Source organism: Aristolochia californica, unplaced genomic scaffold, assembly GCF_029961685.1.
Source record: "Aristolochia californica isolate CCGP_79_NKW_82.1479 unplaced genomic scaffold, dmAriCali1.0.hap1 SCAF_14, whole genome shotgun sequence".
NCBI classification, from domain to species: domain Eukaryota; kingdom Viridiplantae; phylum Streptophyta; class Magnoliopsida; order Piperales; family Aristolochiaceae; genus Aristolochia; species Aristolochia californica.
The window spans coordinates 23,627,491-23,771,669 of NW_027181815.1; the positions used below are offsets into that span (position 1 = coordinate 23,627,491).

The window sequence follows — 144,179 nt, forward strand, 5'->3', positions numbered from 1 at the left end:
GAACATACCAATAGTAGCAACCACAAATGTAGTGGCACTCAGAGGAGCCATTAGGTTCTTAAATTTCTGAAATAAATCATAATCTTCTTTTGTAACAACCATATTCCCTTTAGGATGATTTGAGGTAGCATCTTGTTAGGTTGTAGTGGTAGTAGTTGGCTTGGTTGGCCTTGAAAAACTCAAAATTACCATGCAAATTCCAACACTTGTCAACTAGGTGGTTGTTTAGACCATAGAAGGTACACTTTCTATTCTAACCAAAGTTCGAGCTGTTTGAAGTGGATTCACCCACACTCCTCCCCCTCCCCCTACAATATGATTTCCCACCTTTTCCTCTTCATCTTTCATAGTTGTTACTCCCCCTTGGGAGAAATTGCTGAATTTTTTACTTGTTCTTGTTGAGTTGAGGACCCAACTGGATGCCTAAGCATGGTAGCACGTACATCATGAAAAGAAAGTTTGGCTGAAGAGCTAAGTACATATGACTTTGCAACATTCATATATTTGCAAGGCATATGGTAGAGACCAAATCGTCTCTTTTTTTCTTGGGTTGCTATATCAATTGAATATGGTTGGGCAACCCTCCGTTCCTGTAGCAAACATCTAAATATTGCAAAATATTCATGAAGTTGTCTCTATGTTTTGTCATGCACATCTCTTGAATTATGTCATAAATATTTTGAAGACTATGACGAGTAGAATATAACTTTAGACATGTGTCTCAAATTTCTTTAACTATTTCCAAGTGAACAACATTGTTTGCAATTGGTTCTTCCTTGCGATTTAGAAACCAATTCATAATAAGATATCTTCCTTTAATCACTTGTGATAGGAAAACTCACCAACTTGCATAGGTGGTTGGTTTATATGTCTGACAAGGTTCTTAGTAAACATAAAACGTTTAACAGACTGATACCAAGACAAGTAGTTACTCAAACCCTTGAGAGGAAGTCTCATGATTCTCAAGGGATCATATCTACTGAAATCACCATATGATGAGAGGAATTAATTGAAATTTCTACAGTGCTAGATAAATTACCAAAAACTTTATTGTAATTAACTCAAGAGATTAGCAAGGTAAGCACATGATTTAAGAACTAGAATCAACACCAATTTACAGAGTATGGCTGAATAGATGATGAACAACTACATGAAAACTGTTTTTATGAATGAGGCAAAACACACATAATTAGAATTTGAACTTAGATGAATCAAAACCATCAATTAAACACTAATTTGATACTGGAAAAAAATGATAATTAGCCCATGAAAAATGCAGCTTTAAAGTGGGATTAAAAGGGTCGTTTTTACAAAAAAAATTCTTCAACAATTAACTTCAAACCCTACTTTAGGGTTTCATTGATTTGAAAAACAAACTTCACATTCATCAATAGGAGATTGAACCCTGAAACAAAGAGTTTTAAAAATTGGAATGATTTTTTTGCATTAGTTTAATGGCTAAACAATAGAACAATGATAGTCTACAAAAAAAAAAAAATAGAATTCAGCCATATATGTGTAGAGAAGAGCAAGATTTTTAAAAGATCATGCAATCTGAAATTAAAATACACTTTGGATGTTTAAGACTTGACTTGGCTGAATTAAAACGAAATTGAATGACTAGAAGACACTTATTTGATTTAGAACCTTGCTGGAATTTTAAAAATCCAGCACTTTGCTTCCTTCAATGGTTGGGAAAAACCCTCATTTGCACACTTTTAACACTTTGGGAGTAGCTTTGTTTGAAATCATAGAATCCTTGCTCTTATACCATGTTAGATTCTAGGGTTTCATGCTTGGAAGAACTAGGATTTAGAAGAAGAAGAAGAAGAAGAAAGAAGAAAAGAAGAGACTAGATGAGAGAAACTAGGAGCACGTGAGGCAAGAAGAATGGAAAAAAGGCTTGGAGAGCTCGAGCATATCATGCCCTCCACTTGACCATCTTATTTATCAATTTAGGGTAGAAATCCTAGTCATGAGAAAAGGAAAATAACTTTTAAAACTCCTATAATTACAAGATATGTCACTCATAGTACTTAAACACCCCAAATATTTCGTTTGAAAATTTGGGATTTAGAGACAATTTTGTCTCCTCAATTCAGCAACATCACTTCCAAAGGTGATAATGCCATCCATATAAACTATCAAATTGGTGATGCTTCAATTCGTTCTTTGCACAAACGTTGAATAATCCAAATGGATCTATTGAAGTCCAACCCATCACATTTCGATTGAACTTCTCAAAACATTCTATTGGGCTTTGCTTTAGTCCATATATCGATTTTCTCATTTTACACACTTTATGCTCGTCCCCCCTAAGAAAGAAACGTTAGGGGTTACTCCATATACACTTCCTCATTAAAATCTCCGTACAAAAAAGTTGTTTTTAATGTCTAGTTGATGCAAAATTCAACTTGTACAACAATGGAGAGTACGATTCGCACTAAGCTAACCTTGACTTTTGGAGAAAACATATCAAAATAATCCATGCTCGAGAATATGTTACCCCCAAAGTGGGCCCAAAAGTTGGATCTACTCTAGAGTTAAGGAGGTTTAGCCTCAGTAGGAGATTGAGTCCAAGAACATAGGGAAATTGGAGACTTGCACGTGAAGGGAAAAGGTTGAGAAAGGGGCACGTGAAAGGTCAGGTAATCCCAATTGAAGTGTCAGTCAACATCCAATAGGTGAAATATGGCACTAATCCCACTTAGGTTAGAAAACAAAAACAACTCAAGAAAGAAGTCTTTAAAGTGGGGGTTCTCCATACTCCTTGGAGATCAAGTGGCTATAAGCCATTTTTAATGGTTCAAATGATAGATTCTTGGTGACTTGCCCTATCTCCAATCCATGGATTGAAGTAAGAATTTCATTTTTACATTCACTAGGCATAGTTTACCCCCATTGAACATTGGGGGATGATTTGATGACTATCCTTTAGGAAGGAGCATTTTATCTTGAAATACCATAAAATCTTTTAAGGAAATCAAATAAGATTTTGATTTCAAAGTTTCTGCTTTCTCTAATACCAATTGTTGATCGAGGTGATTTCTCGAGAGGGGGTTGAATTAAGATTCTAATTTAAAATTTAATGCTTTATATGCACAAAATAAACTGAAACAAGAAATAAAAAAGAACACACCATAAAGGAGACATGCTTTTTACTTTCAATGTTCCTCTATCTGTAGTTACCATCCAAGAACCCTTGTTTGAAAAAATTTCACTAATAAGTTCAATTAGATGAAATTTTACACTTAAAAGAGATTTTGCCTCTCTTTAAGTGTAATGCCCAGTCACACAAGAAGAATCTCTCCCAAAGATTGTACAACTAGTTTATAGCTCTAGTAAGTCTTTCCCTTCTAGATTCGAGGTTCTAGAACACCTCTCAAAATATAATTCAAAAATACAAAAAATAAAAGGAAAATTTACACCCTTTTGAATTGGAGAGACAACCTTCTACTAGAGAGTTCCAAGTCTCCAATCCTTTGAGCACAAGAGTTGATGTAAAGGAGTTTGAGAATGCTAGGAATGCTAAGTAATTTGAGAGAATGATCTGATTTTTTGAAGTGTTCAACTTTTTTTCTCTCAAAATAGGTTTGTATGAAGATTTCAAATGAATAAGCTTTCGGAGTGCTTTAAATTACCAATATATGCTCACTTAATGCTCCTCAATGCGTTTTGGGGCCTACTATAAAGTTTCTAGCCAAACTAGTCATTTTTTGTTCATTTACAAAAAAAATTGCAAAACATGTTAATCGATTACTGGAAAGGTATGATCGATGAACCATGTATAATGGCTATATTTTTTGTGTCCCCTCAGCTTGTTGATAGATCAGAGTATCAATCAATGAGTTTTTAACCTTTTAGAAAACTCACTAATTGATCAACCAATTTTGATTGATCGATCATGCTTTACAGAACTGGTTGTGCAATGTTCTCGATGATTAATCATGTAAGAAGATCGTACTTTATAACCTTATTTGGCAATATTCTGGATGATGGATCATGCCAAACCTAATAATCAATCATGCTTTATAAGTTTTATCATACTGCATTCAGATGATCAATCAAGCCCATGTAGGTTGATCAATATGTTTTATGCAAGAGTATAATTTTTGAGTTTTAAGTATGATGAAAACAAGACTAAAGGTTTTAGCAAATGTAAATTGATTTTATGCATCATTTAAACATGGTTTTTCAAAACTTTATGCCCCAAAGCTCCAATGCTCTTGTGTATCTTAGAATTAAAGATTGGTGATTCACAAAGATATTCCTACCTCTCGTATGTCTCCCATGATGTTCTGTTTGATGAAACTGTTTTTCCCTTTCAATCCTCCCCATCCCTCCCCTCTCCTCCATTAACTACTCCTCTACCCTCATCATCTCTCCCTCTACAACCCTCTACGACTACCATCCCCAATCCCATTATTCCTCCTTCCTCCCCTGGTTCCACTACACTTTCCCCTCTGCCTCTGGCCCCACCCACTAGACCCCCTTCCCCACTATTACCACTGCCCTCATCTCCCCATCGTGAGCCTGTACTTCCCGAATCTTCCGTCATCTCCCCTTCCACCATTTCCCGTCCTCATCCCATTCCTTCTATCACAACAAACTTGTCATAACTTCTGCCTTTTAACAGGAAACATGAATGGAAGCAGCAGCTATAATTCAATCAATTTCACCCTTAAAAGAACTAATCATTTTTTTTTCACAAATTCAAAAGTATGAACAACATTGACAGTTAAAACCATCAATACGGTTCAGAATACAGCTTTCAATTAAGCCAACAATTCAAGCAATTTGACTCTTCAAAGAACTAACCATTTAAGTTCACAAATTCGAAAGTATGAACAACATTGACAGTAAAAATCATCAATACAGTTCAGAAAACAGCTTTCAATTAAGCCATAAGTACCTCCTACTTAACTGATCACTACACAGAGATAAGCCATATACCTGAGATCAGATTCCAGTATGTCTCACAACAAAAGAATATTGAGAAAGAACAAGTGATGATAAAACAACAATGGAATAATATGCGTTTGTCTCGTCTGGGTCACAGTTCCTGGTCAGTTCCAAACAGAAGAGAGTCTTCCCGTCTGAATTGAACTGGCTATCCCGTGAAGGGTCCTCCTCTGGATAGAGGATGGAAACGAAGTCGTAGACGAAGGTGAAAACTGTTTAAGAAAGTCATGTCAAGGTTGAAAACTAACTCCGCTTTTAAAGACCCATCCAGATTCAGGTTCAAGCTCACTCCACTGCACTGCTCGTTTCTTTTCTCCACGGGCATTCATGGCTAATCCACAGAGGGAGCCTCGGGGTTTCCTTCGCAGTCGAGTTAACTTGATTGGTAAAAGTGACGAGGCATTTTAACAGAGACGATTAACGGCAAAAAATTCAAGACATCGAAGATCATTTAGGAAAGTGGCAGAAAAGCAACTTAAATTGAAAGATGATTACTGTTAAGCAAAAGTCCTTCCGCGTATCCAATTTGGTTAACGGAGACACTAACCTACTTCGAGGAAGGAAAGTATAAAGAAATCTAAGAACCAAAATCAAGTTTCGTTTTCATTCCCGTTGTAGGAAAGTCGCAAGATAGCAATTTCAATTGAAAACTGACTCATAAGCCTAGTCTCAGTCTCAGTCTCAGTACGCGGTGGAAAATCGTCTTCACCTATAAAAACGCTTCTCCGGTTAGGTTCAGGCTCACTCCACTCCACTGCTCGTTCCTCTTCGTCCACTCCACTGTTCCTCTTCTTCACTGACATTCATGGCTAATCACCCTGCTGCTTCTCCTGTTCCTCCCCAACTTACCCCAGAAGAACCTGACTCTTTTACAATCACTATTAACCCTTCGTATCAAGCTCCAGTCCACGATCCCACGGCGGTCTTCTCAATCTGCCATCGACGCGAGTTCTTCTATATGCGTCCTGTGCCGGAGGGAACCCATGTTGAACAAGCTACTTTCCTTACACCGCCTAAGTGCTTTCATCTGCCTCTTTCCATATTGTCCGATCGGAGTCGCTGGCAGCGTGCGGCCTCCTGGATGCTGCACTACTTCTCTTTCAGGTCCGAGGTCTACGCCCAACTCCTTTCACATCTCCATACTCTTGGAGCTGATTGGCCGGAGATTGCGTTGAGGCATGGATGTACTAAGTGGGATGTGGCGGTTGACGTGCATGAGAGTATCGAAATCGACTTTCCACCACTGTTTCCTGTGGAGCCTGAGTCAATGCCGCCACTAGAAGAAGCTTCAATCGATCAAAACATGAAGTTGAAGGAGCTCAGCGAGATAGCTGCCGGAGAGACGTGCGCTGTTTGTTTCGAAGAATTCGAAAGATCAACGAAGGCGGCGACGGAGACTCCATGCTCTCATCTTTTCCACACTGACTGCCTCCTTCCATGGTTGAGCAGAGCGACAACATGTCCTCTCTGCAGATCCTCCCTCCGACTCCCATGAGCCAAGCTCAAAATTGATTAGTAGATTAGACGAATCAAAGTTTGTTTACCATTTTTTTTTTTTTTTTTTTTTTTTTGTGAAAAGTATTGTTGATTGTACAGAAACTTCTTACGTGCAGCAGCTACCATACAAATAATACTGTAACAGATCTCCATTTTGCATTTCTGCAATAAATTGATTCAATAGGAAACAGAATCTACAGCTTTTGATTTCCTCATTTCGATTAAAATGTGATAATTTTACTTGGTAGCTGGTTACGATCGTTTTCTGGGTAACTGATCTCATCAAACATATCCCTCTGTTTTGGTGATTAGACAACTCTGTTTCCAAGTTCCTAGCATTTAGATTATCAAATATTATTGAAGGGGAAACTAAAATAAAATGAAAATTGCCGTGGGGGTTACCAAGCTCACCCTTCAATCCCACATTGTAAGAGTCCCTTTTTTGGATTGTGAAAGAAACTAGCAAAACAAAAACTAAGAGAAGCAGAGAAGAAGATGCTAAACTTGAGTTCAAAGTGTTTTGAATAAAAATTAAATCTGATTCAGAGCTATAGCAGCAGTCTCTAATCCTTTATTTATAACTTTCTAGAACTGAGTATCCTAATAAAACTCACACTAGAGACTTTTTAAAGTAAGTACCATTACAACAATATAAGTTACAGACTGAACCATCAGATTTGATGTAGTACAATATATGCTTTCACCAACTGAAGAACATCAGCCCTAACCCCATTAAGACTGACATAAGAAGAAGGGCAAGAGCAATTAAAATGATAAAATAAAGGTCCTTAAGTTTCTGTGCTTCGCTTTGAGTCCTTTCCTTTCTTCATCTGGAAACCATCTGATTCTGATTTTGGATTGCCATGAACAAGATCCCAAAAAAATTTAGTACTCAAAGAGGTGGCCTCTGTTTCTGGTTTGAGAATCGCTTCCATATCAGACAGAGCATCAATGAAGAGTAACTCTTTTCAACTTGCAATTTCGGCAAGACCACCTGCATAACAAGCACTTATCAGCCACTTGAAAAAGGGAAAAGGATCTTCCAGCATAGTACTAAAGCAGAAAAAAAGGTCAATGCAGTCTAATAGAATTTTCCTTCCAGGTATAAGCTAGAAAACAGATTCAGATAAAAATAAAAAAAAAAAAACCTTCTTGGGCTGAACGAAATATGAATTAGGAGCCTTTCATCCAAATCACTTTCATACCATTGTGCTGCCTCTGCAACAACCTTAACCCTCCCTCTCTATTTTTTTTCTTTTTTTAATGAATGGGGAGGACTGGGGATCTCTTCCCATCGTCTTTAAAGGGGTGGAGAGACAAAGCACTTTTCCCCTCTTTTAGGAATCAGGGAAAACATGAGGAATATGAACCGTCAGAGGATCCCAAACTGTCCGATTTCGAGTGTATGTGACTAGGGGTGGCTTTGAACCAAACCGGCTCAGTTCGATTAGGTATTTCTCGAGCTCCACCCAAGCTCAAGTTCCGGAATCTGCTCGTTTAAATTGTCTCGTGGAAATCGTTGTTCGTCAACGGGGATTCATGGGAAATGGGGGATTTTGGTCTTCATATCCCTCGTTCTCCCTCTCCCTCTTAGATTCCTCACTCTCTGTCTGACTTCGATTTTTTCGTCTACGATTTCTTCCTCTACAATTTCTTCCTCTTTTATCTTGTTCCTCTTTGATTTCTTCATCCGAAGTTCTTCCTCGTAGACGAGACGAAAGCAACAGTCCAACGGAAGGAGGTAAGTTTGTTATTTAATCTTCTATTTTTTTTTTCGTCGCCGACCTAACCCTACAAAAGCTCTAACTCTCGCAATTTTTTTCAGTATCATCCAAATGTATGCAAAGGGAACAACTGCAGCGTTCAGTTTCATCGGATCAACAAAGCTTACGATGTAAGTAATTAAAAAATACCCCCTTTCTCTCCAAGTTGTAATCCATTCCCTTGTCTTCCTTCAACAAAATCAGAAAGATCGATTACTGATTTCTACCGGCGACTTTTTCTGTGTTCAGATGGTGATGAGCATTTTGAGGGCATCTGATGAAGACGAATCGTATTCTTACAACACCAAAAGCTATGAAAACGTGGATGGTTGCGACAAACCCTTCAGGGGAATGAACGATTCAACCTGGGATTTAAGGGTAGAATGGATGGGTTGGGAAGGAGCCGGAATCCGAGACTACTCATCTCACATCAACCCTTACATCTAATTCCTTTCATCATCATCTTCTTCTTTGATTTTTTTCTTATTCTGTGAATTTCGTCACCGCAAAAGGAAGAGGTTGTTGGAATTATTATTTGGCATATTTTTTGAAATATTTGTCTTGATCTTCATCTCTTCACAAATTTTCTCATTCCCATATATAATTTTAGCTCTGGAAGGATTAGATATCCTACTTCTTTATTTCTCTTCAGCATACTGTGGAAATTATCTAGTTATCTTGCCCCTCTAAGTTCTTCAATTACTGAGGCATTGCACTTAGTAAGTAATGGCGTAACTGGTCAATCATATGGAATGTATATCACTCTTACATTTTCAAGTTATTATGCAAGATAACTTTGACAAGAAAAGGGTATTACCTAACTGATATTTTTCTCAAGTTCTGCATCTGGTAATGTTTATCTCAGGCATTGCATGATGTAGCGGCTATTGTCATCAACATGGGTTGCCCCAAATCATTCTCTATCAGTGGGGGCATGGGTGATATTAGTACTCGGTTCCACAACCATCTGAATTTTTATCTGGTGCATAGGACATTAAAAGTAATGAAATCCGCTTGGTAATATGTAATTCTAACATTGTTCCTCGATGATGTGTCTTATATTTCATCTGTCTGGCCATTGAAATTATTGCATGATCTCCAATAATGATTCCCATTACCCAAAAATGTTGTTTTTTGTTTGAAAATGAGAGTGGCTATATAATTCATTATTTTCACACAGGGATAATATCACCTACCTTAACCCCATTGAAGAGTACGAGAACAATTTAGGTTATGACACAACTATTTATAAAATTCCAAATTTGGGTGAAGGAAGAGGAGAAAATATAGAGAAAAATGCGAAAGGAGAAGAAGAGATTTTTGAAGTGTTGAAAGGCTTCGTTAGGAACTGTGCATGAAATCCCAAACTTCTTAAATAGGTACTTTGAGTTACAAATTACAAAAATACTCCTATATACTTAATAAACCTTCTCCCTTACTACACATCCTATGTACATAAAAAATTAACCACTGATATAATTTAACATGCAAAACGAGATTATATAAAGAAAATTAACCACTAAATAATAAAATGACCAAAATTCCCCTAAAGGTTAAAATGACCAAAATACCCTTTAAGGGTATTTTCTATCACCTCCTCAAGCTAGAACATATATATATCCATGAGTCCCAACTTGTTGTAGAATAACATAAATTCTTGTTTGCCAAGTGCCTCAGTGAAGACATTTCCCAATTGATCTCCAAACAGAGCACTACCGCATTTTTCATCACCACATACCGAATGAAGTGGCAATCCACTTCAATATTTTTAGTTCTCTCGTGGAAAAATGGGTTACTTGCAATAAAGATTGCAACATGATTATCGCAAAACATGTTCATCAACTAATCCTCGTTGAAACCCAACTCTCGTGAGACTGATCTAACCCACACCAACTTGTTTATTGTGCGAGCCATCGCACTGTATTCAACTTTTGCACCAGGTCGGGCTACAATATTCTATTTTTTACTTTGCCAACAAACCAAATTTTCTCCAAGGAAGACACAACATTATGAAAAATTATGTTTCTTAATATTTATTTGTTATATATTTATATGAACTGCATAACTTGGTATGTACAATGTATAGATCTTGTCCTTGATGTTCCTCGGTGTTTTTGTTACAAAACATAATTCATATGGAAGAATCTAAGAGTCTAGGTATGAAAATATCATTTTAGTGAAAACAAAATATATTTCTAGGGGGTGTTAGTGCGTGCGCGAGTCAAATGAAAGTGTAAGTGATTACACTGTTACTTGACCCGAAGGCGTTAGTGCACACATCGGAGGCGAGTTGAACTGGATGAACATGTTCATTCACTTGAACTAATTCCTGAGTAAAGTAGGTGAATTAGTATTGCTACCAAAATCCTAGTTCATCCACTTTCCCTCGTGTTGACACTCCCTCTACCTTCTCGCTCTCAGCCTCCCTCGCATCATTAATTTCTACTACGTAAAAATCTATCTTATGTTATTAATATAATATTTTATTTATTTATTTATTATATTAAGTATTTTTATTATTATATTAAATTAGTGATTTAAGAGTGATAATTAAAATATTATTAAAATAAACCTTTGACCAAGTATTTTTGTTTAATTATCCTATTTTTATAATTAATTAAACACATAACTTTTTAATTTTTGGCAGTATATTATTAATTTATACTATGTAAAAAAATCTTATGTTATTAATAAAATTAAATATTTATTTATTTATTATATTAAATATTTTTATTACTATATTAAATTAGTGATAATTAAAATATTGTGAAAGTAAGCATTTAATCAAGTACTTTTTTTAATTATTCTATTTTTTAAAATTAATTAAACTAATGATTTTTTAGTTTGTGGAAATATATTATTAATTTATACTACTTAAAAATCTGTTTTATGTTATTATTAAAATACTATTTATTTATTATATTCATTACTCTTAAATTTTTAATTTTTATGTATCTATTTTTAATTAATTAGTGTATCAGTTAATTTTAACACATAATTATTGTATTAATTTAGACTAAACCGCAATCTATCTTAATTTGTTAATGAAATATCTTATTTAATTAATTAGTACATTAAATTACTTATTAGTGTAGTAACCATGTGTTGTTTAGGTTAATTAGTTATTTAGGTATATTATAAAAAAGTAACTCATTATCTTGTTTAAACTAAATTTTTCATTTTGCGCACTTATATAGGAAAGGATGAATTTTTTTTCTATTTTTAATTAATTATTTTATTTTATTTATGGAGGGTGGGAGGTGGAAAAAGGGCAACGACGTGCTTCAAGTTTGTCATCATGCGACGAGTGGCTTTGCACAAAATTACAAAATCTCTCTAGTCTTTTCTCTTTAGTTTCTTATTTGGATCCATTAAAAAAAAGATAAAAAATAAATATTTATATATTTTTAAAAAATTACAAATCAAAATCAAGGCCATCGATTAAAAAAATAGAGAAGGAATAGAAATATTTTTAAATTTTAAATTTTTTATTTTATTTTTAAAATATCTATTAATATAAAGTGAGTAAGCACGATTCAAAATGTAATTGCTTTTGACATTAATCTAAGAAAATATATAATATTTACATACAAATAGAATAAACTTTCTTTAGGGTTATTTATGCTTGTTGACATGTATATACGAATATGATATTAGTTTCTATTTTGATTATAAAATAGTATATACTCGTAGAGTTTTTTAAAATAAAGAATAATATTTTTTAAAATAAAAAGTAAAATAATTATTACGAATAGAAAGTTTTCAAATATAAAACTATACAATATGATATACTATAATATGTAAGATAAACATAGTAATTCATATCTTATATAATAATTATATTTATTTTATTAACATTTATTATTTAAAATATAGAATAATATTTTTTAAAATAAAAATAAAATAATTATTTCTAATAGATAGTTTTCAAATATAAAAGTATACAATATGATATACTATAACATGTAAGATAAACATAGTAATTCATATCTTATATAATAATTATATTTATTTTATTAACATTTATTATTTAAAATAAATAAATATTATTGTTATAGTAATAAAGGGCTTCTCTTAACTTGAGTAAGAAAGGGCACCCACCTCTAGCTCTAAAAACAAACCAGTGGTGGTATAATAATAATTAATAATAATTTAAAATATACCACAAATTATGTATATACTTGCTTTCAAATCTATGTTTATACTTTTAAATAACAAGAATAAATTATGGAAGATCATAATTTGTAGATTTGAAAATCTAGGTTAAAATTAAATTCAATTTAAATGATAGATGTTCAGCAATTCAGCATATTAGTACCTAAATTAAAACATGCTCGTGACAAACGCAAGATCCCAAAGAAAAAATACCATCACAATGGAACAGAAACTAGCATTTTATTTGCTTTAATCAACAAAAGTTTCTGAACAATCAACAATATACACTTTTGATTCCTTTAATCAACTAATCAGGGAGGATCTGCAGAGAGGACATGTCGTCGCTCTCCTCAACCATGGAAGGAGGCACTCGCTGTGAAACATATGCGAGCATGGAGTCTCCGTCACCTCCTTCCTCGATCCTGTTAACTCTTCCATACAAACTGCGCAAGTCTCTCCGGCAGCTATCTCGCTGACCTCCTTCACCTTCATGTTCAGGCCGACAGAAGCCGGCGGCATTGACTCAGGCTCCGCGGGAAACAGTGGCTGAATGTGGATTTCCAACATCTCACTCACGTCAATAGCCACATCCAACCTCGTAAGCCCATTCCTCCACGTGATCTCCGCCAAATCACCTCCAACAATATAGAGATGTGCAAGGAGTTGGGCGTACGCCTCGGAGCTCAAGGAGAAGTGGTCCAGTATTCCGGAGGCCGCATTCTGCCAGTGACTCCGATCCAACAATAAGGAAAGCGGCAGACGAAAGCTCATGGCCGGTATGAGGAGATTAACTTGTTCAATATGGGTTCCCTCCGGCATAGGACGCATACAGAAGACTTGATGGCAGATTGAGATAACCGCCGTGGGATCGTTGACAGGGGATTCAAACGATTGGTTAAAACTCATTTCAATAGACACAGGTTCTTCAGGGGTAAGTAGGGCAGGAACAGGAGAAGCAGCGGGGTAATCAGCCATGAAGGCCACTGAAGAAAAGGAACGACTGGAGTGGGCCACTGAAGAAGAGGAAGGGGCCACTGAAGAAGAGGAACGACTGGAGTGGAAGAAGAGGAAGGGGCCACTGAAGAAGAGGAAGGGGCCACTGAAGAAGAGGAACGACCGGAGTGGAAGAAGATGAAGGGGCCACTGAAGAAGAGGAACGACTGGAATGGAAGAAGAGGAAGGAGCACCGGAGTGGAGTGGAGTGGAAGAAGAGGAAGGAGCAGTTGAGTTTGAGTGGAAGAAGACTGGGAGGCTGCTGGATTGGAGTTCAGAAAGCGCGGGAAGAGTACGCAAGCTGAGCCCTTAATTTATAGGCGAACAGAGTTTAAACCACGCAGTTAGTTTAGAAACCGCGTAGTTAGTTAAGATCGTTCGAGTTTAAATCTGGCGGTGGAAGATGAAGGCGCTTCAGAAGATCAACGGCTGCGATGCCTCCTTCAGCAGCGCCAGCGGGAAAGGGTCACTGCCCTCTTGATTTCCCCCGCCCCAAGGCACGAAAAAGAAAGAGGGCGAGGGACTCTGGTCTGTGTTGATTCGATTCGTTACCGAGCTGCCTGCAGACGAAGATGGAGTATGAGAACAAGCACGTCCTCGCCCCCATGGTTCGCGTGGTCAGTTGGCAGTACCATGCCTTTTTTTTTTTTTCATTTCTTGCGGTTGATTCCTTCAGTCTTTAGCTGTTTATTTGCCCTAAAGAGTGCTATCCCATTCTTGTGCATGTAGGGAACTTTACCATTTCGGCTTTTAGCTGCAGAATATGGTGCAGACATCACTTACGGAGAAGAGATAATCGATCATAAGATGCTGAAGTGTGAACGGAAGATAAATGGTACCGCAAAAGGCGAAAAAAAAAAAAAAACAGAGAAATGGTACCGTATGCTGGTTTTAAACATCAAAATTATAGTTTAGAACTTGTTTTATGTTCTTTGATAATTTTCACTAGGAAATATTGTTTGTTTATCTAGGTGTATAGCATAGAGGAAATATGGTTCTAAGGTTGCTAGATCTTACTGGTACCAAATCATGTCCTCTGTTAACTGAGAGAAGGATAGTGGTTTTACACAAATTCTTGTTCATTCTGTGGTAAAATCTCTTAAATAAATTCTGTTTTCTTCTAGAGTCTCTTGGTACTACAAATTTTGTGGAGAAAGGAACGGCAGCTTTAGTTTTCAGGACATGCGCCAAGGAGGTAGATTGGGTACTTCAGATTCTGTGAGTGCTTTTGCTGCTGCTCAGATGCTGTATGTTTATTCTTGTTGTATCTTAGATATAGATCAAGTTGTAACTTAGTAAATCTAGTTGGTGATCAATTACTGAGGCATTGCACTTAGTAAGTACTGGCCTAACCGGTCAATCATATTGAATTTATATAACTCTTACCTTTTCCAGTTATTATGGTGATCAATTACTGAGGCATTGCACTTAGTAAGTACTGGCCTAACCGGTCAATCATATTGAATTTATATAACTCTTACCTTTTCCAGTTATTATGCAAGATAACTTTGACAAGAAAAGGGTATTACCTAACTGATATTTTTCTCAAGTTCTGCATTTTGGTAATGTTTATCTCAGTCATTGCATGATCATCATAATTGGAGAATTTTTAGAGTGTATTTCCACTTTCAGGTTCAAAGATGTAGCGGCTATTGACATCAACATGGGCTGCCCCAAGTCATTCTATATCAGTGGGGGCATGGGTGCAGCTTTATTGTCAAAGCTGGAGCTTATCCATGATGTAATAGATGTGTCTTTATTGAGATATGGCAGTTTTTTTTATCTTGATTATTTCTATTTTTATCCGGTGTCATGCTGTAGTTTCATTTTATGCAGATTTAACTACATTAATAAGGAACTTAGACACTCCAGTAACTTGTAAAATTCAAGACACTGTAGAGCTAGCTAGACGAATTGAGAAGACTGGTGTGTCTGCTCTTGCGGTTCATGGAAGGTAAACACTTCATATATTCATAGTCATTTTTCTGAATGTTTGTTACAATAGAAAAATATATTTTCTTGTGGTATATTCTGTGTTGATGGTTTATTCTAGTTTTATTTGGTGTTTCATTGTACTTCTGGTGTTGATATAGGAAATTGTTCTCCGATTCTTCCAAGTATTGTTTGCTAAGAATAGTAAGATGAGAAAATATAGAATGTTGCGTGCTATTTGAATGAAATGTCTAGGAGCAGATACTGGGATGGATGATTACAACATTTCTGAGAAGATTAACTTGAAGGTGCTTTGAAAATTTGACTAGAATTTTGTATTTCCGATATGTATCCTGATATAACTCTTTGGAGTACTGACTTATATAACAAAATATAAGTAAATAAAAAATCTGGAAATATATGCTCTTCAACAATCATCCATTTTTTAACAAAGTTTCAGACTGTCTCTCCAGAATGGTGTTAGATTCCAAATGAGTTTAGTGAACCCATTTGCAATACTATAGATAAGCTACAAAATTCAGGACCTGTTCTGTCTACTGTATCTTCTCTCGTGAAACTTGAATTTGTATTTCCTCTTGCTTGCTTCATGTATAGGCCTGAAATTAAATTAGATTTAAAGAGGAAGATAAGTATTTAGCACAAGCAGAGGTTGACAACATGGTGACCTTACAGTGTATCTGTTAGAAAGCAGTTGATGAGTTTGTGGACATAACAAGCTGAAAGAGTTAATCTTATCCTTTAAAAAAAAAGATGGATGAAGAAGACACCATGATTTAGAGTTGTTTGTAGTTCAGGCTGTCAACATGGTTATGCGATCTCCTACACTCAAACATCATTATCTTAAAGGTCATTTTAAATGTATGTAACAACTTTACATAAATAATGTTACTTATAGGGAAGATTTACATAACTAAGTATAATTGATTCAAGCTTATTCACAGCAGGTTCTGGCAATATTAATACTCTGTTCCACAACCATCTGAATATTTATCTGGTACATAGGACATTAGATGTTTAGATATGCGATTACTTTTGAGTACTCCTAAGGGTATGTACCCCAGAAAAGTCTAGATTAACCTGCCTCAACCTGACCTCCTCCACATGGAAAATGTGTTTTTCCCTACTATCCTGCAATCTGGCTGATAAGAAATATATTCAGGGTGTTCAAGCATTTGTGATAGGGCCCCTGGCCCTGATGGTTTCAATTGAGATTTTTTAAAAAGATTTTGGTCCCGTCTCAAGGAAGATATTATTGCAATGATTCATGGCTTCTTTAGGATTGGCATCACCTTCCACAACATTGGTGCATCTTTTATCCGAAGAAAGCAAGTGTTGAGAAACCAGAGGATTTTTTTCCAATCAGTCTGGTTAGGAGTGCATACAAAATTATTGCGAGAATCCTAACTCACCGTTTAAAGGTGTTGCTCCCTATCATCATCCACAATGGGCAATGCGCTTTCCTTAAGGGGAGAAAAATTTTAGATTCCACAATGGCAACACACGAGCTTATGGATCACTTCCTCTGTAACTAGGACCCGAGAATCGCTTTCGATAGAGTAAATTGGATCTTGGTTGATGAGATAATGGAAAAAATGGGTTTCGGAGAAAAATGGCGATTTTGGATCAGAAGTTGTGTGGTCTCGGCATCCTATTCCCTCATCCTCAATGGTTCGGTCTGTGGGTATTTCAAAGGAACTAGGGGGATTAGACAAGGTGACCCTCTCTCTCCTCTCTTATTCAACATAGTAGCAGAATTCCTCTCCGTTATGTTTTATTCGGCTTTTAATCTTGGATGGCTCCCCCCCACTAGTCTCCAACAGGCTTTTAATATTCATATACTTCAGTATGCGGATGATACAATATTATTTGGAATCGGAAATATTGATGGAGCTAGAAGGATCAGAGCAGTTTTGTGCCTTTTTGAATTAGCGTGTAGGCAGAAAGTTAATTGGGGGAAAACCTCTCTCATAGTATTCAATGTTGGCCCTGAGCTTCTTGCAAAGATGGTGAATTTATTTGGTTGTTCAACTACTAGCTTCCCAGCAATATACCTTGGCCTCCCCCTCTTCCATGGGCGTATATCCCAAAGTTTGTGGAACCAGGTGGTCGAAAAAATTGAGTCCCGATTAGCTACCTGGAATGGGTGTCTCCTCAGCAAAGCTGGAAGGCTAATCCTCCTTCAGTCTTGTATTGCAGGCATCCCAAATTATGCTTTGTCCTTTATGCCTTGCCCTTCTTTCGTATGTAAGATGAAGAGAAGGTTTCTCTGGAGGGGATCATGTGATACATTTAAATATCACTTGGTCAGACGGGATGAAGTATGTCCGCCAAAGAGATTGGGTGGATTGGGGATTTGGAAATCAAAGGAAATGAACCAAGCTCTGCTCCTTGAAAGATATGGAAGTTCAACACTATTTCTTCTAACCTTTGGAAGGATATGGTTCGTGTCAAGCTGGGTTAGAATTCTCCATGGTGGATGTCTGGTGGAAATTAGAGAGGGTTATCCTCAATATGGAGATCACTGTACTCACTTCTTCAGAAATTTTCCTCAGCCAGTAGATTCTTTTTTGGAAGCGGTAGATCTCTTAAATTTTGGGATGATTGGTGGACAATGCAGGAACCTTTGTGGAACTCCTTCAGGAATCTATTCCTCCTTTCTACCCAAAGGGAGATATCAGTAGCCGATGCTTTTGAGGGGGGTGGTCTGAGCCTACATCCCTGAAGGGGTCTTTTCGACTCGGAGGCCTTGGAAGCGAGCTGTTTATTGGATTCTTTGAATTCTGTCAAAATGAGACCTTCCGATGCAGACAAGCTCATTTGGTGGCCTAACACAAGCGGCACATTCTCAGTTTCATCTACTTTGTATGGCGTCTCTGTGCACCTCCAAAGATAAAATTCTTCATGTGGAGCGTTTGCCAAAGTAAGATTCTCATGGCAGATGTGCTTGGAACAAGGGGTCACCCATCTATTGACCCCCTCTATCCTTTTTGTAATGTGAGGCTGAAATCACCAGTCATATTCTTCTACAGTCCTTCTTCTCATGGAATGTGTGGACCTCTGTCCTCTGCAAGTTGGGGCTGCAATTCTATATATCAGTTGATCTGATCTCCTTCAGTAAGTCGATCATTGGTTATCTCCTTCTTGGTCTCAGTAAAGTGAGGATCTCCGCCTGTGCCAGTTTCGTACCGTGGGGGCTTTGGAATGAGCGTAACCGGAGGCGTTTCGATGCTAGAAGTGAATCAGAGGTAAGAGTAGCGGACAGGGTGTCGGGGCAAATCTCCACCTGGCTCCTAACTAAGGAGTCTTTTTCCTCCTTCAAGGGTACCTCTATCCGTGATAATTAGAGCAATTTGGCAAAGATGCACTTTGGGACCAAGATTCAAGTCATGCAGGAGTGGACTCCCTCGGAAGCTGGTTACCTAAAGTTGAATTTTGATGACTCTTCTTTTGGCAATCCGGGGATCGCTGGTTTTGGGGGAGTTATTTCGGATCCATTTGGCAACTAGTGTTTCTCCTATGCTGGCCCGTTAGACATTTCCGATTCAACATCGGCTGAGTTCTATGGCCTCTTCAATGGGCTTCACGTTTTCAGAGACAATTGCAGTGGTCCCATCCACATTCAAGGGGACTCGAAGGTGGTTATTGGATGGTGCGAGTGTGCTTCCCCTCCACCGTGGCACCATTGGGACATCTTTCGGGAGATTTTAGATATTAATCACTTCTCTCTTGTATTTGGTCTCACATTCCGAGATCTGCAAATTTGGCAGCAAATTTGCTAGCCAAGCAGGGAGCGTCCCTGCAATCTCTTGTTGTTAAGGATTTGCTGCCTCTTCCTTTGTAAATTTTCTCTTGTTAATATAAATACATCTTTATTAAAAAAAACTTTGGGAGAAACCAATAAATGTCAAAATTTTGTTCGACTTATTCACGCTCTTGGGCTTTGTTTTATTTCTGAAATGTTGCTTGAGCAACATACCCAAGAGATTGCTCCACGTAATATTAGAAGGTGTTTTTGTTGTCTAACTGATACAAAGACCTACCTTTATTAACTGCAACTGATATTACAATGTGAATCAAGCTACTTCTAGCTATTGGGAAAATGCATCAAATACATCTACTCCATATGTCTCAATGTAACCTTTGGCTACCTAACATTTTTTGTCCCTCTCAATAGTACCATTTCATGATATTTAATCATCATTCGTTCTTCCTTCCAATAGTACCATTGCATGATACTTAATCATCATTCGTCATTCCTTTCAATAGTACCATTAACATGATATTTAGTCATATATACCCACCTATTGGCAACTATAGCAGCCCCAAAAGGTGGATCACAAATGTCCAAGTCCCTCTTGTAACAAATGGTTCATTTCCTTGTCCATTGCCTATTTCCATTATGGGGAATTAAAAGCCTCCTGCACTGTTTTGGGAATGGAAGAACACGATAGGGACAAGGTAAAGGATTTAAATGTAGGAGACAAAAAATTAAATGACAAAGACTGAGAAAGTAGATGTTATGTACATGACCAAATACCTTTCCAAAGAGCTATGAGCAAGTCCAACTCATTAAATTCATTGGCATTAGGATGAGAAGATGATGGGGAAGTGGAAGAAGAGGACTCACGTACTTGTGTGTCTGCTTGTGCTGATAGACCAGACTTGTTTCTTAGGCAATGCAATAAACATGCATTTGGTTCATCCATCACAACAGCTGGTAATGTAATGTCCAAAGAACTTTGCATTACAATACCCAACTTAGTTGATGAAGATAAATAAGTTGTCTAAACAAGGTGACTTTGGCCAAGAGGTACATCTTTTTTGGTCTTAGGGTAATAACACGTACACCCTCTTGGTGATGAAAATCAAGAAAAACACATTTGATGTACCAATGGGACAATTTGTTCCGCTTAGACTCCAAAAGAATGTAAAAAACAAATTGAAACAAAAACCCTTGAACACAACTTAGACAACTTGTAACGAGGCTTCAAGAACCTTAGGATTCCATGTGAGGCACAATAGTTTTGATTTACAAACTTAAGTCCATTATCAAAACAAAAGATACAACTAGAAACACCAAATTAAGTTTATTTCCTTATGAAACTTCACAAATGCCCCTAATACTTCAGTTTTTTTCACTTACGAGATACACCCATGCCACATGGCTGAAATCATCAATGAAAGACAAGAAATACTTACGAACAAAAGGATTAGATACCCTACATAGGGCTCTTACTTTTGAATGAACTAACTCAAATGGACCCATACTCTTTTGATTACTACTTGACAAAAGAAGTCTTTCTATGGTGCTTCCCGAGATGACATGTTTCACAATCAAAGGAATTATCTGAAGACAATGTACGAAGAAATTGATGGAGTTTAGTTGATAATGGGTGCCCAAAACACGAGTCCCATTGGTAAGGAGTCATCTTTCCTTGAAGTGCCATGGTATGTCGTTTAGGTACTTCCTCAAGGTAGTTGAAATTTTCTATTTCACATCCTCCACCAATTGTCTTCCTTGTCTGTAGGTCCTAAAACACACAAGAGTTAAGAATGAAAGTGACTGTACAGTTTGAGGATTCAGTTAGTTGTCTTATTAACAGTACATTTACTGGGAACTTTTGGAGCCTATAATACTAAGGACAGTGATATATTAGGCGTGATATGATCCGTATCCTCCCTACTAACACGTGATGTGGACCCATCAGCCTGAACAATATATTTATAAAAGTAGATGGAGAAAAAGGTGAAAATAGGAAAGACATCTTGACATGGGTGGAAGCCCTTGAGTAAATGACCCAATTGGTGCTAGGAGGTACATGGAAGGCAGACATACCTAAATTAGCTAGAGTAACACTGGCATTGGAGGAGAAGGGCCAACAACTTTAAGTAATTGAAGAGGATGCAGATGTCAACTATCTCAGCTTCTGTAATTTCAGTTTATCATCTTTTATTTCGGTGAAAGTCTCACTTCTACCACCAACTGCCACTTCTTTTCTTCTTTCACACTGGAGATGGCCATTCAGGCTTCCCATACTTGTCCTAATACTTGTTTGAATAGTGATTTGACCTTCCATGGTGGGCACAAGGGATCCTGCAAAATGGAATGAGATTGCTGATATTGTAGCAGCATTATCAATCCCTGTTATAGCAAATGGAGATGTCTTTGAGTATGATGATTTTCAACGTATAAAAAGTGCAACTGGTAATTGTCATATCAGGGTTTAGTCTGGATGTTCGTTCTTTTTTTTCCTTTTTAGTGAAGGAAATGGTCTGAAGATTTTTCTTATGATAAAGAATGTAGCTTCTCTCTCTAACGAGAAAACACTAAATGCTGATAACAGACCCTTTGGTTACAATTAAGCCTTTTAGAAGCATGACTTATATCACCTTAATTTTATGGCTTTTAATAAATCACAGTCTCTGTCACTGGCAGAACAGCAAAGCATATAAAAATATTTTTATATGAGTTTCTTTTTTTTGTGATTCTTGAAATATGCTATTTCTGTTAATGCCTCACTTTTCCTTTTTTTCTTTGATGAAAATGCCTCACTTTTCCTAGTGACAATATGTTTAGTGTTTCAGAAAGAAATGTTATAATTATCTATATAGGTTTTTAATCATTTATAATTCTTGTAAATATTAAAGTGCTCTAAATGAATTTGGCGAGTGTCAAGTGAAAATAGAAACTGTGAAGCAGTCAAAATTTTCTTTTCTCTGAAAGAACTGAGGAGATAAAAAAAGGAAAAAAAAAAAACTCTTCATAATGGTGTAATTGTGTTACTGGAAATATGACTATGACATCTTGTTTAGTTTTCACTAACAAAAAAAAGAGAAAAGAATATTCTAGCTTGAAACCTCTGCCATGGGTTTTAATGTACTTCTTAAGTAATTCATATACCTCTGGAGTTTCTAGGTGCTTCATCTGTGATGGTGGCTAGGGGGGCTCTCTGGAATGCTTCAATGTTCAGTGCCAAAGGCATATTACCATGGGAAGATGTCAGAAGAGAGTATGTACAGAAGGTGTGCATCTCATCCCTGAAATGGTGTATTTTGAGTTCTGGAATGCATCTTTATTATATTAACAAAAATCAATCTTGCTTCTAGAGCAATTTATTTGTTTTTCAAGAGCAAAAACCGATCTTGTTTCTGGAGGATTTTTTTGTTATTTTCTTTTCTCAGTGCAGAGTGTCTTATGGGACAACGATCTTAGAATCACCAAGCAAACATTGAAGGAAATAATAATGCACTACTCCTGCCTTGAATTTCCAGAGGGAAAGGCTGTGACGAAGTCTGAGACATTGGCAGACTTAGCGTAAGTTCCTTCGCGTGTATGCTTTCTTTGTGATGGTGTGGAAGTACAGTTTTGACACAAATAAGGTCCATAGTAGTTGCTGCTTTCATTTCAAATCTGTTTATATAAAAATACTCCATATTCTTAATAAGGTCTTTATTACCAACCCACTCTTACTAAAAAAGACAGGCTATGGATATCATTACTGGAGTTCTATTGGAATAGTGATGCGGGAGAGAGGAAGAGTGGAACTTGACTGACGCTTTTCCCCTTTGGCGCCAGCAACTGCTGCTCCCCAAGCTCAATGCCAAAATCCTGGTGACTTTTGCTACCTGCCTCCTCTTATGTGATGGAGGAAGCTGCTACTATGTATTGCTATGAAACTGCTGCTAAGACGATATGTGTTAACTTTAGCGCCAGCAACTGCTGCTCCCCAAGCTCATTGCCAAAATCCTGGTGCTACCTGCCTCCTCTTATGTGATGGAGGAAGCTGCTACTATGTATTGCTATGAAACTGCTGCTAAGACGATATGTGTTAACTTTAGCACCAACAACTGCTGCTCCCCAAGCTCATTGCCAAAATCCTGGTGACTTTTGCTACCTGCCTCCTCTTATGTGATGGAGGAAGCTGCTACTATGTATTGCTATGAAACTGCTGCAAGCACCTGAGTACTGTTTGTTTGCCCATGTTCCACTAGAGAAGTTAAACGACTCTTACAGGAGCCTTGAATAGAGTTTGAAAGAAATAGATGAGATGAAGATGGATTTCAACTGTGGTTTTATGGTGAATAGCCAAGGATGAAAACTCACCTAATGTATCTTGGAAAAATGCTAGAAGTGACCAGGTGGCTCCTTCTATATCCCCCAAAGTACATTAGACAGGCTGGTTGGAACTGGTTCACGACAAAAGTTAAAATCCATAGCACTTTCCCCTCTCCACTGGTGAACCAACTACTCAGTTTTCATCCCACTAACTCGTGTCGGTCACCTTGTACGTCAAAGAGAAGGAAGCAGCCACACCCCTTCAGTTCCTGCCCCTGGTTATACCAAATGCAAATAATCCTTCAAATGAACTAACCACCTGGCTATAGCAAAGTATACCTGACTGACCACCTCCACTGGAGTCCAAAGGGCTAGGGCTAGCCGTGAGCATTGAGCTAGAGAGCACTAATGGCTCGTCTAAGCTAGCTCCAAACCTTCCTCATGGTCACGATGAAGGATTAAAATGCTGAGAAGAAATGAATCCGAAACTGGACTGAAGACCAATGGAAGACAGTAGAGAAGCCTAGGGGTCCATTTCCTGGGCTGAAGAGTTGGATTTACTCCCCGCCTTCAACTTAGGAAAAGGAGAGAATCTTACGTTTGGGGCATAAGGTGGTGAGTGGGAAAATGGAGATACTGGTTATCAGGAATGACTGTTGGAGATGCTTCCACTTGGATAACTATTACGGCATACCATTTTATATCTGGTGTGAAGAAACATTCTGTGCTATCGCAGAAGTTGTCGGCCATGTAAGGAATTGATCAAGAAGCCTTACAAGGCAAGAGATTTGCTAGGGTTAGGATGAAGGTTGCCATTGTTGTGCCATTTTTGATTTGCTGGTGCTCCCAATTTCAGTAAGTGTTTCAACTTCCATGCTGTTACTAGAAAGATCCACTCATTGCAGAATTCTTACCAAGGAGGAAACCCCATTGGAAAAGCTTCAGCCTCCAGCAATGGAAGAGGAAGAGTAATTGCCAAAGACAAGGCAACAAAATCGAAACCAAAAGGGGTTGACAGGAGAGCCAGGCCAGAGACTCAGAAGCCTGTGCAGCCCTACGTATGGCTAGGTAGTCTCTTCTTACATCTTATATAGTAACATGGTGCCATATCTATTTTATAGGTGCCATATCTATTTTATAGGAGTCAAAAGAAGTATTGACTTTTCCATCTTTATGTCTCTTTTTGTATGCCTATTTCATTAGTGAAACACCGGGTAGATGAAAGAAAGGAGAGTACTTGGTCGATGGAGAGAAAACAGAGAAAGGAGAAAGCAATTAGAGTTAAACAGAGAAAGGAGAAAGCAATTAGGGTTAGCGTGTTGGTCCCTTCTTCTCTAGCTTCTCATTTATAATTTCCATTAAGAATAAATTACAAGATTACCCCTTTAAGTAGGAAGATAAAAGATAGAGATAAATCTAAACTAAAATTATAATTTGACCAACTAGGTTTGTTTTCCAATACTCCCTATCGAGCTGGTCCATACACATCATATATACCCAATTTAGGACTTTTGCCAACAATCAAACAATAGGCGTTGAAACAATCTATGACAAGATAGCCAACAAGTACTAGATACTCCATGAACAAACCTAGAAGAATATTATGTTAATTAATCATATGCTATGTTAGCCTTTAGGGTCTATTTGGAGCCCCATGGAAAAGAAAATAAAAGAAGAAAAATAAAAATTTGACCACTATTATTCCAAAAATAGTTAGTGAAAAAAAGAATTTAATCGTTATTTCATTTTCACTAACTATTTTTGGGAACAATAATGGCCAAATTCTCATTTTCTTTTCTTTTATAGAGGTTCCAAACATACCCTTAGTACAATACTATGTTATCAATTGTGATTCATACTTACATTGTCATTCGAGTTAAATAATATGTTAATGGGTATCGGTTTATACCTTTAGGGTATGTTTAGAACCCCGTGGAAAGAAAAGAAAAGAAAAAAATAAAAATTTGACCATTATTATTCTTAAAAATAATTAATAAAAATAAGATAATTAATCAAAAATTTCTTTTTACTAACTATTTTTAGAATAATAATTATCATTTTTTTTTCTTTTTAAGGTTCTAAAGAGGCCCTTAGTAAAATGCAATGTTATAAGCAAACCAGGCCTGAATTGGAGAAACTTGCTTGTTTATGTTCTCTAAACAATAAAATAGTTCAGGTGAGAGAAGACGAAATATAAGACATTTTTGTCCGAATGTGGATGTTGTGTAATTTCGAAAATGAAGATTGAAGAACATAACTCTATCCTCTCTTCTGTATATACTATAAAGTAGTTCGATTTCGTTTGCTAAAGCAAAATATCTAACAGGAAATGAGCGCTCAGCTGTTTCTTACTTCTTCATTCTTCACTTCCCCTTTGACCCATACTTCTTCCCATTCTCCAAGATTTTCGTTCAATTTCCAGCCCAGTAAACTAAAGCATGGAGAAAACTGTGCTTTTTCCTTGACTCCGAAACCCCAGAAGAGTAGCTTCACTACACAGGCAAACGACGGCGATGTGGAATCCGGCTCTGCGAACGATTACGACATGGAAGAAGAAGCAGAAGAAATGGACAACAAGAAAGATTACGACGTAGAGTACGACCAACTCATAGCGGCTTCTTTGATGCCGTCTACAGGTGCGGATGTGGGTGATGACATTGAAATGGTGCATAGCAAGAGCTTCGTTTCGACTCAAGGATGGGACCCAGAAATGGTGTTGGACTACAGGATTAACGAGGAAGAGTTTCACAAGATTAGCTTGATGGAGTGTGATTTCTTCATAAGGAAGCGGCCTGACCCAGATAATGATGTTTATGATTTCAAAGAGGTTTTTCTTTCTTTTCCTCTTTCTTTTGAAGAGCTATCTCGCCGTGTCATGACGATCTGAGTTTTAATTTTGTGCACTAGATGTATGTTACTCCGCCTGATACAGATGTGTATTCGATCCCTACAGTGCTCGCACCGATGCCCAACGAATACCTCATCATTTCATCTCCTGAGCTATCTTATTCTGGGTAACCCCTCTTTAGCTACTTCTCCCGCCTTGTAGAGTAATTCTATCTCTTATAATTATTAGTATATTTTATGGAATTTATGTGGGGAAATTACTTTTGAATGACCCAACGTCTATGTAGGAACATTGCATTATGAATTTATATGGCCATTATGAGTGATTTTAGTTTCTTATCTTTTTTAATAGTATTCTTTTATTCAAGTGAAATTTATTTGCCTCTTCTCTGTAATTCCTTATATTTTTCTATTCAAGTGAGGGGCTGCTATAATGTTTGCTCAATAATTGACATACCAGACTCTTCTTAGGGCATGTTTGGATACCATAGAAAAAAAAAAGAGAAGAAAAGAAAAGGGGAGAGAAAGTCTTGTTCTAGTGTTTGTCAACACAGATTTTCGAAGAGGAAAGAAAATATGCGAGAAACTTACTTTCTTTCTTAGTTAATAGACTTTATTTAAAAAAAAACATGGAATTTGGAGATAAAAAAGAAAGAGACGTAAGGGGAAAATTTTAAAATATTATTAATTTTTCTTTTATTTCCATTTTCCGCGTACATCCAAACAAGAGAATCTATATTTCTCTTTCATTTTCCATGGGCATCCAAACAAGAGAAAAAAAAAAACCTCTTTCCTGTTCTTTTCTTTTTTCTTTCTCTTCCTTTTCTCTTTATTTTCTTTACTCTTGACTTTCTATATTTCAAATGCAGCCTTAGAGTCTGCACTAGTTCACTTTGGTCAAATCACCACCTTTTTTGTCAGTTTTGCTGCTGGCAGATCATATTTTGAGAGTTTCGAATATATTTTGTTTTTGGATTGTCGGTATACTTTCTAACCACCTGGGTGGACTTGTAAACGGGTCAATATTGGGAGCATTTTCTTTTAAACACGAAACATATGAATTATGTTTGCCTTGAAAAGGAGAACAAATAGAGATATTGTTTTCTCTTTATTTCAATAAGGGTTTGCTGGATGCTCTTTTTTTTGTTTGTTTGACGGGTGGGGGTTGGGGGTTGTAACTGTTTTGTTTAAAGCTTAATAGTGGTTTTCTTCATTTTCAATTTTTCATTGAATATACATGTTGTTGATAGAGTATTCTCCAAGTCAAATGGGAAGGCTTTGTGCAAGAATGCAAACATTGGTTGCACTAACTCAGGGATGAAAACTATTTTATAATCAGCAGAAGACTTTGTACTGCCAAACTAACTCTCTGCTTTAATACTGGCCATGAAATAAATGAGTTGAAAATGTCCCAAAATATGTTTTACTGAAAAACACGTCAAAATATCAATGTTAAGAAATTTTATCATATTAGAGTGAGAAATCCAAGTGTTGGAAATCACTGGCTTTATTGAATCAGATTTGGTGGATAACTGTATCCTAAATTCAATACACGCAGTGGTGTCCAGCAAAAAGAGAACATACTGTCTTTTAATAAACTAAAATGATTCATTTAGCTGGAAAATATAGGTTTATATTTGTTAACAAGTTGTCCATTCATCTTACAGTATATTCGTTGTTCAAAAAGTGACTATGGGTGCTATAATGTAACTGAGCCTCCTATTGATGCACCTCGGGATCCACTGTACAAGTCAACTAAAGATATCCTTAAGGTATGCAGGTTTAGTTTTTTTTTTTTTTTGTATAATACTTATCTTTTTTATTTCCTTGTAATGTCCATTTCTCATATGAAAATAGACTCTGGATATGCTTTCGTCGATTAATTTTCAATATTAGGAGTTGTTGGTGCTCTAAGATTAGTTAATGACCTTGCTTCCAAGAATATTAGTTCAGGTTATGATCAAGAGAGGTGCTTTACTCAGTTCTATCTTGACTGGTTCTTGGCTCTGCAATCTTAGAGATGAACTGCTGATGAGCACTAGGAATTTAGCGTCTTGGAATAGTTTTTTATTGTTGTGGTGGTTAGATAGTGTTCTGATCTTACTGTAACTGAGCAGTTGAATCAAAAGTAGAGGATAATCCAGATTGTGACATTAATCCATTGAGGCAACTTTAAAATGGTTAAGAAACTTGTTCTTTTTTGTGTTTTCTTATCGACTGCTTGCAAAATTCTTGGGGATATGCGTCTAATAGGAATACCTACATGCTAATTCAAGCTTGGAGGCTAACTACTAGTGGAAGTAAAGGCTTGACATGTATCTATTGTGCAATCTTTGTTATTGTCTGATTCATTACTTTTTTCAATTTTATGGATCAGGTATTCTTAACCAAGCACTAAGGATTATAAGAAAAAATGACCCAGAGTTTGTTCTTGATTTTGAAGAGATTTATGTAATTGATTCGAAGGCGAAGTCCACAACCAGAGCCAAAGTTTTGGTGAGATGTCCTATTGAACTTCTTTTCTGTATCATGATCAAAATATATTAACACACTTCGCTTATTCCCAAGTGACATATTATACCTCACATTGATTGACCAGCCTTCTCTCTGCGCAAATTTATGTATCTAGTTTTGGGTAGCATTCTCATTGATGTTGTTCCCATTCTTCTCATCACAAATTTACTAATTTTTGTTAATTTCCTTTGCCCTGGTTGATTAGACTTTTTCCTTCAATATTTTTTTCCTCTGTATTATTTTCCATTTGTGTTGGATTCTAAAATGAATGTAACTGTCTCTGTTAACAGGTTACCATTCCCGAAGGGAGAAATAGGGACAGAAAGAAAGACCTTTTGATCATTCGTGACAAAGGAAACTCTTTCAGGATAATTCCTATTGTAACAGATCAAACTTAAATCAGGAATTCAAGTTTCATAATGTTTTTAAAAAAAATGTGAATTTCAGATTTTTTTTTGTCAGAATACAAAATATTTTGACATTTCTAATTAGCATTTATTCAACCGTTCCTCACATGCTTCGGGATGTTGATGATTCCAAAGTGAAAGGGATGATCTAACAACCATAATAGAGAAGGAAGAATGGGTCCAAACAAGAATGGACATGGAGAAACACTTGAGAAAGCTCAGAGATTTCAATGTTTCAAATTGGTTCTAGTACTTCATTGCTGGGTTTCCTTCATCCACAGAATGTTGAGTCTAAAGCGAGTCAACAATCAACTACAGTCAGAGACTCATGAATTGTGCACACTTTGGTATTTATGGTGATAGTGAAAACCTCTATTGAGTCTCTTGCCATGAACCAGCTCTCTCCCTCTCCCATAAGGTGGTTCTCATTGGGATCAGATCGTGTTCTTCTATCAAGTGCTATACAAATCACTTCAAGCATGGTAAAGTATCGTATTTGTTTCTAGTTTGATACCTAAAATGTTTCCGGCAATGAAGGGCGTGCCCTTTTATTTATAATTCTATCTTCTTATTAGGAATATAAGATTTGAAAAGAAAAACTGAAGAGGAATGTATCAAAATTATTGAAGTTGATCCAATAACTGACTAGGTAAGGTGACCAGGTTGGATCAAACCTGATTTGGTCTATGGGTGAACCAGATAATATCTTATTTTTGTAATTTATGTTTAAACATTCTTCCTCTCTGCTACAACAGAGGCCAGGACAACGCCTTCTCCATGTCCACCTCTTTGTGCGACGGAGACTTGGGGGAGGAGGGGCTTTGCTCCTGCCCTTCTCATTATTTCCACCAGTCTGGAAGCTCCTCTCCTATCCATTATTTCCACCCATCTGGAAGTTCCTCCCCTTCTCATTATTTTCACGAGTCGTGAAGGACCTTACCTGCTAATGGGAGGGAGTAGATGGATCTGTGTGTGTGTGTGTGTGAGAGAGAGAGAGAGAGAGAGAGAGGGCTGAGGGGCAATCCCTCCCTTACTCTCTCTTGTTTGTTGCTTGTAGATAGGACTTTCTATTTGTTTATTTGATTTTGAAGAGGGAAGGAGGTACTGACCCTTTTTACAGTTTGTTATTCAAGCCATCAAAACTGCTCTGTTCGTGTCCCCCCCCCACCCGCCGCATTCTCTTAAGAATTTTGCCTAGGGGAGGCTATGGCACGAGAACACTCCCATTGATGAAAGTGAACATAAGATGGGAGGATGAACAAGCTAAAGTTGAAAACTTAGAGGGCATACAACCTAAGATGAGACGAGAGAGGTCAAAATAGAAGTTGATTAATTGACTCATCAACATTTCCACATAGTATACAACAACAATAGTTCCTCTTCTCATAGGGTCTCTTTGGAACCCCTAGAAAAGAAAAGGAGAAAGAAAGTGATTTTCTGTTGTTTGACATTAAAAAATCATGGAGAGAAAAGAAAATGAGAGAGAAATATAGTTTCTCGCTTAAGTATAATATTTTCCATCTTAAAATGATGGAATTTCAAGAAAAAAGAAAAGAAATAGAAAGGGGAAGAGGAAATTTTAAAATATTATAAATTTAATTTTCTTTTTATTTTTCACGTGTATCCAAACAAGAGAAACTATATTTTTCTCATTTTCCATAGAACAAGAGACAATTAACCTCTTTTTTTTTCTTATCTTTTCTTTTTTTTTCTTTTCTTTTTTCTTTCTCTTTCTCTTTCTCTTCTCTTTGTTTTATTTTCTTTTCTTTTATTTTCTTTTCTTTTTTCTTTCTCTTTCTCTTTCTCTTCTCTTTGTTTTATTTTCTTTTCTTTTATTTTCTTTTCTTTTTTAAGGGTTCCAAACAGATCCTTAAGGTTTTCAATAGTTAGAATGTGATTTCAGTCAAGATGTTTTGCAATCTAAAGCTTGGAGGAAACATAAGACATACAATTTTTTCCTCAAAGAGGCATTTCATGCAAAAAATATCTATCAATCTCACTATGTTTTGTTTGATCATGTTGAACTGGATTGTTGGTAATGCTTATGGCAGCTTTCTGGTAAGAATACAATTTCAAAATAAAACTAAAGGAAATGCTAGATCGACAAACATAACTTTTATCCACAAGAGCTCAACACCATGTGCCATAGATCTAAATTCTACTTCAACACTTGAATGTCTATCAATTATTTCTTTCTTCTCTACCATACAAGGTTACTGCTGACAAAGCATCTATTAATTGATCTTTTTACATTTGAATTTCCATCCCAATTTGCATCGGTATAAGTCTCAAATGACATTTTTAGAACTTTTTGTAAATAAAAGGTCCATACCTGGAGTGCCTTTAAGGTACATCAAGATCCATTCTATTGCTATCATGTTTGGTACTTCCGGAGCATGCATAATTGACTAACAATACCAATAAAATAAGCGATATAAAGTCTAGTTAATGACAAATACATAAGTGTACCAACCAACCTTTGATATCTACCTTGTCAGGTAGTAAGTTTCCTTTTGTAATGCACAATTTGTATCGACTTCAAGAGTAGTACATGGCTTACAACCAAACATGCCAGTTGATCTGTCCATATATCACGCGCTAGATAAATCTTGAACTTAGGCCTCAAACAATTAAAAAACAAAAAAAAGAAGGTATGACACAAATAAGATAGACCAAACTTTCTCTCATTACCTCCATACCCTTTCCTTCATCTAACCTATTGCCCAAGACTGTGCTTGACACCCCTACATACACATTGCTAGTGTAAAACTTATAAAAAATATATCCGTGTCTCAGACTTGGTAGATGCTATCCTCAGAATCGATTGTCCTTGGTACTTATTGCTTCTTGACATCGACTTCTCCAACCAGAACCTCTTCTAGAAGAACATCTTTAGTACCATCGGGTGGATCCCTGACACTGATACCATGAATGTGATTGAGAAGGTGTCCTAAATTGCAAGAGTCGAGACCCTCATTGCCCTCTACAACGTCGTGCTAGGCTATTGGTTCACAGTTGCATCAATTGATATCATCAGTTGTTTTATTATCCAAGATATGGAATTTTTTAATAACTCTAGTCATCTCATTTTGATTATCTTTGTTAGGGAGGCATAGTGCACTTAGAAAGTAAATCGACCAAGAAGAAAGAAAGTGAAAGTGGATTCAAGGGTGTACTTTTTTATGTTAGTGTGGCCTATAGAATGTACAATAAATGTAGATTTTTGTGTTAATGTAACATTATGACAAATACAGATGAAATTCATTAATCAAATAGCTAAGAAAAAAGGGCATTCGTGCTATTATAAGTTATTATTAATTATAATTATTTTTATTAGTGTTGAATTTCTTAAAAATAGAAAAAACTTCACTAACTTGTTAGAATTTGAGTACAATGAGTCTTTCTTTATAATAGAGGAAACAAGTAGAATCTAATTACAATTAATCTACCCTTATCCTTGTTATACCCTAAATTAAACACTAAAAAGATAAATCTTAGAACAATTAACAACATAACATAAATAGAATACTAATATAACTAAAACACTTTTAACTGAGATTCTTTTGTGAGACTCCACCATTATAATTCTGGATCTGTGACACGTTTTGGTGTGAGAATCATGTGAGATTTCTTGGTGTGAGAGTCATGTAAGACTTTTCATACCTCCTCTTAAACACTCCTCTCACGTTGGAGTTTATAACTTCAGTTTGCAAAGAAAAAGATTTTTGACCTTCAATCTTCTTTTGATAAAAAAAATTCTTTATTGATGCAAAAACTTCATCTTTTGTGCTCTCCCTTTCTTAAATATTTTGGTCACATAAAAATTACCTCAACATGTGAAACAAAATATCTTTTTATTGTACTTTTTTTCTATTTTTCCCCCTCAAAGTGGGGATAAAAAAGACATAGAAACCCAACTTGGATAAAACACAATATAGGAGAAGAAAATCACTCCTAGCCGTACAACAAAGCTCTATACATCATTCAAAAATGTTCATAGTTTGAAACACACTCCACTCACTTTTAGAGGCAGTCCAACTTTAGGGCTTAATAAAGAGACTACTCACTTTTTAAGGGTTGCACAAACACAAATCACCTCTTGGGTTAAGAACAAAAAACTTAACTCAAACTGGATTTTTGGCATACTTATATACTTTTTAGGTAGTGGGTCTATGCATTATTCTGAAGTGATAAAAACAAAAATGATAAACTAGAGAAATACTAAAGGAAAACAACTTTAACCAAAAGGAAGCGACTATGCAACACTCATACTTCTAAAGTAACCATTAAAAAAAAAAAAACTAGGGAGACTATAACGATAGAATTTAATAAACTTGACTAAGAATAACTTTTTTGGAGTGACCACAATTTTTTGAAGTTAACTATGTGGAAGATACACAACCAAGTAACAAAACTGCAAAACTTGAGAACTACATTGAAGCAAGATATTGCATACTTTGAATGAGCTCATCATAAAGTGATTAAGTCTAACCAAAACTCTCTAATCGGAAGAGAAATTTGGTTAAAAAACTTGAATTTTAGGAGAAAAGGAAACTCAATTCACGTCAATGCATGGAAAGATAATGAGAGAGAAAATAGCAAAAAAAATGAAACTCTCTGATTAGTCTATTTTTTAATCCTTTATTTATTGTCCTTAGGCTAAAAGGTATTTATGCAAATTTTTAATTTCGGTCAATATATATAAGTTAAGAGGGAAGATTAAGGATTCATTCAAAGCCGTAGCTGATCCACATCTCCTCTCCACTCGAGCTCCTTCCTCTTCCTCTCACAACCTCAAACTCCCTTCTCTCCTTTAACTCTTTCTTCTTTTCTTCTCTTCTCATCTTCCTCACACTCAAAGGATTGTAAAGCATCAACAAGTAAATCCTAATATTCAACACTTCTGTTAGTGCTTCTCGGGTATGTCATTTGTGATAAAATCTAATTTCTACCATACATCATGAAATTCATAATATGAATGTAAATGACAGCGAAGGATACTTACCTCCAGCCATGGCGATCAAATTCCAGAAGAAGAGTGTCTCGTCTATTTAGAAGCTTCTCGATGGAGGTTACAATTCTTAAACCCATCTTTTACCATCAAAAGAGGGAGGTTACAATTGCCCACCTTCTTACATCTAAGGGATAATGGGTCATCCTCGAAAAGTAAGAAACCGCTAACATTCTCCCACTTGACCCATTCAATACTTAATATGTACCATTTAATATAGGTACATTCTCAAAAAAAAAAAATTCCCATAAACATAATATCGTTATACCCAAACAAAAAAAATTAAATTGTATGAATCGTGACGGTAAGTCCTTTAGAGCACGTATTACCTTTTGCAGATCACAATGCAACTTTCTCCTTTTGAATCAAAATATGTGGCACATATCTTTATGAATGAACTTCTAAATGCTCATTCGAGATTATTAAAATTTAAACATACATTGTCATTCTCTAAATTTCATGTAAGCAACTAAATAAGAGAATACAATGATAAAATTAACGGAGTTTTTCTATTGACAAAATTGTGATACAAACATAAAAGGTATCTCAAATACATAAAAATTACTTTCGCATAACTAATTCCTATATGTTCAACATGTCCCTTATAAACAATGAGTGGTAGACCTTTTGTTAATGCATCAACAAGCATTAATCCAGTCAACCACCTTGTTAGCTTCTCGAATAGTTAAATTCTTAATGTCAATGAGTTTACTACGACTTTTGCTCTTATTGTTCTTGGCCAAAAATATTGCAGCGAAATTATTGCCATAAATCCTCAAAGGCTTGAAATTGTGTCAACAATTTCCCAAAATAAAACTCTTCAACCATATAGCCTGTGATGTCACTTCAAAACATGCTACAAACTTTGCTTCTATGGTAGAAGTAGCAATCAAAGAATTTTTTGCACTTCTCCAAGAAACCCCTCCAACTAAAAAAAACATATCTTAATGGCAAAATTATTGCCATAAATCCTCAAAGGCTTGAAATTGTGTCAACAATTTCCCAAAATAAAACTCTTCAACCAGATAGCCTGTGATGTCACTTCAAAACATGCTACAAACTTTGCTTCTATGGTAGAAGTAGCAATCAAAGAATTTTTTGCACTTCTCCAAGAAACCCCTCCAACTAAAAAAAACATATCTTAATGTTGACTTCCTCGAGTAAAGGCATCCAACGAAATCAAAGTCTAAATATCCAATCGCCTCTAGATGATCAGATTGCCTATATATAAGCTTGTAGAAGATATCACATGACTTTATTTGCAGCTCCCCAGTGGTCGAAACCTGGGTTACTTTGATATCTTCCCAATATTCCAAGTGCATATGCAATGTCAGGTCTTGTACAAACCTGAGCATACATTAAACTCCCAACCGCGGAAGCATATTGAATTTTTTCATTTGTTCCCTCTCCTAATCATTTCTAGGACCTTGTTCCAAACTTAATTTGTCACCTTTGACTATAGGTGCAACACCAAATGAACAATTCTTTATATGAAATTCCTGTAAAACTTTATTAATGTAAGTTTCTTAAGACAATCCTAATGTCCCTCAGGATCTATCTCTCTCAATCTTCATGCCTATGAAATAAGAAGCTTCACCCATATCTTTTGTATCTAATTGCATCGAGAGAAATCATTTGACCTCGTGAAGTAAACCTACATCAATAGGAGCAAGTAGAATATCATCTACATTTATAGCTAAAAAGTTTATTTTGCTCCCACTGACCTTATGGTATATAGATTGATCCACGGTATGCTCCATAAAACCAAAAGAAGAAATAACATCATGGAATTTTAAATACTATGGATGAGAGGCTTGTTTTAACCTATATGTAGATTTCTTAAGCCTGCAAACCAAGTGACCATTCTCATATGAAATGAAACTTTCATGTTATTTCATGTAAACCTCTACCTCTAGGTCTCCATTGAGGAAATCCATTTTCACATCCATTTGATGTAACTCCGTATCAAAACGAACTATTAATGTCATGATTATCAGAAAAGAATCCTTCTTTGAAACAGGAGAGAAGGTATTGTGATAATTAATTCATTCTTGTTGAGTGAATCTTTTGGCTTCAAGTCTTGCCTTATATCTTTCAATATTGCCTAAAGAGTCTCTTTTGCTTTTATAAATCCACTTACAACCAATGTCCTTCCCCCTTTTCGGCAATTCAACAAAATTCCAGACTTGGTTTTTAATCATTGAATCCAACCCTTTCTTCATGGTTTCATTCCATAATGTAGATTTATTTCCACTTATAGCCTATGAAAATTTAATAGGATCATCTTCAACACTAATCTTCGTGTCAGATTATTGAAAGTATACAACCTAGTATGTAGAAGTTGTAGGTTTTCTAACTCTTAAAGATCTTCTTAATGTTACTTCAACATTTTCAAGTTGAGAATGTTGAGTAAGTGGATCTATAAGAATATCATCATGACAATGTGGTTCTGCAACTATTGGTTGTTATTGAGTAATCGAATCTTGATGATTATCTTGGAACACAACCATTCTATGTGAAGGAGTAAGATCGGGTTGATAATTGTTAAGCTCCTCAAAAACTAAGTTTTAAGGTTGGTTACTCCTACTAATTTCATTATTCTCAAGGAACATTGCATTCTTAGACTTCACAAACTAGATAGACTGTAAAATTTATATCCCTTAGACTTTTCTACATAACCAATAAAATTTCCACTGACTGTTTTAGAGTCTAACTTTGTCTCATGTGATTCTAAATTCTAACTTCAGCAGGGCAACCCAAACATGTACATGTCTTAAACAAGGTTTCTAACATTTCCATAATTGAAACGGTGTTTTGTGAATTGCCTGTGTTGGAACCCTATTTAGTACATATGTTGCAGTTTTTAGTGCTTCACTCTACAAAGACAATGAGAAATCGAAGTTACTAATCATAGTCCTTACTATGTCCATTAATGTTTGGTTTCTCCTTTCAGCCACACCATTTTGAGATGGTGAACCCGACATTGTGTATATACTTTGTTCATCAAGAAACCTTGCAAATAAACTTGGCAATTGTCCCTTTTAAGTGTACCTACTATAATATTCACCACCCCTATCTGACTTCACGATCTTAATATATTTGCCTAATTATTTCTCTACTTTTGATTTATAGACCTTAAAAGCATCTAGTGCTTCACTTCTATCATAAAGCAAATAGAGATACATTTATCGTATATAGTCATCAATAAAAGTAATGAAATTTTTCTGACCATTAAAACATACATCATAAGGACATGAAATATCAATACGTATAATTTTTAAAACATCAGAAGTCCTCTTGGCACCTTTCTTGCACTTGTTAGTTTGTTTTCCCTTAATGAAACCCACACAAGTACCAAAATCTATAAAGTCAAGAGTTTGAAGGACTCCATCATTTACCAATCTCTTAATTCTATCAAAGGAGATATAACCTAATCTCCTATGCCACAACAAGGAGGATTTCTCATTTATAACACCACGCTTAATGCAAGCATTTGTACCATGCACAGTTGTAAGAGTACAATCAAGGGTAAAGGTCAAATGAAGTTTAAATAAGCCATCGTCCAAAATGCCATTTCCAACAAGAATATTGTCTTTATACAAATGAAGGGAATTACCAAGGAAATTGAAATTGAAATTGAAACCATAAGGTAAAAGTCTGGAAATTGATATAAGGTTTCTAGAAAAGGATAGAACATAAAAGGTCCTTTAAAGGTCTAAAATAAAACTAGTATTTAGGAAAAGTCTATAGGCCCCAAACGCCTCCACATGTGAACCCATCTTGTCTCTTGAATATATGGAAAATTAACTTTTCATTGGTTTTCGTTGGTTTAAGAAGTCCTGCATTGTGTTGGCAACAGGGATTATAGTACCAGAATCAATCCACCAAGTGTTATTAGAAATATTAACCATATTAAATTCAAAACACACTAAAGATATGAGATTACCTTTTCTTTTCAAGCCAATACCTGAATTTGGGACATGTCTTCTTTATATGTCATTTCTTATTCCAAAAGAAGAATTTGACATCGCCCTTATTAACTTGATTAAGAGACGTTTTTCCGTTCCTTTTCTTAAATGGTTTTTTTCCGTGAGTCATCAAATATGCATTTTCAATCCTCTCCTGATTCAACATCCCTTTTTCTTGTACACACATGGTCAAAAGTTCATTAATCGATCATTCTTCTCTGTATGTGTTATAAGAGATTTTGAAGGGTCTGAATACAGACATAAGCGAGTAAAGGATTAAGTGAACTATAAATGACTCAGGCATCTCAATCTCAAATGATTTCAGTCTTGCGGCTATGTCTCGCTTCTGCATGATATGATCACGTACACCTTTGGTGCCAGTAAATTTCATGGAACACATTTTCGTCATCAATGTGTTCGATAATGCCTTATCAAAAGTCTCAAATTGATCCAGAATAGCTTGAAGATATTCCTTTAGCTTTGGCAAAATTAGGAATGGATCCATGAATACTTTTCCCAATATGAGACTTGATAAACATCAAACTTAAGCGATTGGATTGCTCCCAAAGATCATATGATGTTTTTTCAATTTGGGTACTAGATTCCATGGGTTTTGGTGGTTCATCCATGCGAAGTGCCAAAGTCAAGGTCCATGCACTCTAACGTTAGGAGAATTTTCTCCTTCCATTCAGCATAATTGTCACCTTTTAGAGGAATAATATAGGAGAAATCAAAATTCGGAACAGAAACTTTGAACAAGTGCACATAAACAACAAGCTTACTAAAACATGCAATGAAGCCAAATATTAAATATTTGCCTCTGTCAATAAATTCAAACAAATAAATCAACCTATCAATATAATTTTTCATGTGTGCTTAGATTATAACACATAAGTGATTTATGTCACTTTATGATGTCATAAAAAAATATCTCTAAAGGAATTTTCTAGGCAAGTGAGAAACTAGATTTTTATTTTTATTTTGAAATATTTCTATCTCATCCTAATTAATCACTTAAATATAACATTTACCCTATGGAGTTAAATTATTATATTTTTATGATTAATCACAATTTTTATGTCATTAACTTTATGCGACTAAGCTCAATGTCACTAGATTTTTTCATAATTAAGAATGTTGTGGTAATTACTTAATTATTCAAATGTAAACAAAAATGTGACCTCAAAATAATTGACTAAAATTTATGCCATTTATGAATTCCTTTTATTTAGGTCAACCAAAAATATGCATAAAAAATTAAGTATGCATAAAAACCTAAATAAAATTTCTCATGATAGAAAAAATTATCATAAATATGCATTTATACATTCATATATGTATGTACAATTATTTGATTCATATGAATTAAATGAAAAATCATGAAGAACAAATATACTAATTTTCTAGTTATTTAAATATCTATTAAATGCATCCAATCTCGAGTGGTCATTGCCCAAAAAAAATTAAGTTGAAGTCGTGGGATCAAATCCCACCTGCAACAATTCCTTTTCTTCAAAATCAAGTCGGCCAGGCTTTGAAATGGGCGAGTCGATCATGACTCAACTACACGGTTTTGGAACGGGTGAGTCATAGATAGCGAACGAACCCAAACGATTTACACCACTTTAATGCCCAACTCGAGTAATAAACTCACTTAACTTTGGTATATTTTATTTACCCAATTTTTTTTTTTTGTTTCTGCGTGTTGGAAGTTGTCTTCAACCTCCAGGTCATGTGCAGAGAGTAGCAAGGACAACACTTGTGCCTTCGTTACAACCTTGACACTGGCGCACTAGCGCCGCCCTTGGCTGAGTTTCGATGCGTGCCATTGTCGTTATCGACGCCGACGCACCTAGCAAAAGCCTTGATGGTATTTCAACGCATCACAAAGTCCACAATGCGTCAGACGAAAATAGTCCAGTTCTCATCAACCGTCGTGTGCTCGATGCCGACGCACACAACACTGTCCAGACACATCTTTTGGTGCTCAGGATCACGGAGCAACGTCTATCAGTCGAGAATCAACCAGCCAACGCAAATTGCCGGAGATGCATGAGATATGCGCGCACCAGTCTATGTCCATCAAAAATTTGACTCTAGCGTACTGTGTGCGTCGTCGGTGCTTTTGGTGCGCAACCACCATTGGTGCACTCGACACCTCACTTGTCATCTAATCGTCGAGGATCGGTTGGCTCTGTAAAACTAGCCTCACACAGTACCCAGGCTTTCTCACGGGCTACACTATATTTCAAGACGAGCTTGAACCTCACCCAAAGAGCTCGCTCAATTTCCCTTTAATGGAATTGAAGGCCATATCAGAGATGAAGTTGTGATACCAAATGATAAAATCAAATTTCTACCATACATCATAAAATTCATAATCAGGATGTAAACGGAAGTGAATGACGCTTACCTCCAGCCTTCCTGATCAAATTTTAGAAGAAGTGTCTCAAGTATTCAGAAACTTATGGATGGAGAAGACACATACTGCCTCCGCTAGACCATATTCAAATTCTTAAACTCATCTTTTACCATCAAAATAGCGAGGTTACAACTGCCTTACCTTCTTACATCTAAGGGATAATGGGTCATCCCTGAAAAGGAGGAAACTGCTAAAAATTCCGACATATCTATTTACTGTCATTTTGTTCTTGAGTGAATCATTAGTTGGTGTCTTCATGTTAAACCTCATTTCAACCACAAGCAGGTCATAGATATATTTACTAACCCTCTTAAGAAAGCCACAACTCTAGGCTTCAATCTCAAACCTTCAATCTTTAGCTCAGTAGAGATTGAGCGGCCAAGCAAGGATAACACATCAGGTGACAACTGAGTGGATGAATCATCACCACATCATCCCTCAACATCTCAGATTAGTCATCACAGACATCAGCATTCCACACGTCAGCCACAATTCTTGATGATCATCTTGAAGATCATAAACGTATTACTTAGCTAAAAAGTCTCTTAAATATTGACTTTCCAAAGCTATAGTGGGAATATATACCAATCTGAAACAAGAATCCTAGTATAAAGTATCGAATGTTGGATCTTTCCCTCTAAAAACTGTCTTAAAGTTGTAGAAACAAATGAGAATTTAACATCTTCAAGTTCTTCTCTTAGTATTAGTTGTGAAGTCTTGCAGTGATGTCAATAAAGTTTGGCCAGAACTAACAGTTCATAGATGACAGCAAATTCGAACAAGCAAAAACAGGAGAAAAGGAAAAAGAAAAAGGATGTCCCGAACTTCGAAAGCAAAGATATTCATTAAGATGAAGCTAGATTTATACTGCACACAGAGATGTTGGGATCAATATTTGGATCAGATGCTTTGAGAAGAGATTTAGGAGTTAAGAGTAAAGGCTGTATAATAAAGAACCTGATCAGATGCTTTGAGGAGATTTAGGAGTCAGAGTAAAGGCTGTGAAATAAAGAACCTTTGTGCAAGTTATGATGATGTTGATAGAAGAATCCAAACGCCCAAGTCAAGAACAATGAGAGCATTGGAGGGCCAATAGGAGGAGAGTTTGATGCATTGGAACCTTATTCTCAAAGGATGAGATTCTTCCCCACGACCACAAACCTTTTGTTGCTACTGATTTTTTTTTTCTTCTGCTTTGTTTCTATCGATTTTGTGACGGTCAATTTGACTATGAAAAGAAAGGAATTGTAATGAAGGCCATTTGAGTATTTTCTTCCCCATGCTTAGAAGAGAATCCAAGCCATAATGGAGCTGTTCATGATCGTGGATTTGGCATGTCAAAGCTTCCAATGCAAAGTCTTCTGTTTTATCAAAGTCAATCTAAAATCAAACAAAGACTGGTATATAAATCCACAGAGAAGATGAGTCGTCCCCGAGTTGCAGTGGTAGCAATGGTGGGGGGAGTGGGGACGATGCTGCGGCAAGCGCTGGGGTCGTTCAAGGACCATGTGGCCATTGGAAAGGCCATTATCTCCGGCCAAGACGTCTTCTCCGATATGGAGATCGCTGTCGTCCGAGCGACGGCCCACGATTACTCTCCAACGGACGAGAAATACGTGCATGAAATACTCTTCCTCGTCTCCAACTCCCCAGGCTCCGCGCTTTTCCTCGCTCGGAGAATATCCCGTCGGCTCTACAGGACCACGGACCCAGTCGTCGCCCTCAAGACCCTCCTCCTCGTCCACCGCCTTGTACGTGGGGGAGACCGGAACTTCGAGCTGCAGCTCTGCAATGCGCGTCTCTCCGGCGATCTCTCCATCAGTAATCTGCACTTTTTCCTCCGTCGTCGCTCCGACGTTTTCATCTCTTTTCTTCTCAGCTACGTGGGTTTCCTGGAGGAGAGAATGGGGTGGGTGATCAACCAAGCCGGGAAGCTCGAACCTTTTCTACCGCAGGGCTTTTACGAGGACAAATCGGTGGAGACGGTCTTCTACAGATTGCCCAGATGCCAGACGTTTCTGGATCGGATAATGGACTGTTTGCCCGTCGAGATTTGTCCAGCCCACCGCTTGATACAGGCTGTTCTTTGCAACATTCTGAGGGAGGGGTTCCAAGTGTACGCCAGCTTCTGCGAAGGACTTACGACCCTCGTGGATTCCTTCTTTGATTTTAAGAAATCCGAGAGAACTTCGGCTTTGGCCATCTTCCGAAAAGCTTCTTCTCAGACTCACCGGCTCTCCGACTTCTTCGAGGATTGCAAGAGAAGTACTCTGACCACCTCCAACCTTGATTTCCCCTCCGTCCGCGTCATTACCCCGGACTGTGTCACGACCATGGAGGAGTTCTTGACCTCCTCTCAGGCACTCGGAAATTGCTCTTCGTCTTCCATTCTCGAGTCTCCTCCTCCCATCTCCTGCAAGCTTCCGGTTAATGACGAAGTGAGCAGAAGTGGGAACCTTCCCTCCTTTGACGAACTCTTCCCTTCTCCCAAATTGGAGACGAAAATATGCACAGTTTGGGTGAAGTTTGACGAGGAAGATGCTAAAAAGCTTTGTTCGATCTCTATGGAAGCGCTCGATGGTGAGGATGAAGCACGCGACTACTGGTCTACTTCTCTACAGATAGCAGACGGAACACCTTACCTTTCTTAAGATCCTTTTCTTTCTTTCTCCCTGTTGAGATTTCTCCCCGTAATGATATTTTTTCTTTATTCTTAAAATCCTGTAAATCCTTGTAATCTTGTAATCACTGTAATCTCTTTCGATCGTTCCGTGTATAGAATATTACAATATGTAAAATGGCTATTTAAGCCAACGATATAAATAGTAAATCATCACAAAAATTGAATTCTTATTCTTGAGTTGGTATCAGAACAGGAGAACAAAGTATCAGCTCTATCCCGTAGCCGAAGAACAAAGCAGCAACTCTGTCCCATATTAATCCCAGTTGCCGGAAAAAAAAAACAGAGTAGGTCTACTCTGTAGTCAATGTGAACGAAGACGTTGGTTTAAACCAGCGGAATTTTCGAACGTCGCCGACGACCGCACCACCAACCCGATGAAGAAGGAGATGCTCTATCGTCGTTGTGAACAAAGAAGACGTTGTTTGTGTTTCTCTTCGGTTGTTGTCGTAACACAAAACCGCCACCACTCGAACTTTGGCAGGGCTCCTGAAAGCCGTTGACAAACCGCCACCGAACCACATTCTAGCGATCTGCACCAGCATCACCGACGGGGAAGACGAAGGTGATCATTTTTAATTTTTTATCATAACTTAGGAACTACTATTCCTTTATTTTTCCTACTGAGCACGATCTAGACAAGGAATGGACCGAGACTCAAAATCGGGTCAACCTAGCGGACTAGACCAAATTTCTGGTATCTGAACTCAGACCGAACCGAGACCCAAAAAAAATACCGAGTCAACCCAGTGGCAGACCGGACCAGTTCCTGAACTGGACCAGATTCAAAGACCCAAACCGGGTCAAACCAGTTGCAAGAAGCGAACCAGACCAGTTCTTTGGGTGATATTATTTTATTCTGATCACCGTCAATCTCCCTGCATCATGGCGAAGGAATCAACACTGATTATTCTTGTTCAATCCGAGAACTCTGGTTTTACAGCCAGCATCATTCTTACAGAAGTAAACTATGATGTATGGTCCCAGATCATGGAGGTGCAAATTGAAGGACATGAAAAACTCGAATATATTATGGGAAAAACACCTCCCACAAGAAACTGATACTTATTATACGAAGTGGTATGCTGAAAATCAAAAGGTCAAGGGGAAGTTGCTAACCTCTATGTCAAGATATTATGAACCATTATATTCGACTGCGCACCTTACGCAAAATCTGGAATGCTTTGGCCAAAGCTTTCTACGATGGGTCAGATGAATCACAACTTTGTTCATTAAATCAGAGAGTTTTCTCACCAAACAGACTCGTCGCCCTCTGTCAACATATTATGGCGATCTTGTGGAAAATTTCCAAGAACTTGAACATCGTGACAGGATTATAATGAAAGATCCTGATGATGTTATCGCCTATAGAAAATTCGTTGAAAGATTGAGTGTACACATTTTCTTAAATGGATTGGATGCAAAATTCGAACAAATTTGAGGCGAAATTCTCAGAAATGACCCACTATTGGATCTTGAAGCAGCCTATGTTTACGTACGTCATGACTCTGTTCGTAGAACAACTTTAAATAGTGAAATTGATTGTGTTGAGACATTTGCAATGGTGGCACGTCGAGCTAAGCCTAAAACAGCTCCACCAACAGGTCCTACCAGTGATCAAAATCGGGCATCAGGATCTCAGAATCACATACTCACTGTGGTGAGACTGGGCATACAAATTCACGATGCTATGAACTTATTGGGTATCCAAAATGGTGGGATCCTACCAAAGCGCTTCACAAATGGAATTCTAAACCAAATAATCATGCTTCCGTAGCAGTAGCAGAACCCTTCACCTCTCACACGACTGAAGATGCATCAGTTTTAATTGTTACATTTGGTAAGGTTCTTAATACTTTCACTCCTAATAGAAATAGTGAATGGATAATTGATTTTGGTACTATTAATCATATGACCTTTGATAATCATCATGCTAAAATAATGAAACCATTTGGACAACATATCGTATCTACAGCAAATGGTACTCCCTCTTACATTATTGGAGAAGGTTCCATCACCCTCACTGAAAATTTGAGTCTTGATTTTGTATTAGATGTTCCAACCCTCAATCATAATTTATTATCAGTGGCTCAAATAACTCTCACTTTGCATTGTATTGTAATTTTTTGGCCTAACCTTGGTGTTTTTAAGGACATTCGAACTCGGAAAACAATTGGTTATGGTACTAGAAGGGGAAAGCTTTATTACCTTGATATGAAGCCAGAGAGTTCTCATCAATTAGCTCAAGCATTCTCCGTGAATAAATCTGCAGATTCTGAAATTTGGTTATTGCATAAACGGTTGGGTCACTCATCCGTTGGTTATTTAAAAAAAATTGTCTCCAAAACTCTTTGCTAAATTATTTGTTTCAGATTTTAAATGTGATGTATATGAATTGGCTAAAAGCCATCATGTTCCATTTCAAATGAGCATGAATAGGAGTCGAATACCCTTTATGATTATCTACTCTAATGTATGGGGTCCAACAAATATAGCCTCTATTAGTGATAAACGGTGGTTTGTTTCCTTTATTGCTAATCACACCCGTATGACTTGGATTTGTTTAATGAAATCAAGAAGTGAAGTTAGTTCGTTTTTCAAAAAATTTCACAGAATGATAGCCACTCAGTACCATTCTACAATACAAACTCTCCGAAGTGACAATGGTGGAGAATTTGTTAATCAAGGTTTGAAAGAATATCTTGATGATCATGGTATTACTCATCAAACTACCTGTCCGTACACCCCTCAGCAAAATGGGGTTGCAGAGCGAAAGAATAGCCACCTTCTTGAGGTTGTTCGTGCTTCCTTGTTTGAAGATCATATGTCAACTAGTTACTAGGGTGAAGCCATCACAACTGCAACTTATCTAATCAACCGAATACCCTCTAGAGCATTACAACTTCAGACTCCCTTGAGAGTTCTTCATGAAACGATAAGTTTACCTGCTATGCCGAATCTGCCACCTAGAGTTTTTGGGTGTGTAGCCTTTGTTCATCTCCATAAGCTATTGAGAAATAAATTTGTTGAAAGATGGGCTCAAGCCCACGAGCTCAAGACAAGAAGCCCACACGTCAAAGGAGTGGCATATGTGTAAAATATGGTACTTTCCATAAAGATGGTATAGAAGTGTAAATATGTGTTCCTTTTATGTCTTTTGTTTTATCAAGTTGTAGCCCTAAGGGTATTGTAAAACTATAAATAAAGGCATTGGCTAAGAGGTAGGGCATTGAAGCACTCTCCTCTCTTTCCACAAATTCGTCCAGCCCTCATTTTTCTTTTTGACGCAACCCTCTTCTCCCTTAATCCAAACTCTCTTCTTCCACGTTCTTCTTCTTCTCCTTCTCTCTTCTTCTTCTTCTTCTTTCTTGTTGATCTAAAGTATTGAATGAAAACCTTATGGTGAGTAACTTAAGGACTTGTGTTCAGCGCGTGATTCCTACTGCCTTCAGTGGCCAGTCACACAGAGATTTCTTCAAAGTGTGATGTGGGATAGCGGTTTCATCTACGGATGATTACCTACGGGTACGGCTGATACGAGTAAACCTTCTTCGAGGGAGACTATGTATCATTCTTGGGGGTCTTTATTGACTTTTCGGTATTATTGTTGATGACCAAACACATATGGTCCCACCTATGGATTTAGGAGCCCTGAGGGAGCTTATGTCGCTCACATGTGCGATTTTTGCAAATGCAAACCTCCAAAAAAAAAGGGAGGCACACCACCCTCAATTCTACTTCGACAACTCCACACGTTTCAGCTTGATTTATGAGTCTATGCTCATGGCTGATGGCCCCAAACCTACCTCGAACGCTGCCAATGGTGTCATGCATAAGGACACATTGTTCCACAATGTCATGTCTTTTGTCCGATGTATCCACATTTGTCACCACCGCCTACTCCTCGCTCCACTCCTTGGTGTCAACCACGATCATATCTTGCAAATTGCCACCTCTTCTACTGATTCTACTTGGCTCCTGGATAGTAGCGCATCACACCATGTTACTTCCAACTTGAGTAATATCTCTGTTCACACTCCTTATGATGACATTGATGACATTGTGATTGGTGATGGCACAAGTCTCCTTATTATACATACCGGTTCCAAATATCTCTCTTCACCCTCCCGCACTTTTTCCTTGAATAATATTCTTTATGTTCCTACCATGTAAAAGAATCTTACTTCTATATCTCAATTTTGTCAATTTAATCATACTTCCATTGAATTTTACCTACTTCTTTTCTTTTGAAGGATCTTTGCACGGGGACAACACTTTTGTAGGGTCAACCTAAGAATGGTGTGTACGAGTGATCATCGTCCTCAGCTGAGTCTTCACCGTTAGTAGCCTTTTTCGATGTCAATACCACTTTGTCTGCATGACATCATTGCTTAGGTCATCCGTCCTCTCCAATTCTAAGGCACATTGTCTTACTTTTCAGTTAGATTTATAGCATCCTCTGAATTTTACTTTCAATTGAAATTCTTGTCAATGGAATAAGAGTTACAAATTACCATTGTCCCACTCCTCTCTTGTCTCTTCTTCCCTTCTTGACATTATTTTCTCAGATGTTTGGACCTCTCCTATTTATTCTATTGATGATTTCAAATATTATGTTATTTTTGTTTATCACTTTACAAAGTATATTTGGTTTTATCCTCTCAAACAAAAATTATATGTGTTTGATACATTTATCTGATTCAAATTTCTTGTTAAAAAATTCTTTGTTAAACGGATTAAAACACTCTATTCTGATAATGGAGGGGAATATAAAGTAATGTTCTCTTTGCTAGCTACCAATGGTATTTCTCATCTCACATATCCTCCACACACACCAGAACACAATGGGTACTCCAAACGACGACATCGTCTTATTGTTGAAACATGTATATCTCTTCTTTCTCATACCTCCATACCTCTATCTTACTGGTCATATGTTTTCTCCACTATTGTCTATCTCATCAACCATCTACCTACTCCCACGCTTAATCTTTTTTCACCATATACCAGACTTTTTGGCACTCTTAACTACTCTAAACTTTGAAGTTATGGTTGTCTCTGTTATCTATGGCTCAAGTCATACTCTTCCCACAAACTCACTCCACGTTCCTCTTCTTGTTTCTTTCTTGGATACTCTACCACTCAAAGTGTTTATCTATGTCTTCAACACACTACCTCTTGTCTTTATGTGTCACGTCATGTTAAACTCGTTGAGTTTATCTTCCCCTTTACAACACTCCAGTCATAACACTTTGATCGTTCTTCATCTGACACACTTCCCATTGGTGTTCCTCTGTGTCCTTACTTCCAGCTACAGATACTTCAACCACTGCTTCTATCCCTACACCCTCTGCAAGCTCCATTCAAGACCTCTCACCTAACCCCACTCCAACACCTAATCCCACTCAAACACCTCCCTCATCGGCCAACCCACACCCATCATGCCTACTTGCTTCTTCTCTTCCTCGTGTTATTCTCACAAGATCCAAGATCAACATTTACAAGCCCATCCAAAAATTAAAACTCATGCCCAACTTCCTACATCTGCCAACTATGAACCAACTATTGTGACTCAAGCTCTCACCGATCCCAAATGGAGTCAAGCTATGTTTGATGAATATGATACTCTTGTTCAGAATAGGACATGAAAACTTGTGCCTTGGATCCCTCGCAGAATCTTTTTAGTTACAAATGGATTTTTCATACTAAATATCTTTTTGATTGCTCTATTAATAGATACAAGGCTCACTTAGTTGCCAAAGGGTTTTACCAGCATCCTGGGGTTGATTATCATAAAACCTTTAGTCCCATTGTCAAGACTACTACTATTCACGTTGTGCTTAGCCTTGCAGTAAGTTGTGGTTGGTCGTTTTGATAACTTGATGTCAATAATGCATTTATCCAAGGTACTTTGAATGAGAATATTTTTATGGCACAACCACCAGGCTGATCATGATCATCACCATCATGTATGCAAACTTTGCTAAGCTATCCACTGTCTCAAGCAAGCTCCATGTGTTTGGTATCATGAGTTGCACCAATTTTTCATCACCTCTGGCATCACCAACTCTCATGCCAACTCCTCTCTATTTATCTCTCACACAGGTATTATTGTGTTGTATATTCTAGTCTATGTGGATGACAGTATTATTACAAGAGACAATGATCAAGTTATGGCAACGTTCATCCACCTTCTCTCTTAGAGATTTTCACTCAAGGATCTTGGCTCATTGACATACTTTCTCAGAATTGAAGTTGTTCTTCACTCTCAATGATTACTTTTGTCTCAACAATGGTATATTTTTTATTTCCTTGATTGCACACCCATGACAAATGCAAAGCCCGTAGCTACGCCTCTTGCCACGACATCTACACTCATACTTCAGTTTGGCATGACACTCTTTGATCCATCTGAATATTGGACTGTTGTTGGTAGTCTCTAATATTTGTGTCTTACGCCCTGAAATTGCTTATGTGGTGAATAAGTTATCTGAATTTATGCATTGCCCTACCACTGACCACTGGGATGTTATCAATCTATTCTTGTGCTATCTTTGTGGGACTCTGGATCATGGCATTGTACTTCATCAACAATCTTTTGTCTCTCCATGCGTTCTCTTATGCTGACTAAGTAGAAAACAAGGATGATTTCACTTCCACTGATGCCTATCTTGTTTACTTTGGTCACAATTCTATCTCTTAAAGGCAATGAATTGTGGCTCGATCCTCTACTAAAGCGGAATATCGCTCTGTTGCAACCACTGCATCTGAGATCCGTTGGATCTGCTCTCTTTTCACTGAAGTTGGTGTTTTTCTTCCACAACAACCGGTGTTTTATTGAGACAATGTTGGTGCTATAAATATGTGCTCCAATCCAGTATTTCACTCTTGCAAGGAACATACAAATTTGGATTACCACTTCATTCTAGAACAAGTTCAGAGTGGCGATCTTCGGGTTACCTGGTTGTTTAACATTTGCTGTTGTATCTTCTTTTTCCCTCTTTTACTTTAAGTTAATGAGGCCAAGGTGTGAAAATTGTATGTGTCAGGGATAATTTTGAATCTAGGAAACCTGGATCTTGACTCATACGGGCATTGCTGATAGGATCAGAGCAAACAGGAACTAGGCAAGAATTTGTAGACCAATTCACCCAGCATAAGTACACAACGAGGCTCATTAATTTGAGGAAAAAGTTACTCATGTTCATTGCTGACTTTGGAAATGCCGCATTGAATGTGAAAGGAAATCCTTCACTGCTTTCAAGTTTCAACAACAAAATAGCTTAGCCTTGAAACCTCATTCGTGTGCAAGGATTAACGAATGTCACACTTCCTGAATACAAAACATTTCTCTGGCATTAAACGACTTCTATTATAAAACCCTTAACAGTTAACCCATCATTTCATTGCCTGTTCAAACTTTACCAATGGTTTGAGTAGTGAATTCCCCTCTCAATTCTACTCTAAACCACATTAACTTCTCTTTGCTTTTTTTAATTTTATTTACTAGTAATTTTAAGAGGTAAGCAGTATGGTGTTCTTTTTTACTTTATCAAGTAAAAAATGTTTTAGAAAGGGATAATACTTATTCCATACCCAATTATCTAATTGTCAGATTACGTGAAAGGTACTTTAGTAAATTTTATAGATACTAATTGAGAAACCCCGATCTTCATGTATGGGCCATTGTGATAGGGAAGGGCTGATTGGGTTATTGAATGGATAAGTTAGAATGCATGGGATAGTGAACATAATGTCCATACCTTCGACAAGGGTAAAACCTTCTCGATCGAATGGTTAGAGTTGGTGATGTTAGAATGTTTCAATTTGTGACTTTTTTTCATTATTCTAATTGTGTATCCTCCTACTTGAGGAAGGTCTGTGTTATAGCCTCAATAACATTTTTGTGATTCGTATGCCAAAATTTATGTAAGGCATATAATCCTAACTCAAGGGGTTCTTTTCTCCTAAAAAACTCTCTTTTTCTTCACTCTTTCCATCTCACTTACCTTCTTTTCGATTCTCTTCCTTATTTAATCTCTCACAAACTTATATAATATATCTAAAATTGATCCAATTATCATGGTATCAGAGCAAGTGGCTTAAAAGATGTACTCAGATCTATTCATACACCATATATACCTAAAATAAAAAATAACTTGTTTAAATTAAATTATATGCATATAAATACCAATAACTTGTTCAAATAATTGCATTCAATGATTCATTAAAAAATCTATAAAGTTTTAAAAATTATTAAAAATTCTTAAAAATACCAAAAAAAAGAACAAGAATGAAAAATCAACATTAAAATAATCTTAATGTACACCTATTGATACCTAATATATACCTAGATAGAATAAGAAATAACATCTTCAAATTAAAATAATTGCATTCTATGAACCATTAAAATTTTTAAACTTGTAAAAATTATAAAAATTCTTAAACATAAAAAATTACAACTACAATGACAAAATGAAAATGAAAAATATCTTCTTGTACACCTATCAATACATCATATATACCTAGATAGAATAACAACTAACCTATTCAAATTAAAACAATTGCATTCCATGATGCATTAAAAAATGTACAAATCTATAAAAATCATAAAAAATTCTTTAAAATACCAAAATATTAAAAAATTAAAATTAAAATAATATTCATATACACCTATTTATATACCATATATACCTAGATAGAATAGAAATTACTAGTTAAAATTAAAATTATTGCATTCCATGATCCATTAAAAAATCAATAAAGCATTAAAAATTATAAAAAATCTTTAAAAAATAAAAAACTAACAACTAAAATGACAAAATCAAAATTAAAAATCTTAATATACACCTATTGATACACCATATATACCGAATATGATAAAAAAAATAGATTGTTCAAATTAAAATAGTTGCATTCCATGATCCATTAAAAATCTATAAACCTTAAAAATTATAAAAATAATCTTAAAATACAAAATAAATACTATTAAAAAATAAAAAATAAGAATAATCTTCTTATGAACCTATTGATACACCATATGTACCTAGATAGAATAAAAATTAACGTGTTCAAATTAAAATTATTGCATTCGATGATTTATTTAAAAATTTATAAACCAGTAAAAATTATAAAAAATAAAATATAATAAATAATAACTACCAATTACCAAAAAAAATTAAAATAATCTTAATATGCACCATATAACTAGATTGAATTACAACTAACATGTCCAAATTGAACTTATGTGCATAAAAATATAACCATTTGAAATAATTAAAATTCCATCACATTGTGGCAATTTTCTTGGTTTCTAATATCAAGTAACATAATCATCTTATAACATCAAATTACAGTCCCAATGGCTTGTAGAAATCCAACAACATCACATTGTTTACAAATTACAAAATACACTATCTCAACAATCATATCCTTACAACTCATAATAATAATGGAACTTATAATAAAATGTCACAACTCACATCAATCTTAAAATAGATCCACTAAGATATGAAACATAAGTTTCTACAAAAACTCAAGCAACATTTAAAAATAATTAGAAATATAAATATTAATATAAATTTACCATGGAAACCAAATCAATCTTTATCATCGTCACCTTGTAGCTCAGCCAAGACAATTGTAGAAACTCAAGTTTCTACAAAAAAGAAATAAATAAATAAGTTGATTAATATTTTAAATGAAAAAATAATTTTAAGTAAAATTATAGATATAGGATTAAACTTACCACTGAATTCAGCTCCAACCCGATCATGCACTCACATCAAAGCTTCTATAGTAATTGGACATCGAGTACTACGAAAAGCACTAATCTCTCTATTGCCTGTCCTCAAAGCTTATTCAGATGAAACTATGGAAATAGGGACAACCAATAGATCTCTTTAAATTAATGATGATGTTGGATATTTCCGATCATCAGTATTCTAGCACAACAAAATATCAAATCTGAATTCCAAGGGTTTAAGGGCTCGTTCAAGTAGAAAACTAATTTAGATCTTGGTATATGTTCACTCTTGTTCTCCTTAATATAAGACTCAAATTTTGATAAATTACTCTCTTTAACCGGATCCATGCGTGTGAAAGATGCATTCCTTCTTCCTTTTCATCTATGTACAATTTATGATAGTAAAACCCAATTATGTCCAACATTTACCTCAAACCTAGCACTACTCCAATAGCCAAAATTACAGAACAATTCTTCCAATACTTGTCAAATTTGCTAAGCATTACTTGTTCCATCAAGGAAATAACATAATCCATGGACTCATTCCACCTAGTTAATGCTAACTAATTGTCATACAAATTTTACAAAAAAAAAAAAATGTTCAATGTGGGTATTTAGTACCTAAGAATAACTCAGTGACCTCACAAAACACATCCTATCTAAAATATATTTTATTTGCCATTCTTCACTCTTCTTCAATTGGTAATTTCATGTTTCTAAAGCCACCTGAACCATCTTATAGGTGGAGTTCAATTAGATTTTACAATCTAAAATCAACTTATTTTGTAAAAAAAATTGTTCAGTGATGAGTCAATTCTTCAAATTTCTAAAGTCTTTGAGGGTTTGCAATCCAATTCACAACCCAATCTCTTAATATCTCTATTATTCTTTTTGTTTGTCCAAGACCTTCTAGAACTATTGTATTTAAAATATGGGCAAGACACCGAATATGTAAAAACTCTCTATCAAGCAAAAGAGGTGAGAAAGTAGTTCCCTAAGTAATACTATAAAAGCATCATTAGTAGAAAAATTGTCTATTCCAATCCAAAAAATTTCCAATAGATCTTCACACAACACATCTTTTGTATGTGGAGAAGGAACATATGCAAACCTAATAAAAAAATTATAAAAGATGATAACAAGATTACTTTAAACATAATATAAGATATGTAATTTTTAAATAACATAAATAAAAAGTATGGATATAAGTTTAAGACCTACCTCAGGATGCACTTCTATAATTTCCGAGAGTCATCAATATAGTGAGCTATAATGGCCAAGTACCCTTTCTTTTGCACGGAAGTCCACATGTCAGTCGTGATAGCCACTATTTTGGAAAACTTATCCTACTCATTCAGAAGCTTTATCTTTTCACTATTTTACATCTTCAACGGGTCTCTTTTCAAAGTGGTATAAGAAATGGGTTAATACAAAGAGTTCGCCTCCTTTATTATATTCCTAAAGTGTGGATTTTTAATAGCAAATAATGGTCATTCCTCTAATACAACCCACTAAGTAATACTAGTTCCAAGTGTCTCTTGATTAAATACATGACTTGTGAGACTTGTAGCTACACTAGTTTGTTGTATAGAGGATAATAATTGCTGCCAAATATCAACAATTTTCCTTTGTGGGCACCTTCTCAAATGCCAAATGCATCTAGACGTACCATTTTTTCTAGGAGCTCTTAGTTCAGCTTTACAATAATTACATCTAGCCATGTCTAGTCCATCTTTTTTTTAATCTATGAAAATCATTCCACATTGCTGAAATTGAAGCTGTTTTTTTCCCCTCTCCCTTGTGTTTGTGAAGGTTATATAGCTTGACTAGTACTATTAGTAGCTTGACTAGAATTGCCAATGGCTTCAATAGCATTATCAATGGTCTGATTACCATATCTTTCTATACTAGTACTTCCTTCATTTACAAATGGCTGATTTTCAGTTGTAGCATGATACTTAACAAGATCACCTCAAGAATAATAAACAAATCATGAAAACAAAAACATAAATGCACAAGACACAAAACACGGTTTAGCCATTTGTTGGATGAACGATCAATCGACTTAGATTGATTGATCATGCTTTATATTTTTGGTCTGTGTACTTTTATTTGATCAATCATTAGCAAATATTGATCGATCATTCCAACGCCAGTTCATCTAATATACTTTAAAAGAATGAGAATGAATGATCCTAAGTGTTTCTAACATGTTTGAAATGTGTGTATAATTCTTTCAAAATATGTTTGAATGCATGTTATGTCCCAAAGCTCCATGTTTGCATTGTACCTCAAATTGGAAGGAGTGGACAACTCTCTTTTACATAGACTAAGTTCTGACATTTCTTAATGAATCCTAAAAGTCTAGTCTTCAATTTGTTTTCATCTTCTGAGGGTGCTTCTTCAAGAGTTCTTGACTTTCCATGATGCTTTAAGTCTTTGAGAAGATTGTTTCATTTTGATGCTTTAGACCATGAAATAGATGTCTCTTGAAGGAAAAGTATATGAAATATTAGATTTACAACTGTCAACTCTATTAAGTTTTATTTCCATCAAAATCAATAAGATAGTCAACATCTATAGCATGCTCTTTGAAATCACTTTATAATACTTGGTAAATTTGAACTAGACTTATCTTACTTTGAAACTAATTTACCTTATTCAGATTATCACTTGTAGTGCTTGAATTTTGAAATCAATTATTACATTGAGCTACTATAATTAGGTCCCCTAATTTGAAAAATCAATCCTAAATTTCTTTTAATCTTAAATTTTGAGTTCAAGTCAATTAAGAACTCATGGAGATGCTACTACATAGAGTGGGCACATAGAATTGGTTGGACTCTTTATTTGAGCATGTATTGTGAAATCAGCCTATTGATAGGCTTTATGTGTGCTAAATTGTAATCCATGACCATTTCTCATCTCAAATTGTTGAGAAAGTTTTTATGGCTGAGCATTTGCTATTAATAATTCGCTCGTGAACCTAAGTTGAGTTGCTAAGTTGGCTGCTAAGATAATCCCTTTGTGGATCTAGGCTAGTTATCCTAGAGTGTTGAAAGTCCTTGGTTGTAGTGAGCGCTACTATAAATTCTTTTTTTGGTCTAGGTAATACGATAGTTGTTGTTGATTATGAGTCCCTAAAGTGGGTAGGTGTGCTAAAACTCCAAATTGTGGTTCGAGAGCATGCTATTCTATAAATCTATGTGAGGATGTGCTTTATAAATTTGTTATTGTGCTCGACTTTGTAGCACAAGTCCCTGTAAGAGCAATATAGTAATTGGGTTTAATCACAATTTGATATATAAGTCATTTGGCACCCTAACATGGTGAATTAACTTTGAGGTGCAAACACCTTGGGACTAAATTCATAACCCAAGATAGGATTATGAACCACTATAAATCTCTATGTGTTTGAATTTTTTTTTCATTTTTAACTAGGACACCAAGATAGGATTATGAACCACTATAAATCTCTATGTGGTTGATTTTTTTTTTCATTTTTAACTAGGACATTAAATGTGACGGCAATATTGCGAATTGTTATTCACCAAAATGATTAAAAAATTAATAGCAAAGTCAACAAACCTATTCACCCTCCCTCTAGGTTTGTTCCTCATGGGATAAAACACATAAGTAACCAAATCATAAAATACCATAATGGGATAACGTCTCAAATAGACATAAAAAAACACAGGACCTTGGGGCATAAAAAAACACAGGACCTTGGGGCAATGGATGGCACATGTGGCACAAAATGTAGTTGAACCTTGAGAATGAGGTTTTCACAGGAGGGGTGGAATATTAGAGGCCATCCTAAGTATATTTCATATTATTCTTGCACCTATGTATGGGTACTTTACGAAGTTGGGTGTAAATGAGACATAACGGAAATAACTTTAATTCGTAAGGCTAGTAATGTCACTTGATATCAATTAGGGTAAATCTTACAATTGTAATTATATATGTAATAGAAATTTGTAATTGAGTAGGGCAACTAAAAAAAACTCTACTTTGTTTTTGTTTCTCTAAACACTCATGCACAAACTTTGGCAGCCTTTGTTCTTTTTTTTTTTTCCTTCGATAAACCTTTACTCCCATTGCTAAGCATCATCTTCCTTTTCTATTGGAACTTGCGAATTTTTTTTTTTTAACAAAACCCCACAATAAATAGATCAATAAAAAAACTCAAACTAAGAGATTAACACAATTGCATTCTACATGGAAATATTTCTCAAAACGAAGATCAAACCACACAAAGTAATTAAAAGTCTAAATAAGAAATTAAGAGCTTCAAGGCACAATATAAGAAATTGATCATACCAAATACCAAAGATGTTGGAAGACAGGGCCCAAGCCCACAAGACCAAGGAAAACTTACATATCCAAGTGTATTAGAAGATGGGTCCAAGCCCATAAGACCAAGGAATATTCATGCATCTAAGAGATAAAGAATATGGGCTCAAGGCCCATAGATCAATGAAAAGGCCCATAGACCCATATACATTGATGGCAGGATGGCAAATCAAGGATCATCTTATAGAGATGGCATTGATGTAATTATGTTAAAGTTTCAGGGTTAAAACCCTAAACCCTAAGTTCATGGGTATTATTGTAATATTTTAGTTTCATAAATCTATAAATAGAGCTTCAGGGGGAGGGTAAGGAAGAATCAATTCCATAACCTTCTTCCTCCAATTTTCTCCCAATGGGTCTCTCTCCTTTTTTCTCCGTGAGCTAAATTCATGGAGTCCTGAAAATCAACATGGTATCTGAGCTTTTATTTTCAGGACTCCGATATTTTTTTCTTTTTTTCTATTAGTGTAGTTTATTTTTTTAATTTTGCCTCCATTGCATTGCTCGTCATTGTCTCTGCCATCGTTCTCTGTTTCTTTGTTATCTTTCCTTGGAAATTGTTGTGGGTATCAGATTAGAAGTCTAATCCCTTAGTGAAAAAAATTGTTGCTACTTTGCTGCTGCCGGATATCAGAGACGTGATCATAATCCCCGCTGTGTAGAATCCAAGAGTGATTCTACGTGAAAGTTGATGATTCTTGTTGTGGTTGATCGGAGCTCATGTTACTGTTTCTAGAGACTGGCACTGGAGAGGACGACTCCTCACTGCAAGGAAGTCACATTGGCACGCCCAGTGGGACTCGGTTCGAGTTCTTGTGCATTACAGCAGACGAAGTGTTATTGTTATGCTACTCATTGGTCCAACAAGCACTCAGCAGACGACGACCGCTCTGTTTAGAGCCACATGGGAAAGACGACCACTCTGTTTGGCGCCTTGGGGAAGAAATAAAGTTTATGTTTGCCGCTGCCGAAGAAGAAGAAGACGATTGCAGAAGAGCTGTTTGAGCGTTGTTGTTCCACTTTGTTCGGCTGACGGGGAAGTAGACCCACCGTCGCCGGAGAAGACGACTCTGCCCAAGAGAAAAAAACAATCTGCTGCATGGTTTCTGCGGGATGACGATAGCGCCAGTTGCCGTCGTCGAGCTCTGTTTCAGCCGAGATATCCGTTGCTGCCGTCGTTCTCTATTCGGCGCCGTTGCAGAAGAAGATGAAGCACCAGGCAGCGCAAAGGGAAGTCGAGTCAAAAACAGAGTATTTCGCCGCCTCTTTGAGAATTATTCACTCTGCTGGCGCCGTCGAGCTTCCCAATCGCTAGCTATACGTTGCTGTTTTTCGGAAGTTGTTGTCGTCCCGGTGATGTCTCTTATTTTGGAAAGTTTTCGTTTCTATCTCATCTTCAAGATCTCTTTGCTGGATTGCTGTTATTCAAAAACTTTCCTCCCCAAGAACTCTCTCTTTCCGCTCTGTTTGGAAGTCGGGAAGAAGATGCACTATAGAAATATTTCCAATTTCCTGAGTTAGGAAACAAAGAAATAATCAGTGCATGTACAGCGCGCTCGAATCAACTAGGACTAGCAAGCCGAATTCCCAACCGACCGACTGCACCAGTCTACCGAGTCAACCCAGACCAACTCGGTCCGATTGACCTGACCTGGGGCACTTAATTTCTTCCTCGGTATACATGCCCAAGATTTCGGCGTGACTCAGTAATTTTTTTTTCTTTGGATGGATTATTATTTTTGAAGAATTGACAGGTTATTCCTTGGTCAACATATTATTTGGTTTAGATATGTGCATTGAATTATTTTATGGGTCATTTTACAAGAATTATGTTGGGTCACGTTAAGTGGGCCCAAGCTAAGCCTATTTCAGCTACTGTTATTGTGTCTCTGTTGATGAGATATTATTATTGAAGAAGAGGTAGCCTCATACCATTATTTATTGTCATCCCCATAAAAAAAAGAATCAAATTTATTTTTGGTTGGGAGTCCATGACGGAGAAACTTCATCCCCGTAAAAAAAAGAATCAATTTTTTTTTTGGTTGGGAGTCCGTGACGGATGAACTTCATCCCCGTAAAAAAAGAATCAAATTTGTTTTTGGTTGGGAGTCCATGACAGGGGAACTTCATCCCCGTAAAAAAAATAATCAAATTTATTTGTGGTTAGGAGTTCATGACGGAGGAACTTCTTCCCTGTAAAAAAAAGAATCAAATTTATTTATGTTTGGGAGTCCATGAAAGAGGAACTTCATCCCCGTAAAAAATATCAAAATTTTTATGGTTGGAAGTCCATGATGGAGGAACTTATTGTTATATTTATGTTACTACCTCCATTAATATCATATATTACTCTACCACTTGAGAGTCGTTGTCCTGTGGAGGGACATGATGGTGGAGGTGGACACTTCAGAGCAATGTTTTAGCAGCTAGGAGTGATTTACTCTCTGTGATATTATACTAGCTGAGCCTCATGAAAGAGAGCACCAACGTGAGGGGGAGTGTTGGAAGATGAAGACATATTATACGATTTTATACATCATTTATAACAAACTGGGAGTTCATGCTGTTCTCTCACCCCTAGCTTGAGGGGGAGTGTTGGAAGATAGGGCCCAAACCCACACGACCAAGGAAGACTTACATATCCAAGGGTATTAGAAGATGGGCCTAAACCCATAAGACCAAGGAAGACCCATGCATCTAAGTGATAAAGAAGATGAGCTCAAGGCCCATAAATCAAGGGAAGGCCCATAGACCCATATACATTGATGGCAAGATGGTAAATAAAGAGTCATCTTATAAAGATAACATTGATGTAATTATGTTAAAGTTCCAGGGTTAAAACCCTAAACCTTAAGTTCAGGGGTATTATTGTAATATTTTAGTTTAATAATTCTATAAATAGAGCTTCAGGGGGAGGGTTAGGAAGAATCAATTCCATAACCTTCTTCCTCCAGTTTTCTCCCAATAGGTCTCTCTCCCTTTTTCTCCATGACCTAAATTCATGGAGTCCTGAAAATCAACACAAGAGTCATCTCACAAATGTAAGTGGAGTGAGAGATAAGTAAAAAAGAGGTTCCAAAAAATCGAAATCCAAATGTAGATAAGGACTTCCACTCCCACTTCCAACCTTCTACATAGTGGTAGACTTGCCCATCCTTGAGTTAGACATTATGAACTAGTGCTCAAGGAAGAGGTTCCAAATGGTAATGTCTCAACCCCAAGAACCAATAACCAAGAAGAATACTGGGTATTCAACATAATGTGCTCTGGCCTCAAAGCCCAAATTAGCCACCCGTAAGCTAACAATTATAGGACAGATTACTAACTCGGAGGAGTCCGAGAACAAACAATGGCAATGAACAACCTGACAGGGAAGAAAAGGAAACTTGAAGTAGATAACTCTAATAATTGATCCCTTTTGGACGCCTACTCATGTTGGATGTCTCCTCTCTTTATTTTGGCTCTTTCAATTCTCACGATGAAAAGGACTATAACAGCTTCTCTTTATCTCTCATTTGGAGGAAAGGGTAAGAGAGAGAGAGGAGAACCCTCCTTTCTTTATGACTTGAAGGGGACATGATGAGGACAAGAGGAGGTCCTCCCTTCACCCTATTGCCCTTCCTTTTTCTTTTTTTTCTGTGCACAAAAATGGGAAGGGTGGGAGTGTTTGCAGATAGCATTATTAACTATTCGATAAGTTTTCATATAAGATGCATACCATCAGTCTCTCCCATCTTTTCATTTGGAGGAAAGTGTAAGAGAGGGTAAGGGAGAGCTCTCCTTTCTTTATAACTTGAAGGGATCATGATGAGGAGAACAGGAGGTCCTCCCTTCACCCTGTTGCCCTTCCTTTTTTTTTTCTTGCACAAAAATGGGAAGGGTGGGAGTGGTTGGAGGATAGCATTATTAACTATTCGATAAGTTTTCATATGAGATGCATACCATCCATCTCTCCCATCTTTTCATTTGAAGGAAAGGGTAAGAGAGGGAGAGGAAGAACCCTCCTTACTTTACGACTTGAAGGGGACATGATGAGGACAAGAGAAGGTCCACCCGTCACCATGTTGCCCTTCTCTTTTTATTTTTCGTGCACAAAAATGGGAAGGGTGGGAGTGTTTGCGGATACCATTATTAACTACTCGATAAGTTTTTATATGAGATGTAAAGTAGAGTTGGGGTCACAGGGCAGTGTCCAGCTTTCGATTCCAATTTCAAACAGGCAGATACAGCAGAAATTTAGCAAACACGAAGAACCCTTCTTCTTATTCTTAGTAGTTCTAAATTATTAAGACATTACTTCCCTCAGAAATGTACAGCACCATTGCAGAACATTTATTTCAGATTCACACTGTAGCTACTTTTGTTTTGTGCCCATTACTATATCTTATTTCCACATGTCAGTCCTTTTTACAAGGCCTGGTTCTACTTTGGATCCAAATCGATATCCAAATACAGTCTGGCGGATGATAAATAAATTTAATTGTACTTGTTTGTATTATCTGATCAGAGGTCAATCCAGAGTATTTGACTTCTGAGTTGTGATGGGAACTGAGAAGCAAAAGGCCCCAGAGATTCTGGGTATTAGTAATTTCGTATCTCTTGTATAAAATGGCTGTACTTGTAGTCTCTACTGGTTATTGAATTGAGGGAGACAGATGAGAGCAAAATAAATGAGAATGATATCCGTTCAGTGTTTCTCCTGAAATGATCTTCAATGGTTTTGCCGTATTTTGCTTTTGCGGCCATTCACCCCTTTGTAACAGTCAAATTTGTGATTTTATTTTTCAATGAAGTAAAAATGAGAAATTAGAGTATTTGGTTTTCTTTCTGCCGGTACTGTGGTGTATACGTATACAATGCCTTTTATGGTAACGAAGAAAAATGGGAAGCTCGAGGGGACGGAACGAAGGTGAGCTCGGAGGGAAATTTTGATTTTATTTCGTGAGGGAGGCGCCAACTTTAAAAAAGTGGAAAACCCTAGAAATTCGGCATGCTTAGTATAATATTGTCAGATCAGGAAACCCACTGATTTTATCCATTAAATTTATTTAAAACCCAGGCAGTCACGCGTTCTTACTCTCTTTCTATCTCTGTAAATATTTCTTGTTGCTTCTTTCCCCTCACTCTGATCTGACGTATTCACTTTCGCTACTCTATCCACCATTCACATCCTTTTCAGGTACTTTTTAACTACTGAAGTCGTTTTCTATTTTCTGCTGGCATGTTCTTCATTGTACTCTTGCTGTTATTGGTTTTATCTGCGGCCTGTTTTCGATCTTTTAAGCTCACTACCTTATGGAGGTCGATTGTAATAGGGGTGATTTAGTCTGGCTCACTGACCATCCGATCAGTTTTGGTTCAATATTGGATCATTGCTAGTGGTTCTCGTTGCGGCGGTTGCTGGTAGCTTGTTTGGAGTGGATAGAGATCTTTAAATTTCAAATGTGAAGCCAGTACCATCTTTTGGTAAGATATGTTACAGACATTGCCATTTCGTTTCCGAGCCTTATTTCCGCATTTCATGCCGTCTCAACCGCTTTGTGCTTCATTTTTATTTGTGGGTTTCCGTTTTTCGTGTTGTTCTTGTCATAGCACCAGATCACAGGTCTGCCTTTCTGATGACAAAAGAAAATCTGTTGAATGTGTGGATAAGCAAATTACAGGCACATGGAATTTTGACCAAGACGGAAAAAAACCAAATGATATGTAATTTGCCTCACACGTTATAAGCAACTGACATTTCAATCAATTATTATGTCTTTTTACCTTCACCTGCTGCCTCTTGTCCCCATGGCGGGGATGAAAAGCCAGCGGCTGATCTTTGTTCATCCTAATGACATTAATTCTGAGCAATGTCCTTCAAGGAAGCTTAAAAGAGGATTACAGCAATGCAGATCCATATATTACAGTGAAACATGTTTGTTTGCATTCTTATGGGTTTTGATCAATCTCGGACAATGTTGAGCAAGATTGCCTCCTTTGACAGAAGATATCTCTATCAATTGTGTTTGTTCTCGTTTATCCTTAGCTGCATATTTTATGTGGAGAAGATCATGAGCAATAATGAACAGATTTATTGAAGAATAAGCTTCAAGATTATTGACTGCAATGAAGGGGAAGGAAGGATTTACTTTCTTAGATCTTCTAATTCTCGTTTCCAGCTGTGCTTAATATGTTAAAAATGACTATGAGTTTACTTATGGATCATCTTTGATGAGAGTAGTTAATATGTCATTTCCTTTTTGATTGTAGGCTCACCATGTGGGGCAGAGTTCAGTCAAAAGAGACTTACTGAAATTAATATTTATGCCTCTATTTTACACCTTGTCTTTGTTTTGTTATATTTATCTTTTTTTGAGAAAAATGCCAGTAACATTAGTTCATTTGAAAAATGAAAATGGTCACCAAATAGTCAGCAATGAAACATAGAACCTTTCCAATTCATCTGTGATTTCCTGAAAAACATTCAATACATTTTCCTTTCATGGTTTGCTTCCTTCCTCATCTCCTTGATCGTCTTTGTTTTTTGCTTCTTCCTGCTGGAGTCTATGCACTTCTTCTTATCTGTGGCTTTGTTTCCTTTTTCATGTCCTTTATCTCCCATGTGTTTCACTTGTCCCTGCTGGAGTCAGCACCTTTCCATATTTTTGGTATTTTTGAGTTAATGAGCTGCGTAGGTTTCTTTTATTGTTACAATGATGTGTTTTTTCTTACTCTTTATTCTATTACTGAATAAGATATCAGGTATCCTGCAAAAAAAAATTCCGCTCTTGTGCTAACACCTGATAATTTGAATCATGAGAAACATTGAAAACCTCTCTTGCCTTTCCTGTGTTTGATTACACCAACTTCGAATCTGGTAAACTTATTCATGAGAGCTTCTGACAAAAGTAGATAAAATTGTAAATAAAAAGTTGATGATGTCCTTGGTGGAGCATTACCTTGTTGAGGCATGATGTCTAACACTCTTCTAATCTTCCTTGTTGTGCATCAGCTTGTCTTCTTCTCTTTGTTGAGATATTGTGACAGCAGATCCTTCCTGAAAAGTTTGTATGTTTGAATTTCTTTCTTAAATTTATAAAAAAAAATCTTAAATGAGTTTTTTTACTGGTCCTGAATGTTAAATACAATCAGAAACCAAGTATTACCAGCAAATCTTGTAGGAAGTAGCTAATAATAAGCATTCTTAAAAGCAATTAATAACAAGTACTTTTAGATATAAATGTTTCAAGGTAAATAAGCCAATTAAAAAATCCTTCACCATACTTGATGCCACACAGAATGTGCTCTGTATTGTCAATGATTTTATATTGAGAAATTTGAGTTTTAATGCCATGAGAGGAAAGTAGGCATCTTTTGCACATTGTAGATGGGGAGGATCTTATACCTCTTTTGGATAAGCTAAAATTGTGATTATTGTGTTGCATCAGTGCAGGAAAAATAAGGCATCACTTGAACATCTTGTTCATAAACACTTAATTGTCTAGTATATTTAAAATTAAAATACTGATATTTGTGTGACTACCCTACAAATGTGAACTGACCAGCAAACTTACAATGTACAATTTGGTTTTCTGTATGTGGTATGCTACCTTCTTTTTTAGCCTGTGTTAAGGATTCTGTCATTATCCATATGAAATTAAATCCCTGAAAATGGTCTGAGACGATTGTATTGTTAATTCTTTTTTTTCCTATATTCAGGTATATAATGTACCTTACTCTTTTCTTGGGGCAAAAAAATTGCACTTTCACTCTGTACCTGCATATGAAATCTGTATTCAAGGGAATACTATCGATCTAGAAAATGTGGTAAGCTGGAAGAGAGGGCAATCATTCTTTTGCTGTCAAAGGAAACACAAATTGCAGTTGTTGATAGCAGAATAATCAATTGGATAGTTTGTCATTTCACTCAATTTCTTTTCTTATGAATTTAGAAATCAATTGATATGGGCAGATCCTGATTTATTGAAGGTGGTGCTGCGATATGTTTATGGCTTAGCAATTGGTAATAAACACTTGTTAAGAGATTTCAAAGTCCTGCATTATCTAGTAAGGACAACCAGCAAGACAGATTCTTTGACTGGTGTTTTCTTTCAAGAGGGTTTGTTTTGGTTTTGTTCTGTGTTTTTTTAGTAATGAACAGAAAGAGGAGGGAAGGTGTATGCTTGCTGCTATGTTTTCTGTGTTAATTAATCCCATTTTGAAAAAGATGAAAATAAAGAAAGGAAAGTGGAAAGCCACTGAGAGAAGTGTGAAGAGAAAAAGGTGAGTCAGCAAACTTCAATAACTTTGCTGACAGATTTTCTTCCAGTGAACAAAAAAATGTGTACAAGGTATTATGTTGGAGAATAGAGTACAAGTAGTAAATGTTTTCTACTAAAAATTGTGGAAACAAGTGTACTTCAGGGTACAAAAGGCTAAATTTTGCTCCCGTTTTTTTCTAGAGCATCACAGGCTTGAGCAATAGGTTAGGGACCCTTAATTTTCGTTTTAAGTGGGGAAAGAGGGCACTTTGAATGGAACTTGGGCTGGTTGGATAGGGCATGGGCCCGAGTAGTTGCTTCAGAAGGGAACTCGAGGGATTTGGCTGGAATGGCTTGGCTAGGAATGTAGTAATTCGTTGGAACTCATAAAGGACTAAGGCTATAGGTCTACTAGACTCTAGGCTATAATAGAGCGGAGGGCGGCTCAGCTAATGAGGGGAAAAGGCTAAGATATCTGATGGAATAGATGGAAAGTAGAGCCAAAGATGAATACCTTTGCTAGAGGGATCTTCTCCTTGGATGGATGCCAAGGCTTGCGATCGGGGTGGAGAGTAGTGCCAAGGACACGTGTCTTTGCCAAGGGCTATCCTCCTTGGGGTGTTGGATGAGCTAGCGAGGCTTCTTATGCTGTTACAGACCCTTGAACTGTGGGTAACGGCCCAGAGACCCTTGAATGGGGGTTAGCCAGCTAGAGACCCTTTTATCGTTGATCTGTTGCGTAAGGGTTGGTTGAAGCTGACAGGGATTAGCCAAAACTAGAAGAAGGGGTTTTTGTATTGAAATTAGATGATTAAAAGGTTCATGGAGCTTATAATTTATAGACTGAGGATTGGAACTGCTTCCACCGTCTCCTCTATGTGGGACTGAGAGCTGAATGTTTCCTTAACTTGTGCACCAAACCGTACATCAAATTTAGATGATTCTAGAGTCTACTTTTTTGACATTTTTGCACTCAACCTAGTTGGCACCTCCTAGAGATTTCTCTGGACATTTCTGCTTTGATGAGTTGGTGCACTTTTAAGAGCATTCTCTTTGACAATTCTGCTCTTGCTTGGTTGGTGCCACTTCTCCAGGCAGTCTTTTGACACTTTTGCCATCCTTACTTGGAGCCATTCGTCTTCTCCTCCTTGGTGGGTCTTCTGATCCATCTTGGACTCTTCTTCTTGTCTCAAATAACATCCTACGGACTTCTAAGACTTATCCTACTGCATACATGTAGGAGCTTAATTTTCTTATTCTCTCATCTATCTCTCATGGCCACCATGACCTCTCTCTAAATACATTAATTGATGGTTGTAACACTGAGGACTCTGAATTTTTTAGTTCAACCTAATTATTAGAAACCCAAAGCCAACTTTACTGGAAAGAACTTACATTTTGTTTGGTTACTGTAATATTGTTTGTGTTATATAACTTATGGCATGTGTTTGAATAACTTAGCACCAGGTTCATGAATTTACTTCAACGATATGATTTGTATTGTTGCTATTGTATATTTTCATAAGTTTGAAGAGCCCACTAAAAAGAAATTAACATTTTACATAGTTGAAATGATACAAGGAATTTGGTTGACATTTACATTTGTTATTTGATGATATATTTTTTCAGAATAGTTTTAAGATTTAAATAATATCTTGTGCTTAAATAGTTACTTTTAATGCAGCATCTGATTGATGACTATGTTTTTACTCTCTATTTTGGACTTTTTTTTTGGTAAATATTGAGAAACTAGTATTTATTGAATACCATGTCATCTATTGCTAGAATTTCTTGAGATTACTCATATAAAATTTGATGTCAGATGTTCGGAGCAAGCAGAAGGTATATGACTTTCAGAGGCGTTGTCTGTCTTTCTCTGGATATGTGCTTGGGTTGCTAAAGTTTAAAAGGAAATGTCTAGTGCTTGTGGTGATCCTAGTGGGCTTCACTTGAAGCGGGAACTTACTGCCCTTCGAAAGGCAAGATTTCTCCGTGATCCTGAAACTAGTTCTTCCTGGAGGTCTCCACTGAGTTCTAGATCTGTAGCCACCACTTCTAACTGGAAGTACAGAAATGGAACTAGAGAAATCACTAATGGAATGAATAACTCCTTTGGTTTGTTTGAACCTGAGTTTAGCTTACCTTCAAAAAGTGAATCTAACCGCAAGAAAATATTCCTCTATAACTGGCGGCAACAATCAGGTAAGTCAAGCGACAGTGGTGGTGCAAAAGTGCATCAGGACAATCAGTCTGGATCTGCCCCAAGAAGCACTGAGGACACACTAAGTGAAGCCCTAAAAGAAGATTCAAAAAGTGACACCTATCTTAATGATGATCTGACAATGGCCTTTCGAGTCAAAGAGGAAAATCTTGAAACACCTACAAGAAGGATTGCTAAGAAATTGAAGAAAAATGCTCCTAAACAAAAAGCTATACGAAATTCCCTTACAGCAAAGAAGCTTGATCTTACATCTAGCTCTTTAGGAGTACTATACTCTGTCAATCAGTCTGATGACACTGAATACTGTAACTCTGAGGATTTACAGCTGCCACCATGCAAGTTTACTCGGAAAACTGCCTGTCCATCAAGTTCGGCATCACTCCTGCTATCTGGACATGAAAACTGGTGTCACTCTTCCAAAATTTTTAGAAGTTCCCGAAGGGAGGATTCATCTTATTCTTATACCCCAGCATCGACTAGCTCATATAATAGACATATAGACTTCGGCCCCAGTACTGTGGAGTCTTGGGATGGTACTACTGCTTCATTTGATGGTGATGAAATAGACCAGTTAGATGTATCTAGAAGCCAAGGCTGTGGAATTCCTTGCTATTGGTCAAAAAAGGCAAAGTATACAGGCTGCGGAAGTTGTTATTCTCCTTCACTTTCAGACACAATAAGGAGAAAAGGAAGCAGTATTTTTCGTGGGAGCCAGACATTATTGTACAACAAAAGAAAATCGCCAGCTTTGCACAAGATCAAAACCTATCCTAAGTCATCACATAGTCTTCCATTATTAACCAATGGTCGTGATGGTGGGGGTGGATCCTCGATAAACTCAACAAGTGATGAGCTATCAACCAACTTTGGGGAGCTTGATTTGGAGGCATCAAGTCGTTTGGATGGCAGGAGATGGTCTAGCTGTAGAAGCCAGGATGGGTTAGAATTGGCAGTAACAGCGGCACCTAATGAGGTTACCCCTGATAATAGAAGTTTAAGCCAGAAATACAGACCAAGGTCTTTCGAGGAGTTGGTTGGACAAAGCCTTGCTGTTCAATCACTTCGTAATGCCATTATCAGGGGAAAGATTGCACCTCTGTATCTCTTTCAGGGTCCTCGTGGGACTGGTAAAAGCTCAGCTGCAATGATATTTTCAAAAGCTTTAAACTGCTTGTCTGCAGATGAATCCAAGCCATGTGGATTCTGTAGGGAATGTAGGAATTTTGCTGGAAAGGGCACAAAGATAACTGAAGTGGATGCAACCAACAAAAAAGGAATGAATAGAGTGAGGCGTCATCTAAAAAATTTATTACTAGGCCAACCATTGTCGTACTACAGAATCTTCATCATCAAAGAGTGTCACATTTTACCACCCAAAACTTGGTCGGCATTTCTGAAGTTCATTGAGAGATCTGTGCCAAGAGTTGTTTTCATATTTATCACTCCTGAGTTAGACAACCTGCCCCGTGTTGTTACTACTCGTTGTCAAAAGTACCTTTTCCTAAAAATCAAGGACACTGATATGATAACCAGGTTGAGGAAGCTTGCTGCTGAAGAGAATGTAGACATAGAACCGGATGCTCTTGATCTGATTGCTCTGAACTCAGATGGGTCCCTTCAGGATGCAGAAATGATGTTAGAGCAATTGTGTTTTCTGGGAAGAAGAATCACAGCATCTCTTGTGAATGATTTTGTGAGTTTTTCTTTCTTGATGCTTTGCTTATATTTCTAGATCTCCCTGTTAAATGCTTTAAAATTCATAATATGATATGTTCCAATACTTATAATTTTGAATTATCTGCATGGAAAACTGTAATTTTTGTTTGATTAGTCGAGCAAAAGTTTTTTTTTTTTTTTTTTTAAGAAAATGAGTCTTTTTTTCAAGTGGTTGTCCTAATCTAGTGTTCTTAAGTAGGTTGGTGTTGTTTCTGATGAGAAGTTACTGGATCTTTTGGAGTTGGCCATGTCATCTGATACAGCAGAAACAGTGAAAAGAGCTAGAAAACTATTAGACTCTGGAATTGATCCAATGGCCTTAATGTCTCAACTGGCCGGCCTCATTATGGATATAATTGCTGGAACTTACCGTTTGGCTGATGCCAAAGGCAGTGCATCATTTTTTGGTGGGCGAAGTTGTAAGTACTTTATACCTTTTTTACTGTTATTCTTATAGTACAGAAATTCCTTTTCAAAAAAAAAAAAAACAGTGATTTATGATGAGAGTAGAATTATGCTCATTGTCTTGATTATGAAATTTCCTTGCACTCACTCCCTACCTTGTTTTTCCTATAACAAGGCAAAAAGGTGCTTAATGTAAATTTGCTTTTTTGAATAAAGTGAGAAATTCTCTAAGAGAACGCTTATACAAGAGAAACCAAACAAGAGTTGAAACAATGCCAAAAAGTAATCAACCTGTAACTTAATGGGAGAGAATCTCCCACAACTAAATGCTGTAAAAAAACCCTGAACCATGCTAAAGAATCAGCAATACTATTAGTACTTTATACAATGTGATTCCCAATAAATGATATTCCTTGACAAATATAACAAATTTCATAATTGTAATGGAGTAATTGCCAAGGTGGTCTCGCCAGAGACTTAACTAATCACCATAGTTGAATCTCTTCCACAATGATGAGTACTTGGGCCTTACCTAACTTAGTGCCACTTACAGTGTTAACATCCAAAAGCTCCACCTTGGCAAATTTCTCAACCACCTTTATAATGATACCAATGCACTAAATTGCATGGGAATTTTGGTTATATTAATCCAAACATTCTCTTTTGCTTTGTATTTCACATTATATTCTAGGAGGTCCTCAAACAAATCTCCAAAGAACTGAACTTTATGTGTTTGAATAGTCTCCATAATCTCTTGATGTGGGAATATTATTAACCAGCCTTCATTGGATAAATGAACTATCCGAACCCCTTCAGGAATACATTTATGTTCATCAATCCAAGAATGAATTTTTTTGTTTTCGTGCCTTCCTTAACTTTGCCTATCAAATATCTTTGAAGAAATTTTGGTCCTTCTTGGCATTTATCCTCAGTATGTAACACTGGCAGTCGTTGTTAAATTGCACTGTCAAGACCTTCTGTTGATGCAGGAGACAAAGGGACATATTGCTGTGTCCTTGTAGGAGCCAACTGACTGCAAGCGGGGTAACTTTTGCTTCCGGTAGAGTGGCATTAAAGTTTGGATTGCACTCAGAAATTACAACCAGCCAAAACCTTCCACCTTGTGACTGGGAATTGCTAACAAACCAATTTTTTGGTGTTCTCTAATTTCTGCAATTCAGCAGATTCTGATGGTTGCTCCTTTTCCGACAAGAACTTGAAAAACAGATCTCTATGCCATGAAAGAGCGACTTGCCTGGCCTTGCATGCCACTTCTGTTATGGGCTGAAGATGATCGACGAAACCTGTAATATCATCATGCAAAATTCTCAAGAATCCTCAAAATGCTTTCCTTCTCTGTGATCTTCATTGCATGAAGTCCATTCAAATTAGTCATGTCAAAGTACCATTTGTTAGGAACTAGATCCCCTAATTCCAAACTAACGAAAACAATAATAATAATCACGGAAGAAGAAAGAAAAACAAGCATGGAAAAACATAACAAGATTTATACAAGTTCGCCTCAAGGTGAGACTATGTCCTGTCTTCTGCCTCTGCAGTAATCCACTATAAAGATGAAATAGTTTACATTCTACAATCTCTTCGGCCGCAACAAATGATGCTGCTCCGATGATAATACTCCGGGTGATAAAGCCCTAACAACGATGCCCCCAAATATAAAGAGAAAATTAAGGCAATCGGATTACAAGTGTGAAATCCCCTAACTAACCTTAATGAAACAACAATCAATATATTTTAGATTTGGTGGGGGCTCTGCCCCTGAACCCCCGGGGAGAGGGGCTCCCCATTCTCCTTCCAACCCCCACGACGACCTTACCGCGAAGGTCGACCCGCGTATCGAATCAGCGTAGGACTTTGATTAAGCTCCACAACTTAACCCCATTGATCCTTGATGAAACTGTATGAATTTTTTCTAGTTTTCTTTCTCACCTATCAACTTGTTGCTTGTATGACGGGCGGCCAACTGAGATTGATGCACTAGCTACTGTAATTGATTGCGATTCTCAACCTTGTGTTCGAGATTTGAACCCTTTGCAAAAATGTCAGACACTCCTTGAGCCACTAAATGACCGAAAAAATCTGAAAATCTGTCAGATATCTGCTCTCCACCCTCTTCCTGAGGCCAGTCCCCCTGTTGGGCACAATATCGAGGAGACAATGGAGGAGGCACATAAGTCTTCTGGCAAGATCCCGTGGTCTCAGGCATCGATCTTTGGTTGTGCCACTGCAGAAGGGTCAGATCACTTGGAGAATCACTCGGTCTGGACAAAAATCCCTCTATGGAAATTGAAACTCGGCCCAATGAAATAACCCTCTCCTTAAGCTCTGCCTCTTTTGGTGATGGGCACACACATCTACCACAAAACCAAAATTCCAAAGATAGCCACCTTGGTTTTTTCGTTGAGCAAGAATCAGTCCCTCAACTTGACTCAATGGCGCAGCACCCTAATTCACCTTCCCCCTCTAATTTGGAAACCGACGAACCTGATCATCCCAATCCTGTGTTTATCACCAAAAACACTATTCCCAAACATTGCTCTTCTCCCCCTGTTCTAGCAACATACCAAGGGAGACGGCATCGACAGGAGAGGGCTAATCTTCAAGATGAAGCCAATCCAGTTATGACTCAGCCTTCTCCTCCCCCCTCCAAGTCGCAGAACCTCCTCTACCCCTTTCAAGTGATCGGTCATCCCGGCTCCTGGATGAACTCCAAGTTGAATGTCATAAATATGACGATGATACATGACAACAAATGATGAATTTGGCGCGTCTGATGGGAGTGGTTTATAAGGGTCAGTTTCCTGGGGATAGTTCAGAATCGGGGGTTAAAAAAAGAGGTAACAAATGATCTCGATATCATGGAATGTTAGGGGTATTGGCTTCATTCAGAAGCGCACTTTAATTTCAAGTTTTTTCTCCCATATAAGCCCTCAATTGTGATTCTCCAAGAGACGAAATGCCAGAAGATGTCAGACTCCATTGCCAGGGAATTGCGGGCCAATCCTTTTGTTAAGTGGGTGGCTGTCAATTCCATCGGTTTCTTCGGTGGCATTTTGGTAGCCTGGGATTCTACCATTCTGGATGCTCTCCATATTTCTGAGGGCGTTTTCTCTATTGGAATCCAGTTCCGAGATAACGCCTCAGGCAGTGTATGGTGCTTAGGTGGAGTCTATGGTCCGACTAGATATCGGGAGTGAAGATCTCTTTTGGGAGGAACTTGTGGATCTCAATCGGTTGTGGAACTTCCCCTGGATTTTTGCGGGAGATTTTAACGCCATCCAGTTTTGCAATGACAAGAAACCCTCGTCAAATCATATTTTTGCTTCAATGCGGGGTTTTTTGGACTTCATTGGTGGGTGTAATCTTGACGAGATTCCTCTCTCTGGGAAAAGCTATACTTGGTCCAACAGCCAGAGACAACCTATCCTCTCCAAACTGGATCGTTTTTTGGCTTGCCCGGATTGGCTTCAACTTTTTGGTAACGCCTTTGGAAGGGTACTCAATAAGATGGGCTTAGACCATTGGTCAATCATGCTATCTACCTCTTTCGAGAAATGGGGGCCTTCTCCATTCCGTTTTGAATATTGATGGTTCTCTGTGCAAAATTTCGAATCCCTTATTGCTGGTTGGTGGGGGTGAAGGCCCGAGCTTTGGTAGAAGAGAGTGAGCCTTTCCTTTAAAACTGCGTTCCCTAAAAAAGAACTTGAAGGAATGGGCCGCAAGTCGTCGTTCCTCTTTGGCTTCCACGAAGACTTCTCTCCTCTCTCAGATTGTAGATCTGGATCAGGTGGAGGAACAAAGGTACCTTTCTCCTTCTGAGTTCTCTTCCCGAATTTCCCTAAACTCTGATTTAAATAATATTATGTATCAAGAGAGAATTAGATGGAAGCAAAGAGCTAGATTTAAGTGGCTGAAAGAAGGTGATGCGAATACAAAATTCTTCCATGCCGTCGCATCGGCAAGAATGAGGTCCAACCGAATTACCTCTTTATGTATTAATAATGAGGTAACTTCGTGTCGGACCTCGATAACTAATGTGTTGATTCAGTTTTTCACAGATCTATATTTGCAGGAATGTTCAGACAGGCCAAAAGTTCAACACATTAGGTTCTCACGTCTTTCTCCCACGTCCGCTTCCCTATTGGAGTGCCCCTTCTTTGCTGCTGAAATTGAGCGTGCTGTAATGGGAATGGAAAGTGATCGGTCTCCGGGCCCAGATGGTTTCAATGGAGATTTTCTAAAAAAAATTTTGCCCACTGCTCAAAGAAGATATTTCTGCTATGCTGCTTGGTTTCTATAGAAATGGTATCACTTATCACAGCATTAGGGCTACGTTCATCACTCTGGTGCCGAATAAGATCAATGTTGAAAAACCAGAAGGTTTTCGACCTATCAGCCTAGTCACTAGTGCGTATAAAATTATTGCAAAAATTCTGGCACATCGGCTTAGAGCCCTTCTCCCGATCGTCATCCACCGTGGACAAGGTGCTTTTCTGAAGGGGAGAGAAATTATTAAGAGAAATTCTCTTCATAAAATCACATTTCATAAAAAAAAAAATTCTTGACTCTACAATGGCTGCGCTTGAGCTCATTGACCATTTTAGCCGTAGCAAAGAGCCAAGAATTGCCCTGAAGCTTGATTTGGAAAAAGGCTTTTGATTGGGTTAATTGGATTCTTCTAGATGAGCTTATGGAAAAAATGGGATTCGGCTCAAAATGGAGATTTTGGATTCAGAGTTGTGTGAATTCGGCTTCCTACTCTCTCATTCTTAATGGCTCCGTATGTTGTTATTTTAAAGGGACTAAGGGGACCAAACAAGGAGACCCCCTCTCTCCGCTTCTTTTCAATATTATTGGGGAATTTCTTTGCTCTATTTTTTATTCGGCGGTGAATTTGGGTGGCTCCCCCCAACCAGCTCTCAGCAGGATTTCAACATCCCCATTCTTCAATTTGCAGATGATACTCTCATTTTTGGGAGTGGAAATATAGATGGTGCAAGAAGGATCAAAGCTGTTTTGGGCCTTTTTGAACTTGCCTCGGGGCAAAAAGTTAATTGGGGGAAAGCTTCCGTTATGGGTTTTAATACCTGCCCTACTTTATTAGAGGAGTTGGCAAATATATTTGGTTGTAAAACCTCCACTATCCCATCAACCTACCTTGGTTTTCCTCTCTTCAATGGCCGCATTACCCAAAGCGTATGAAATCCAGTAGTGGAAAAATTGGAGACCCGTCTGGCAACTTGGAAGGGCAGGTTTCTTAACAAAGCATGCAGACTCATTCTCTTGAAGTCTTGTATCGCAGGTATTCCAAACTATGCTTTATCCTTTATGCCTTGTCCTATTTCGGTTTGCAATGCCATGTATAGGCTTAAAAGAAGATTTCTATGGAGAGGATTGTGTGATACTTTTAAGTACCATTTGGTCATATGGGATGATGTCTGTATGGCAAAAAAAATGTGAGGACTAGGGGTTCAGAAGTCGAAGGATATGAACCAGGCAATGCTCTTAAAATGGCTGTGGAAATACAACAATGTTTCTTCTAATCTTTGGAAGGAAATGGTATCTGCGAAACTTGGTTGTCCTTCTCCTTGGTGGATCTCAGGTGGCAATCGGAGAAGTCTTTCTCCAATTTGGAGATCATTATATCTTCTTATCTCCAAGTTATCTTCAGCTGTTAGATTCTATGTTGGTAATGGAAGATCTTTAAAGTTTTGGGAGTACTGGTGGACGGGTCAAGAGCCTTTACAGTCAACTTACAGGAACCTTCTCCTCCTATCTCTGTAAAAGGATATATCGGTTGCCGATGCTTTTGAAGATAATGGATTGAACTTACACCCTAGAAGGGGTCTCTTTGATACCGTGGCTCTGTAGGCAAGTAGGTTGATGGAATCTCTACAAACCTGTAGACTGAGGCCTTTAATTGCGGACAAGATGATATGGTAGCTTGATAAAAGTGGTATCTTCACAGTATCCTCTGCTTACAACTTCATCAACGGTTGGCAATCAAACCAAAGGGATCATGAGGTTCTTTTTTCATGGCGTCTCTATGTCCCGCCAAAGATAAAAAAAATTGTTGGGAGTGCTTACCATGGAAAGATACTCTCGGCATATGTGCTCAAAAGAAGAGGTCATCCAGCAATTGACTCTCTCTGCCCCCCTATGCAACTCTGAGGTTGAATCAGTCAACCACATTTTGCTTCACTGCTCGTTTTCATGGAGGGTATGGTCTTCCATTCTCAGTTAGACGGGTTTACAATTCTGTATGTCAGTGGATTTGATTTCTTTTAGTAAGATGCTCATTGGTACTCCCCTCCCTGGGCTTGGTAAGCTTCTGATTTCTGCATGCACTAGAAGTAACTCTGTGACTAGAGTGGCAGATTGTGTGATTGACCAGATCTCTACTTGGCTCCTTACTAAGAAGCCTTTCTCCTCCTTTGCTAGTTCATCCATCCGTGATAATTGGAACATTATTGCAAATATGAGGTGTGGGACCAAGACCCCGATCATGCAAGAATGGACCCCCCTAGAGCTTGGTTTCCTTAAGTTAAATTTTGATGGTTCCTTCCAAGGTAATCCCAGAAAGGAAGGTTTTGGTGGTGTTATCTTAGATTCCTCAGGCAATCAGTGTTTATCATATGCTGGTCCGCTTGGCATTGTTGATTCAATGACAGCAAAGATTCAAGGTCTTTCCAATGGGCTTCGCGTTTACCGTGACCATTACAGTAGTCTTATTCACATTGAGGGGGATTGAAGGTGGTTATTGGTTTGTGTGATAAGGCTTCCTCCCCCCCATGGGGCCATTGGGATTCCTTGTGGGAAATCCTTGAAATTTCTTTTCAATTTTCTTGTATTTGGTCTCACATTCCAAGATCTGCTAACTCGGTGGCAGATGTGCTTGCCAAGTTAGGAGCTTCCTTACAATCTCTTGTTGTTAGGGAATTGCTCCCCGTCCCTCTATAATTCTTTTTGTTCTTTTGTTAATATATACATCCTTTTTTTAAAAAAAAAACCTTGTTTGCTTCTCAGTTCTGGTAGTTCTCAGAAGGAAAGATTTGTTACAAGGTGGGACCCACCATGATCACGTGAGGTGGCATGATTACTCTCACAATAAGAAGTTTTACAGAGCCAAAATTATTATGGAAACAGGTCTCATAGAAGAGTTTCAATTTAAAGGTGTTTTAGTTATGTTAGTCTTCTATTTATGTTGAGTTATTTAATTATGCTAGGACTTATCTTTAAGTGTTAGAGTTTGGGTGGAATTGGGACAAGGGTAGTTTAATTGTAATTGGACTTTACTACTTTCCTCTATTATAAATGGGAGTTCATGTACTTTGATTATATCAAGTTAATGAAGCTCTCCACTTCTCAACCATGAAGAATCTCTCTTTAGCCTAAACTCTTTTTTTCTCTTTTCTCCTCTCTACCCGAGTTCTCTCTCTCTCTTTGCTCTTTTTCTTCTCCCTCTCTCATCTTGCTCGAGGTTTCAATCATGGGGTCCTAAACTCAACAAGATTGAAGAACCAGTGAGCCATGGTGGAGCTTGCTTGTGCAGACCTCAACCCTTTTGCCTCCCACTTTTGGTAGCTCTCTGAAGAAAAGATTGAAGACTCAGTGAGTAGGTTGGAGCTCAGTTGTCGAGTTTTTTGAATCTTACCCGTTCCCTCTTTCTCGAACCTGCATGTCTCATTTTGTTCATCGTCCTAGAAGGCTATGATTATTCCAATGCTCAAAAACACGAAAAGGCAGGACTATATTGTGAAATCTGCTACTACAGTGTGAAGATATAGGGGTCTAGTAGGTTTACGTGGTGTCTTTTTGGAGTCATGAAAGATCAATTGTTCTCGGCCATTTGGGACCTTTCCACGTTTCAAACTCAAACCTCTTCTAAGTATCCCAATCTCCTCCATGACTCAAGAATTTTCAAGTCTTCTTTTTCCAGCCCTTATGACAAAATTGTATGTAATTTCTCTGGTCTTCTTTCTCTCCTTAGTGGCATCTCCATGAGTTGGTGTAAGAAATCATTTGCAAAAAAAAATGTTGTGCCTCCATTTTCCCTTTCTATAGGCTGAAGTCCTTCTCTTGTGTCTGGGAGGGCCTATCACTTTTCTTAGTCTTTCCCATTGATAGGAAGTTGAGTATTTTAAATAATAAAACACAAAAGGTGTTATTATCCTTTTTTAATAGAAAATAAGGTAAGGGAATGAGTCTTTTCCACTAAACATAAAAAGGCCCATAAAAAGAATCTCTTGAATGAAGATTAGAGGAACTAGTTTTTTCTCAATAGACTTGGCTTTGTATAACCTAACATCTTGTGAAAGAAAATTTCTTCCTCATAGCAAACCCATCTATGTCGTATGGATTAGCACTTATTCGTGAACAAAGAGCTTTAGAATTATTGGTTATTAAGTTCTAATCCGATTGAGCACATAGTTTTCTACTTATAGCTAGTTCTAATTGATTGATCATGGGAAACATCGTAACATGGTTAAATATTATCTATTTTAACTCTCAACAAGGAAAATTGTCAACTAAAATCCACTATCATTAGGCCTTTGCTTTAGTATGAAAGAGTCTAGTCCCTTCAAAAATCAATATTTTATGAGGTGTGCTCAGACAAAAAGATTTTAACTGTTGATTAGCTTCTTTATTCAGGATGTTAGATGTAAAATTTGTTTGTCACATAATAAATATGAGGATCATATTTTTATGCAGTGTTTTTTTGCTTTATTGTTTGGAGTGCCATGTTGCAAAAAAATTGGCTGTCATTTCAGTTTTCTGGTTTCCCTGATCTACTGCTACAGGCTTCCTCTCGAAGTTTGTTTGAGCAAGGGAAAATTTTATGGCGGGCAAGTCTTTATGCTACCATCTAGGCTTTGTTGAAAGAAAGGAATGCTTGAACTTTTGAAAACTGAACTCGTTTAGCGGGCAGGGTGGTGGGGCACATGTAAATGCAGCACTTGATTAGCAAGTTTACCATCTTTCATGCCCATATAAGTGCTGTTTTGCATTCTTACTGGCAGGAAATGGCTGCTTCTACTGATCTGATGTAGAATAATGTTGTTAAATGGATTCCTCCTGAGGGTTGTTAGAATATAACTTTGATGGTAGTCCGAAGGTGTAACCTGATGAACTCCTGCATTGCTGGTTTTCCAATTCACTTCCTCTCTATCCTCCCTGTGCAGCCTCCATTTGCAAGTAAATTGAAATTATCAAGAAGCTTCCTCTTGCGGGGGGGTTGATGATGGTTTTAAGTATATCTTGTGAGCTGGAAGGACATTTGTAAGCCAAAGACCCTTCTTGGTTTGGGGATCAGACTCACCAAAGACATGAATACTTCTCTCCTTCTTCAATGGCAATGGAAATTCAATACATCTCCAACAACCATTAGGTGATCCATGCTTGCTTCTTGGCTCTGTCGGGATTTGACTTGGTGGTTTTTTGGTGGCTTGCGGATCAAGCTCTCACCTTTGTGGTGATCCCTCTTCCTCTTGCTCTCGACTTTCGTTGCAGTTATCACGCTCTATGTTGGCTATGGGGACTGCATGAATTCTGGAATGATTGGTGGAATAGTTTGGGACAAGTAAGTGTCTCTTACCCTGCCTTTCATGGTCTCAGTTGTACCCCCCACTGTCTCAATGGCTGATTCTTGGGATCCGGATGGTTGTTGGAACCTCCACTTTCGACGCGGCCTAAATGACTCAGAGGTTCAGGATGTTTATAATCTCTATGATGATCTCAATCAATTAAAATCAAAAGCAATCTCAAGGATAGGTTGATTTGGAGATCCGTTGATAGTGGCTCATTCTCAACTACCTCGGCCTATCATCACATTCGTAACTCATTATGCTGCCATTGCTTGGTGCCTCTCTACCCCCAACAAGGCCAGATTTTTATTTGGAGTGCTTTTCACAATAGAATCTTTACCGTAGACAATCTTTGGAGAAGAGGTAAGTTGGGCACCTCCATTCAATGCTCTCTTTGCATGCTAATGATGAGATTATATCCCACCTCCTGCTTTACTTACCCTTTGCTTGGAGAGTTTGGACTCGACTGATTGACATGATTGAGATTCAAGTCTGCGTCCCTAGCGATCTCTTTGCCACCTGCAACTTGTTGCTGGGATTCCCCCTCCTTTGGTTCAGAAAACTCCTCGCGGGTTGCCTTACTCATGTACCTTGGTGTCTTTGGAGTCAAAAGAACAATCATAGATTCAATTGCATATTCTCCAGTGCTGAAGACGTTTCTAGTGGCATCATTGTCCAAGTCACTACTTGGATTCACACAAGGAATTCCAGCACTTTGGTTGGGTCCCACTTTGTTATAATTGGCAAGCCATTGCTTAGATGTCCACCCCTCCCTTGGCCTCACTTTATATGAATGGCAATCTCCAGCCTTTGGTATCCTCAAGCTCAACTTTGAGGGAAGTACTCTTGGCAACCTTGGACCTGCCGGCTTTAGTGGGGTTATCCGTGATTCTTTTTGGCTCTACTCTTATCTCTTACTCCACAGACTCCACTTTTGCTGAGCTCATGGCTCTTCTTCAGGGCCTCATTGCCTTTCGTGATCGCCTCTCTTGCCACCTCATCATTGAAGGTGACTCCGAAGTGGTAATGAATTGGTGCTCTTCCTCCTTTGTTGAGCCTCCTTGGTGCCATTGGATGACTTTCTATGTCATTGAGGATATTTCCTCCCTTTTTTCTTGTATTTGGCACCATGTACCGAGATCAGCAAATTTTGTTGCTGATTCACTTACAAAGCAAGGAGTTTCCCTCCAATCTCTTGTTGTAAAGGGAATGCTCCTTAGCTGATTGTTTTTTCTCTCTTTTGTTTAATAAAGCTCACCGTTTTCAAAAAAAAAAAAAAGAAGCTGAGCTCAGGGCTTTGTTTTGTGGCTTGTGAGTGTTTAGACAAAATTTTAATTCTCCTTTAGTAATTGATGGTGATTCTCTTGTGGTTAATTGAGACAGTTCTGGTCTCTTTGTGCTGAGGTCGGTGCTCTTTGTGACGGCCTTCACTTGTCCTAGTCTCACATTGGTCAGAGTGGAAACTATTTTGTCTATCAATTCACTATATTAGGTGTCTCTCAAACTGGTTTGATTTCACGTTATTCATTTCCTTTTTAACTTGGGTTGAGTGTATGCTTTTCGTGTTACTCCTATTATTTGGGGGAGTTCTTGTATTATTAATTCATTGTGATTTTTACTTTTTTTCTGTTAGCTTTCCTATTCAGCTAGTAGTTTTTATGTACCTTGTCCTTTCTTTCATTGAATGAATTTCTCATTAGTTTCCAAAAAAGAAACCTCAACTAAGAGGAATGAAATGTTGGCATAGTTTGTCTAGCCCACTTCGTACACCATTATCATGAGTGAAAATTGCACAAACTCTCTCCTTATGATGCTTTAAAAACTTTTGTAAGTAAATTATGTTGTTGCATCTCCTATATTATTGATAGATTATCATGTCAAAGAATCATATTTCTTTGGTATTGAATGCACTTTTGATGTTTCTAGAGCATCAAAAGTATATTAGCATTTTTCCCATTATACATTCAGATTGCACTATATACTTGAATTTAAAATTCTTTTTGAACGAGTTTTGATGAGCCATTTTGCTCCTTTTTCAATTATTGTCGTTTGAAGTTGTTGAGCACCTAACACTACCATGAAGCTCTATTGTGAGTCCTAAGCTCTTGTATTATTAGTACCATAAGATGTCTTGGTTTTGGAACTCTTCGGATATTCTCAAAGTGGATAACCTCAGTGCCTCAAAAAAAAAAAGGTGGAAGACTTTAGTGGTCTGATACAATCTCAATAATCTTTTTGATAACATTATTCTTGAAATTGTTATCATAGCCATTTGGTATTTGTTAAGGAATAGTCCCACATGGATTAGTGAGTACAAAGATCTTGAGTTTATTAGTTGGGAAATAGGCTTCTTAAAGTGACTAGTCATTTTGGGATAGGGCCTTGGACCCAATTTAACATGGTATCAGAACGGGTACTCATATGTGGGCCTGCACCTAAACTATCTTCTTGTAGAGCCACAAAAGAGGGTCTACACCTGAACTATCCACTTGTAGAGCCACAAAAGAGGGCCTACAGCTAAACTGCCTACTCCTAAATTATCCACTTGTAGAGCCACAAAAAGAGGGTCTACACTTGAGGGGGAGTGGTAAAGAATAGTCCCACATGGATTAGTGAGTACAAAGATCTTGAGTTTATTAGTCGGGAAAGAGGCTTCCTAAAATTACTAGTCATTTTGGGATAGGGCTTTGGACCCAATTTAACAGTATCAATAAATGGTTTTTTGTTGTTGAGCTATAATTTTTTCTGCTCTTCTTTTATATTTATTCTTATACCTTTTATGTGCAATGTCAAGCTCTGTGTGAGTCCTAACTTTTTCCAGGTGATTCTGGAGTTGGAGTTGAAATCAATTTTTTTCATTAATCTTTTTCTTAGTGACATTGAATAGCAAGATTAGCTCATTGAAAGTTTTATAGTGGCCTATATATTTAAACGTGATGGACCACCTGAGATAAGTTTTAGCCTGCATTTTGTGGATTGATCTTCTTTGTTTTTTTATCTTCTGGTTGACAGAGAAAGGACTATTTTGTTAATCATTAGATACAACTGCTGTTATCTATTTTAATGACAGTTCTGCTAAAGTAGAAACTAAAAGTATGTTTGTCTGTCTGACCTGTATTCTGATGAAATTTGTGGCTTTTTATCCTCTAGTGTCTGAAACTGAGTTGGAGAGACTAAAGCGTGCACTAAAGATTCTTTCAGAAGCTGAAAAGCAGCTTCGTCAATCTAGTGAACGTTCAACTTGGTTCACAGCAGCTCTGCTCCAGCTGGGTGCTGGGAGTTCTCCAGATGCTACTTACTCCTGTAGTAGCAGCAAACAAAGCCTGAAGAATGCAAAGGATGATTTCTCAGATTCTACAACAGAAGGTTCAACTCATGGAAAGAAACCTGATATGCATGTGCTGATGCGGTCTAGGTCCGCTTCAATGTTTAGGAGCCCTAGCCCTGTAGGTGATAAATCCTCCAGTATGTTGATGGCAGAACATTTAAAAATTGATGCCTTGTCTGCAAGTTTTTCTTGCATGGGTCGAGACAAACTAGATGAGATATGGAGAAGATGCATAGAAAAATGTCATTCAAAGACCTTGAGGCAGCTATTGTGTAGCCATGGAAAACTGGTATCAATGCTTGAAGCTGAAGGTATGCCACTACCCTTCTAAAGGAAACCTACATCCTTCTCTAAATTTATAGATCAGTCAAGTTGGTAGAATTTAGCTTTGCTGTGAGCAGACTTATTTCATATCTGAATATCTGCAATTTATTTAGTGACTGAGATGAATCAAACTTGAATGTGACATGATCAAGTGACCATTTCTCTGCCATTACAGAGAAAATAAATAAAATAAACAAAACTGAAAATTGACACTTTTCGAAAAAAAAAAAAAAAAAAAAACTGAAGTTAATTATGCATGATCTAGATCTCATATTTAACTGCTCACAAACTCTTTTGCTTGATCCTGGTTTTGTATTTTTCTCACGGTTGACACATGTGCCTCATTTGTGATCATAATGGGACCTGACTTGTTGAATCGCTATTTCGAACTGCAGACTTGAATAATATAATTTAAGAATCATCTAAGTCTATTTTTTTAATATAATTTTAAGAATCACTATAGTTATTTTTCTGCAACGTGCAAAAACTTTTCAGTATTTGGCTCTCCTGAGACTATGCCTTCTTTGTAGGTGTTCTAATTGCATACATTGTGTTTTGGGATGAGGATATCAAATCTAGGGCTGAGAGGTTTTTGAGCAGCATCACCAATTCAATCGAAATTGTTGTGAGACATAATGTGGAAGTCAGAATAGGACTTATCCCAGACAACATTTCTTTGCATGTACAACCAATTGATTTATCACATTTTAAAGGGGGTCAACACGCTGAAAAAGATAATTTGAGCATGCAGCAGAAAGCAGATAACAATGGATTACTGAGTTCTAATCAGGAACTGGAAGGACCAATAATTCAAAGAAAAACGAGTACTGATAGTTCATGTGATGTCTCTGTGCCACTGAGAAGAAGTTTTGAAACATCAGGATTACCAGTGTTATCAGAAAATGTGGAAAACATCTGTACCACCAAAGAGTTACCACAGGAGTTTCAAGCACCAAGGATGCATGAAGCAATTGATGAACAAAGATTAGAAAGTGCCTGGCTTCAAGCTGCAGAAAAGGGTACACCAGGTTCTATGAGTAGGTTTAAACTAGAGAGAAACCAAGTGTTGCCTCAAGATGGCTTATACCATCAGAAAGAGGCAGGGCCCATGGTGGCTTTAGCAGTCTCGTCCAAACATTGGAAGGATAATAGAAATAATGAGATAAAGCCCTTAAAGGTTAATGATAGCGGAGTGAGCCAGACAGACCAAAGCATTAGAAGGGTTGATCACTATCCAATGTCTCCAAGCTTATTGCATACCGGCGGTTTTGCAGCCAATTTTGACAAAGAGACCATGTAAGTTACTTACGGTTGTTAACTAAACATGGTATAGTTGTATTAGTTATCTTTATCTGTTATTAACCACTGTACCGAATGTCTCTCCAATGTGATTATCTGTGTTTCTGATAAAAGAAAAAGGTTATTTGTGATAAAACTCTTTGGAGTGAAGTTTCTTGAGGAACTCTGTTTTCTTTGTACTGCATAAATCCTGTTTATTTTTGGGAACTGTCCATAATTGCTGCTTTTTGTACTTTTCAGCCTATATTTTATTAGGTTCGTCCAAAACAGTCAATGACTGATTATTTGATGCCTGAATTTCCATAATTGCTTGCATTATAGTTTAACTAATTTGATGATCAGGAAAATAGACTGAAATTCATTATTTTAGTGGGATTACCTAATGAAGTGTAATTAATTTTATTCATTGGTAAAAATGTTTGAGAAACTTCTCATTTCTAGTTTCCTTTTTTGTGTTCTTCAGTAATTATGTTTTGGTTTAGATTTATCTGATTAGTTGGATTTTCTGGGCATGCTTGAGTCAAAATCTGTGATCCTTTTTGTGTTTTCTACAGTGGATATGAATCAGGACCTGGTTGCAATGGACTTCTCTGCTGGAAAACCTCCAGGGTTCAGACAGGGAAGGTAAATTTCAGAACTATTATCACAAATACATTTTGTTAAAGTCATGGATTTCAAGGTCATGACTTTTTTATTTTTTTACTTGTTTATCAGGTCAAACAAGGCGCACGAGTTGGATCACATAGATCTGCACACTTTTCATTGTTTGGACAATGTCGAAAGTCTAAACCAACTGAAAGCAGATTCATAAAGTGAAATTGGACTTTTGAAATTTAGAATTTTAGAATTGCATGTGCCATTCATATATAGTATTTATATTTGTGAAATTGAGGCATCTTGAAGGATATGGTAAAAATTAAAATTGGTCCATCTGCTCATTTCTTTGTCATTGTTCAGGATCTTTTGTAGAATGGAATAAGAAAGGCTGAGAGTTGTTTTATGATTACATTTGTCACTTGATATTTCTGGTGATAATTTTTCTTGTTGGCCTGTGAGGCAGCATATCGATCAAGTGGTGATGTATGAGAAAACACATAACAGCACAGGCCTTGGAGAGTACTTTTTCGAACTAGAATTCATTATATCGTACCAAACGATCTCCGTTGGATGTAGGTTGTGTGCCTGTTGGTGATTTCATTATGCAAAAATTGTCAAAGACACACAAGCAGGTTGAGTGTCATGAATTAGAGTTGAGCTTCTTATTCATCTTGCAATATTGTTTGAAAACACTACTCACAGTTAAAGAGGAAAAGAATAGCTAGTTAGCTATAGCTGCAAACTTATTTGTTAATTATGGGCAAGCAAGGAGTCAGAAAACAGAGTTTCTACTTGATGAGAGTAACGTCTTCTGTGTTTGACATGTATTGTAACTTTACAGTTCGACATTGGGGTTTATGAGAGAACCAGAATATCACTAGAAAACACAATACTCGATTCATTTGAATGCTTAGAAGCATGCCAATGCTCAAAACAAGATCTGAATGCCCAATACAACACTTGGCATCCAAATAACCAAGGAGGCAGACAAACGCCAACATCTGAATGCTAGGTAATTTACATCTGAATTTTTAAAATAGAGAGCTGAGAAACAATTATGGGATCTGAATGCTCATCAGCATTTGAATACTAAAGCATGACCGACCACAATTGTTATTGAAGAAGTAGCAACATTTTTATACCCAAGCGATCAGAAGAAAGAACATTTGAATGGTGTTGCCCTTGACATAGGGCAAAAAAACTCCATGCTTTGATCGGATCATGATAGGTCTCTAAAATTTGTAAGTGGCCTATTATTATGTTCAATAACTCAAGAACAAAAGTTTTTGAAGTATTTCTCATGAATTTTAATCAAGTTTTAAAAAACAAATTCTCTTTCTAACTTCCATGTTTCAATTTTTTAACATTAAAATCTCTTATTTATGCCTTAATGAAGTTGAGGGGCGATGGCTAAAGTGCTTAATGTGGTGAAAAAGAGAGGTTTAGAAGGTTGGAATAAGAGAGAAGTAAAGTAGAGGAAGAAAGCGAGATACAGAGAGAGCTAGAAGGAATACAAGGAAGAGGAAAGGGGGGAAGAAAGGAGAGGTGCTAGGGCACAAATTTGAAAAAGGAAAAATGGGCCAAAGAGATTTTGGAAAAAGCTTGATTGATTTTTCCTTTTACCAACACCCCTATTTATCTTTTTTCAATGCATTATTTGGGAAACTCCTTAATCAATCTGGGTTCAAGAGATCCTAGGAGATTGAGATATTATATCAATTTAGGAGTGATTATAGGAATTTAAAAGATTACATCAATTAAAGGAAATTATTTTTATTCTAAAAAGATTTTTTCTTCAAGAGAGGTTAGTTTGACTCCTTTGACCAATCACTTTTCACCTTTATGCCCTCGAGTGCCTCTTTTCTAGGAGGTAGTACCATTTTTTATTTTTTTGGGTGGTGCCACTTTCTATTTTTCTTACTTCTTCTTTTACATCTACTTCTCATTTTTCTTGGGTCTCTATCACTAAAAGAAAGAGATTGCAATAGAGATACAAATGTTTGCACCCAAAATCTTCTACAAGTTATCGGCCTAGCTTGAATGTGAGAAAACAATCTAAAGAAGGCACAAAAAAGTGACGGGTTGTTCTTACCACAAAATCCAAGTATTATTGGGATTACACCACCATTCCCATTTGAGTCAAAGTCAACAATCCTACATTGAGAGTGCCATTCAAGAAGTTGACAAAGCCAGATATGTTACACAACGTGAGAAAGGGTTATAGTACAACTATGATGGAAAATTCATACCGGACACAAATGTAAACTACAATAGTTGTTCATACTAGAATTTGCAGAAGATGCTCCACAAATGAAGACATTGTAGAGGCTACAAGAGAAGCAATTGAAAGACAAGTTGATCTCTTCTAGATCGAGAATCAACTGCAAGATCATTCTAACACTATACCTTTAACCATTCCTAACTTTCTTAGTTGACTTTGGATGCAACTTTAACTTCAAGAATCTCAATCTAGCACTAGCTTAAGTTACACATCCAGACAACACCTTTGTTAGTAATTCAAATTGCAAATGATAGTCGCATGATCTCCAAGCAATGGACATACACCAAGTTCTCTTCCATTCCTCCAAATTGTCATAATTGACATTATACTCTTAAAGCCTTGTTCTATCCCATACACCAAATGGAGGACAAGTTGGTAGTAGGAACAAAATGGCTGGAAAATTTTGAAGATTTGATGTGGAACTTCGCAGAAGGCACCCTTCTCCCTATTTCTTATGGTAAGTGTGTTTGAATCAAAAGGAAGAGTTTAAAAAAAGATCTAGTTCTAGAGCAGCATGAAGTGCATGACATCTCAAGTGATGAGCACTAAGAAGAGTTTGGGGATGAGTCACATTAGTGTAATGAAGGTTGTAAAGTTCTAGGATTCTTTTACTTCAAGCTAACTTACTTCTACTTGGACGTTGTGTGTGTGGGTGTGAATTATAAGTATGCACCTTACCATGTGTTATACATCATAAATACATAGATTGGAATATGTAGAGTGAAGGAGATTTGGTGTAACTGCTTTGATGATGAATCAATTACTTGACTTCTTGAGGGCACATGTTGCAAAAGCATAATTCCATATTATAAAGTTTTTTTCTTACAAAATGAAATAAAACTCAATATGCTTTATCCTTTCATGGAAGATTAAATTTGAAGCAATGTGAATATCTGTGTGATTATCAAAATGAAAAGTCATGAGCTTGACCATAGGAAATTCGTATTTTGAGAGTAGAGTTTTAACCCATAACGTTTTACTAACGACATGTGCATTACTCTATACTTAGCTCGTACACTGGGTTGAACAACCACATTCTATTTTTTGCTTTTCCGTGTAACTAAATTACTAACAACCAAAGTGTTGTAACCCGAAGTAGATTTTTTGTTATCTTTTGATCCAACACTATCAACATCTACAAAGCCTCAATATTAATATGCCAATGACATTTGTAAAAAGACATTATCCTAAAGCTCAAGTATCCATTTCATGACCTACCAATGAAAAACTTGGGGGTTTTGATATATTGGGGTTGATAACACTTATAGTGAAAGAAATATTTAACCTGGTCACAATAAGGTAAATTTATTTTCCTACCATTCTTTGAAACTGACCAACATCTACATTATCACCTGATCCAATACATAATTTAACATTCAAATCCATAAGAGTACCATTGGGTCAATATCCACACATATCTAGTTCTTTAAGTAAATCTAACACATAATTCTTCTCGCATAAAATAATTTCATACCTTTGAATGCAATACTTTAGTGCCAATAAACTTTTTCAACAATCCCAGGTCTTTGGTCTACAAAGTTATGCATAACCCCTTCTTTAACATGTTGAATGTCATCCAAATTACTTGTTGTTAGAATAATATTATCTACATATACAGCTATAAGTATCACCCTACCAGTACATTTTAGAAAGATAGAATAATCCACAACAGATCCATTAAATCCCAACTGAAGCACAAATTGCTGAATTTTTCAAACTAAACTAGAGAAGAATTGGTTTGGTCTATATAATAATTTTTCCAGCTTCCAACTAATTCCCTTTCAACTACAAAACCATATGGTTGATCAATATACACCTCTTCGTTAAGTTACTATAGATAAATATATTCTTCACATCAAGTTGATGAAAAGACCATTGAAAATTAATAGCCAAAAATATAAGAATGTGTATTGAGTTAAGTTTAGCCACAAGGAATTTTTTTTTCTCATAATCAATACAGTAACATTGAGTATTAGCCTTTGCTATGAGTCAAGCTATAAGTCTTGCAACATTGCTATTTATATGGTGTTTAACAGTGAAGACCCATTTACAACCGATAGTTTTTATGCTCTTAAAGAGGGGTAGATCCCATGTCTGATTTTCATATAGGGCGGTCATCTCTTCTTCTATAGTTGCTATCTACTCGGGATGTTGAAGAGCCTCCAAAAATGAATTAGGAATTGACATAGAAGAGAAGGCTACATGAAATGAACACCAACTGGGAGACAATTAATGAGATGACATAAAATTTGACAAAGGGTGAGAAGTAGAGGCTACTTGGGTTCATGACCTAGTTCCTTTATGAAGTGCAATTGTTCAATCATCATATTGTGGACCAAAAAAATGGGAGGGAAGTATGATTATTGACTTCAAAAAGATCCACAAATTCCAAAGAATGGTATTCAACCAATAATGCAATAGTCTCAGGAGGAATTGTGAGGCAACATTTCTAAGTCAGTTAGAGATGAATTTTCCAATTGCACCACATGTTAAGGCATACCTACAAAATTAGGAATTCCATGGGAAGAACATCGGCCTAGTAGAAGGGTTGATATTCACGAAATGTAACATTTATCAATACAAACAATTTTTTCAGACTTGGGTGATAACACACTTATCCTTTTTAAGCCTAGAAAAATACATTTGATAACATGAGGATCAAACTTACTTTTTCTACTATCAGATTGTGAACAAAACACACTATTGATCTAGAGTTGACTCCCATCCATATTTTGATGATAACAAAACTTAATAGTGTTGATAATTATATATTTAACATTTTCAAGGTCTGTGCCAATGAATTAGCAAACTCATCTCAAGACCTCAAGCTCAAAGACGTGTCAAATCATCTTGAAGAAGCACCTACATGAAGAATGAAGACTTGAAGACTAGAGTCTATGACATTAGAAAATCTAAAAATTCTAGCTATGTAAGAGAACAATTAACAAGACTTCAATCCAAGGTAAAACAAGAACTTTCAAATCTTTATGGAAATTAATTATTAAAACATTTTTTTCCAATGCATGTCAATGTTTTCAACTTGTTAGAAACCCTCACGATCATTTTTATCATGCTTAGAAGCCTAGTTCATAAAACTAGCAATTGGCATGATAAGTTATTATCTAGTAGTGAGCAATCATCTAAAGTGCAAATTGGCAAGCAATATAAAAAGCATGATCAATCAACTAAGTGATTGATCAATCAGATAGAATTATGCCAAAATGAGCTAAAAAACATGATCAATCATCCCCATCGATTGATCGATCCTACCTATCCAGGCATTGAAAAAATATAAGGCATTATCAATCATACCTATAATATTGATCAATTGAACAAAACCATGCCTATAAGGGACATAAAACATGAACAATCATACGTGTTCAATTTCTGGAAAAGAAGAAAACTGCATTGACTTATTGTAATATGAGTACATGAACCCCTTATTTATAATATTCCAATTATAATTAAACTACCTTTGTGCCAATTAACCCAAAGTTTAAGTCTTTCATATCTTTTCTTCAACACTCCCCCTCAAGCTAAAGTTTATAACTTCAGTTTGCAAAGAAACAGATTCTTGGTTTTCAATTTTCTTTGCCGCAAAAAAATCTTCATTGATGAAAAAACTTCATCTTTTGTGCTCCCCCTTTCTCGAATATTTTGGTCACATAAAAATTTCTATAATATGTGGAACAAAATACCTCTTTCTTGTACTTCTTCTTCTACTTGTCCCCCTCAAGATGGGGATAAAAAGGACATATAGACCCAACTTGGACAAAACACAATATGGGAGAATAAAATCACTCCTAGTCGTATGGTTATAGTCTAAAACACAATCCACTCAATTTTAAAGGCGGAAAACTAGCCTAACTTTAGGGCTTAAAAAAGATAATAACTTTTTAAGGGTAGCTCAACACACAAATCACCTCTTAGGTGAAGAATAAAAGACTTGCCTCAAGCTGAATATTAGGCACACTCCTTTACTTTTTAGGTAGTGGATCTAGACATTGTTCTGAAGTGATAAAAATACAAGATGATAAATTGAAGTAATGCTTGAAGAAAAAAACTTTAACTGGAAGGAGGCGGACTATGCAACACTCATGCTTCCAAAGTGACCTTCTTTTTGGAAACTAGGAGAGACTATAATAGTAGAACTTAATAAATTTGACCAAGAATAACTTTTTTGGGGTGATCATAATTTTTCGGAGTTAACTATGGGGAAGATATACAACCAAGTGACAAAAGCACAAAATTTGAAAATAACATTGATGCAAGATATTGCATATCTTGAACATCATAGAGTGATTAAGTTGGACCAAAACTCTCTGATTAGAAGACAAATTTGGCTTAAAAACTTTGATTTTAGGAGAAAAAAACTCAAATCACGTCAATGCTTAGAGAGATAATAAGAGAGAAAATGGGGAAAAAGGAGAGATTTTTAGCAGAACTGACCTTTTATGCTTCTGATATCAATATATCTAAAAATATAGATCAGAATCACAAATAATTTATTTTTCAAGAAACTAGACTCCAATAAATTTAATTTTATATCTAATTTTACATAAAAATATTCGTTTTTGAATCTTTTATGACTTCTTGATTCTCTTCATTCTGTATCTTCACCTTTACCGACTCCAATGTGAATATCTGCTTAAATATAGATCGTATTGATATGAAATTTTCTCCTCATGAAAGTAGACTTTAATAAATTTCATCCAACTATAATTTCTCTTCATTAAATATATTTACTTTGAGATAAATAAGCTGATATATTTTGTGTATTTATAATCTGGCCAAATTGAGTATTGTTTCTTCTTTGGCTAGCATGACCATTAACTGTTCCAAGATCGATATCTCCCTCTAGAAAATTCAGATTGAGAATTGGTTGAATATTTAAGACAATATACTTAAAGATATTTATTTGGATATATAATTCTCCCTATAAAGTCTTGTTCTTTATGGCATAAGATGACTCAAAATTTGAAACTTTCTGTTGCTACTCGAACCTTTCTTGCAGTTTGATCTTTTCTACTTTAAATATTTATTTCTCTTTTTATAAAATTTTGATTGCCAATTTTTTTTTTGCGTAGACTCGAATATCTTTTCATCAATATGTATTTTTCAATATGAAAAGCTCAGTATGAAGGTGAGAACGCCAAGAAAACAAAGGGCATTGGACCTAAAACGAGAAAAAAAATAGAATACGAACCTAAACTACTAGAGATGATAGATCAAAAAGATCACATTATCACTGTGGGTTGATCGAGTCAACTCATAGAACTTGCTTTGATAATGTTCAATTTCTTGAAAAGAGGAAAACTTCATTGACTTATTGTAATTTGAGTACATGAGCCCCCATTTATAATAGAGGAAAGTAATAGAGTCCAATTATAATTAAAGTACCCTTGTCCCAATTAGACCCAATGTCTAACATTTAATGATAAGTCCTAGCATAATTAAATAACTCAACATAAATAGAAGACTAACATAACTAAAACACCTTTAAACTTAGAATCTTCTATGAGACCTCCTTCTATGAGACTCTTGTAAGTCTCCACCATATTAATTTTGGATATTTAAGACTTTTTACTGTGAGAGTCATGTAAGAGCCTTCCATATCTTCTCTTCGACAATATGGAATCAAGTTCTACTTGAGTTCATCATTTAGATTTCATGGCATTTCAAGACAAATTGCTACTTCCAGAAGGGCAATCAACCAACTGTCCCCTTTGAGCTTAAAGGAAGAAACTATGGTTGTTGAAATTTAAAAATGAAGTTCTTCCTCCAACTAAGACATTTGCCATGTAACAAAGAATGAGCCATCTGAGCCACAAAAATTTAAAAAATAGTCACTTGATCTCGAAAGAATATATTAATTTAACTAGGGAAGCTAAAGACCAACTTAGGACAAACTCAAAGGCCACAAAATTTCCCCTATGGCCCTTGGGACTCAATGAGTTCAATAGAGTCTCCACTTATAAGACCATCAAATAAATTTGGGACAAGTTGGAAGTGACCCATGAAGGAACTACTAGAGTCAATATGACGAATTCAAATGAAAATGGGGTGAAATAATAGCTAAAATGAATTCAAGGTTTACCCACATAATCAATGAGCTAAACATACTTGAAGAAGAAACTTTCTTATATAGAATAAACGTTAAGTTCCTTAAGGTACTTTTAAATCATGTTATGAGGAAGACTATGATTCGTGAAAAATGCAAAATTTTGAACAATGAGCTTGGAAGAGCTACATGACATCCTCCTCACGTATGAGATGGAACCAGACGAAATGGATGGAGAGACACCCAAAAGAATAAGCATAAACTTAAAGCCCAAACCGGTGAAGAGTGTAGTGAATGTAGCTCTAGTGAGGTGAGTTTCATTACTAGGCATCTTCTAAAAATGTACAGAAAGGAGAAAATTTTCAGGAGATGCCAATTCAAGGGTCAAAACAAAAAATCATTTTAGAAATCTAATGTTTGTTATGAGTGTGGTAAAGTAGGACATAGAAGAAATAAGTGCCCAAACTTAGAAGGCAGAACCCCATCCACAAATATAGATCCAAAGAAGAAGAAGAAGAAAGTGTTGATCTCAACTTGGGATCCAATGGATGATGAATCTATCCACTCCGAAAAAGAAGTGAGTGATGTGGGCCTCATGGCCATAGAGAATGAAGATTCCACTACTTCGGAGAGGTAAGCGATTCTAACTATGAGAATGAAGTGAAACTTTTACTAGAAAATCTATTCATCTAAATAAATATAAGGAAAAATGCAATGCTCAATTACATGAGATTGCCAAGTGCAAGAGTGAGCTTGCTACCTTAAAGGAAGGTAATGAAAAGCCATGTGGAAAATTCTCTAAGGAAAAACAGTGTGATAGATAAACTTTCTTGTCATCAATTGAGTTTTGAGAAGACATGCATTGAACTAGAACAACAGCTCAAAACCTCATCTCACAAGTACACACCTAGGAGGAAATTTGGGAAGAACAAAAAAGATGTTGAATCAAAGTTCACTCTTGTTCCTCTATGATTGTTAGGTCAGTGCCACTATTGCAATGAATTGGGTCATTATGCCCACATTTTCCAAATTAAGAATGCAAATGGCATCAAAGAAAGATGGGTACCCAAAACAAGTGATAAGATTATGGTAACCCAAAAAACAATAGGTAAACAAACTTGGATGCCCAAATCATCTAGTGGAATAAGGGTTTTTCCAAAGGGACCCACCTTAATGGGATCTCTAAGGAATGATCTTTTTTGTGTTTGTATGTATTTCTTCAAGCCAAGACACCAAAGAATGTATGGATAATGGGTATTCGAGGCACATGACCGGTAATAAGAAGAAATTTTTAGAACTCACACTAAAAGATGAAGGTCATGTAACATTTAGAGACAATAGTAAAAGGTACAATCAAAGGAATTAGATAAGTAGGTACCTCCAACTCTTTCATATCTGAAGTCTATTATGTTGAAGGGTTGAAGCATGATTTACTTAGCATTGGTCAATTTTGTGACAAAGGAAACAAAGTATCATTTGAAATGGATGACAAATGCTTAGTAAAGAATGAGAATGATGAACTAGTTTGAGAGGCACATAGAAATAGAAATCTTCATATTGTGGACATAGTTGACTTACCCTCGACAAGTCTTGTTTGTTTACGTGCAAACATTGACGAGTCTTGGTTATGGAAGAAGAGACTAGGAGATATAAGAATAGATTCCTTGAAGAAATTAGTAAGGAAAAACCTAGTGAGAGGACTACCAATTTAGAAATTTATAAAGGAGAAACCTTATTATGTTTGCCAATTTGGAAAGAAACACAAAAACTCATTCAAAGCAAAAAAATATAGTCTCCACCTCTCAACCTCTTCAACTACTCCACATGGATTTAGTTGAACCTACTTGACCCTTGAGCTTGAATGGAAAACATCTCACCTAGTGGGTGTAGATGACTATTCTAGGTTGACATGGGTAGGTTTCCTTGCTCACAAAGGATGATGTATTTCCAGCCTTTACAAAATTATGTGTGAAAGTCCAAAAAGAACAAGGTTGTAGCATTATCAAATTTAGGAGTGGCCATGGAGCAGAATTTTAAAACTAACACTTTGAGGGATATTACACATGACATGGTATTTACCATGCATTTTCAGCTCCTCGAACTCCTCAACAAAGCGGTGTTGTTGAGAGGAAAAAACAAAAATCTAATTGAAATAGCAAGGGCTTTGCTACATGCATACAATTTGCCACATTGATTTTGGGTTGAAGTTGTAAACACAAGTTGCTATTTCATGAATAACCAAGAAGAGCCTCCTATGGAATCAAAGAATTTTAGGTTCATAGTTGATCAGTCCTTAGAAAAAATAATTGGTGACCCTCAAGGTGGAATTGGAACAAGAAGAACACTCATGAAGCTATGGTAAATAGTGTCTTCGTTTCACGATAAGAGCCCATATGCTTTACCAAAGTGGAAAAGGATGATTTCTAGATCATGGCAATGCAAGAAGAGCTAAATCAATTTGAAAGAAATCCAGTTTGGACTTTAGTACCTAGATCCAAAAATCAATAAGTCATAGGAACCAAAAGAGTTTTTTAGGAACAAAGCGAACAAAGAAAATCAAATTGAGAGAAATGAAGCTAGGTTGCCAAAGGATACAAGCAAGAAAAATGAATAGACTTTGAAGAAACATACGCACTAGTGGCAAGACTATAGGCAATTAGAATCATGTTAGCTTAAATTTGTCATAAGAAGTTTGTTAGATTTAGGATCCCATGATAGGTACTCAGCCAAGAGGGTGAGAGAGGAGAGAAAGAAGAAGAAGAGAAGAAGAAATGGACAGGAAGAAGGAGAGAAGAGAGGATGAGTCAGGAGATGGAGAGAGAGAGGGTTTGAGAGAAAAGTGTAAGGACGAATTTGAGGGAAAAGAGGGGAGACTTAATGATCTACCCCTTGCCTTGAGTTACTATTTATAGGTTATGAATGAAGGATACAATGACTACATTGCCCTTAAGGCTACAAACTTTCAAAAGGAAAAAAAACATAAGTAGATGTTCTTCATCTTCTCTATTTACACCTTTGTGGCATCCTTATGAGAAAGACACCAATTTACACCTTTTGCCATCTGTTTGACATGGGAAAGTTTTTTGCCTTAATGCCCCTTTGAGATATTTTCCAACAAAGTTCGAGTTATACTAAATGGATATAAAAAGTGCATTTTTAAATAGGTACATTCAAGAAGTAGTCTATGTAGAACAACATGAAGGATTTGAAGACATGAGCAAGCTTGCCCATGTATACAAATTGCACAATGCTTTATATAGGTTAAAACAAGCTCTTAGGATAAGGTATGAAAGACTTAGTGAATTCTTGCAGAAAAATGGATATAAAAGAGGTGTGGATAAGACTTTATTTAACAAGAACCATGATCAAAATCTAATAGGTGTCTAAATCTATATGGACGATATCATATTTGGTTCTAAAAACCCTTCACTATATCAAGAATTTGTAATGTAATGAAGAATGAATTTGATATGAGTTTAATGGGTGGATAGTGAACTTACATTCTTCGTTGGACATCAATTTATGCAAACCAAGAATGGAACTTTTATAATTCAGTCCAAGTACACCAAATGATTGCTAAAAAGATTCAATATTGAAAATTTCAAATCGATTAGCCCACCCATGAGTTCACCAATGATTGATTATTATCTGGTAACAATCGATCATCTAGTGCAAAATGACAAACAATAAAAAATATGATCGATCAACTAGTTCACCTATGATCGATTGTTATCTGGTAACAATCGATCATCTAGTGAAAAATGACAAACAATATAAAATATGATCGATCAACTAAGTCGATTGATCGATTAGATTGAACTATACCAGAATGAGCTATAAAACATGATCTATCATCCCACCAAATTGATCAATCATACCTATCCATGCATTAAAAAAATGTAAGACATGATCAATCAATCGGGTTGGATTGATGGATCAACTTAATTTTTTTAAAGGCTTGAAATTGCATTGCTCGATCGTGTTATCAATCAATAAGCCTAAGGACTCCTAAAAATATAGCTATTACACTTGATTGATCAATCATTCCTTTTTATTGATAATTATTGCGTGTGTCAGCTTTATGTAAACGACTACATAATGGCTCTTTAGGTTGAGAAAGTTATAAATACTCCACCAAACTTGCTTTAGTGCATTCGATAAGTATTTATTTGAAATCCAAGTGCATTCAATACCTTTCTCGCTTGAAAAAATCATTGAAACCCTCTTTTGAGATAAAATTGCTAGTTTTTGCAAAGCCTATCAACTCTCTCAAAGAATTCTCTTGCATCCTAGTCATTCAACCATCTCCACACTCTCTATAGTGCTGAAAGATTGGAGCCTTGGATCTCACTAGGAAAAGATTGATTCTCCCTTGTGCAAAAAGGTATAAGTTTTCCTTTATCTGTGTACTTTTCATATTTTTTCATATTTTTTAGAGGTTCATCTAGAACTTGAAATCTAGATCGAAAAGCTTGCTAGAGCTAGAATTTAACTATACAATCTTAGGGAGATTTGTAAAAATCGTGTATTGAGCATAACGTGTTGCTTAAAAGAAAACCAGAATCTCTTTTGTGTAATTTTCCAGCTAATAGAGCTTATTAATAGAATTTTCTTACTAAGGGTTCTTGAGCAGTGAATACCAATAAGAGAACATCGATAAAAAAAATTTGTGTTAAAATCTTGTGGTAATCTTGTGGTGAGCACTAAAATTTTAATTTATAATATCACAATCCACGCCCCTCTTTAGAAGCCACTTGGGCCAACAATTAATTTCAAATACCAAAATTTTCAGGAGGAAAAGAAAAATGCATTATCATCTAAGAAGAGTAATGAATATAAAGAGGTGCTATTAAGAACATAAGATGTCATATGGTTAATAAGAAAATAGGCACTTAGGACTACATACGCTTAATAGAAGTAGAGAACATTCATATACTTTAATAAAATATGAACAACGTCCAAAATATGTCTATTCTTTATTTCATTGATACCATTCTGTGTAGTGTACGAACACAATAAGTTTGAGGGACAATGTTATTTTTGTTATAAAATAAGTGAAAATCTATAGAGGTGTATTCCTTGGCATTATTAGATTAAGACACTTTAATTTAGAATTGAATTAGGGGGAAGTTATAGTATATAAAAAAATGGAAATTTTGTAGGATTTCAGATATATCTTTCATAAAAAGTAACGATGTAACTTGATTGGAATCATCTATAAAAATAATAAAATATAATTATTAATATTGACCACATTCATAAGTTCCCAAAGATTAGAACATACTAAAGAAAAAATGAGTTTCACTAAGACTTCTCAATCGAGGATAAAAACCTCTTTGATGTTCACTTAAATGGCAAATTTTACATGACAAACTAGAAATAGATTTCAGTGAAGGAACTACAGAATAAAGAGAAGACAAAGAAGGATGTCTAAATCTATTGTGCCATCGAAGAGCCTATTGTCAATAGGTGACAATTGTTGAAGTAATTTGATTGTCCAAAAGATAGAATAACACCTTGTTCATGGCATCTACAAATCACTTACTTGGTTTATAGATCCTCGAAAATACATCGATAAAGAAAAATATTACACAAATAACTAAGTTTTTTTAATCAATTAACTAACCGATTTAAAAAAGAACTTAGGCATCAAGACGACATTATACAGGGGTAGAAAACCCCATTTCTTAGGCATTAGTTTGAGAACCGTCGATTATGGAAACAAATGTATTGATGGAGCAACATAAGAAGGAAATATGGAATAATGGCATTAGAGCATACTTTTAACTTGTGAAGTGTCTTAATTGTCTTGGTAAGAATTTTCTTACCTTTAGAAGAAAGACTTCTTCCTCTTCATTGGGTTCTTTATCTATTATTTGGCAAATTACAAGCATGCACTTGGGGTCCACAAATGATCATAAACACTTTCCCACATCTTCCCCGGATATGTTTCTCTTGTCCGGATTGCGATGCAGAGAGAGCAGACGCCGGAAAGAAGGATTTTTCACGAAAAAAATTGATCGTTATTACTTATTTGTAGATTAAAAGAGGGAGGGAGAGAGAGAGGAAAATGAAAACAGTTCAAAAGGACAGAGAATAGTTTCCACCTCGCGTCCCCAATTGAATCCTCTCCATTTTTTTTTTCTGTATTCATCTTTCTCTCTCTGAATACGTACGGAGAGTCGTTCCAGCTGGGATCGATCTCTTGTCGTGTCTCGCTTTATAAAGGTGACGGAATCGTGTAAGCTGAGATCGATCTGTTCTGCTGGGAATTTCCTCGGCTTTCAGAATCTAGGGTGCTGGGACCGGATTTCGCCCTTTTAAGTCAAATTCCGTCCGGATCTGACGATCGAGCGTCGCCGGAATGGACGAATTCCCGGGCCTTTTAGCGCGAGATTTCGGATTCCGGCCGCAGGGGAAAGCTGCTCCAATGTCGGCTTCGAAGGCGGGAACGGCGGGGATCGGATCGGGAGCACCTGTTCGATCCTTGTCGAAACCCAAATCTGCTTGGAGCTCTACACCCGCCGGCCCGGGTTCCATTCTAGACGGTCACGAGGGCCTTTTCTCCAGTCAGACTAGCGCCCAGGATTATGGCGGCTTCGCCGATGTGTTCGGAGGTCCACCTAGGTACACGAGTTCGTCCGAGAGCCGGAATACTTCTGCTTCTGCACCGCCTTTTAGCTACGATTCCGTTTTTCAAGGTTCCAAAGACATCAAGGACGGTGCGAAATCTACTTCTTTGCCTGTTTATGATAAGCCAGTCTACGACGACGATGTTTTTGAGGGGGTCCCCGGTTTGAATAGCTCGGCGTCTGTTAAGTACAATGATGTTTTTGCTTCCATGTCATCGGCCCCCGCCAATCCGTCATCTGCGTATGATGATCTACTTGGGAATCTCGGGAGAAGCGAGTTGGGGCAAAAGGGTTCAACTGGGAGGAGAGCCCCTGAGCGGGAGGTGTCAGCCTTTGATGATTTGATTCCTGGCTTTGGTGGAAGCCAGAACAGGTAAATTCTAAATCAGCTGTATATTTGTATGTCTAATTCTGTCTCTAACTAGTCGATCATATTGCATTTGGGATAGACCGCTATGATATTCACTTTTGTCGAGGATAGTTGTCATGTTCCAGAATGTAAATGAAACTGATGCAAATTTTACTTATATAAGTCGACCGCATTTTCTCATTAGTTAATCAAAATTATACCATTCTTTTGAATCGGAAATTTGGACTTTGCTCATCTCCCTCAAATTTATTTATTTATGTTATTCAAAAGAAAGTTATAGAAGGCAATGTCACATTGAAGGAAATAGTGTCTGCCAGTCGGTTCCTAATCTGAGTGTTGACTTGTTTCCTGTTTTTCATCATGTCTATATAATCTCTTTGTTTGAACTATTTGAACAAGACTATATTGTAAATTTAGTCTCACTGTGCCTGGTGAGAAATTTCAGGAAAATCGGATGTCTGTTCTTGTTCCCTAATAGCCAGACACTGTCCAATGCTCTAATAAAAAAAAAATGCATCTCTGTTCTTTAGGGAGAAAGAATTACAAATACAGAACTGCTAATAAGAAAAAAATACTCTATTGGAAGGTTTTCACTGAGAAGAGGTCAGAGGGCTTTTCTTTTATTTGAATGGTTTTATGGACACAGGTACAAAGACACTGGAAGTGGCAATGCAACATTACTTTGTGAGCATGCTGATGCTGTCCTTTTCTGTTGCATTATACTTTTCCTGAAACTGTTTTTTCTAAGTTTATTTGATCCATCATCCAGCAAAAACGAAGAAAACATGGCAGGTACAGGATACTACATGATTGTAGAATTCAAACTGTTTCTGTGCCATGCGAAATGATATAGGTGAACTGCTAAGCAACTTTTGATATCCAAGTGGCTGGATGTCTGTCTGTGTTGTGGAACAAAATAGAAATCCATATATCTTTTCCACATGAAAGGGAAGTCTTGGAATGTGAAACCGTCAAACTCTGTAGTTGTTGTAGTTTGTATGGTTCAGTGGAGTACTTGTTTATTTTATATTTTTTAATGTATATATGTTATATTTTTTTGAACGGTAGGATTTTTTTTATCAATAACTGCTTTGATACGTTGTGCTTTATTCAAATTTCTGCTCATCTTCTTTTGTAGTTTGTCTCTCTTGTTTGGTTAGGTGTAACTTTACTGTCTAAGTTGTTCATGGAAGGTTGTTTTCATGCTCTGCTTCTGAGATGTTTTATCTCTCAGTTTCACATGTTTGATTCACTGGGATGTCTGTGAAAGGGCCGGATTCATTAGATTTGTTTATTTATATGCCTATCAGTCAAAACAACTAACACAAGTTTGTGGTTAATCCTTTCATACATTGTCCCCATTTCACTACCTAGTGTATCCCCACATATTTGTACCTGTTTCTATTCACCAAGTGATGTACACAATGGGCCCTGGCCTAGCCACAAAAATTTTGCATGTCGTGACACTGGAGCTTCTTGTACAGAGGCACATCAGAGAGAAACAAAACTCACCAATCAAGTGCTCCTTCAACCAATTCAACTTCACCAGTCACAGATAATCCATTTGTTGTTCTAGAATCAACAGCAATGCCAGCATATTCATCAGCAGGACTTTTTACTGACCCACCGGAAAATGGAACTAAGCCCAGTAACTCCAGCAGCTCCAAAGCCGATAATTCATCAGTGGGGGGTGGACTTTTTGATGAGATTAATGTTTTTGATGGGCTTACAAATAATAAGAAAGAGAAGAACCCCTTACATGGAATACAAAATTCATTTTCTTCACCTACAAAAACAGAACCAGCTGAGAAACCTTCAACTGGAAATATTTATCGAGACTCCAATCAGACCCTGTTTGACATGCCTACAGGTTCATCAGATTCTTATAAACCTGCTAATAGAAATGGATCTCGAGCTGTGCCTGAGATGGATGCTAATATATCAGAAACTAATCCACATGGGGGCATGTCTCCGAAATCAGATGGAAGTTTGGAGACAACAGATGATATTTGGCTCACAGTATCTGAAATCCCACTGTTCACACAACCCACGACTGCTCCACCACCTGCCAGACCACCGCCTCGTCCACCAGTTTTAAAAGCAGATTTTAACACCCCAAAGAGGACTCCAGATGTGGTTAAGAGCCCACCTGTTTACTCAGTAGATGAACTCGAAGAGTTTGTGATGGGCAGACCTCCTCAGTCCCAAACAGATGACCATTTGGATGTTCTATCAGGAGAGGAAGACATGGAGGCAAACTCAGGTGCTGCTGCATCTGCAGCTGCTATGAAAGAAGCCATGGATAGAGCTGAAGCAAAATTTAAGCATGCAAAGGAAGTTAGAGAAAGAGAAAAAGACTCAAGGGCTGCAAGAGGTAGAGACTCTGCTCGATCAGATGCAGATGATAGGGCCATCCAAGATGCTTTAGATAGAGATGAAAAGCTGGAAAGGCTAGAGCGGGAGCGGGAGCGGGAGCAGAAGGAACACGAGGAGAAAGAGAGGGAGCAAAGGAGAGTTGAAAAGGAAAGAGAAGAAAGGATGAGGGCCAGACATGCAGTTGAGATGGTTACAAGGGAAGCACGGGAAAGGGCATCAGCTGAGGCTCGGCTAAGAGCTGAACGAGCTGCTGTTGAGAAGGCTAATGCTGAGGCACGGATTCGAGCTGAACGTGCTGCAGTCCAGAGGGCGTCAGCTGAGGCTCGTGAAAGGGCTGCAGCTGATGCGAGGGAGAAGGCTGAAAGGGAAGCAAGGGAGCGGGCAGAACGAACGAGGGAGAGAGCAGAAAGAGATGCTAGGGAGAGGCAAGAACGAGAAGCAAAGGAGAGGATGGAAAGAGAAGCAAGAGAAAAAGAAGCCCGTGAGCGGGCTGCAGTGGAGAGGGCAGCTGCAGAAGTGAGGACTAGAGCTGAACGGGCTGCTGTTGAGAGGGCCCAGGCAGAGGCCCGAGAGAGAGCTGCAGCTGCTGCAAGAGAGAAGCAACAGAAGAATGACAATGATCTTGAGTCATTTTTCAGCATGGGTGCCCGGCCTAATAGTGCACCAAAGCAGAGAGCTACTTCCTCGGTAAGAATCAATGCTTTTTTACCAGTAAATCTCATCGTTTGGAGTTTCTTGACTTATCATTTATGCAAACTACTAATTAGAAAAAAAATATTTATGCCAACAATTTGAAGAGGATTTATTTTTTTAGTTTTCTGTTATTTGAAAAAAGGTCTGCTACCTTGCATTGGGCCTTTGGTTCAAAGGTGCGTTTTTTTGGGAGGGGTCTTCCTCTGTGAGGTCTAAACTTCATGTCTCACTGGGGTTTGGGCAGTGCAACCAACATGAAAAAAGAAAAGAAAAAAACGTGCTTCTTAGTAGAAATTGCATGAATATTTAGCTGTAAAGATATACAAGCTCTTGATGACTCTAAATGATGATAGTCTTCTATGTTAGAAGTAGCATTGAATTGGCATTGGCTTTTATAGCGTGCATGACTTAGTGCAAGCTCTTGATGCAAACTAGAATGTAATGTGAATTACACAGAAGTTACATTCATTATTTCTTTAAGCTAATTTTTAAGTTTGAACGTCATTGGACTTAATTTCTGACTTCGAAGGCTGATAGGATGACCATCTCTGGCCTTCCATGCTAGGACCCGCAAATCCTTGCTTAATCTGCTGAGGAAAATCTCTAACTGTTAGAGTAGCCCACTGAGGTGCAGCTACCATTCAGTAAAATCCAGCAAATCTTGTTTTCTAATATATGCTACATCTATATTTTTTACTTTACAAAAAAAATAAAGTCTACCTTGGTTGTCTTTTTCTCTTTTCCTCATCCTTCTAAAGGGTTCTGATATTTAGCTTTGGATTGTTCAGTACTTGAAATTTTTTGTTCTATTTTATTTTGCTTCTGGTTGTTAACATCTGCTTTTAGTTACTTTTTTAATTTTAGTTTCGTTATTTACATTCTTTCTGCTCCGGAATCTTAAGCAACTTATTTGCATATTTGTCTGATGCATCAGGATCCTTTTGATACACAATTTCAGAGTAAAGGCTCAGATGCTGTCCGGAGGACATCTGTTGGAACCACCTCCAGCATGAGGAAGGCCTCTTCCACAACCAATATTGTTGATGATCTGAGTTCAATATTTGGTGGTGAGTTATCTTTAATAAAGCCGTTTGGTGAGCTCTTGTCCTTGACTCTAAAATATTGTAAATAATTACAGGGTTGTCATGTTGCTTGTAATTATTTATTTTGAAGAGTATTTTATATAATTTAATAATTTACTTGTAACTTTTTTAATTTGTAACATGTTAACTTGTCCCTTGACTTTTGTCAACTTGTGGTTCTAATTGATTTAACTTATCTTTTCTTGTAAAAGCTGCTCCGTCATCGGAGGACTTTCAAGAAATAGAAGGGGAGAATGATGAAAGACGAAGAGCTAGACTTGAACGACACCAAAGGACACTTGAGCGTGCAGTAAATACTTTTATGTCAACATATTTTTTGATGTTCTCCTTTGAAGAATTATCTGCATTTCAGCTAAATTAATGCCAAATTTGGTCTGTCTTATACTTTTTTTACTTCAACTTGCAGAAAAAAGCTTTGGCAGAGAAGAATGAGAGGGATATTCAAACTCAAAGAGATCAGGCTGAGAGACATGTATGCATTTTGATTTCCAAACAGGAACACTAGCCCGAACATCTACTTTACTTTTTATTGCGAGTGTTTCTTTTTCCTTTTCTTGCACATGTACATTTTCTCACTTTGTTTATTGTATTGTTTGTATGCCTCCTTTTGAATTATTTTGGGTTTTATGATGTTGGTTTTGACTGATTTCAGAGGATTGCTGAAACACTGGATGTTGAGATTAAACGATGGGCAGCTGGGAAGGAAGGCAACCTGCGGGCCTTACTATCAACATTGCAATATGTAGGTTCCTGTCTAAGCTTTTAACCAATATGCATCACCTGTAGTTTCTGAAAGTTCTGTTTTTCATTTTTTATTTTTTTATTTTTACAACTTTCTGGTTCTTCATAAATTTTTGCTTATTAAATTTCTACATCTGATGTTCTTTGTTGGAATATAATTGTACCCTTTTTTTTGAAATGATGATGATTTTATTATGAAGGAAAGAAAAAGAGTACATCAAGACCTTCCCTAACAACAATAGGTTGCAGGGAAGGACCCAATTTGGCACATAAATCAGCAGCCAAATTGGCTGATCTAAGAACATGGGACCAAGTACAAGAAGTAGTGGAAACAAGACTGGAACGTTGAGTAACCTGGCCGTTATTATCTCAACTTTAAGAAGATTTTGGTTTTCAAGCCTTTTTAAAAGATCACCTTTTTAAGCCTTCACAATTGTATCTCCTTTAAAAAAAAAAAAAAGAAAAGAAAAGAAAAGATCAACGATGCAGCAGACCCTCATTGTTGGTAGCCTGTACAAATGAGTTTCATGATAAATCTCAGTCATCGGCTTGTTGGAACAAGATAAATTGCCACAAGAGATCTTTCCTAGAACTAAACTTTCCAATTACAATGAAATTTGACTCTGAATTGAAACAACTAGCTATGGAAGGGTATTCCAGGAGCTAGTTGAGGAAAGAAAATGGTAATCATAAACCTATCAACATCAGACTTCCTAAGAACAACTAACTACCGTTAAGAATATAGAAGACAGAGAAACTGAAGACTTCCCCCTAAAGAATTTTCTTGATAGAGGACTAAGCTATTACTAAACATGGATAGTTGCTGGCTTCTCTGAAAATGACATACTGTAAGTGAGCAACTTTCCGAAAATTAGAAGATCACTGATAATAGGCTGCTTTTCTTTTTTGCGATGTTCTCCCTCATATTCCTCTGCTATTTCTTCCACATTTGAGTATTTACTAGATTAATCGTATAGATAGATTGACTGCATTATATTGATGTTTGAAGTTTCCGGTGGATTGTGCTTTCTGTTGAATGCTATTGTTGGCACAATGAGGCAACTTGGTGTAGTGAGAATTGCATATAAAGCTGATGCTGTCAACTGTATTGAGTGTAGCTGTAAACAATCAATCAATGGAAAGTTTTCCTGCATTCTCGCTCTCCCAACTCTATTTCTCTGTTAAAACCATATATAGAAAAGCACATACAACACAATCTTAGGAAATGGAACTCCATAGTATGACTTGAAATTTGAGTAGATTAACCTGTGGGCAATGTGACCAGTAACCTGCAGAATCTTCTATTTCATAAGGTGGATCTTACGTGCACAGCTAGTGAAAAGTTTCTGAAAGCTTTTGTGATACTAAGATGTCAAAGGAATTACATGAAAGCTGTAAAAAAGATCTTAAATCTTGATCCCATTTTCGGAATGGGCCTCTGCATGCCCGAGCACACAGGTGTGAACTCAAATCCCCATGACCCTTCACCGGTCACCATCCCCACGGCCGGCGACCAGAACCCACGACGTTGGACCTCCGGCAAGGTCGCAACCACCTTTTCTGACGGCACGAATACGTCTCGCTGAGTAGACACGGAAGAGTTCCTTCTTCCGGTCTCGGAAGAAATCCCCCTAGACGCTTGGATTTCTTAGATCTTCCTTCCGACGAGACTCCTGAGCCTCTGATGGAAGTTTTCGACGCCAGTTGGAAGATGATCTCCCGGCGAAAGGGGAGAAATCATCCTTTCCGTTTCAGCTACGGAAAGAACAAAGTTACAGTTAAAAGAGTCGTCTAGAGCTTCGGTTAGGTGATCCGCATCTCCTCTACCGTCGAATCGAAGATGTCCTTTGTTTGCATTCCTGTGGAAGCTATCTAGAGTTTCTTTCTCCAGTTTCAAAGGGTAACGGCAGAAGCCAATCGAATTCGTGAACTTTGGTTGCGGGATTCAATTTTCTTCCTAACGGTGAGCTCTTTCCAGGGTCGAAGAGAGTGCCACATCATGCATCGACGAGCCACCTCAATGCTCGCTAGAATATACATTCAAGAGGCTACCAACTCTGGATTCGGCTGGAAGGAGTTCGCAAGCCCTCCAGAGCTTCTCTCCGGCGCCGACTCTTGCAGGGGGAGGACCCAACTCCGGCGACACCATTTGGGCCTTCCCCACCCTCCCCTTCGAAACCACCCATTTCAACACCTTTGAATCTCGCTCCAGCCCACCACGTCCCAACACACCCTCTCCACTATTCTCCAAAAAAAAAAAAAACACCCTCTCCACTCCAAAACTTTCAAAACCATCTAAATCCCTCCGAACTTATTCCACGAAGGGTGGCAAATTTTGGCCCGCTCTATCTTAATCTGCACATCCCCTAGTAGCATCAAATCCAGCATTCTTCAATGGCTGGTCGATGAGCTTCACCTCCCTTATATGCCCAAAATTTCCTACCTCAGCCCCCAATCCTGGCTTGTTCACTTTGGAACCCAGCAAGAGCCTTCTACGGTTCTTGCTCTCACACCCTGCTTCCCCTTGGGACATCACTGTGATATCAGGATGGCTCCCCTCGGCTCCCCCCCACCTCAACCCACCATAGAAATTATTCCAGCCAGAATTTATCCCAGGCCCCAACTGCCATCCACCCTCGTGCCTGATGTGAACAAAGGCTGGTTTGACTATGTTATATTGTGGGACCCACCATGGTTGCACGAGCTGGTGGGATCCACCATGAGGATGTGGGCTGGTTTTACTCTGTTACAATGTGAGACCCACCATGGTTGCACGAGCTGGTGGGACCCACCATGAGAATGTGGGATGCCAAGAAGAGTCCTCATAAGGAGTTAAAATTTTAGTTATATTAGATCTCTAGTAGATTTTGTTATCTTTTCAGGATATTCTTATCTTAGAGAGTTAGAGTTTGAGTTATGTTAGATTTCTAGTTTACATTGAGTTATCTTATCATGATAAGTTTATCTTTAAGAATTAGAGTTTGAATGTAATTAGGAATCAACGACGTCCTCCACTATAAATAGAGGACCTTGTGCATGGATTATAGTTAAAGGTTTTTGATATTTATTCATATTGTGAGTTATTCTTCTTGAGTTCTTGAAGAAACTTTTTCGAACAGGTTTCCTTGTGGCGTTCAAAACGACTTATCAAACGGATCTTCTATCCCCGTTTGTGGCGTCTTTACCATACCAAGGTTCTTGCTTTGCTAAGCAACAGGTCGTGGTTTCCATCAAACTTGAAAGGTCTTGGGGTCGATTTCTAGATTTGGTATCAGGTTTCGTCATGAGTTGACGTGGTTCATATCATTGCCTTAACCCCAAAAATAACCGCACCCTCATTTTCCCTCCCTCTCACACCCCCATCCCCCACCCCCCCCCCGCCCCCCACCACCACCACCACCACCACCACCACCACCACCATTGTGACCCCCACATGCCCTCCTATAAATCAACCCCACAGCCCTCACACCCCTCAAGCCATCCCCCAGATAATGGACTCTCCCCCTCCTTCACCTTTGAGAAATCCCCAACCTGAAAACTACCTTTCTAACGCAGAGTCAGGAACCAGTGAGTGTGCTCCCCATAGTCACACACAAAATACTGTTGAAGTGAGTGCTCTTTTATTTGGCCTCTAAATCTTCAAGGACCGTCTCTGTGGCAAACTGCTTTTGAAGGAGATTCAAAGATTGTCATCAGATGGTGTTCAAAAGATAGCTCTTCCCTGTGGCGTGGCATATCACTGATTGTATTACTGACATTTCGTCCTCTATTCATTGTAATTGGAATCTCATTCCTAGATCAGCCAATTTTGTGGCTGATAAATTGGAAAAATTCTGAACCTCTCAGCAATCTCTTATTGTTTGGGAAGACTTCCCCCCTTTGTAATCTGCTTGTTTGAGCTTTTATTTTAATAAAATTCAGCAAAATTTAAAAAAAAAAGGTCTTAAATCTTGGTCTATGCATTATTAGTTGGGGGTGCGTCAGTTTTTTAATTTCCATTATGGCAATGAGGATAAATGTTAAAGAGCTATTCATTCTTCCAAAAGTTTTCAAAATCTGGTCAATGGGCCAACTATTTGCAGACATGTATGCTGAGTTCAGAAAAAAAGTGAGGATAGAACTGAAGACCAAAATATCAAACAGAGGATCAATTGGTTGGAAATTTTATTCTTTTACAGCAGTCTCTCATTGTCATTGCCTTCACATGACTAATGAATTAAAGCATCTTTAGAATCACAGTAGATCACTGAAAAGAAAAGTGGCTACTGCTTTGGATTTCTATAGGTCAATGTTCTGTGGTCATCTCTGTTAGTAAGCAACCTCATTCGTGGAGGACCAGGAGACTTCCACACACCAAACTTACCCATGACATAATGACAGCCAAAGCATTACCTAAGACTAGAGGCACTGAAACTGGCTTCAAGGACCACCTAGTCAAATAGTGCGATATTTGTTTGTCTAAAACCAGAGGCGGCCTCGGCATTCGGAAGACGCATAGTATCAACAAAGCTCTCATCATCAAATGGTTATGGAGATTCAATGCCACCCCTAATGCTATATGGAGGCCTATGATTGCATCTAATCTGGGGTGGTCTGTGCCTTGGTGGATTGCTAGAGGTAGATGCCAAAATTTATCCCCCCTCTGGAGGACTTTCTTCCCCCTAATTGGCCTCTTTGAGAAGGGGGTCCCGGTTTTTAGTCGGAAATGGGGAAAGTCTCGCTTTATGGACCCATTGGTGGTGTGATTCCGGTCCTCTCAGCAACACTGATGCCCCTCTCCTCCAAATCAGCTATCAACCCAATGCCACCATCGCCTCCTCATGGTCCCCTCCAAACGATTGGAACCTTTTCTTTTGCGGTAGACTCAATGATGATGAGGCTACTCTGGCCTCCTTTCTGTTCAAACTACTGCGATGCATCTCCATCCGTCATTTGGCATCTAGAAAGGGATGACATCTTCACTGTTCCTTCTGCCTACCATCTCATCAATGGTTGGTTTCCCTCGGCGGATCCTAGTGACACATAATGCATCTGGAAGCTGGCGCCCCCCTCAAAGCTAAATTCTTTCTCTGGTGTTCTGCTAAAGATAGAATTTTCAGAGCCTCACATCTTCATAGACAGGGCAACACCGCGCCTTCTATTCTGTGTACATTCTGAAATGCTGCTGAAGAGACGACCAATCACCTCCTTCACTGCCAATTCTCTTGGTGGGTTTGGTCTGGCGTTTTCATTGACTTGGGACTCCATTTATGCCTTCCCAACGACCTCCTCACTACCATGATGACGGCTCAAGACCCCTCCTCCCCACTCTGGGTAGGATATTGATCTCCTCAGCTATGGGCCATATGGAAGGAACGTAATAACTGTCATTTCAACTTCAAAGCCAGCCATTCTGAGAGGGTTGTCAGCAAGATTCAACCTGGCTTCATATCAGAAATGAATTCAGATTTATCAGCTCCTCCTTGCTTCTCAACTGGTCGACCATTGCTGCCATGACTTGCTGCCGTCATGCGCCAATTAACACTGCCTGGTCCCTTCCTCCCATTGGTTTCCTTAAGCTAAATTTTGATAGGAGTGCTAGGGGATGCCCTGGTATTGCTGGTTTTGCTGGAGTCATCAGGGACACTGATGGCCGAGCCCTCCTCACTTATTTTTGGACCTATGGAGACTGCAGATTCTATAGAAGCTGAGCTCTTCGCCCTTTATCACGGTCTCCTCCTCTTCCGGTGCCACCTTAACAGTCCCCTCATTATTGAAGGTGACTCGTTGGTTATCATCAATTAGTGCTCTACTACCTCTACTCCACCATGGCATCATTGGAATATTCTTCACAAATTTTTTGATCTTATCCCCCATGTAATAGCTATTGGACTCTCACCCCAAGATCAGCAAACTCGTTTGCTGATTCTCTTGCTAAAAATGGAACCCTCCAATCCCTGATTGTAGGGGGTGCGCTCTTCTAGCTTGTTTTTCTGTTTTTTTTTTTTTTTGCTAATAAAATATCTCTTTGCTAAAAAAAAATGTTCTATGGTAATCTGGATTGTTTAATTTGATAACTTATGGACAGAATCTTTCAAGGCTCTCACAAAAACAATATTCTAAAAGCGTCTTAAAAATGGTCTGAAAATTCTCATCTGGATCTTATTAAAAATTAGAATTTCTTGAAAGATTTTGATTTTGATTGGTCCAGTTTTTATTTGTTGGGATAATGTTAATTTTGGTTGAGCTGAGCTGATTTCCAGTTGACTTTTATTTTTGATATACTGAGCTATTTATGTCAGATTTTTGTTGGAATAATGTTAGTTTCGGTTCAAGTGAGCTGATTTGCCGATGACTGTTATCTTTTTTTCTTTGAGATGATGAGTAATTCATAAATATATATGCCAATATACATCAAGAGGGGAGAGGAAGGTCCTCAGGCTACGAGGGGAAAAGATATTTTTCAACTAGACAGGGACTTGTAACACCTGTTTTAGTCAAGCCAGCCGATCTCAATATATGCTTCCAAGAAGCTGAAAAGCCCAAAAAAAGTTGAATAATCTCATCATTATACCTCTGAAAAGGACAAGTGGGATTTGACTTCCCTGATGGCCAAGTTATTCCTGTTAATGAATCTTCTCCAACAATTAGCAAACATAAAGTTTGACATCACTGTGACCTCATTCAAGTAAAAATAGTTATCCCATGTTCTTGTCTTTTGCTTTGATCTGTCTTCTCTCATCAGCTTAATCCTTTCACATGTATCTTTATATGCAATTGTGGCTTAACTTAGGTATATTTTCACAAAGAATGCATCTACGCAGGTTATGAATATTGCCTACTCATATTTCTCATCTTTGGAGACTTGGAAGCTTCTTCATTGTTTTTTCTGCATTTGAAAAAAAATTCTCAAATGTGAAAATTTGCTATGAAATTATGTAGGTTCTCTGGCCAGAATGTGGTTGGCAGCCTGTATCTTTGACTGATCTAATTACTGGTGCCTCAGTAAAGAAAGTTTATAGAAAAGCGACCTTATGCATTCACCCTGACAAGGTGCAACAGAAAGGAGCAAATCTTCAGCAGAAATATGTTGCAGAAAAGGTTTTTGACCTCCTAAAGGTTTGTGCTCTTCATGCATATCATTTGCTTTTAATGTAGTTTACTAGGTTTGGATATAATTTACGTAACTTTTTTTTTTAAATGAATTTACATTACTTTGAATATTGATATAAATTTTACTCATTAAATAAATGCCTAAGTCTCTATTAACTGAAGCAGGCATCAATTTATAACTTTTAAATGGGCAGTTAGATATGTGTAAAATAAAAGATATTTTCCTTTTCTTTTTCCATTTATCCTTTTGGAGTTACTAGTTAGTAGATGGATTAAGTCTGACACCTTTAGGACATTGTACATCTGTTGGTACAATGTAGGTCCTCGATATTTTAAATGTTGATTACACATTCAAACCCCGCCATCCCCTGGTGAGACTTGAACCCACCCACCCCCCCCAACCCCCCATATGACCATTGAACCAAAGACCCAATGTATAATGTATAGTTTCAGTTTACATGGCCTTCAATTCTTGAACATGTTAACTAGACATGGACTAGTGAAGAAAGATGGAACAATTGCTCTTTGAGTTTTCTTATCATATTTATAAAACATTTGCAACTTTGTGCTAGAAAGTCCATTATCAAAGGATTTTCAACAATCTTCTTCTTTTTATTTTTCTGGGGATACTCAACTAAATATCTGTTTTGTAATATGTTAAAAAAATATCTGTATTGTGTTTGAATAGGATTATTCTACATTATACAGCCAAATTAGTGTATATGTATCTATGAATATTTATAAGTACATATGTATTTATGTATACATAAAATAAATAAATATATACATATTTTATCACCAAATTGTGTTACCTATCAACTGACATGTATTGGAGTTTTAGGTGAGTAACATGATGACTGAAACATGTTGCTTATCATAATCTCTACTTTTTATTATTTATATTTTCACTAGACAGATCTGATACAGCAAGGATATGGTGAAATCTATCAATGTTTTGTATTGGATTTCAAGGGTTCATATATGGCAAAAGATAAACAAGGATATGGTAAAATATGCTACGGTTTACTTGGGTCATTGACATATTTATGGAACTGCCATCTTGCAATTCACTTACAACAAAGTCTGTTCCTCCAGAATGGGTACTGCCCCTTCCACCCATACAGGACATATACACTCATAAGATGGCACTTCAATTCAATGATATTGTGGCACTAGGCTTGAGTGACCATTGTCTTTTCTTTTCCTCTGTCTGCATATACACGTGTGACATTCAAGGTTGGCTGTGGCTAACTGTTGTTCTCTTCAAGAATCTTAGTGTATATTAGATTTTTTGATGGAATAATGTGTATATTAGATTAATCACAACAATTCCTTTTTTTTTTTCGTTTTATCATCTGAAATATGAAATATAAGAAATGAACATTGACCATGTGACATTCATGAAAAAAAAAGATTGACCAAGAACATGTAAGAGGGAAAGCCTAGAATAGAAACAAGTGAAATCAATTTCCTATAATTCATTATATCTAATTAGGAAATGGGTGCACTTCAGTTACATTGAGTTGTTCGTATTTGTTACTTTGGTAGAGAACATACATGAAATGACACCTCTTTTCATGAAAGAAAAAACTCTTACAAAATTAGTGTTTCCGATGATGTGATTTTGGTTTACCCACGTAGTTTTAGGAGGTTCTCATAACATGGAAGTATTTGTAATTGAAAGCCGTAGCTCTTTTTGATAGACTAGCTTTTGTAAAGAGGTGAAGCCAGACTACTTTATTGATAGAAAGTCTCCTTTGTATGGTGTGCAGCTTTTTTATCCACGAAAGTGCAGCCAAATGCTCTCAGAGGCAAATAGGGAGCTGTACTAAAATTAAGTTTTTGGATTCCCATTTTTGGATGGTTAAAAATTTCGAATTTGTTTGGTAACTCTTAGTAAATGATGGTCTTCAAAATGGAAGCATATAATGTATTTTTTATGTTGCTTGTCATGATTTAGGTTAATAATAATTTTTAAATAGGTTTCTCATTGAGATTGTGGAAGGCAAGTATACTGTTATGTGGGATATGATACACGATACGTGGATAACCTGGTGCCCATCCTTATTAGTGCCTCATGTTTGTTTGGACAATTATCGAGTCTCCTTAGATTTGAGAGGCTAGGGATCCACCAGTAATTATCAAAGAACTTAAGATACTGGAAACACAACTATCTGGTTTGCCTACTGGAGGTATCATTATTTGGCACTAGTTACTAGCTAATTACTTAGCAGGATCATTAGGAATTCATATCATAATTAGAAACTGCAGTCATACAACTCGTTCCTAGTTGAAAAATTCTTCTGGTGCTTGTTCATTTTTTTATCATTTCCCATCAGTACCCTTTCTTTAGATTTTTGGCTTTTGGCTTTTGTTTTTTATTCTTTTAGTTCTCTATGTCGTTGAGTAGGTTGTTTTAATGAATTATATAATGTGATAGAAACACCCAGCAATATGATCTCCACCTGTTTTAATTTATGCATAAACATCAGAATGTGGAAAAAAACAGCTTTTGAGACCTACAAAATGATCTCTGTACGTTTCGAATTTCAGAATTGAATTTTTTTTTGGCATATATTTTTCTGTTGTATGATACTCAGGAAGCCTGGAATAAGTTCAATTCAGAGGAGCTCTTCTAGGACCTTGAGGCTTTTGCTGTGGAAAACTGTATTTTTATTGACTGCCGATCGACAAATGCCCATTCTGACACAGCTACAAAATGCTCTGGCTGTTCTGCCACCGTTGTGGACTTTCATCTCTTTGGCTGTGGTGTAAATTGATGTATGTGGGAAAATCAATCATTACTTGAATCACATGTAGAGTTTAGGTAGCAGGCTGGGGGATGGCTGTGTCCATTGCTTCATTTGGCCTATCCCATCGAGTTATATCTGTGAGTTTGCATTATTCTTTTCGTTTTTTTTTTTTCCAAGGTGATTTACAGTCGCATCGTTGAAACAGTTGAGACTGAATTCATGCCGGCCAACGTTGTTGTTGCTGTCTTGCCATGCCTCATTTGGTTTTATATGAAATTTGGATCTATTTGAGAGGGAGAAGTCATGCATGATGTCTATATTTTCAGGAAATCTCCAGGTATCTTCTTGGTTATTCATTGAAAGGACCTATTTGCCTAAACAGGTTACCGAATGGTGAAGAGAGCCAGATACTCTCAACGATGGTTAGCTTTGTTAGAAATAATAGAAGTCTCAATGCATTGGCGTTATATAAAAGATTGTTCAATGTGATTGAGACGCAGGATAGTGAAATTCAAAAATAGTTTCAATATCACTAACTGCTGTTTTTTTCTCATGCAAATCCGACTGCTGAATACAGTGAGTTGTAGAAAGCTTAAATCTTCATCTTTGGATTTGTCTGTGATTTCTGAAATGTGGGTTTGTTGCTTTCCTTTTAAATGGCTCGAATTGTGAGCATTTATGGTATATTTGGAACCCAATGGAAAAGAAAAAAAAAAGAATTTGATCATTATTATTTTAAAAAATTTAAAATAGTGAAAAATCTTAAATCTTCTCATTTTGTCATCATCAAAAAAAGAAATTGTTAGAACAAGGAGTAAAATTATGTTGTTTACCCTTAGTTCTGACAATGTAATTGGTATATTTAAGATACGAGCTTTTTTAGCACACACAAATATGGTTTATTTCAATATTTCAATAATATATTGAAGAACCATGTTGATAAGTGAAGACAACTAGTAGACAAAAAAGGTACGAGGTGGTTGATGTATGTAAATCTCTTCCTTAATATCACTATTGAGGAAAACATTTTCACATCAAGTTAATATATTGACCAAGAAGAATTAATAGTAAGTGATAATAAAATATATATCGAATTTAATTTGATTACAGGAGGAAAAATTTCATTTTAATCATGTCCATAACATTTAGTACACTCCATCGCTACTAGATGGACTTTGAGATGGACCACATAACTATCTGGATTATGTTTAACGACAAAGATCCATTTACAACAAATAGGTTTCTTATAGGGAGGAAGTGGAACCAAAGTCCAAGTTTCATTCTTATATAAGGCAGTCATTTCCTTTGCCATTGCCACCTTCGATCTTGGATGTCTTAGGGCCTCATGATATGACGGAGGAATAAATATTGAAGAAATAAAAGCAAAAAAAGTGGTAACAAGTGGGAAACAAACAATGGTGAGAAACAAAGTTAGATATAGGGTGGAAGTAAATGGTGAGTACAAGTCCGAGGTTCCTTAAGAAGAGCAATGGGCCCAGTATCAAAAGGTAGACAAAAAATAGGAGGAGAAGAAGGAGAACTTACCTTAGAGGGATCCTTAGACACCACAAGTATAGTATTGGCCAATGCTTTTGGGGGTTGTAAAAAGATGTTCGCATCAATAGGCACAATAGGGTTAGAGGTTTCAGGAAATGAAAAAAGACCTTGTGTTGATTTTTGAGACTTCATGGATTTAGCTCATAGAGAAAAAGAGAAAGAGACTCATTGGGAGGAAATATGAGAGAAAAGAGGTTTTGGACTCATGTCCTAACTCTCCCTTAGAAGCTCAATTTATAGATTGATAAAACTGTAATATTACAATTATACTCCTGGAACTTAAACTAATTACATTAATACCATCTCTATGAGATGACTCTTTATTTACCATCTTATCATCACTGTGTGGGTCTATTGGGTTTTCTCATTGATTTATGGGTTTGGGTCCATCTTCCACACACTTGGACTTGTGGGCTTTCCTTGGTCGTTTGGACTTGGGTTCATCTTTCAACACTCCCTCTCAAGTTGGGGGTGAGAGAACATCATGAATGTCCAACTTGCTGCAAATGGTGTATAGGATCGTTCTATATAAATTAGTAGTCCACCATATCTTCCAACACTCCTTCTGAAGCTGGTGGTCTCTTCCAAGAGCCCCAAGTGGCATAATATAAATGTGAGTAAAATGACTCCTAGCCATAAGATATCGCTCTATACTCTAGTCAAATGAATCATGCTGGATGTTGGATACACTCCTATCCTCTGTAGGTAGTGGGCCTATAGGCTTTGCTAAGAAGTCTAGTAATAAACTCCTCCATCATGCTAGCGAGGGAAACAACAAAGACAAAGCCGTCTGCTAGAAGCCTTAGCCGCAATGCCACCGAAGTTCGAGCCCTCTCTGGTCATCGATGTCTTCGTTCGCGTCGCACCCTTCTCAGCATTTCGTCTCCACTGATCCTTAAACTTGTGGAGTGGTAGTCGTACACCTCTGTTTGGGTCTTTGCCAAACTCTGTCGACGGCCAGTGGTACATTCGTTTCCAATGCGAACATCTACGGTTACGCCAAAGGCACCACCAAGGGTGGCTCTCCCTGCACTCGTGTTGCCTCATACAAGGTCTGTTGGATTGTGGCCGCAGGTGGCCATCCATGCTTATCATTTTTGGGTGCGAGAGTAACCCAAAACATATATTTAATAGCTCCAGGATTTAACTTATTATTACGTGGAGATGGGGCATGTACAAAACAAGTAAAACAAAAGATTCTCAAGGGAAGTGAAAATCGATTCTCACAAGGGAATACTAAGGAATATGGAGAGTTACTATTGAGTATTGAGTATGACAACCTATTAACGAGAAAACAAGCTGTGAGAATAACTTGCATGTGGCCAATAAAAGTAGGGCATATTTATAGAGTAAAGAAGAGCACAAGCCACTTCAAAGAGGTGTCAATTCTTTCTTTTAGCTACACCATTTTGGTGAGGCGTGTAAGCACATGAAGTTTGATGAATAATATTATTCTCCTTACATGAGGTTTGAAACTCCCCTGACATATATTATTTGGCATTATTGGAGAGAAGTACTTGCAATTTATGACTAAATTGATTTGAGACTATGAAATAAAATGGTTTAAAAACGGAAAGAATTTCATATCTATCCTTAAGTAAGAATAACCATGTCACTTTAGTGAAATCATCAACGAATGTAATAAATATTTAGTTTGAGAAATGTTGGAAATATTAAAGGGTCCCCACACATCATAATAGATTAAGGAAAAAGGAGCAACACTTCAACCCTAGGAGAGTAGGTGGTTCTTTGGTGTTTGCTCAATTGAGATACCTCACAATTCAAATTTGAAAGAGACTATAAAGAAGGAAACAAGTGCTTGAGTGATGATAATGACAGGTGCCCTAGTTCATTGTGCTATTCTTATGCCTCTGTCTAGGAAATGGAAGTTGCAGTCACTAGGGCCAAATTTAAGTAGTAGAGACCCCCTTTTTTATGGCCTCCAACAATCACCCATTTCTTCACTAGATCCCCAAAAACACAAGAAGAAGGGGAAAACGTAATGGAACAATTAAACTTCTTGGTTAATTGGCTTACAAACAATAAATTCAATGGACACTGAGGAATAAAGAGGACATCATTAAAGTGAAGTGTAAGTATAATGGAGATGGATCCCATCCCACAAACCTTTGTTTGGGATCCATATGCAATGGAAACAAATTTATCATGTAAATATGGAGAAAGTAATGCAAAAAGACTTACATTATCTGTGATATGCTCGGAGGCCCTAGAATCAATTATCCAATATGAGTAGAGAAAGAGGCATAAACCATGCTTGAGATTGTAGTAGCAACAACAATAGTGGAGGAAGATGTGGGTGTGAGTACCATCATAGTTTTCAACCTCCACAACAACTCAAAGGCATCATCTGATATTATTTTCTTCCCTTTTTGTGACTTGGTTTTCTCTTAATTTTTTCATCATTATTGACCGAGGCTTGATTTGTTTGGACCCAATCCGGTTTGCCTAATGTTTCCAACATCAGTCAACCAAATGATTTATACCGTGCACTCACGGTTATCAATCTTTGAAGAGTTTGAACCTGCTCTACCACCTATTCCTCTACCACCTCTATAATTTCTACAACGACCTCTGTTAGTTGAATTTGTATCCCTATTACTAGAGTACATGGCTGAAGATATCTCAACATGAGGTGTGGAACAGGGACCTAAAATCTGAAGCAATGTGACACTTATATCATCAAAGGATGGAAAAGCTGCAAAACTGAGAAGCTGTGATTTTGCCACCTCTAGATACGGTTAAATATTAGCCAAACAAATAGAAGCTGCTAAAGCTTCCTATTGCTTCTCTTGAACTGAAATATCAGTAGAGTAAGGTTGATAAATTTTCCATTCCTGAATAAGCCCTCTAAATCGAGCCAAATACTCATGCAAATTCTCCCCCTGTTTTGTATTAAGTATTGTTTGAAAGACATCATACAATTTTTGTAAATTTTCGGTACTAGAGTATAGTTTTGCACAAGTATCCCTTATTTGCTTAGCCATTTCAAGGTGGATAACATTATTTGTAATATGTTCTTCCATACTATTTATCAACCAACTGATGACAAGGGTGTCATCTTTGAGCCATTTATTATAAGAGTTATCTTCCTCATCTACGGGTGGAGATGGTTTGGTCAAGTGTCCTAAGAGATCTCGAGTTATAAGGAACCTCTTGACAAATTGAGACCAAATCAAATAATTTGATAATCCTCTTAAGGGGATATTAATGATCTTAAGCAACTCACTCTTTCCAGCCATACACACATAATCCTCAGCCATAAATTATATCAACTAAAAAATAAGCATAATATGATAAACACCTTATGCAAGGTATCAAACCGAGAGAGACGGGAAGTCAAACCGAAACTTAAACCAAAAACTCAACTCATGCATGCACTTAAAATAGAATAAATCACTCCACGTGCTCCCCCATGCAATCTATAATAAATCTCATATCATTCGTAATCAAGAAAGAATTTCCAAATCCAATAAAAAAATCAAATTGTACCATCAAATCTTGCTCAAAATCAGGATATATCCAAAGAAGAAAACTTTCCTTTTTAAGCACATGCACCACATGTATCAAAAAATCTAAGTCTCTACTTTCCTTTGTCTATTGATTATTTTATGTATGAAATATCATAATATAATCCAAATTAGAAGGACTTAAATGTTTTTGAATCCATCAACCATCTTGCCAAAAAAAAAAAAAAAAAAAAAGAAAATCTCCTTCCTTGCGTCAACCAAGAAACTATCATTGGAGGAGAACTAGGAAAAATATCCAAGGACAACAGTCTTCTAGGGGCAGTTCAACGAATTTAATCATGCTATTGAGTATAATAAACCATGGTTTCAGTAAAGAAACAACTATGTTTGATCCATAAATAATTTTTACAAAGATCAAATACAACATCAAGGTATAAAAACTGCTCCTTAATCGAGACCTGCATGAATGAGAGGGAACCGAAAACCAAAAAACTTATGCTGATTCATATGAAATAGAAGCACTTAATCTTCATAAAAAGATGAAGAAAATAGTTATTCTCCAACCTTCTTCACGAGATTAACCATCAATAGTCATCTAAAAAGAAGAAGAAGGATACTTATCTTGAATAAGGACAAGTTGCTCAACCTTGCTCAACCGAAAACTCCAACTTGATATGCTGATGAAAATTGTTTAATTAACACTTTAATTGTGAGAATTGGGATCTTAAAATCATTGCTCTGATACCATGTTGATTTTAGAATCCCATGATGATTAATGAAGATCAAAGCACTCTAGGAGAAGAAGAACCGAAGAGGAAGAAGAAGAGGGAAGTGAGAAGAAAGATGAAAGAGAAAGAGAGATGGACGGTTGTTGAGAGGTTAGAGTGAGAAGGTGGGAAACAGGATTAGGGTTGTGAAAGCATACCCTAATCCTCCCTCTTAACATCTATTTATAAGTGTAAAAGTACAACAATTATATCAATTCCCTTTACCTTAGAAGGGTGAAAAAGGGATAAGAAAGAAAGATCTTTTACATCAATGCCACTATAAATAGATTACATCTTCTAACAACTAGATCTAATACAAAGGCTGAAAATTATGACATGGCCATAGCTGCTATAGAATTAATTTGGATTCAAAATATTTTACATTTTGTTCTTGGATGTATAGGGTTTTCTCCATTGACTTTTGATAATCATGTCCATCATGACAATTCTAAACGTATCGAGTTGGATTTGAATTTTATTTGGAATTTCATAGCATCATGAGTGCTTGCTATAGAATACATTCCTATTGAAGATCAATTAACATATATTTTCACTAAATTATTGTAATCCCATCATCATCTATTTTGTGTGCAGAAAATTTCCCATAGTTCAACTTATGCTCAGTTTGAGGGGGTTGTTGATGATATGCTTGAAGATATCCTACAATTCTTTCATGAGAAATATTTCCATTCAATTAGAGAGGGGAACTAATGAATTCTATTGGAGTTCTGCTACCCATTCTTTTAGATAATCATGGACATGAATGTTACGTCAAAGTGGTGCAAAGACCTGAAAACCAGAAATAATCAGAACTGTGATGTTGGCTCCAAGGCCTATCCCAAAATTAGTAGCCATCTTAGTAAACCTTTTTTCCAAACTCATAAACTCCACATTTTTTTTTCACTAATCCATTCGGGACTATTACTTAAAAAAAACAATGAGAAAGAAAGAGAAAAGAGAGATCCAAAAGTGGAAGGTGTTTGCATTGTGAAAATTAATTAAATTGATAAACTTTTTACAATTATTTACCATTTTAGATACTCTCATTTTATTTTTATATTTTCCGATGATGTCTTCGTTTATCCTCTTACTTTTCACTCACTCATATAACCCACTCATACAACCAAGTGAACTTCTGGCCACAATTCACTATGGTTCACATGGAACTTCCAATCAAGCCACCAAGCCTCTTATAATTTTAAGACAAAAGAAAAATTACTAGTAAAAATAACTACAAGATAATGGAGTTGTGGACTTTTACCAGCATAACTACCATTAGTTTGAATCCTCCTTAATTGTTGACAAACCTGAAGTTAGTTGACTTTTTGAGCACTTGGGAATGACTTTTACAAGTTTCAACAAAATGATTTTCCCAAGGATTCACAATTTCAGGTACTTTAGAGGATGGACAATGTTGAAGAGTAGATATGAAAGAGTCTTACATGACTCTCACAATAAGAAGTCATACGGAGCTAGAATTATTATAGAAGGAGGTCTCACAGAGTTTCAGTTAAAAGGTGTTTTAGTTATGTTAGTCTTTTATTTATGTTTATTTATTTAATTTAGATTTTGGGTGTAATTGAGACAAGGGTAGTTTAATTGTAATTGAACTCTACTACTTTCCTATATTGTAATTAGGGGCTCATGTTCTTAGATTATATCAAGTTAGTGAAATTTTTCTCTTTTTCAGAAATTCAATAGGCAGCATTAAGTTTGAAAAAGTGCACCTAGAGAATATTTATAGAGCATCAAAACAAACTAACTTTTTTTGAAGCATAAGAAGTTGAGTCAACTCAACACCAACCTTGAGTCACCTCAAGGTGGCCAAAAACAAGCTAAAATGAGAAAACCCAAAAAAAGGTTAGTCAGGTCAAGGTAAACTCGAGTTAACTCAAGGTAAACCTGGGAGCAACTTACGTTTCTATAAGAGATCAAGTCAACCCTACCTATCAATGAATCGACTTGAACCTAATCCAAGAGCTACTTACAAAGTTGAAAAAATAAGCTAAATAGGTTTTAAATGGAAAATCTGAACTTTGCATAAAAATTGCCACTTGACACACTTGAAGGCCTTCCACTTGACTTGTCCTTCTCACAATAATATTCTTCCAACTTCAAGTCTTGTTCTTGAATCAGGATCTAATATCTTCAATTGTTTTCATCAAACTCTTGTCATAGATAGGTATTTGGATGGCAATATCCAATCACACAATAGTTATGTATGTGCATGTGCATGTGTGTGTGTCTATATATATATATATATAAGGGAAACGAGACTCTACTTAAGTTTAGCCAACCTTGGTTTTACGTCAACTTTTCTTCCTTAGAGAAGTAGATATATCTACAAAAATGCCATTTTACATGAACATATTATAAAAATGTCATTATCTCTACTTTATTATTATAAATAGATAAAAATAAGAAAAATCTCAAACGAACATCAATATGATAAATGTATGGACTTACCTTCTAAATTATGTGCACCTAATTATTAATTTGACCATCAAACTTAAAAAAATGACAGAAAACCTAATTTATTCTTATTATGAGTTTATTTCTCATCCCATTTAATCATGAACTAATGCTCATTTGTATTATGTAGCAAAAGGCAGAAACCTAGAAGGGGTAATAGGTTTGTGTGCACTAGTGTCAATTGCCAATTCCTTTTTGAAGGTTGTGCGTAATTCTTCCTTCCGGTGTGAAATATTATTTCAAATTTCTATAAAAGTTACTAGAAAAGAGGCAAGCCAAAAAATAAAAAATAACATGATTTATAATGGTTCACAACTTAAACATAGGTAGTTAATCGACTATCAAAGTATTGTTATTTTGAAGTCAAAGACCATATGGCATGTACATCAAGAAGGCCATAAAGGCTAAATTACATCAAATATCCATAAAGAGACTTGCTACAACTTATCGACTACAAAAGCTTATTAAAATAATACTAATACAATAGGCTACATAAACCGATACCCATGAAGGAATTTTCACTAGCAAAACTAGGCTATAAAAGTATAGACACATAGAGGGGTTTCTAGTAGCTAAACTTGGCTACACAAACTTCAATTTACAAAGGGATTTTCTCACATCAACTAAAGCCATAAAGGCTTTTCAAGCAATGTAAGTTGAGTTTTTTTTTTTATCTTGCATACACAACGCTTAACTAGGTACACATGCAAAGGTTACTTGCTTGTAGTTTAAACACATTAAGTGCCTCTAAAGTAGGCTGATTTTACATTATGAAGATTATAAAAAAAAGGCACCCCACCTGTGTGCCCTTCAAATGTACTAGAGCCTCAAAATTCAATTTCCTAATCATTTGATTTTAAAGTGAGAGAGTTCTTATAGGAAACTCAATTATGGGTTGAAGTGCATGCTTTTATAAAATCACTTTAGAGGGAGGTAAATCTGAAAATATGAGCCTCAAACTAATTTGTTGTACTTAAAAGATTTTAAAGTAAACATGAATTTAGAAAGCATTAAGCACTTACAAATAAGGATTATAAATTAAACTACCCAGAGTACTTTGTTCATGCAAAAATCAGCTCAAAGAGGAAGGAAAATAAAGAATATGGCATAATATTACATGTTGAACATATACTATAGGTTTGAAAGTAAAATGGCACGAGGTCGGAAGCAAAAACTCAAAATCCAATCACAAATGCAAAAATAAAACCTTAGAATAGTTAGCTATTTAGCAAAAACTACTAGAATGTGTTTCTTTCGGCCAAATCCGCCTCCAAAAGTTTCAAATTCTAGAACGCTTTGGATGGCTTCAAGCTCATTGTAGCATACTTCATCTTGAAATCAAGCTAAGAATCACTTAGATAGACAAGATCCAATTGAAAAAAACAACAAATCATTTCTAACTTTTGCAACATCCAATCAACTTGATCTCACATCAAATCGACTTGATTTTTTCATGAACAAGTAAAAAAAGCCAGTGAAAAAAATCTAATCAACTCTATCTCTCATCGAGTCAACTTGATGTTGATAAAATGTTTAAAATGACCTTTTTGCCTTCTTAAAACCCCAATGAAATCTAGATGAGTTTTTATTTAAATAAAAGATATTTTGAGTTGTTGATCATAGTGGAAGGTCACTTACAACGTTTGGTCACCTATCTTCATCAGATTGTCGCTCAAAAGTATATCTTCTAAAATTCAGGTGCATTGATACAAGTGAAGTTCAAAGGAAAAATGCTTGATCAATTATTTATTGTTTATTTGGAATAGTTATCATTGTATTAAATTAATGGGTAATGAAGCATATATTTAGATAGTTAATATAATTTGATAAATCTATTTCAAACTTATGTTTATCTACGATGATAAATAGAATTAAAGTCTTAAAGCTTTCTAGTGGGCTTTTCAAGAAATGCTACAAATTCATTTCCATGTACAAATCAATTTCTATACAACATTTCTACCCTTTTATTTCATAAAAAGTAATATCTTCATTAAAAAATGAGATAATTTTCCTAACATAAGTTTTTAATTAAGAGAAGTTGGAAACTCTCTCCCTCTAATCAACCTTCTCTCCTCCCCCAAACTCACCCATTTAGGCAAACCTTACCTGCACAACTAGGCAAGACTCGAGTAGTAGGTGATTCTACTGAAAAATAAACTAGATGAGCAAGAAAAAATAGTAAGTGTTGGTCCAAGTAGGTTTTCAAGAGGGTGGTGAATTGAGTTTTTGCAAATTTTAATCTTAACGTGTGTGGAAGATAAATTAAACAACAATGCAAAATAAGGAGACAAAATTCACACACCACAATTAAACACCAAAAGTTTTGTTTTGGATATTCCCCTATTGGTATTCACTGCCCAAGTACAAATTCCTGGGAAATTTCACTAATATTCGCTCTATTAGTTTGGAATTACAAGAAAGATATTTTGGCTCTCCTTCAAGCCATGTATTTGTTCAAATACATGATTACAACTCATTCTCTCCGAGAGATTAGTTCTAGATAAGCCTATCAAGAAATTAAAAAAATTTAAAAAAATAAAAACTTAAACCCTTCAAAACCTGAAAAGATAACGTCCTCCTTGAGATTTCTAAGATTCTAGCCTTTAGTACGCAAAGGAGTAGATAAGAGGTTGACTAATGTGAAGGCAAGGAGTAGGAATTGAGAAAGAAATAGAATGTTTTTCAAAATAGGCTATCTTTCTCAAAATAAGACTTAGGAAAGAATTTCAAGAGAATGCTAATGAATTACAATAGGTATTTATAAGTTTCACAAGCCAAACTAACCCTTTTTTGCTTGTTTGCAAAAGTTGATTTCACATTTGATCAATCAATGTAAAGTGATTGATCGATCAATCATGTGTAATGACTATATTTTTGTAATAAAATGTCATTGCCAATCGTCTGCTCCAACCATCCCGCCATCCGGCTAGGTATTTTGGCACTAGGTATTTTTTTCTTTCTTTTTTCCTATGCGCGGGAGGGGCTACTCTCACACAACGGGACTAGAGGGAGGGAGGGAAGGAGAGAGAGAGAGAGAGAGAGAGAGAGAGAGAGAGAGAGAGAGAGAGAGAGAGAGAGAGAGAGAGAGAGAGAGAGAGAGAGAGAGAGAGAGAATTTTAGGGAGAGAAGGAGAGAGAAATTTAGAGAGAGGAAATTTTAGAAGGAAATCAATTGTAGTTGCTAGATTAACTGTTGTTGCTTTTTTTATTGTTCAATCATCGTTTTGATGGTAGTCCATATGGGAAGCTACTATTGATTGATATTCTATGCTTTTCAATTTATTCATTAGGATTATATAATTTTTTTACTCGAGGCATATATTGATCAACATGTAGCGATTGGATTATAGTACTAAAGCCTAAACCTTAATCCTGACCCTCAACCCTAAGCCCTCTAATTTCATGACCCTAAAACACTTACCCTAAACCCTAATCACTTAATTCTATGTTTATTTCCATTAGTGTATATTACTTTTTATGTTGATGTACTAAAGTTGATATTATTTATTTTATGTTGATATATTAAAGTTGATATTATTTATTTTATGTTTATATTTATATTCACATGTAATGGGTCCAAGGCCCATCCCAAAATGACTAGCCAACTTAGGAAACCTCTTTCCCAACTAATAAACTCAAGATCTTTGTACTCACTAAACTCAAAATCTTTGTGCTCACTAATCTATGTAGGCCCTCTTTTTGTGATTCTTCAAGTGGATAATTTAGGTGTAGGCACTCTTTTATGGGTCTACGAGTGGATAATTTAGGTGTACGCCATTTTTTTTGGCTTTACAAGTGGATAATTTAGGTATATGTCCACATATTAGTACCTGCTCTGATACCACGTGAAGTTGGGTCCAAGGTCCATCCCAAAATGATTAGGCTACATAGGAAACCTCTTTCCTAACTAATAAACTCAAGATCTTTGTACTCACTAATCTATGTCAGAATATTCCTTAACAATATTCACATGTAGGTTTTGGTCCAAGATGAGATGCATCATTATTTTAGCCGATGCAACAAGAGAGTTATTCTTCAAATCCTCCACTGCATGATGTATAGTTTTTTTATTTTTATAATATGTAATTTTTGTTTGTGTATTTTCCATATATATATATATATATATATATATATATATATATATATTCATAATTAAATTTATTATATCTAATTTTTATATTTATCATTATTTTTTATGTTAATTTTTTTCATCATTACTTTATTATATTAAATAGGAAAAAATTTATATTATTTCCAGATAAAATAATAAATTATGTACTAGAACTTATAAATAATTTTTTTAAAACCTTATACCTCTTAATTTCAAAATTTGCTAGTAGATGAAATGTTTAAATTCTATTTTTTCAACACTTTCCAACGTCTTTTTTTTTTTTTTTGGAAATGATCAACATTAGTACTAGTAAAAAATGACTTTTGGTGAAGAAATTTGAATTTTTTACCTACAAAATTTGACTTTTGATGGTAGACATTTTGAACTACAACAACGATTTTTGAAATTCGTCATAACCTATAGTAGCGAAAACACATAAGTAAACTCTTCCAACGAATTTTTTGTTGGAAAACAGCCACTAAATGTTTACTTCCGCCAGCAAAAAATCGCTAGTGAAAGTCTTTTTTCTTGTAGTGGTCGTCTTATTGACACGCTTTATTTCATGAGTCATTTCTATTGAATATTTTTATCGTATAAGATACATGAATAACCATATATAGTAGATAATATAATACAATATATACTAATACTCATGTATATAGTAAAATTACTAAGTAAAAATATAGTGGTTTAAAATTAGTTCTTCTTGATCGATAAAATATAAAACTTTAAACATAATAAAAAATATAAAAGTGGTATATATCAAGACTTATTTTAAAAGATTGCAAAATTTAGGTTCAACTAACATTATTCAACCTTGATCCTTTGTAAACTTTGATAAAAAGTAAATAGAACCTCCTCAATATTTTCCAAAGCAAGAATTGAGAGAGTTTATAATTGTTTATTTGAGTCCTATTAAATGACCCACGGGTATATAATTAAAAGGTAACATGGAGCTAAAGATAACCATTTGAGGTAGAGTAGAGCATGCATGCATGCATGCAAATATTCGGGGCCTAGATCGAAAGGGTGACAACGTAGGATGAAAGGTTAAAACAAGCTTTGTCCTTTGGAATCTCGGGAGGGTCAGGAGAGAAGAAGAATAGGCGACTGGTGCACATTAAAAGTAGGTGTCTCCTCAAATCTCCTCGTAATGATATGCCTTTCCTCTTCGTCAATTCTGGCTCTTTGCTTTTGTAGTTCCTTAAATGAAGCCCAGCCTCACTCAGCTCCACTAGCAGTGGTGGTGCATTGGGTCAAGATTGACTCATGCTTTTGGCATTTCCTTGGTTTTGTCCTCTCTATATAGACTCTTCCTATGGTTGCATCCTATCTTATTACACACACTTTTCCTATAATCTTACCTTCAAATAATGCAATTTCTTCTTGAAAGAATTCATTTAACTTCTCCATTCAATCATTATATGCACAATGCAATCTAAGAGTCCGGCTATGTTGCCTAGTTTTTCTTGGATATTCTAAGAACCAAAAAAAGGTTATGTTTGTTACCGACTCTCTTTGCATAAGACTTTTATTTCAGCCGATATAGATTTTTTTTTAGAATCAACCATATTATTCTAGTGTTGGTCCTTCTCTACCAGGTTTTATTCCATCTGCGAGTATGCCTAGACCTATTATGCCGTCGGACCAACTTTTTTCATAGTAAATAGAGGAACCATATTCATTAGCAACATTAGAGCCATTCTCGCCATTCTCGTTTGTGGTTGACTAGTCACCTATGCAGTCTTCTAATTCTTAGGTAAGTACTCCTTTCTTCTCCTATTATCTTCAATCCATATTATGACGATAGACACATTACCATTCAAAAACCTACCAAGTCATGTATATAATCCAAGTCTTTTTCTTCCTCCTTCCATCCCATTTCTAATTTTCTGTCTACTCATGGACTTTTCTTCTAGCTATTGTTCTTTTTGGTAGCATTGCCTTCTTTGACCATTCCAAAAATTATCAAGAGGCTCTAAAATATCTGGGATGGAGAACAAATATGGAAGAGGAGATGGTAATCATGTACAAAAACACTTGGGATTTGATTATGTTGCCACCCAAGAATAAAAAAGGACCACAGGATGTTGATAGGTTTTTTTAAGTCAAGCATAATCATGATGGTAGCATTGCTCGCCGCCTTAGAGCTAGATTAGTAGCCAAGGTTACACTAAATCTTATGAAATTGATTATGAAGAAACATTATTACCAATTGTCAAACTCAACTCAATTCATGCACTCACCTCTATTGTTGCTAATCGAAATGGTCCCATTCATCATTGAATGTCAAGAATATCTTTCTCAGTGGTGACCTCCATGAAGAGTTCCAAAGCACTCGGATTTGTAGTTGAGGGAGACAAGGTTTGCTAACTCATAAAATCTATTTATGGGTTAAACAATCTCCTCGTGTATTGTTTGAAAAGTTTTATTAAGGTTGTTTTTTGTTTTGGTTTTAAAAGGTACAAGGTGGATCACTCCATTTTTGTTAAACATACTAATCAAGGTGTGATTTTTATGGTTGTTTATGTTGATGACATCATACTGCTAGGAAGCAAAAAAGAATGACATTCAACAATTGAAGAGGGGAATGCTTTGCAATGTTTTTCTAAAGGACTATGGCTTTCTTAAGTGCTTCATTGGGATTGATATATTATAATCCCTACATGGTATTGTTTTATCCCAAAGAAAGTATATTTTTGGATTTATTGGAAAAATGAGAATGCTAGGGTGCAGACCCATTGACACTTCCTTGGATCTAAATGTTGAATTGTGTGTTGAAACCGACAATGATGTAGATGTGGGTAAATTTCAGTAGCTAGTTGGTAAGTTAATCTATATCACTAGCACTAAACCTGATATTTCTTTTGTTACAAGCATGGCCAATCAATTTATACATCAACCTCAACTTTCACATCAACAAGCATTAGAGAGGATCCTTCATTATCTTAAGAAAAATATTGGTCAAGGACTTTGTATGAGTGGGATGGGCATCTAAATATTGAAGGATTTACGGATGCAAGCAGGGCAAGATCTTGAGATGATAGGAAGTCCACATCAGGTTATTATACAATGGTGGTAGGTAATTTATTGACTTGGTGTAGAAAGAAATAGAATGTGGTAGCTAGGTCAAGTATAAAAGCTGAATAATGTGTCATGATACATGCAGTTACTGAGATGTTAAATCTGAAATCTTTATTAAAAAAACTCAATTTTCTTGTAAATACTCCAAATACAATTTTATTGTGATAACCAAGCAGCCATACATGATAACTAATTTGGTCTTTCATGAAAGAACCAAACACATAGAGATCACTTGCCATTTTGTTAAAGATAAGCTACAATTGGTCCTCTACAAGAGTCATGTTCCAAGTTGGTTGTCTGTGATATGTCTGCACCACATTGAGAGAGAATGCTAAAGGACAAAATTAGTTGTATATTAAACTATAATTAACTTTCTTCTTTTTATTCTTGGCTTATGTAGCCCTAAGAGGCAAGGATATTTTTGACATTTAAATTCAATCAAATCTATCAATAAAGAGTGAGAGAGCGCTCTTTCACACAAGTAAGGAACGTCTCCTCTCTCATTACTCTTGCATCTCATCCTCTCTCGCTACTCCAAAACCCTAAGCTCTTCTTCCCTTTTCTTCTCTTCTTCCTTCATCTTTCTTCCTATTCTCACTTGTTAGGTTAAAAAGCCATGGATTAAGGCCAAAGAATTTTATTTTTTATATATCAACATTGTTACCTCTCTAGAAGTTTATTGTTGCATGGTTAATGTTTTATAGTGGTTTAACTTGACCTAAAATTACTTTTGTAATAAATCAAGTTTAGGAATATATCCATGCTTTAGAATAGAAACATTTATACAAGTATCTAGCATTATATCAAGGGGCACTTAAATACTTTGTTTTTGCATCATATAGTATGTTTTTGATTTATCCCACATTAATTTTAGTTAATCAGATATTGTTATTTTGAGTAAATGGGTGGTCCATAATTGCGTTATCATATGTTTTTGGGTTCTAGTATATTTTTTTGAAGAGTCAGAAATAACAGATTGTTGCTCAATTCACCATTGAAACAAAATAGCATGCTATGGAAACTACCACTGCAAACATTATTAGATTCTTGGTTATTATGATTTATTCTCATCTTTATTGTGACAACTGTTGTTCCTTGAAATAGCTTTATTATCAATTTATTCAAGAAAAGATCGAATTTAGTGAACTACAAACACACTATATTTCCATTTTTTAAAGGATTGAAAATAACAAATATCTTAATTAAGTCCTTGTCTTCTTGAGAGGCAAGCTTCCACACTCGTTGTTGGAAGTTTGGAAACGTAGTGGAATTAAGGCTAAGATGTGTGTAAAGAAAAAGAGAGCATGAGAACTTTCACTCATTGATTGTGTACATTGAGTATATTGGTGCTCTTTTTAATACAAAAATAACTAGAAGAAAAATAAAAGTAAATTACTAAGTCCCAATTAACACAAAATAAAACTCTTAAAGATAAGACCTAAAATAAGTAAACAACTATTACATAAATAGATAAATAGTAGCACTAAAAGACTTCTTTTGTAAGATTTTTTGCCATAAGAGTCATTAAAGATTCTACTATATGAATTCCTTGATTTCGAGGCAGTTTATCATAAGTATAATGCAAGACACTTCCATATTTATTTAACACTCTCCCTCAAACAGAAGTTTGTAACTTAAACTTGCAAAGAAAAGCTTCTTGTTAATTTTTTTTGACAATCAATCTTCAATCTTCTTTCTTCAATACTTTGGGTTGCAAAATCTTTCAAAGTTGGAAATTCTTCATCTTTTGTCCTCCCCTTTCCTTGGATGTTCTTTACCACTTTTGAATTTTTTTATTATTGGTCATATAATTTTTACCACAACTAGTGATCTTGGAATTTCGTTATGGTAGGTTTATTACTGCATTCTTTGTACTTCTCCCCCTCAAGCTAGGGATCACTCTTTTTTTAAGAGACTCAACTTGCTATAAAAATTATATGAGAGAAGAAACATCACGCCTAGCCAAATAACAAACCTCATGCTCCAACAAACAAGAGGATCAACATATACCAATCACTAACACTAGAACTCAAGCCCTCGTTCATTGCCTGATTTGCCACAACCCCTTGTAGTAATAGAAACCGAACCTAAGGAAGAGGTCATGCTCAACATCTCTATCTAGGCACACTCCTTTCTACAATAGCAAACCACATGTTCACTCTATTCAATTATTTAGATAAAGTACGTCGCAAAGTGTTATTGTGGGTAATGGGTGTGTAGGCATTTGCTCTAGAATGATGAAATAGCAAAACATTAATAGGAGATGTACTAGTATACAAGAACTCAAAAATTGTCATGACATTAATTGACTTACATTCAAGTACTACCAAGAGGGATCGATGAAGGTTTGACTTAACCTCATGGTTGACCAAGTTAACTCAAAAAAATAATCAATAATATAACCAATAAATGGATCATTAAGCAATACAATTTGACCATAAAAAAGTATCACAAACTGATTAATCTTTGGCTCCCACGAGGAATGTCAACAACAAGTTCAACAACAACAATGTACAAATAATATTTCAACAATCTCACGCTTTTGACTTTATCTAGCAGCCACACCCCTTAATGATGGAGACCACATTTTCTACTAAGATTTTTCACCGACTTACCTTCAGCAGGCTTCCAACTTATTATATACTCTAAAACTAGCAAGAGAACATTAGCACAGTACAACATGTGGGGACAAACACTTTCATTGCTTGAAGAATCTCCTAATATAAGGTAAGCTATAACTCCGATCGCAATGGGAAACATCATGATTTCTTTGCTAGAGGTAAAGGAAGAAAAACAAAAGTTCAAATATCTGTTCTGTTCAGACTTTGTCAACTCTATTTGTATCTTAGTAGATTGTACCCTTTCCACCATGGAGGTGAGCGGTTCATTAAACCATGCAAATTTATGTCTTAATTATTTATTTGTTGTACAATAACTCATACCATAACGATCTTCCTTGTATGAGTAGATGTATAAATTAGAATATACCTAGGTAAATTATTTTATCCTAGTGAATTAGATATGCTATTAAGGGTAGCCAAATTTAATTTTCTATAATAAATGAACTTTGCAACTAATATTGGGAAATTGGTGCATGAAATTACTTATGAAACAAAGAACAAGAAGTTAAATAACACATAATGAAATGCTGAAATCTAGTTGGATAAATAGGTCATAAACTCCTTAAATTTAGTACAAAGACTCAAGGTACCTTGAGTTCTTGAACTAGAGGCAACTATGTTGGCTTAGAAAGCTTTTTTGGTATCTACAAGAATTTCAAATAATGTTAAATAAGTCAAGCAATAAACTTAAATATACTTTTGAAATATAAGTATTACTAAAACTTAAATAATCATGATGACTTTTAGTTGATACAAGGCATGTAAGCAATGGCAAGAAAGTAAATCATTGGGAGAAATTCAAATTATTGCAAGAAATGTATATTATATTGTGAAAATAATTCATTTGTTGCAAAAAGTAAATTGTGCAAGAAATATAAATAATACTAGAAATCCAAATTGCACTACAATAAACTATACTTTATCATGAAAAAATATTTTAGTTAAAAGTGTGGATTTTAATCACAAACCAAAATTGTTTGAAAAATTCAACAATAAATTGATGTCATTGATTTTTTAAATGAAAAATATTTTTTTTAAAAAAAAGTTTACCTATTATTGAGAATGTTTTTATTACCTGGGAAGATATCAAAATGATAGTGGTGTCATAAAATTGTATTGTTTAAAAATTTAATTTATGAAAAATGTTAGGTAGCAATAGCAAGGAGTCTCGTCTCATGGATGGGAGGAAGGCGGGGAGGAACCAAGCCAAACTGGCTCGTAAACCGTTTGAACTCGGCTCAATTCAGTTTTTACTTGAGCTCGGCTCAAACTCAAACTTGAAATAAGGATCGTTAAGTATAACAAACCAAGCTCGAGATTTTCCAAGGTTGGCTTGTTAGCTCGTGAATCGACTCGTTAGCATAGATTTTTTTACGAAAATACCCTTTACTCTAATTGCACTCGTCAATTTCCTCTTTAGTTAGTTGATTGTTGCTCTTATTTACCTCAAATGTCAAAGACGCTTTATCGTTCAGCCCTTTTGGGTCCCTCAACATCTAATATTGTTTGCCAATAGAACAAACACTATTGGTGGAGGTGTTTGATCTTTCTTTTAGGACTATTAAGCTGGTTATTATTCATTAGTATGCTCCATTACAAAGTATTGGACTCCTCTGCAATACCTTGTAGTTCAATGGTACCAGGGTCATCACAATATTCTCTTTATTTATTTATTTAGTTTTAAATGTAGGTTGGAGCTCATACCTTGCTCGAGCTCAGGTTCAAACTCGATTAAAATTTTTGGGCTCGAACTCGAATTCAATGTATTCTGATGAAACAAAGCTCAAACATATACAGGTTCGAGTTTGTCTCACCTCGATGCCACCCCTAGTTGTCCCCTACCAGCATAAAGAAAGGGAGAGGAGAGGGGTTGTGATCTCCTTCCCCTATTAATTATGACGATGGGGAAGGGATCCCTCATCCTCCTTGTTGGCCGTCCCTACTGACTTAATATGGTGGGGATCTTCCCTTGAGGGGAAAAAAGTTAAAACTCTTTTGATCTAAATTCAACTAGACGTTGTAACTTCACCTTATTGATTTTTGTAGCATTAATTTTCACACCTGCAGCGTAAATGTCAATGGAGTCGTTTAAACAGTAGAAACAATGAACTGGTGATATGTCCTTTGTCCAGTGGAGCCGCTGCAGATATTGTTTGTATTCTCCTGCAAATGAAGACAGTGCTTTCCGTGTTTTAGAGGACCATCTAAAATAAAGACACAAAGATGATGAAGACTGACATTGAATATTTTCGGAATGTTGTGTTTTATCAGCATCTGCACAAGCATTTTTAGGTAGAAGACGACAGCCATAGATGCTTCTCCTATCTTCTCTTCTCAAATTTTATCTTCTAAAGACTCCAAGTCTTCTTCCCCACAACTAATAATATCATAGGTGTTGAAGAAGATTTTCTGAAGAACACTTCTCTCTCCTAGTGGGAAACAAGTTCCTAGGTAGTCAAAAAAGACCAGCAGCCTCTCCGGTAACGTAAAATTCTTCACAGTCATAATTTCTAACCGTAAAATTTACAAGAACATAGACGGAGACGAGATTCTAGCTTCATCACTGTAATGAAAACCAAGTAAGAGAGATGAGCCAATTGAAAGAGAAGGAATCAATGAGAGGGAGTTCATATCCATCCAACCAAAAAGCTGTTCAAAATTGCGATGGATTGAGAGGAATAATTTATGTTAAGCTGTACCCAAACGATGTTTACATATCCACTCACAATAGATAATATATGCCTTCGACCCCCATACGTATCCGCTCCCTTCCTTTTCAGATAACAGGAATTTTCAATTATGTGAGATGCTTTCCATGACCAACATCCTTTTTTTCTTTTTTCTTCTCTCTCTCTCCCTCTCGCTCGCTCTCGTCCATGGCGGGCAGAATCCGGCGTGCACAGATTGATCACCTAACCTGAATTAAATACAAGTAGGAAAGGTCTTCATTACACAACTTGATCAAGACTTTTCTGTTGTAACGCAGCGAATCGAAGAAGATTGAGAGATTTGGTTTACAACTTGTCTGCTTTAACTTCTTTATACTAGGACTAATATACTATATATGTTTACTTAATAGAGACATTTGATGACAGTCCAACTGAAATACCTAACCTAAGAGCTTTTTTGACGAATTTACTTGGTTTTATATCTAATTAACCAACTATTAACTCATTACACAAGTGAATCACCTTATTTGCTCCAAGAACATGGCCAACTTAGTGGTGAAGCTTAGCTGAGGCAAATGCTTTCCGGTATTGGACGATGCTCGTTAATCCACGCGTGAATTTTGCGGTGTCCTTGTCGTCACAATTAGCGGTTCCCCATTGTATAAAACTTGTAAGAGAGTGGTTCCTTGTGGTCTTTCATTAGAATCAAATGGAATATATACCAATTTGTATAAATGAACCAGGCAGAAAGACTGGTCTTTGTTTGTTCTATTCCAGTCACCTTGGCTTTAGTTGTAAAAGATGGAGATAAAGAAATGGGTGTTTCTAAATGAATTTATTATTGTAGGACTATTAAGAAATTAATTTAGGGTACAGAGGGAACCTATTCCTCCCAGTAAGGATGGTCGATGACCATCAAACGTGCAGGTGATGGAAAAGTGGGTCTTGATCACTCAAATATATTTTCTTTTTAGTTTCTCAGTTTATCTATTTAACCATTAGAGACCCAAAGTGTGCAGCTCAGATCCAAAGAAGGATTGCTCTTCTTCCTCACTTGCTTAACTGTTGGAGCTACAGAGAGAGAGGAAGACAGAGTAGAAGATCGAAGGAAAGGTGAGCTGCTCCGTTTTTTCTCCGTTTACTACAAAAAGGAATTGTTATTTCACTTTCATCCTTTATTGAATAAAGGCGTTGGTCTTGTCTGCGTATTTTTTCCTTCTCTACTTACGTTCTCATCTTTGACTCTTCTTCTCATGGATGATGAGTGAGAGGAGAAACAGGGGTCGGCTCGATAAGTAGAGAGAGAAGGAAAAGAAAATGCCCGTTGACATATGTGTCCATTATAATCCTTTTAGACTCTGTGGGTGCCACACTTCTTCCAGATTTTCACTTATATATACACCACGCAGTCCTAAACTGCAACTCAGAAAATTTCTTTGGTGTCTTCTTCTTTCTTCCGTCCCTGTCTCTGTAGCAGACTCGGAGTCCTCTTGTTTTCCTCTGTTCTTCTAGCAGAGGGTATACTTGTTGCTTGACCTGGACAGCTCTTGTGTTTCAGTGAGCTTGGGGAGCTGTAACTTGTCTGCTCAACGGCAGAAGAGTTGGGTTTTTGCGGAGAAGCTTTGAATCCCTTCTGTTGGTTGATCTGATTCATCTCTTGCAAAGATGGGTGTGGGAGGTGAGGATGGTTTTGCCACAAACTTCCACCAAGTCGGCGATGTTACCATCAACATGCACCCGAATGGAACTTCCAAGTGTTTCGATGACGATGGCCGAATCAAGAGGACGGGTAAATAGAACCATTTTAATTCCATCTATATTCGAAACTGTTAGAATATCTGCTACGCTCAAGAAAACTAAGCAAGAGATCGTATGGTGTTATTACAGGGAATTTCTGGACGGCAAGTGCTCACATAATAACAGCGGTGATCGGCTCCGGCGTGCTCTCGTTGGCATGGGCCATTGGGCAACTGGGATGGATTGCAGGGCCAGTGGCCATGCTTCTCTTCTCCTTAGTCACATACTACACTTCCACTCTCCTGGCCGACTGCTACCGGGCCGGCGACCCCGTTACAGGCAAAAGAAGCTATAGCTACATGGACGCAGTCCGCAACAATCTTGGTAATTAAACTTCTTTTCAGAATTCATCTATTTTCCATTAAATACCCAGGGATCAAGGGACAACTAAAATGACATGATCGGTGTGGAAATTTTAGGTGGAGTGAAGGTTAAGCTCTGTGGCCTAATCCAATACATCAATCTGTTTGGTGTAGCCATCGGGTACACGATTGCGGCTTCCATCAGTATGATGTGAGTGCTGTTTCTTGTGAAATCTCTCTGCTGTTCTCAAGTGCTTCAGCTTCCTGTATCTGTAAATTCTCACGCAAATTCACAAACATGAGCAGGGCAATCAAACGTTCCAATTGCTTCCACGAGAGCCACGGAAAGAACCCATGTCACATGTCCAGCAACGTTTACATGATTGGCTTCGGAGTGGGGGAAATCATCTTGTCTCAGATACCGAACTTTGATCAACTCTGGTGGCTCTCCATTGTTGCGGCTGTCATGTCCTTCACATACTCCTCTATCGGGCTTGCGCTTGGGATTGCTAAAGTTGCAGGTTAGCGAGTCCTCTCTGCAGAAAATCAATCCAACACCCCAATTCCTAAATAAGTACTTAAAATCACAGCCATGGAATCTAAACTTAAGCTCCTGTTCTTCATGATCAACAGCAAACGGAGGTTTTAAAGGGAGTCTTACTGGCATCAGCGTCGGCGCAGTTTCACAATCTGAAAAGGTCTGGGGGAGTTTCCAAGCTTTCGGGGATATTGCTTTTGCCTACTCATTCTCCAATATCCTCCTCGATATCCAGGTATTGCCGTCGATCCTAAAGTTTTTGAGTAACATTTTAAAAAGGAGATGATGTATGTAAAGTCTCCAATCAGATCACTTCCAGTTTTCAGTGCCTAAGCTTGAGCTTTGATCACCACAGGACACGATCAAATCTCCGCCATCAGAAGCGAAAACCATGAAGAAAGCTACCCTTTTCAGCGTCATGGTGACTACAGTCTTCTACATGCTGTGCGGGTGCATGGGCTATGCGGCCTTCGGAGACGAAGCTCCTGGCAATCTCCTAACAGGCTTTGGCTTCTACAACCCCTTTTGGCTTCTTGACATAGCCAATGCAGCTATCGTCGTCCATCTTGTCGGGGCATACCAAGTCTTCGTGCAGCCTATCTTCGCATTCATCGAAAAGTGGGCGGCCAGAACATGGCCCAAAAGCAGGTTCATCACCGAGGATATCGCCGTGCCCATCCCCTGCTACAAGCCCTTCAACCTGAATCTCTTCCGGCTGGTTTGGCGGTCGGCCTTCGTCGTCGTCACCACCGTCATCTCCATGCTTCTCCCCTTCTTTAATGACATCGTGGGCATCCTCGGGGCCCTGGGGTTTTGGCCGCTCACCGTCTACTTCCCCGTTGAGATGTACATAGCACAGAAGAAGATACCCAAGTGGAGTACTAGATGGGTGTGTCTCCAAATCCTCAGTGTGACCAGTTTGATCATCTCCATCTGCGCCGCTTCTGGGTCCGTGGCCGGGGTCATCCTCGACCTAAAGAAATACAGGCCGTTCAAGTCCAACTACTGATTCTTATCTCGAAATCATAAAGAAAACTCCTCTCTTGATCCCAGTGTTCTTCCACGCTTGTAATCAATCATATAGATATATTATTAATTCTCTTTCTCTGTATCAACTTTAGAGTTTAAACCGAAGGGAATGAAGATTTTACACAATGCTCTCACCACTACAGTCCTTATCAGACCCATCTTTCCTAATTTCTCCAACTCGCATTTGATCTTTTGCACTCGTTTTCACTGAAATTCAGAGAACTGAGATTTCAGACGAAAAGTAGAAAGAAAAGTAGAAAGGCCCAACAACTGTGACGCTGTGTCGTAACACGGGATTCGTTGGTTCTCCGAATCTGTGTCTGGTCAGTCGAGCTACCAAAACCCATTTTAATGGTAGATCCACTAGGAGGAGTATCTAAATACCGAAAGCTTTTTGTCCCTTTGGCATGAGAGGTCACTGTTGGTGGCAGGCGCAGCGTCGCCGTCGCCGGATGACGCGGGGAGTCATCCCCCTTTTAACTCGGTGGTGATTGCCGCGAGTGGGTGGTTGCCGTTCTTGTTGTTAGGGAAGATTCGTTCTTCCTAAGCGTAGGAGGGAAGGACCATGTCGAAGCTGGTGGACCCAATCAAACATTTGTTTTTCATAAAAAAAAGTTTCTTTTTACTGTCGATGTAATTTTATTTATAATATTATTTTTATTTCATCATAAAAAATAAAAAAATAAAAAAATTCATTCTATTTAAATATGATCTTCATTCCTTTTATGCTTTTAATTATGGTATTTTACTTATTAAATAATGATATTTGGTTAATTTTAATATAATTAATCAAAATTTGATTTTATAATTATCATTTTATCACTTATGTTTTAATTTAATTATTAAAATATTTTTTTTAAAAATATATTACGAGCAGTATTGCCAAAACTAAAGAGAAGATTCGAACCATGGCCAAGTACCTACATAGAAAAGGTAGTATCAAACCAATTGAAGACTAATTCATTTCCAACTTCACAAAAATAATATATATACAGAAAATAAGAAAGTGCCCCAATTAACGAATAGTTGAATTCGGTCTAACCCGACTTGACCAAAACCAGTGATCCTACTGGTTTGATGATCGATTCAATTTTAATAACATTGATTACAAGTTGAGTATTCTCTTCAATTCGTTCATTTGCTTTGTTTGCACTAGTTATGTTCTATCTCCTCAATTTAAGAATCCTTTATATCACGAAATAAAAAAAATATTTTTTTATTCAGGTTACGATTTTATACTTAGAATGTGTTTTTATGTTATTTCTTTTAATTAAAAGGATACATGCAAACTTACCAAAAGCAAAAATGAAGTTGATTCTCTTTTATAGGCACGAATTCGATAATGAACTAGATCGTTTAGTAGGCTTGCATGAAGACTAAATTGTTAGACCAAATGGTAAAATCATGTTTTGGTCTCCATTATTTGATGATAACAAAATGGGTAGTTTGAAAGTGTGTTACTAACGGTGTTATTAGTGATGCATGCCTTCTAACACATATATTACTAGGTCTATGGCAAAAAAACCCATAAAGCATGATCGATCATCCCCACCTAATTGATTGGTCATTCCTATTCAGGCATTGAAATATATAAGGCATGATCAATCATACCTATAGTATTAATCAATCAGGAAGAACCATGCCTTTAAGGGACATAAAACATAATCAGTTAGACCTCTTATTACTTTAACCAAACATCTTTAAAATGAATTACTATTGATATGAAAATACTTTTTTCTTATACTTACATATGAAAGTGTTAAAATTACAAAGTAACCTCTCTCCTAGATCAGGTAACAAAGTAATTAGATAATTTGAGTAATCAGTATTGAAATAACATTGACTCATATTTGTTGCATTTAATAAGAATTATATCGGTAAATTAATCCCTTCACAAGTAAAGATTTTTATTTCACATATTTTTACGTGAAATGATTAAATTATTGGATAAAATTGAGACCCTAAAATGTAGGAGGAACACTTAACACAGGTAAAAAGCACAAACTTAGTGGGGCTTCAAACTTGAGTTGATAGAGAAAGAGGGGGAGAAAGGCAAATATATCATTTTCACCAAAAGAGAGAATTATGAATAAAACTAAGTGTGATAAGATACTTGGTAAAAGGTTAAAAAGAAGGAAAAGATGGAACTCTTTTTTGACCATGTTCCAAGAGATTGAAGATATACTTTTTGGTAGTGGATTCTTGTAATAATAAGAAATGGGAAGAAAGAGAGAATGGAAAGAAGGTGTGAGCACATACAATGGTGGGGAGAAGATAGTTCAATAAAAGTCTTTTTTTGTAGTCAAATATTGTTTGGAGATTTGATAAGTGCTCTCTTATCACTTTTGTGCGTGCTTCTAAGGAGATAACAACATTTCTAGGTTTGAAGAGGTTTCTTCTGAATCACTCAAGACAAGAAAAGTTTATTCCTAGCATGTATATTGTTCTTGTGGAGGTTACAGAAATTGAATGATGCTTTAGGATGACTAAACCTGCACAGAATACGTGGGCACACCGCATGAACATTTGAGTTTAGTGCAAGAGGTAGTTGTAAACATAAAATGAATTTCTAAAACATTATGAAATTCATAAATTGAATTTAACATAAATGTGAACGGATGCTTACTTCCAGCCATGGCGATCGTCTCATGTGGTCTTCTTGCAAGGCCAAGGCTTCCACATTTCCCAAATCATTTTCCTATAAACTATTATGAGTCTCCCTGACATTTCCCAAATCACTTTCCTATAAACTACAACCAGTGATCCTTCTGGTTTGATGATTGATTTAGTTTTAATAACATTGATTACAAGTTGAGTATACTCTTCAATTTGTTCATTTTCTTTCTTTTCACTATTTATGTTTTCTCTCATCAATTTAAGAATCCTTTATATCATGAAATAAAAAAGTTATTTTTATTTCAGGTTACAATTTTATACTTAGAATGCATTTTTATGTACTTTTTTTAATTAAACACTTACTGAAAGAAAAACTGAAGTTGATTCTCTTTGATAGGCACAAATTAGATAATGAACTAGATCATTTAGTAGGCATTAGACCAAATGGTAAAATCATGTTTGGTCTCCATTATTTTGATGATAACAAAATGGGTACATAGAAAGTGTGCTTCTAAAGGTGTTATTTAGTGACACATGCCTTTTAACACATATATTACAAGGTCTATAGCAAAAAAATCCCATAAAGCATGACTGATCGATCATTCCTATCCAAGCATTGAAAAACATAAGGCATGATCAAACATACCTATAGTATTGATCAATGAGCAGAACCATGCTTGTAAGGGACATAAAACATGATCAATTAGATCTCTTACTACTTTAACCAAACATCTTTAAAATGAATTACTATTTATATGGAAATACTTTTTTCTTATACATACACATGAAAGTGTTAAAATTACAAAGTAACCTCTCTCCTAGATTAGGTAATAAGGTAATTAGATAATTTGAGTAATCAAAATTGAAATAACATTTACTCATATTTATTGCATTTAATAAGAATTATACAGGTAAATGAATCCCTTCACAGGTAAAGATTTTTATTTCACTTATTTTTTTACATGAAATGATTAAATTGTTGGATAAAATCGAGACCCTAAAATGTATGAGGAACACTTAACACATGTAAAAAGCACAAACTTAGTGGGACTTTCAAACTTGAGTTTATAGAAAAAGAGAGGGAGAAAGACAAATATATCATTTTCACCAAAAGAGAGAATTATGAATAAAACTAGGTGTGATAAGATGCTTGGTAAAACGTTAAAAAGAAATGTTCTCAAAGAATCCTTGGGGGGAGGGATTTTTTGACCTTCTTCCAAGAGATGGCTGAAGATCTACTTTTTGGTAGTGGATTCTTGTCATAATAAGAAGTGGGTTGAAAGAGAGAATGGAAAGAAGGTGTGAGCACATACAATGGTGGGGAGAAGATAATTCACCAAAAGTCTTTTTGTGTTGTCAAAAGTTGTTTGGAGAATTGATAAGTGCTCCCTTCTACTCTTCTACTCTTCTTCTAAGGAGAAAACAACATTTATGGGTTTCAAGTTGATTGACATGTTTTGTGGGTTTCTTCTGAATCACTCAAGACAAGATAAGTTTATTCCTCACATGTATACTATTCTTGTGGAGATTACGGAAACTGAATGATGATTTAGGGTGACTAAACCTGCACAAAATATTTGGGCACACCGCATGAACGTTTGAGTCCTGTGCAAGAGGTGGCTGTAAGCATAAAATGAGTTTCTATAGAATTATAAAATTCATAAATAGAATATAATGGAAGCATGAACGAATGCTTACTTCAAGCCATGGCGATCGTCTCGTCTAGATGCACAAGTTGCACCTGCTAGACCAGATCTGTCGTTCATAAAACCTCCTTCTTCCATCAAAAGAAGAGGGAATTGTTACAACTACCCACTATCCCTACATCTAAGTAAATAATAAATCAAAACTAAAAAGAGGGAAGCGGCTATCACTATATGCACCTTTTTTTTCCAAGTTAGTTATTCAAATAACTTGCAATTTGGAAGATTAATTTTCATTCAGTTAGCAAACCCACCTT

At 36.6% G+C, this 144,179-nt stretch overlaps 4 protein-coding genes and 2 pseudogenes across 6 annotated transcripts; all 6 read left to right on the forward strand.

Moving 5' to 3' along the window:
- The first annotated feature begins 13,895 nt into the window (after positions 1–13,895).
- LOC137950144 (uncharacterized) lies at positions 13,896–22,642 on the forward strand (annotated as a pseudogene).
- A 3,020-nt stretch (positions 22,643–25,662) lies between these two features.
- Positions 25,663–29,749, forward strand: LOC137950145 (PLASTID TRANSCRIPTIONALLY ACTIVE protein 6, chloroplastic-like; annotated as a pseudogene).
- A 12,220-nt stretch (positions 29,750–41,969) lies between these two features.
- LOC137949440 (putative clathrin assembly protein At1g33340) lies at positions 41,970–43,199 on the forward strand. Its single transcript, XM_068795495.1, has one exon. The coding sequence runs from the start codon at positions 41,970–41,972 to the stop codon at positions 43,197–43,199; it is 1,230 nt and encodes a 409-aa protein (XP_068651596.1).
- A 19,061-nt stretch (positions 43,200–62,260) lies between these two features.
- Positions 62,261–85,511, forward strand: LOC137950415 (protein STICHEL-like). Of its 2 annotated transcripts, XM_068796865.1 has the most exons (8): positions 62,261–62,508; positions 62,645–62,795; positions 67,395–69,486; positions 69,709–69,928; positions 82,670–83,158; positions 83,702–84,467; positions 85,025–85,094; positions 85,185–85,511. In XM_068796865.1, the coding sequence occupies exons 3-8, from the start codon at positions 67,486–67,488 to the stop codon at positions 85,284–85,286; spliced, it is 3,648 nt and encodes a 1,215-aa protein (XP_068652966.1). In that variant the 5' UTR covers positions 62,261–62,508; positions 62,645–62,795; positions 67,395–67,485; the 3' UTR covers positions 85,287–85,511. The 2 variants fall into 2 exon arrangements, with proteins under 2 accessions (XP_068652966.1, XP_068652967.1); XM_068796866.1 differs by lacking the exons at positions 62,261–62,508; positions 62,645–62,795 and adding an exon at positions 65,068–65,138.
- Positions 85,512–99,369: 13,858 nt separating this feature from the next.
- On the forward strand, positions 99,370–115,469 carry LOC137949565 (auxilin-related protein 2-like). Of its 2 annotated transcripts, none has more exons than XM_068795643.1 (8): positions 99,370–100,414; positions 101,896–103,474; positions 104,415–104,547; positions 104,775–104,872; positions 104,990–105,055; positions 105,236–105,325; positions 112,246–112,422; positions 115,017–115,469. In XM_068795643.1, exons 1-8 carry the CDS (start codon positions 99,774–99,776, stop codon positions 115,053–115,055), a joined length of 2,823 nt encoding a protein of 940 aa, XP_068651744.1. In that variant the 5' UTR covers positions 99,370–99,773; the 3' UTR covers positions 115,056–115,469. The 2 variants fall into 2 exon arrangements, with proteins under 2 accessions (XP_068651744.1, XP_068651743.1); XM_068795642.1 differs by lacking the exon at positions 115,017–115,469 and adding an exon at positions 114,189–115,002.
- Positions 115,470–137,287: 21,818 nt separating this feature from the next.
- LOC137949678 (amino acid permease 3-like) lies at positions 137,288–139,750 on the forward strand. Its single transcript, XM_068795808.1, has 6 exons — positions 137,288–137,726; positions 137,825–138,058; positions 138,154–138,247; positions 138,343–138,557; positions 138,670–138,809; positions 138,930–139,750. Exons 1-6 carry the CDS (start codon positions 137,603–137,605, stop codon positions 139,581–139,583), a joined length of 1,461 nt encoding a protein of 486 aa, XP_068651909.1. The 5' UTR covers positions 137,288–137,602; the 3' UTR covers positions 139,584–139,750.
- Positions 139,751–144,179: the final 4,429 nt, after the last annotated feature.

Coding starts and splice junctions, on each gene's coding strand:
- LOC137950415 (XM_068796865.1), top strand. CDS start 67,486: ATGTCTAGTGCTTGTGGTGATCCTAGTGGGCTTCACTTGAAGCGGGAA. Junction 83,159..83,701: donor ATCAATGCTTGAAGCTGAAG/GTATGCCACTAC, acceptor CCTTCTTTGTAG/GTGTTCTAATTGCATACATT. Junction 84,468..85,024: donor AATTTTGACAAAGAGACCAT/GTAAGTTACTTA, acceptor TGTTTTCTACAG/TGGATATGAATCAGGACCTG.
- LOC137949565 (XM_068795642.1), top strand. CDS start 99,774: ATGGACGAATTCCCGGGCCTTTTAGCGCGAGATTTCGGATTCCGGCCG. Junction 105,056..105,235: donor GAGATCAGGCTGAGAGACAT/GTATGCATTTTG, acceptor GACTGATTTCAG/AGGATTGCTGAAACACTGGA. Junction 105,326..112,245: donor TACTATCAACATTGCAATAT/GTAGGTTCCTGT, acceptor GAAATTATGTAG/GTTCTCTGGCCAGAATGTGG.
- LOC137949440 (XM_068795495.1), top strand. CDS start 41,970: ATGAGTCGTCCCCGAGTTGCAGTGGTAGCAATGGTGGGGGGAGTGGGG.
- LOC137949678 (XM_068795808.1), top strand. CDS start 137,603: ATGGGTGTGGGAGGTGAGGATGGTTTTGCCACAAACTTCCACCAAGTC. Junction 137,727..137,824: donor TGGCCGAATCAAGAGGACGG/GTAAATAGAACC, acceptor GTGTTATTACAG/GGAATTTCTGGACGGCAAGT. Junction 138,248..138,342: donor GCGGCTTCCATCAGTATGAT/GTGAGTGCTGTT, acceptor AAACATGAGCAG/GGCAATCAAACGTTCCAATT.